The sequence below is a fragment of the Sturnus vulgaris genome, chromosome Z (assembly GCF_052056855.1).
Source record: "Sturnus vulgaris isolate bStuVul1 chromosome Z, bStuVul1.hap1, whole genome shotgun sequence".
Classification (NCBI taxonomy): domain Eukaryota; kingdom Metazoa; phylum Chordata; class Aves; order Passeriformes; family Sturnidae; genus Sturnus; species Sturnus vulgaris.
In genome coordinates, this window is record NC_142283.1 from 59,647,004 (window position 1) to 59,785,236 (window position 138,233).

The 138,233-nt window shown below is 39.8% G+C and overlaps 2 protein-coding genes across 6 annotated transcripts; both read left to right on the forward strand.

Moving 5' to 3' along the window:
• The first annotated feature begins 12,655 nt into the window (after positions 1–12,655).
• Positions 12,656–57,298, forward strand: TENT2 (terminal nucleotidyltransferase 2). 2 transcript variants are annotated; one of them, XM_014881397.2, is made up of 15 exons: positions 12,656–12,792; positions 14,360–14,551; positions 15,137–15,295; positions 16,556–16,811; positions 17,841–17,955; positions 18,077–18,168; positions 18,523–18,589; positions 23,123–23,192; positions 26,578–26,654; positions 29,811–29,939; positions 32,070–32,113; positions 39,433–39,569; positions 47,023–47,114; positions 51,993–52,072; positions 53,948–57,298. In XM_014881397.2, exons 2-15 carry the CDS (start codon positions 14,397–14,399, stop codon positions 54,020–54,022), a joined length of 1,548 nt encoding a protein of 515 aa, XP_014736883.1. In that variant the 5' UTR covers positions 12,656–12,792; positions 14,360–14,396; the 3' UTR covers positions 54,023–57,298. The 2 variants fall into 2 exon arrangements, with proteins under 2 accessions (XP_014736883.1, XP_014736884.1); XM_014881398.2 differs by having other exon boundaries at positions 15,158–15,295.
• Positions 57,299–59,519: 2,221 nt separating this feature from the next.
• On the forward strand, positions 59,520–105,622 carry CMYA5 (cardiomyopathy associated 5). 4 transcript variants are annotated; one of them, XM_088156819.1, is made up of 17 exons: positions 59,520–59,674; positions 67,349–69,363; positions 69,484–69,690; positions 69,796–69,945; positions 70,072–70,253; positions 70,299–78,059; positions 80,761–80,856; positions 81,511–81,744; positions 83,519–83,541; positions 85,522–85,643; positions 89,579–89,728; positions 90,663–90,809; positions 94,155–94,299; positions 102,080–102,213; positions 103,001–103,100; positions 104,027–104,203; positions 105,046–105,622. In XM_088156819.1, the coding sequence occupies exons 1-17, from the start codon at positions 59,520–59,522 to the stop codon at positions 105,296–105,298; spliced, it is 12,051 nt and encodes a 4,016-aa protein (XP_088012945.1). In that variant the 3' UTR covers positions 105,299–105,622. The 4 variants fall into 4 exon arrangements, with proteins under 4 accessions (XP_088012945.1, XP_088012948.1, XP_088012946.1 ...); XM_088156822.1 differs by having other exon boundaries at positions 67,349–69,168; positions 69,556–69,764; positions 69,822–69,945; positions 70,021–78,059; XM_088156820.1 differs by lacking the exon at positions 69,796–69,945 and having other exon boundaries at positions 67,349–69,690; positions 70,168–78,059.
• Positions 105,623–138,233: the final 32,611 nt, after the last annotated feature.

Consider the following 138,233-nt stretch of genomic DNA (forward strand, 5'->3'; position numbering starts at 1 on the left):
CGAGAAGAGCGGAGTGGAGCCGCGCCCTGCCCTACAGCCGTACGCCGCACGCGGCCGGTGCGCTCCTGCCCGCGGCGGCACCTGCTCGCTCTGCCTCCATCCTCCGCCTGGGGAGCTTTAAATAGAACACGTCACCGCGCTCCCCTACGCACCGACGTCACGCCCCGCTCCCGGCGCTGACGTCACCGGGGTGCGGAGGATGATGTCAGAGTGGTCCACGCCGCCGGAAGCTCTTCTATAATAGGGAACGGCGGCGGGGGGAGAGCGGAGCGGGGAGGGTTCGGGGTGCTGGCGGCGCCCGGGCCGCCTCCTCCCGCCCCCGGCCCCTGCGGCGCCGTCTCCACGGCAACGCCGCGCCCGGCGGCTCGGCGGGGAGAGCCGGTGTCAGGGAGTCACGGGCGAAGGCGGAGCGGAGCCCCTCCGGAACGTGGCTGCTGCAACTTCCCAGGCCTCCGCTTTGCCAAAACATGGGCCCGCGTCCCGCTGCTCTGCAGACACTCTGCAGACACTTAACGCTGTCTGTGGACAGTATTACTGGAAAAACGGGGAAGAAGTACGGCAGCCATTCTAAAATTATCCCCCCAAAAATGTAGATTCCAGCATATCCACGCTAGTACTATTGAAAAGAAAGAGCCAGCACTGTAAGCTGTATAGTACCTACAATATTTGGCTGAGTTCTCCAGTTGTGCCATGCAAACAGCACGCTTATAATCCATCAGAATTGCTCAAGCTCTAGCACCATATACTATCTTGGAGGGATATACCTCATCTTAAGTCATGCAGATACGTTCATTAAGTTCCTGAGATTCCCTTAATTTGTAAACATTAGATTTAACTACTACATTACACTGCCAGTGGCATTGGGCTGCCCCAGGTGGAACGTGCTCCTTGCTAGGCCATCTTTCAGTATGTTCATGGTATTTTCTGCTTAAGTGAGGTTGTAGCTAGCACAGGCATATTAAACTACAATGAGCTTAAGAGGAAGATACTGATATTGTATTAGTTGCCAATCTCCACATAAAAATTGAAGAAGCCCAGAATATTACCAGTGTGTATTACAGAATTGTAAAGCATAATAAAACTTACCATGTTAAAGCTGTTGCTTTAACAAAGGGTTGTTTATCCTCTCATAGAACCTCTAGTACTGGGGATCAAGTGTATCCCAGGAAGAGGCTGGAATAAAAGACAGTTAAAGCATTCAGCTAACAATCTGATCTTCCCAGAGTCAGGATGCACATTTCCAAAACTTATTTTAATTTACAGATGCATGTTTTACAGACTCTTTTTTCAACATTTTGACCTCTAAAAGTAATCAGCTATGGGGAAAGCAAGGATGATAAATATCAAGGCAAACCTCCTCCAATCACAAACAATCATAGGAAACCCAGCATGACTCATTACTATGGGAGTAGCAGCAAGGCATACTGCCTCACAAGGCAGAAAAGAACAGCTTCCTCAGTTGCCCATTTCTCATTTCCCACACACCACTTCATAAGCTAAAGTAAAGGCACTGAACTAAAAAAAAACTTTAATCGGAGTGACAACAGTCTAACATTTGTTGTATGCAATGCTCAGAACCTGCATAGTTATGATGAGGCTGCATTACTTCGCTGGACTGCAATTGCTGTGATTGGGCTTCACCTGCTAGCTCTGAAACATGAAGTTCTATGTATTTTCCACTAGAAATCAAATTATATGTGCAGGCTTCATTCGTAAAAAGGAGGTACTCGCTAGTGCTGGGATTGTGGGGAAGATGGAGAGCCACAACTATTCCTTCTTCTATATAATTAGAATGAAAAATATCAGAATTAGTGCTGACTAGGCAAGCATAAACAACAAGTAGTTTATATGAATACATATGTATTCACCAATGTCAAGTAGCTAAGAGTCTATATTCATTAGCTTCTAAAAGTCTGAAACTATACTCTGCACGCAGCAATGGCAGGTCAACAGCTAGGAATCTAAGGCTTTAATTTCATATATGAGTAACTGTTGCATCAGTTTTGTTCTTACAGCTCAAGCTCACACACTGATGCAAATGCTTTAGTATTTCATTATGTTCACAGTATTTTGTTTAGATATCACAGAGATGATTCCATCTGTCTCTGCCTTTCAACTTGTTCACATATTTGTCTTGCATGAAGTATACTTTTCTACAGCATGGGTACAAACCCAGAAACCCCCAAAAATGAAGATAAAAGAGAAAAAACATAAAAGAAGACAAATACACACTGAACCCTGGGGTAAAGAATAGTATGTTCACTCGAGAATCAGAGATGTGAACAGAATCATGGACAAAGAAACATGTGGAATATCAAGAATGTCTTTACTGACTTGTGAAATAAATGAGCTGTATATTTCATGTACTTCTATAATAATAAAATATGAGTACTGGGACAGATAAGATCTTGGGTAGGGAAACAGAACTGTAGGGTCAAAGAAAGCTTCACTTCAAGCAAATGGATTACTTTTTTTTCATTCTTAGTTCTTGAACAGTTTTTTTTATTTATTATTACATTTAAGTGCAGAAAGTCCACTTAATTGATTACTTATCTTCCGTATTTATTGTTACATTGCCTCCAGTTCTGACAGGTTTCTCTAAGGATTAAGCTTTGTCTCAATTACATTCTTTTACAATCTGGATTAATTTCCAGGTTGATTTTGTCGAATTAGCATTATTTGTCTCATTAAAAAAGCCTCTGTTTATACTTGCCAAGCTTACTGAAATCCCTTTTCTGTCTTGCCATTCCCCAGATTAATATATGATACAGACACATGGTGGTCTATGTCAGCTAAGCAGAACAGTACATACAAACTAAGCAAGCCAGGTGATTAATCATAGATATTAACAGGAGAAATACACAATCACCTCATCTTGAAGACTGAAGTGATAAAACATGGAGAATTTTAGCAATGATGATAAGACTTTCAGCTCTAAGTTAGTTCCTTTGGGGTTTTTCCCCTGCTATTTTAAAACACTTCTTTGTCTAGAGCGTTTTGATGGAGGCAGTCTTGAGCATGCCTGGAAACCATCAGCAGCTCAGAGCCTGTTCCTTCACAAAAATACCAAGTAATGCCACAATCAAATAAGAGATGGATGGCTTCAGGCAAGGCAAAACACAGGGTGGTGCAGGAGAAAGGGTGTTATTTTGCAGAGTTGAAGTAGCATATTCCTGGCGTGTATATTCATAGCCAGCTATTGAGCTGTCAAACCCTGTTCTGACACCCTTGCCCAGGAAGGCCAACCAGCTGGGGCAACACCTGTAAACTTGGCAGTAGTTACTGGTATCTCTGCAAGGAATGCTACTTTGAGTCTCTCAGCGGGATACCTGTAGATGGAAAAAAACCCCAGATGGCTGTGCTTTCTGAATCTCAAGCCTGCTGTGTATCAACATGGCCACTGTCCTGCTCAAAGTCCTGGAAGAGCAGAAGTACAGAGCTGCAATATCAAGAAGCACTACAAAGGGCTGTGTTTTGCCTAACTTCGAATGGTACCTGTTTTTCCTTCATGCAAAACCACTTGATTGCATACTGGCTACATTGGAGCTAGAATTCCGATGGAAAAGACAGGGGGATCCCATTAAACTACATTAAGCAGTGAACTGCAATTGTTTGTTCAGGTCTACTTGACACACTTAAAACAAAGCCATTCTAGCTGCAGCAAAACCAGAAAGAAACTGTTAAAGGGTTGTTTAGGGAACCTCAGAGCAATTATGTGAGAATAGAAAACTAAAAATTGGCTTGTTTGGTTTATGAAAGTAAGATCCAATATGACATATTATTGTACTGTCCAAATATTTTGGGTGAGGTTAATACAAGCAAGGGAGCAAAAAGAGCTATTAAACAGCAAAAGAATTAAGTGTAAACTATCTATAAATGTTTTTTGTCTGGTACTCCAAAGGTTGTTGCCCTTCAAGAAATTCATACCTTCAGGAGCAGCCTTCCTAAACAAGGACTGGGTGCAAAAGAAGCAATGACTGAAAAGTAATCACAGATGGCAGCCATCTCTGACTCCATCTGGGAGTAGGTAGAGGTAACTAAGGACATAGACATCTTTGCTACAGCAGCTCACAGCCTGCAGATGCTGCAGGAGCTCACTTCCTCCATGGCTCTGGGCTGGGACACTACTGCTCCTCCCTTACATCAGCTATTTTGTTCTGATTGCTTGTACTGTATGTTCAATACCAGGTGAGTTTAAATTCTACAATCTCTAAGGAAACCAAGAATGTTTATTCCTGTTGAAGGAGGGGGAGCCAGCACCTCACATTTGCTTCACTTCTCACCCATTGCTGCTATTCAGTGTCTCCTTCCTTCTTATACTCCTTTATATCTTCTTATTGCCCTCTTTTCTCCTGTCTAATCACAAATTTCCCTCCCCACACACATGATTCTTTCAGTGAGTGGGATCACTTCTCCATCATTTTCCCTTGCAGGATCTGCATTTAATATAAAAGTGGAGAAAAGAGGGGAGGAGAGTAAATGTCATCCTCTTTCCCTAACCCAAGGTTTTTGTCTACATTTTCTTCAGTCTAGAATAAACTTCACTGTTATATCAGGTGGGCCTGGAGGGATTCTGGACCAGTTTTATAACCACTGTTTTTTCTCCTGGAATAGATGAAGAAGTGTAAGTGTTGCCTGATATACTAGTAAATGTGGTACTCTCAAACTAAGACTAGATTTGATTTTGAAAGCAACTGTATGACATAATTCCCTGAGATGCCTTATGGTCCAATATTTCTAACTCTATGCTGTTGCCAGTGAATGCTAATTTTCCAGCACCCACTTCCAACATTTCATTGTCTTGCCACCAGAAATGTATTGCACATCTCCTACACAGCTCTGTGGCAGCACACCCCTACTGGAATTTTTAAAAGATACTGATCCCTGACTAATGCTTTTATTTCTTACTTAGGTTTATCAGTGGCTGTTATTTCCTCCAGTGCTTTTTATGACCACGCAGAAAGCACTCTTTATGCCACTAGACTGATTAGGTCAACTTGTCATTTCTATCTTATTACACCAAGTTCACCTAGAGACATCACTGCATTTTGTTTTTGCGATTTCAGATGAAGATTATAAAGATACTGGAAAATGATCACTGTGGTTTTTACATGTGAGTATGACAGAGTATGTATGAGGAGGGAGAAGTGAGGGGAAAGCATTTTTAAGTCTCGAGGTTCCTAATGTTCAACATCTGTCCATTCCTTTCATATCATTTGAGAACAGCCAATTAAAAGAAGACACAGCCTTATATAAACCTGCTCCTTTATCTGGCAGATGCAGGAATTCTGAATTGGGCAAGAGAATATTCAGGCTTGTAGCCTAATGCAAGCTTTGCAGATGCTTGATACTGCTCACCAAATTGTCAGAAAGGAAACTGGAGGAGAAGGAGCAAGAGCTTTGTCCCGTGAAGAATGTGAACTGCTGGAGGGAAGAAGACACATTTGCAAATCACGAACCTTTTTGGTTTATTTTCACACCTTGTTGAAAAAGTGTGCCATTGTACTGGTAAAATTGAAGTATACTGAAGTTACTCTTTTCAGTTTATCTCTTGTAGATTACTTGTGTTTTCTAAGATTTTGCTCTTCATTTGATGATACTTCGAAATGTAATGGCCATACTCTGCAGTTCTAACTCAGAACACGTGTGTTTTAATTCCTTGGCCAAGAGTTACCCATAACGTTATTTTCTAGATATCATACAGTCACTTTAATATAACAGTGCCAGATAGACTCAACCACAGTTAACATCTGATTTCAGATGTTTGCTGAGTAGCCAGTACCGTTAATATGTATTGCAAGTAGCACTCAATATAATTAGAATTCACATGAAAAAGGAGACCTATATAGAGTTGGATAAAGGGGAAGTAATTAAAACCACAGAATACTACCTACCTAAAGGTGTAGAGTTAAGGCTTCCATGGCAACCTTAACTCTGGATTTCCTGCCTTTAGTGATTTCAAAAGCTCAGCTTCACTCATCCTTTAATATAGAATTTCACACTGAATACTTTCACCAACAGAAAGGTTATTCTGCAACTTGACATTTCTAGGACTCCTAACACTAACCCAGTTTATGCAGCAACAATTATAAATTATTCAGAAGAAAAAGAAACTGTACTAATACATAGTGCACAACAAAGACTGAACTTGCCTTTAGTTGGTGTAATGTATTATGGATATGTGGTAGCCTCTTCATAGACAAGGTGCTGGCAGCTTCCCTTTGGATCTCTGTTTCATTGCCTCCGTGACACTGGCTGAAGAACTATCTGGCCTGAAAAACACCATATTAAAACTGAGGATGAGAAGGAACATGCCTGCAAATATAAAATTGGAAAAATTCTTTTATTTGAATTAAAACTCATGAAAAAACATAAGAAAGTGCAGCTGAAAAGTTGGTAGTGGTGGTAGTGAATATAAGCAACACTTTGGATTATTGTTTAAAATTGTTCCAATTTTGAACTTCTAACTTTTACTTAGACTTCTGTAACTTGTTTCAGGAAGTGTGGATGGGCACATATACATGTGTCCATCTCTTGGCTACCTGCATTTTAACATGTATCAACTTTTATGGCTTACTAGTAACATAAATGCTATTGTCTTGATAGAAAGGCACTTGGTATTCAGAGCCAAAGTACGTAGAACCAGCTCTTTATAGGATCCTTTTCTTAAATGGTTATTAAAAACGGTATCTTCAATTATTCCTATTCCTATGAAGCAAGGCTTCATAGAAAAGTTTTGAAGAGAACTTCTATATACATTTTGCAAAGTTTAAGGTAATCCTTGTCCTTGTTAATGAAAATGTTCTGATTTCTCGAGCAGAACACCTAAACACTAGTAGATTTTTATTTCAAAGTTTTCATTCACCTATGTTTTTAAGTATCTGACTAAAGGATGTCAAGACAATGGATTCAGGCTTTTCTCAGTGGTGCTGAGCAATAGAACATGAGGCATGGGCAGACACTGATGCCCAGGAAGTTCTACCTGGACATGAGGAAGAACTTTGTAACTGTGCAGGTGACCATGAACTGGAGCAGATTGCCCAGAGAGGTTGTGGAGTCTCCCTCACTGGAAATACTCAAGCACCTTCTAGATACAATCCTGTGAAATGTGCTCTGGGACAACCCTGCTGGAGCAGGGAGGCTGGACCACACAAGCCACTGTGGTCCCTCCCAGCCTGATGGTTCTGCCAAATGTATTTGAAATTTGTCAAATTTTAGAATAGCTTTTGTGTAAGTAAACACTTAATACTCAGGATACTAATATCATTAACAATCTGCTCCATGGAGGTAAGATTGAAATTAGGGACTTCTTCATTGATAGGTAGGTATCTTTGACAACAAAGCCACTATATAAGAGGGTTTTTTCCATGAAACACTGTCATCATTTATATCCAAATGATGAAATTTAGTTCTTAAACGTGAACAAGCTCAAGAATCAAATAAAACTGGGCATTCAGATGCATTTTCCACAAACAAGTAAGTGACTAAAACCGGAGATAAAAACCGGAAAGACACAGTAAAGTAATATAATACAGGAAAATTTTTGTTGGCCACAACAGATAGTTCTTTCACCCTACTCAGCCTCTGGCAATACACACAGAAGAAGTTAGGAAAACAGAACACAGGTAGGAAGTTTTATTTTATTTACTAATTCACAGCAGGACCTTCCCAATTTGTTCAAGTCCCAGTATGCCCATTGAGAACTCATAAATTCTAAGTGCATGCTTAAATGTATCAATTTAAAAATCAAATATAAAATAGAGATAATATCGACTTTATTAAATATTTAATTCAGGAGAGAAAAAAAATTGTCTCTGTCTGGCAGTTTGGGGATGTTACTATATGTGTGAAGATAAGTTGATGGATATTGTCTCCATATCCATTAACCTTAAATCAATTTCTCTCAACTGCTTATAAAAACTGGGTAACTGTGGATTATCTACTAGACCTTTGTAACAACAGTAAAATTCCTATTAAAATTTTAACCCTCAGAAACTGACATATCAGGCATGTTCTTCAAAAACGTAACTGACTAGTTTAGGGCACGGAGAACATGAATATCCTCCTAAGGGTAAAATGGGTTAGTACAAACCCGGAAAAAAACCCCCCAGTTTTGTAGAGTTGTGCAGAATAAATTTCCTTTTTCCACTGCTTTCAATCAAAATTCATGGCCCTGTGTATTAAGACATGTCTTTCTTCACACAAGAGAGAAAAGATTAAAATTTAGGAAAACTTAGACCTTCCTTTAAAACACTTGTATTTAAAGAAGTGTAATTACAAAATTTACAGAAACAAAGCACTGAAGTAATAAAATTACTAGCAATTACTCTTTAATCTAATCAGAGCAGAGCATTAACCATGTGTCATAACACCTTAACTCTCATCAAATGCATATAGTATATTTTAAACAATAATCTAAATAGTGTACTACAAAATACTCATCTGAAAACGATGCAAGGATAATTCATATGTAGACATGCCAAATAAAGATATATACATATTTATATATCATGTCTATGATATTTTGATATGTAATATCTGTAAATACATATTTTTATATAAATCATTATTATAGCTTTATTAAATCCGTATTTTATCTGGATTTTACAATTTAAACTTGGAATTCACAGACTTAACTTATATATTTGCAGAGTTACCTCACATTTTCATTTGGTGCCTATGATATTACTTACATTTAATAAATTCTATATATTATGTAATATCTATATGCATATAAAATTAGCACACTGTATGTAATAAATACTTTCAAAGCTCTGAAGAAATCATATAAGGGCATAAATGAGCACCACTGTAGCTGGCTGAAGGTTGAATATCAGAACAAGAATGTGGTACAGTGGGAAAAAAATACTGCATTTGTGTAATTAATTATTAATTTTTCATTCAGTATTTACTTGCTAAACTTTTGAATCTTGCTTTTAATGCCTTTACGCCTTTTAAATACTGTTTTCTAATGGACATCTGATTTATATTCTTTGTATTATTATTAAAAGCTTGTACTGTTTTCCTGGGGAAACTTGCTTTTTCCCTGGTACATAAAACTTGCTTTAGACCAAAGTCTCTGGTTTGGCTTCAGTTCCAGAATATCCTGATTTCTAAATGAAATTCAAAGCATTTCATATGGGTATCCTGACGAAAAAGCTTCAATCTTCACAGTGGATCCTGAATTGTATCAATCATTGTTATAGTATCATTCATTTCATTCTAGCTACATTTTTTATTTTCATATATGTGCTATATTTGGTCTCGGTACAAAATATGAAAAGGGGATACTTAGAATGAAGGTCTGCATTGACAGAAGTTTCATTATTTCAGATCTGGTCCTGGAGACTAGCAACATCATAAATGATCATATATTACAGGTGGTTTTGAAACTAAAAGAAAATGTTTCAAGTAAGTTAATAATTTCCCAGTAGGAACAGGGTATGCAAATAAATGTTTTTCATCTCTTGTAATGAGTGCAATAGTATAGGTGCTCTTTAAGCCACTAATAGGTGCTTAAATATAGATGCCCTTTAAGCAACTTAACCCTTAAGGCTGTTTGCTATGGTAAAGCATGCAGCATTCTAACCATACTGTCTGAGCTCCGACAGGTCTTCTAACGTACTAAGAGGCAAAGAAAAGTCTGTAGACGTTTCAAAGCTTAAACAAAGGTTTCCATAGAGGAATTGGCTTCTATTCTTCATTTTTTCCTTCTTGAACTACTGACAATTGAGATGCTTTGATCAAACGTTCCATCACTATTTACCTTCAGAGATTAACTAGCTGGAGCACTTCAGCTCTAAAAGCTTCAGAAAATTGCAAAAAGCACCAAATAGGGACTTTAATGTTGCATAATGGTCTAATTCTAGGAGAAAGATTACAGATGGCTCATCAGACATCTCTTTATCAACATTTCTTTCATTGATGTTGAGTTTCATGGCTGTTCAAACAAATTAATTTTACAAACAGTTCTTTTGCAATAAAGACACCATTTTTATTCTAATGCAAGCATCTTTTGAGGCAGAGACAAAGACTGTCCTAATGTCATTCTGTTTGGGGGAATCTGTTGTAATCCAGATTGTGCAAGTTCTCCAATTCTTTGTTGTATAGTAGTTCAGTTGAGTATCTCTTGACCAGCAGTCCAATTCCCGACTAAAAGTAGAAGCAAGGCTTTGTATGTCTTTTCTAAGTGAAGAGTATCTGTAAACTGTCTGAGATCACAGTCAGGGTCAGAAAGAAAGACAGCACACATCGAAAAATAGAACAGCCCTCAGCACATCAAAGCACAGAGATTTGTCTCAAAAGGCTGTTGGCAATTTGTAAAATGTCGGGTTATTTCAGGTGCCTCACTGAAATGAGCAGCTAGGTTGACAAGTGGATGCAGGTAAGACATGAGGAAAAAATCCTTAAGACTGAACAGTCTGTGCCAAAAAAAAAAAAAAAAAAAAAAAAAAAAAAAAAAAAAAAAAGTAATTTAATATCTAGACTGATGCAAACACAAAATCAGGGTGCCTTGTGCCAAGAGGAAAGGAAACCAGAAAAATACATAGCAGCACAAGTTACTTCAATCAGTAAAGGCAGACCCAATTTTTTTTTTCTTTTCTTTCCTTTCTTTTTTCATTTTTACCGTATAAAAAGATGTTGATTTTAAATACTCTTCTCTAAACACTGCCTGCTGCCAAGTATATCGATTGTGTTAGATTAGATTTATTGTAGGCCTCATAGCAAATGTGAGAAAGCTAGAAGCACGACATGTTTTGGTAAATGGATAGATTATGGATAGAAAAGTAGTCAAACAAACGTGGAGAACTGCAGCTATAAGGAGTTGTATCGCAGGCTTCTAACAGTTAAGACACAAAATTCTGTCTTGAGCAGGAAGTAGAAAGTTAAGGCTTGATTCCAAACAAACAGTGCAGAAAGATTGTCATCATTCCCATCTCACAACCAAGGACCACACAGCCACTTCCTCATTATTCCACTAGCAGAAACTGACAGAATCAGAAGGGTAAAAGCTAGAAAACATAGGTTGAGATATAGACAATTTAATAGGAAAAGGAAAAGCTGTACATACAAGCAGAACAAAATAAGGAATTTATTCACTGCTTACCATGGAAAGGCAGGTGTTTAGCCATCCCCAGGAGAGCTGGACTCCATCACAAATCATGGTTACTCAGGAAGACAAACAGTATAATTCCAAACACCCTCTCTTTTTCCTTCTTCCTCCCAGTTTATATACTGGGCATGATGTCACATAGTCTGGAATATCCCTTTGGTCAGTTTGGGTCACTGTCTGCTGTGTCTCATCCCAGTCTGCCAAGCAGCCCCAGTCCCCTCACCAGAATAAAACATTTTTAAGGGAAATTTCTTTGTGGCTTTACATCTTCATTCCAAGTATGCCACTAGGATTTGTCTCTCATAAATGTAATGCTAACCATAGCCACAAATTGACCCTTATATGAGGATCCCATGTCATAGTCAGGACAATAAAATCCTTTCACAGCCCCAACTTTCCCTTGCCAGTCCATTTGCATTTCCGCTTCACAAGGTCCCCTGTGCTTTGTCACTTTCTTATCTGTTGTCTATCTGTGAGTAGCCAGAGCCTTAAACCATAGCAACTCCAGCTGTGGCCTGCTTTCTCTCAGCTGAGCAAGCCCTCAAGTAAGAATTTTGAAGCTGAGCAAGCTTTCAACTTACCCCTTTCCTCTCAAACATTGGAGCTTCAACAGTGTGTCTGTGTATGCACAAACTCACTGTTTCAGTACTTGCTCACGCCAAGGAGCTCACTTGTGATAAGTGTACTCCCCAGGAAGGAATCACATTAAAGAGGACATTGAGGTGCTGGAGTGTGTCAAGTGATGGGCAAAAAGGCTGGTGAAAGGGCCAGAAAATATGTCATATGAGGGACAGCCGAGGGAGCTGCGTTTGTTCAGTCTCAGGAAGAGGAGGCTCGTGGGGCGCCTTACAGCTCTTACAGCTCCTTGAAAGGAAGGTGCCAGGTGGGAGCTGGCCTCTCCTATGACGCCTGCAGGACTACATGAAATAGCCTTAAATTGAGACAGGGGACATTCAGATTGCATATTAATTTTTTTCTTCGTTATTAGGGTGGTCAGGCATTGGAATGGATTGCCTAAGGAGGTCAGTGAGTCACCTTGAGATGTCCTTGAGGTGTTTGGATCTCATTCTGTGTGATAGTTTAGTAGTTTAGAGGCTGCAGTGGTAATGGTGGATGGATAGCTGATGGACTGCATGATCTTAAAGGTCTCTTCCAACAGAGATGATTCTGTGATTCTACGATATTGCTTCTGTCATCCTTCAAGGAGCAAGCATTTCAATATGTTCGTCACCCCAGATTAATCCTAGCATGGCTATAATCCACGTTGGCCAAATCCTAGCAGCCAAGTACAATAGCTTGGACACACTCGTGAACAGTAGCTCAATTACAGTCTGTCAGTAATTATAGATAGCAAACCAGCTGCACTGTCATGTCTCTTTCGGCCCGGGCCAGGAGCGGGAGCTGGCGGAGCGCTCTGACTCTCACCGTCCCTCACGGAGGCCGCGCGAGCGCCCGCGCATGCGTCCCGCCGCGCCGCTAGGGGGCGAGCGCGCGGGGAGGCGGCCGCGGAGTGGCGCAGGAGCGGGCGGAGGGAGCGCTTCCTGCGGCGGCACGGCCACTTCCTGCGCCGCTCTGGTCTGGGGACGGGACGGGGCTCTGCTGCAGGAACTGCTCTCCTCTGCCTGCCCCGCACGGTGCTACCCGCAGGCCCGTCCCGCCTGCCTCCGCTCAGGCACTGCGTGAGTGTCCTTGGGGTCCCGCGTGGATGTGGCCGGGAGTGGCGCCGGGGGGCCGGGCTGTGGCCCCGGGGGGGGCGGCAGGCCCGGACGCCTCTCCCGGCACGGGGGCCGGGGGCTGGCGGGCTTCCATGCGCCCGGGTATACCTGCACGGTTCACTCGAGCGGGTCTCTACGAAATACATGCTTGTTTGGAAACAGTGCCCACGGGGGCAAAGTAAGAACTGCGCTGTAAGTTATGAAACTTGTTTAGGAGAGCCTGGCAATTCCTGGCGAGGTAACCTGTGCTGAAAGTCATGGTAAAGGTCGTTGTTGTGAAGTGTTGCTGCATTGTTTTGGGTTGGGAAAGGTAACCCCTCCATTGCATGTCTTCTTGGCGTTAACAGTTTCAAAAGCTAAACCGAACGTGTGTTTATCTTGCACCTAACTCTTGAAATTCTCATTCATCCTTCTATTAGTAGCTAATTGTATCCATAAACTTTACGTGTGCTCCACGGTGTGCTGTGGAGAGTGTCTGGTCTGCTCAGAGGTGAATGAAGCATGTTAACAGTTATTCTACTAGAAATGGAAAAGTTTGGACGGCACATAAATACTCATTCAGACTAAATGTCAAGTGACTTACTTGTTATGCAGCACGGCGGCATTTCTTCTGCAGAATTGAAAGTGAACATCCAAATAGTAACTTCCATTAATGCAATAATGCTTCCCCTAACCCAACCCATCAAATGGGGAGAGAAAAAAAAGAAGGAAGAACTGTACTAGCTTCCTCATGGAGTAGTGCAGCCATGGCCATGTATTTACTATTCACTAATGTGGATTGTTATCACAGGAAATTAAAAGCAAAGCCAAACCCAACCACATAAACTCCTCATTATTAATTTTGCTACGCTCTGTGCTTATGCTGCCTGCAGTAACAGAGCTATCTGGCTAGTTGTACCAGAATCAATTTTAAGTTTAAAGGATAGTAAACTTGTATTTTTCTTTTCAGAGTCTGTTCAGTAAAATAATACTATATATGTAGGATATTCTGAAAGCATGATTAGATTAGTTGCAATTGGTGTTATAATTTGGCTGCTTTTTTACATGTCATGTTGTGTAAAAATGCTAACGTCATGACATAACATGTAGTTCATGATTGGCTGCGTCTTCATGTTCTAATGATGTACTCAAGGGTTTCTTTCCATATATTATGAACCTCTGTGGAATGTTCTAAATATGAAACAAATTCCACTGTTACATGATACTTTTGCCTGAGATGAAAACTTGTATCTTGTGATATGTCATTTTTTGATATGTCATTTTTTTTAAAAAACCTAAACTTAAAATTGAGGGGATCATATAAAAATTCACTTTTAAACGTAAAGTAAGCAGTAATTACTAAACTTCAGTGTATGCAGTATTTTTATTTAGTGTCTTGTACTGAAAGTAAATCCTGTGATCATCATTCTCTTAAGCAATTCCTGGAAGTATATTCTAGCTTATTTGAATTTTTAAACCAAGAGCTTAAAAAGTAACTAGTATTTCTTTTTGCCTGATTTCAATTTTTTTGTTGTTTTTGGTTTTTTTTTAGATAAAAGGATACATGTTCACTTCAAGTAGAAAGGAGCATGTTCCCAAATTCTTCCAACTTGGGTCGTCCACCCTTCCCTCCAAAATATCAACAACAAAGTACTTCCTTCGCTAAACTTCCTCTAAATATACCTCCTACTCTTCTTTCTCACCAGCAAATTATCGTTCCTCCATTTCATTTTCGCAGTGCAGTGTAAGTGCAGTAAGGTTTGATAATAGAGGTTGGGTCTGAAAGAAATATTTCTGTTCATGGAGGAGGTTTCACTGTTTTTAACATTGAACTGCATTGAACTTCACAAAACATGAAGATGTCATGGATATAAAAAAGAGCTATATAATTTCTCTCATGGACCTGCAAATCTTAATGCTCACCTGCAGTGTGCATAATGCATGGGATGCATTATTAGACTTGTTAATCCACTGTTCAGTTTTAAAGCTCTTCAATCATACTTGTTTATTGGGGAAAACAGGGAGGAGATGAGAAGGGGAAGAAACATTGATTATTTGGTTTATATTTGAAGACACTGTAGTGTTCTTTAAGCTTTTGAATTTTACAGTTCCTAAAGTTAATTTGTTTGCTAACCCGTTTACACATATGCTGTCAAGAATGAGCATTTTCTATTTTTAATGAAGTACATATTAAAAACTGAAATATATCTTCATGTTAAATAGAAAAGAAAGATGTATTCCTTCTAAGAAAAAAAATGACAGGACTTGTAGAGTTTAATATTCAGTTAACAACTACCAACCCATGAAAAGCATCTTGGTTGTCTTATAGTCTAATAGGTATGGATTGTAGTCTTTCTAGAGCTCTTTTGAATGGGAACATTGAAGCTGCTCCAGCTGTTAGTCCAGTTATTACACTGCAACCAGCGACTTATGGAAGTGTCAGTCCAGTGTCTACGTCGGATGCCCTGATGTCATTTCAAGGAAGAAAGTAAGTTCTTTGTATGCGTGTGACTAATACTGGTTGTAGTGAACCCATTGAGAAGCTCATCTGATACCAATTTCTTATGCGATTTGAGTTATGGTAGAAATATCAATACTGAATACTCTTTTCTTTTTGATGAAAACAGGCCATATTGGCTCTTTAAAGCATTGTACCTGTTTGAGAATCTCAGTACTCAGAAGTGACTTCCTGTACCTAGTTTTTCTCTTCCAGCAGCTGTAGAATTGCAGAAGTGATTTAAGTGATTTATTGTAATACTGCAGTGGATTTTAGTCTTGTGTGGGCTTGACTTTAAGCTAGTTTGTTTAAACGAATGTTCTTTTCCTGGCAATTTGTCTAGTTCAAAACAAGAGCACACCCTCAAGGTTTTATGGGAATTGTCATGTTTTCCTGATGACACATTAGGTGTTTTCCCTAATTTTCTTAACTATGTGATATATTATTTTTCAAATACAAGGTTTTAAATTCAAGCATGTTCTTTTTTTAAGGTAGATTTTATGGTTTTACAAAAACTACTTAGTTTTTGTAGGTTTTTTTTTTAATTAACTTGAATTTACATTGCTACCTTTGTTATTTTAGTTACCAAGGAAAGGGAAATTTTGCATGAATGCAGGGTTTAATTTTCTTTTAATGATTTAGAAAAAAAACCCCAGGTCTCTTTATTAGTTCAGATATACTAGTTGATATACGTGTTCTAATAGTTGTGGGAATCAGCTGTGGGAAGAAGGTTCTATGTAGTCTGTCTTCAGTACTATCTCCTGTATGCTATTTCTCTACCAAATCTAGCCTGAAAAAATAAGCACAACCAACTATATGCTATTAAGTTATAGCTGAGTGTGTAATTATCCCACAAACTAAGGAGATTCCTGGTTTCATGCTGCATGCATCCTTCCCTCTTGAGCAGTCTGTTCTATGAAAAACTATGCTATGTTGGGAGATTTGCAGTCAGCTTAAACAAACTTGTCATTTGGATTTCAGTTGGTTAAGTGCAGACGCTTGCCTTAAAGAATTGCATCAATCCAATTCTAGGGTAGCTTCATTTCTGCAATTGTATGTTCTCTTTTCCCATTCCAGGTTTGTTTTACATAGTACCTAGGATGGGCACGCTTGTTTCTGTGGCATACTTTGGCTTAGTGAAGTAGTTATGTCGTTAAAAGTTAGTATTTAAATTTTGTAGAAACTTACTTTTAATCCTTTTAATAAGTTGGAGCTTGTGAACTAGAGGAATTACACAGTGTCTCTTTCTAGGAGACAAAGTCAACAGAGTGTTCCAGATGATGCCAAACGGCAGCGGATTCATTCACGTGATTCTGACACAGCTGTAGTTAACCAAGCAGTGCCTTTCCAGGAAGAGAGAAGACGCTCCTTCCCATCATCAATTTCCGTTCGGTCTCCAGTGTTGCATGGGCGTGGCTCCCCAGCCTTAATTAGATGTGTCCCTCCTTGGCAAGATACTTTGTTTCCAGACCCTCGGGAAACCGGGCTCCCTGTTGCCAAAGACGAGGTAATGGCTTTCTGTGCCTGTGCTTTTACTTCTGTCTTTTGAGACTCCAGAGGTGCTGTGGGAGGCCACAAAGATTTCTGCCAGGGTTATTGACAGTATCATGGGATATCTCTTGGTAAGCTGCCATTAGAAGGAGTATCAATAAGTGTAGCTGCCGCTGTGGTTCTGTATCACCTCCTTGTCTGTACTTGGGTTTGAAGTATTTTTGTGGGGGCAGGGGAAGTCAGGGTATTGTTTCCTTGTGTTGTTTTACATCCTAGTATCAGGAAACCTATATGTCTGCTCTAGGAAGTAAAATTTTGAGAAATAGTCCATTTCTCACATGATACGAGGTGAGGAAGATCCTGACTGAAAAAACCCCACTGTGGTAATATTAGAGAAGCCCGTTCTGAATAAAAACAGTGTTTAGCCTGTGAAGATGTTCACTACCTCTTTTCAAGAAAGCATAAAAGTTACTGTCATAGCTGTTCTGGAATATAAAAGAGAATGGAGTGTAGTTTCGAACTGTTTCTTGTTCTGACAGAAGGATTTTGGGTTTTCAGTGTAAATATGCCTGTTGATTAAAGAATGTAACTGTTTTGAAAGGAAAACAGTCAATACTTCCTTCCAACAAAGATCTGATTTCTTTAGTAGTTTATGTGGGGTAGAAAAGAAAGCTAATTTAAATCAGATTTTACAATTTTTTTTTCTCCCTATTCCTGGTAGGCAAACTGTTGACATTAAAGTCAGCAGAAGATGTCTCTGGTCATTCACTACATATACTGATGATGCAAAAATTATTTTCTCTGGTTTGAGATTTTATAAGAAATGGAACAAATATAAATTTAAAAACTTAACAGAAATTTCTTTTGGGAACTATTCATTGTTAATTTAAGTGCAGTAAAACTCTAGACACCAGAGTAGATCATGTGAAATGGTGCAGTGTTTTGCATTTAATATCTCAACCTTCTGTGTTTCATGTAATTGCATCTGTGACAGGAAAGAATGTTCGCTTTGCTGTGCCTTTACTTTTTGTATCTGTGTGTCCAGTTAAGTCAACAGGTTTTGGAATTGTTTCAAACATGTCGACAACAGGCTTCAGATTTGGACAGAAAAGAACTTTGCAGAGCACAACTCCAGAGAGAAATTCAGCTAATTTTTCCACGTATGTTTTGAATTTGATTACTTAATATCAGTTTGCATGTTCTTCAAGTTTGTGATTCTTCCTTCCTCTCAAACTGTGGTATGTCACATCATGTTTACTTTTTGTTACACTTCTATTACAGTGAGCAGGCTTTTTTTGGTTGGATCCTCACTGAATGGATTTGGCACTCGTACAAGTGATGGTGATTTGTGCCTGGTGGTTAAAGAAGAACCAGTAAGTAATTTAAAACATACCTAGTTAAAACCAAGTCTGGTTTTATGTGCATGCTGTTAAAATACCGGATCCTGAAATGATTAAACAAATGCTCAAATCTCTTTGATTTAATAACATAGTTTTGCACTCATAATAGCTACAAACTATGAGCCCAGTAATATTGCATATTGAGTATGGATTCTTCTGTCTGGCATTTACTGTCATAAACCTATATATAGGCCATAGAACATGTTGGTGTTCATGTTCATGTATTATTCTGAGAAGTAATTTCATTTTAAAAGCAAAGCATGCTTACTTTGAACATTTAAATGAGAGATAACAACTTTTTTCATGAATTTTAATACCATATTTCAGGTGAATCAGAAGACTGAAGCAAGGCGTATACTCAGCTTAGTCCAAAAACTCTTCAGTACTAAACTTTGTAAGTTACCGTCTAGAGTGAGGTGGTAAGAATATTGGCAGTTCTGGAAGAAGTGTTGATGCTCAATTGCAACTAATGTATGTAATTGTGTCTTTTCTAGATTCTAATCACAGTACTCTTTGAAGAAAAGCTTCAAAGATATATTTAGTAATGTTACCTAATGCTGATGAATCGTAATTAGAAAATGGTAATAAGAAAAACAACAGTTTATTTTGGAAACTAGTGGACTTCAATCATGAGTTCTATCTCAGATGACTTTTGAGTTGTGGAACACAATGAGAAGGGAGTAGATTTCTGTTTGGGAAACTTCTATTAGTGAACTCTTGTTAATATCTTAGATTGCAGTGTCTTTCTGGGAAAAATACACTTAAGAATTTGTAAAATAAGATGTCACTCACAGTAGACAGTGTAGAATTGATTTTTTTCTTTTGAGATATAATTAACTTAAGTGCCTAATGAAGAAAGTAATAAACATTGACAAATCACCACATACAGATGTTACATGTCAATTCATAGTTTCTATAGCTTATTGTTTAGACTCCCTTCAGATTAAGAATTCACATGGGCAGTTCTTGACTTAAATATGAAAGCCTTCTACTTCACAGGTGCTTTTGTATCATCGTTTGAATTATAAAATACCCTGACATTTGTTGATATCAATGACATGATCACCCTGCTTCCCAGACTTGTGATAGATTCTTTGATGCTACTCCTTACAGTGATGTTCTGAACAGTCCTGCAGTGCTAGAAGAAACATACCATAAATTTAAAGGCAGACTTCAAAACTTCTTCATTGGCATGCATGCATGCACAGATTTTAATAGCTCATGTGGAAGAAATACGTGATACATCTGTTGCTGAATAGGCATCTGATATTTAATGCTTATTACTACTGATTATTTACCTTTGCACAAATCTGAAAATTAATCTGGGTTTGTCTGTGGCACTGCTCTCTCCAGTGCTTTCTGATAGCACAGTGATAAAATAGGTGTGTTTCCAGGGATCAAGAAGCTTCTAAATGAGCAATCTTTTTCAAGAGCTCTTGTTCTGTGATAAAGTGTTGGACACAATCAAGTTTGTTTACCAGTATCAGAAAGTTATAATGGTCATGTGGAAGTGATCCCCAAAGGTATTTGTGCCTTTAACCGTTTTTACTGCTTTCAATTCTCTGATACCTTGCAAGTGCATTTGGTCAGCTTGATTTAATCAAAATATTCTATGGAAGGTAAGGCAGGAGAAAGCACTGCTGAGATTACCACTCCTATCAGGTGCTCTTAGTTGTGGTATGTAGACCTCTTATACTTATCAATCTGTCCTCTGTCTATGTATGGATGTTTTGTGGATAGAACTAACAGACAAAAGTTGGTTGAATAAATGTTCAAAACCAAAAGGCTTTGGTACATGGGTCTTTCCACTCAGATTTAGCTAATTTACAAGCTGTAGCTCAAGTATGCCAAGGTTTAGTACTTCTGGAACAAGACGTGTCCTGGTTTCAGGTGACATAGTTAATTTTCTACTTAGTACCTGGTACAGTGATGTGGTTTGGATTTAATACGAGAATAATGTTGGTCACACCCTGAAGTTTTAGTTGTTGCTCAGTAGTAGTTCTATCTGTGCCTCTCACTACATCTCCTACTTTATTCTTGCACTCTGCAGTGTTCCTGTGCATTGCAGTATAAAGACAGTAAGAGTGAGTGTGATTCTGTCCTTATTTTGTCTTAATTCTGTGATGGATAAGTGAAGAAGCATTCCAAGTGCAAATTAGATCAGTCCCTTTGACAGTTGGTTTTGTCTTCAGAACTTTAAGTGCCATCTCTTTTATCTTTCATATAGAGTTGAATGTGGTTATTAGATTAGGAGGTTTGGGAAGTGGATTCAAAATTTGTATAAGCTCTAGCTTATTTCAGTGGCAGGTTTGTAAAAGGTAACAAGTGTGAGCAAGGAGTTTTAGTCCATCAGATTCTAAGTCTTATAGCAGGGGCTTTTCTGTGTTGTCATTCTGCATCCAGAATACCAGCGGAAATGAAAATGTGTTCTGCCTTTGAATAGTCTAATCACAGAGAAAAGTGGGAAAAAGCTTCCGATATTTTCTTCATTGTTTTTGTGGGGTGTGTTAATCTTAAAGTTATGTATTGTGTTTCTCCTAGAGAAGAGAGACGTAGAGATAGCAAATATATAATCCATATCAAAGACTAACTGATCACGTATTCTGTCTTGGTTTATTTGCTCAGATACCTGGAAATGTATTTTTTTACAAATTTGGCTGACTTTCCCAGAACTGTGTGCTGAAGTCAATGTCTTTAGAAACGTGAGGCTTTAATTTGCAATGATAACTCAAGAGGTTATATCTAAACCACTGAAAGTAAATGTCAGAGTGATTCCTCACTTCATATTCATCTGTGCAGGATTCCTTTGAAAAATACCTTATTATATTCTTTTTTGCTAAGCTAAAAGGATGTTCATGACTTTTTCATAGAAATGCCCAAAACTGTGGAGCAACTGTATAGGTAGATTTCTTTTCACGAATCTTGGTGTAGCCTCTCTACTCATAATTTTAATGTCACATAATCGGTTTATTAAGGCACTTATTCAACCTGTATGCATTTCAGAATTCCTCATCCTGTATTTGTGACTGTTTCTTCCCCTGTATGTATACATAAGGTACAATAGAGATTCTGCTAAGAGCATCATTGGTCTGGGCCAAGAAAGATGATACCAGCAGGAAATTACTGCCTTCTGACTTCCTCTAATTTCTTCCATCTTCCTCCTTGTTTTTTTACTGCCTTGTGAACAAGAGTGGGATTATGTTTTGAGCTGTATTTTTTTTCTTAGCCAACTAATTTGACACAAGTGTCCATCAAGTGTAGAGAGGCATTTGCAAAAAAGGATGTGTTTGGAAGTGGATTGTCATGACTGAGTTCAGTTAACTTCAGAAGATCATTGGGAAGGGTCATAGTGAAGAAAGTTGAATTGCTATGGCATACAGATAGACATCTACTGCTGCCTACCATGTGTTATGCATTGGGAGTCTTTATCTTAAATTTGGTAGTGAACGGAGAGGAGGCAGAGAGCTCTGCATGCTTTAGACTTTCACTTCTAAAATGTTGTGGGATGCTGGAGGAGAGATACCTGGATGTGTCTGAAGGTGCAACTAGAAGGACGGATGCTTTTGTTGGTTTAGCAGACAGTGAACATGAATTGAAGTTGTTCAATTAAGATTCTCCCATTAACATCAGTGAATTGGTAAGATTATCTTTTATTCTGAGTGCTGGTCTGTGTGTTGCTTAGACTTGTGCAATGTATTAAAATCCAGATAAAAGATTGCCAGGTCAAATCTGTCTGAACATGCATATCCACAAAACAGTTTCAGAAAGTCTCAAAAAAAATGTTTGTTTTAATTGAGTATTGCACAGCACTGTTCCACTAAATCTGAATTTGTCATCCAAAAGTAATGGAGATGATGCTGTTTAATCAAGGTAGCTATTCAGCTGATAGAAGTGCCTTCTTGCTTTTTCTGGAGGGAAAGAAAAAAATCAGATTTTATTCAAGGTTATTTTTAGTCTGTACTACTTGCACTGTGCATGCTTATTTATGCAAATCTGAGGTTAATTTATAGAAACAATGGGAAAATATATGATGTTGGATATGGGGAAATTCAAGTGGTTCTAGATTGGGCAACAGAAGTAATTACTAAAATCACCTTTTGCCCAAATTCATATCATGTAGCCTACAGGCTTTACTTTTCTTTATTTTCCATTACTTTATTGGGATTTTCAGGATTATGGGAAACTACTGAATATAGGCTGAATTGTCGTGAAGTCTAGGGAAATCACAACAATATGCAACAGTTTTGGGGAGCTGATTGTGGAGACTGCATTTGGTGGCCCTATGTGAGTGGCTGAGATTCGTATATGTGAGTTTGGATGGTCTGACATTGAGCTTGTATGTCTATTCTGTGTAGGTAATCGTCTGATAATCATCATCAATGTGGATTTATTGCATGTCCTATCACTATTAAAGCAAAGGCAGATAAGGCTTATCCCATCTTTGATAGAAAACGTTGTCCTGTTTTCAGTAGCATTTCCTGGGATGTACTTTATCATTTAGATGAACAGTTTTCAAAACAAGTTTTAAGCTTATCATTAGACCATCCTAATTGGATATCTTCTAGCTCCTTTATTTTTGTACCTTAATTATAACTATTCAGGATTTGTATTACAAGTACTGTTCCATGAAAGCATTGTAGTACTGCATTCCTTATGTTCAAATTTCTGGAATATATATTTCCCTCAGAAAAGTCTACTCTATGTTCTACTTACTTCTTCTCTAACGTTTAGTGTGGGGAGTGTTTCGCCTGCTTTCCTAGGTTGTTTTTTTCTTATGGTTGATAAAGGTTAATTAGTTTAGCACAACCCTGCTAACTTTAATAAGCTACAATTTACTATAAATTAGTCTATAAGATTCTATTACATGATCTTTTATTAAGATCTGCGTCTTACATGAAACTTAATTGCATATTTTTCTCCCTTTCAGCAAGCTACATTGAGCGACCTCAGCTAATAAGAGCAAAAGTGCCAATAGTGAAATTCAGGGATAAAGTCAGGCAAGTATTCTGTTCAGCCTAATCTTTTCAACTTTGGCATGGGAAAGTTTTCTGTATGTGTACTGCCCTTAGGAGTAGTCCCACCGTTTTTTGACAGAAAAACAGTGCTAGGAAGAAATCTGTTGTGAAATATAATTTTCCTTGCTGTGCAGGCACAGCTGTTGAGCTCTACAAACAACTCTGAAACAAACTAGTTTGTGGTGATATTTTGTTGTATTCTTTGTATATTCATTATGAGAATAATTTAGAGGGACATACTAGGGCAGATAATGATGCATTTCTTATTGTGTGTGATAAAAGTATCTGACAGAGGAAAAAGTCGTGCAAACACTGAAATATGTTGGCAGTCTGAGTAATGTTCACATCTTCCTGTGTTCATTGGTTTAGTTTTGTAACACTGATATGTATCAGTTTCATATAGTAACATAGTTTCATCCTTCTTTGTAAATTGGATTTTGAACAACTTTAATGTAGCTGTCCTAATCAGTCTGTATGGTCCTAAAATTTTGCAACCCTGTCTCTGTCTTTTAATAACAAATAAGCATACTTTTCTGGCCTCTCCCTATGAAAGCATATCACAACCTGGTTTTATTGTGATATAACTTTATAATGGTTAAGTTCCTGCCCTGATAAAACTAAATCTGTCATGTTTACAATTTGACCTAATCTATATCATCAGTTTAACATTTTGCTTCATCTGAGACTATACATTTGTTGGGGTATACTTTTTTCTTAATTTACACCCAATCCCATATTTACTTGAGTATAATTGCCTACCTTCTTTTAAAAATTTGAATGATTTTCAATTTCAATTTTTTCAATTTTTTCCCTCTTCTAACAGTACAGAAGGTTACTTCTTCCATTCTTCCTGAAAGTATGGTAGTGGTCAAGCTAAAATTTGGGTTATTTGGATTAGCTACACATAGAAATGCTCACCTTTTCTTATATAAATGAAATGATAAATTCCTGGTGCCAATATTGAATGAGTTGTGGGATTAAAGCAAGAACTTTTTTTTTCAATTTGAAATGAGAAAATAAACTTGAAAAAGAAACCTTTAATATGGAACTGGATGGACGTGATCGTGTTAGAAGATTGAAGTCTTTTTGTAAGCACTTTTAGTCCATAGTACAGTCACCTTCAAAAAATAAGTCATGAGAATTATATACCTTACAGATAGGATTTAAAGAACTCCTTATTTTCCAGTAAATCCAAGTATGATCTTCTGAGAGTAGAAACAGCATATTATATTTGTGCAGAGTAAAATCCAGTATTGTTCACCATCTGGTTTTCTGTATTGCTTTTGTGGAACAGAGGAGTGGCAGGGAATGTCATCATTTTGGGTTGGGATTTTTTTTTATTATAGTTCGTTTTTATTTTGTTTTCTGTCTTTACAGTTATCGTTCTGTTAGGTAACCTGTCACCTCTATCCATGTTTTGTCTTTTTATTTAAGCATTTGTCTCTTTCCAGTCTCTTACTGGCCTATTATCCTTTGTAGGCTCAGATGTACAAAAAATGGATACTCATGCATTTTTTCACAGAGGTCTTGAAAAATGGATTAGATATCCTGTATCCTGGGCACTAAGCCCATCTTTGCCAAAATTGGAAACTCACCTTTACAAACTTCCTGTGAAAGCTAGTTTTTTGATGCCCAGCTGCTGGGAGAAGGTGGTTGAATTCAATGCGTGTTATCCCTGTATCTGGAGATGCACATTCTAGTATGTTACCAATAACTGAAATATATATATATATATTTCATATATAACTGAAAATGCTGTTTAACCTTACTTTGATTCAGTGAATGAAAAAGCATTCAGTTTGTATTTGTTCTCTTTTATAACCTTTAAACTTGGGGGTTTATAGTGCTGTAAAAGTAAGAGAAGATCCACTGCATTTAAAGACTTACCATCCTTTTTTTTTGGTAGTCTTTCCCAGGAAGTTATTCTAAGGCTGGTTCTGCTTCCCAGCAAGACTTTAATCAGTTATCAAGATCTTTATACTACACTAGATACAAAAGCTTCCACTTCTGCTACAATTGATGTGCAGTTGACTCTTTTCCTCTCCTTTAGTGCGTTTTAGTAGAACTTGAGTCCAAGCAGTGCAAAATCTTTTTCACGTGCCACCACTGCAGCAGCTATTGAACATGCATAGTAAACATGCAATAGAACTTATTTCAATCAGCATCTGGTAAATAGTCTTCTTGACAATTTGGATTAATTGGAATTACACATGCAATCTGAATTTTTTTATTATAATTGCACATACAGTTAATATTCTTATGGGAGTTCATGCTTATATTTACAACTGTGAAATGGTAGATGAAGCTTGTTTATTTCCTGTACTGTTATGTACTATATTCTTAAAACATACAAAAGGATATGCTTGATACTAGCTCAAGTTTAAAATTATGCAGTAGTTCTGATGCAAAAAATGTTTTGATGTAAAAAGTGTATAAAAAATGTAATAAATGTAAAATGTTCAAAATACACAAAACATCTATTGTAGGCCTCAAATTATTATCTTTTATCAAATTTAATGAATTTCAGGTCCATGTTCCCCTTATACAGTCAAGAAAATCCAAAGAAGTATTCGGTTAACAAATACTATGTGAATGAAACTTGTGCATGTAAAATGACAATACCTGTATATCACAGATAGCTATTTCTTTGTCTAGTAACAAACTCTTCTTGTTGCAAGTTAATGTTAATATGGCTTATTGACCATGAATGCAATATAATTTCTTGAGTTTTTTGATTAATTAGGCTCTATGTGCAGTAGGAAATTCAAACTTGGGGGCAGGTTGTGTTGTAAATAAAGCAGTTAGTGCTTGTTTGCCTTATTTAATCCTAGCAGAATGAAAAGTATCTAAACTATTTTATTACAAAACATGCAGTGTTTACTCAGATTTGGTTTTTATTCCAAAGTACTGATTCTCTCTTACTGTCATTGCAAAAATGACTCTTACATTCTCACCTCTTCCAGTTCTCTTTCTGAGTTCATTAGCATAATTTCATAAACTAATACCTCAGAAAATCCTTCCTGGCATCAAAAGTTATCTGTAGTAAATCATGTAGTGCAAGTGTAGTTGGGAGAAAGATTTGGTAAAAATTTTAACAGGTATCTTAAGTTATCTTTAAGTCTAAATTTGTATCTACATGTATTCTTCATGTAAAACAACAATAACAGTTTTATAACAAAGGAGTTTAAGTCTATAAGTGGCTCAGGTGCTATAAACAATACTATAGGAATCTCAGCATTTAAAACTCTGAAGAAAGTTTCTAGGGCTTTATATTTAACTTACATTTCTCTATATCTGTCATAAAGTAAGTAATAAGCATTCAGAAATTTAATACCATGATGCTTGATTTTTTTTTCCTCCCTAATAGCAATGTGGATTTCGACTTGAATGTAAACAATGTGATAGGTATAAGAAATACATTCCTTCTGAGAACCTATGCATTCAGTAAGTTTTTATTTTAAAATTTTCTTATTTCTTTAAACTTTGCTTTTAGAGTTTGTATTTTGGTATTGATATACTATGAAAATGTAATAGATTACTATATATAGATAATTACCTATTTAGGTACATTAAGTAGCTTTAAGATAAGTTCTTGTTGCTCATTCTAAATGCATGGAGAAAACAGCTGGGTATGTTTTTAATTGAATATTATTCGGATGATAACAAAGATTCTTCATATTAAGGTCCATGTACCTACTACAAGGGCTGCTTCAGGTGTTCTGCAGATGATAAGATCATGTTAGTAATGGTTATCAAATGGTATAGTCTCCAGCTTCTTTTATTTCCTTTCAGCCAGTGACAGTATGCATGGCTAATAGCCAGTTATGTCTGTATGCTGTTGCAGTCTTTCCTTGGAAAATCCAAAATACTGCTTCATTATTTATACTAATCCCAAATCAAAATTGGTTTGTTTCTGCTCAAGAGTTTGCATTCTAGGGACAGATTGTGAAACAACCTTGTGAAAGGAAAGTAATAACAACAGCACTTTTAGTGGTAAACTAAGGGTTTCTCTCTTAGCATTGCAATGCCATTTTTGCAGATAAGTACATAGAGGAGTGTTCCTCAGCTTTTTTCTTCTAGGGCATTTGTTTCTTTACTACCTCCTTCAGTTTTTGCATAAAGGAATTTCTTTCTATTTAGGGTCGGCTGTTACCAATAGAAGCTACCTTCATTAGTTAATTTTTACTAATATTTCAGTTAGAGTAGTTTATCTTCCATATTCATGTTAATAGGAGAGTCTACAGCTTGTCCTGGATCAGTTGGTTAAGTGTGATTTCTTCATACATTCAGGAAGGTGAATGACTGCAAAAGAATTTGCTTCCAAATATAAAAATATTAGGAAGCAGTAATGTCACTTATGACTGCGGATAAGTAGTCACTTCACAAAGTCTAATGTTGATACATTTATTTGTAGTTTCTGTCACAGATTCTTTATTCTTCTCAGAAAAATCACTGTAGGGCAGACAAATACAGGTGTGAAAAGAGCAGTGGAAGCAGTTCTAGTGTCCCATGTTTTCTTCTGTTCTGCTGTAGCATTCACTTTTATAAGGCCACTAAAATTAACTTCAGGTTTCCTGGTGAAGGTTAAATAATGTTTCCTTGAGGTCAAGGAGTGAATTAGTAGTGAAGGGAGACTTGTGATTGAAAATATTGCCTTCTCAATGTTCTGGGCCTTGCTAAATAGTCAAACTGTATCATACATCTTGTCCGTCTTGTCTTCCTTGGAGAAGAAAACTCTTGCTTTGTGACATAAGGCACACAAAACTAAATTGAAGCTTTTATCAGACTGTGTCTCTCCATACTTTTATAAGTCATATGAGCAAAGGTGGATAGTCTTACATGTATTCTCCTGCTCACTTAAATGTGTAGTTGAAGGGCTTCAACCTGCATGGGGGAAAAAAAATCTTGAATTACCTCTAATGTGGAAGATGTATTGTCTGTTTTCCATTGGAATAAATCAGATGCTCAGGCTAACAAGGGACTAACTATCTTAGTGAACATGATAAAAAAGCTAAAACTCAAAAAATATCTCTGGATGCTCTTGTGCGTTGGTGCATAAGTGCTCTAGAAAACATCGAGGATGATGAGGCAAGGAAACACAAAATGTCCACAATAAATGTAGGTAGATTAGGCAGAGTTAGAAGATGAAGTCTATGCTGTTACATTACCAGCAGTTTGTTGAAGGGAGCATGTCTGTGATTAATCAGCAATTTTTGCTAGCTGTTTTTCAGTTAGTGAAAGCTGGACTTTATAGCTTTGTGCAAATAACATTAGTGAGCATTTTCTTGAGGGGTAGCTTGAATCGAAGTATCAGACAAAGTTTACTGGCCGTATTGCACACTAACTTCGTTATACACTAATTAAAGGGACCAGCAGGCAGAATTTAATATCTCAAAATGAGGTCAACTAAAAAAAGGTCTTTTCTACTGTGACACAAAATAGCTATGCTTGAAACTGGAAATATTTGCATTTTTCTCTCATGAAAAAATTCTATTCCAATTAATGCATCTTCATGTGGTGTCTGTACAGTACTTTTTTGGCATCTCACAATTAGTGTACTTAGTTCTATTTTTCAGTTCAACCACTGGTGAACAATGTCAGGAATAAGGTGATCAGTGATAAGGAGTTTAGTTGTTTCCAAAAGGTCTTCCAGATCTAGTAGGACATTCATTCTGAGAAGAGTACCACTTAGATGGACATGTATGCTGAACAACTCTGAATATGTTGTGAGAAAATCACACTTGACAGTTTTATAGAATAACAGAGAGCACCCAGCTTTGCAGTTGTAGGATGTCTTTTGTCCTTGTGTCCTGATAAGCAGAATACAAAATTTTGTATAATGATGTCAGGTTAGAAAAGATACTCCAGAATGTTTAAGCCTTTAAGGCACTTGACTGAATTGATGATCTGCTTCTGCATACCAGTCCCAGGAGTTTGTGGTGGGTGATGTCTGCCTACAATAGATTGATACCTTAATTAGAAGGTTATCTATATTTACCAGAAATTCAGAAGACCATACCTGGAATATGGCTGTATTTATGTCTTTCCTCATGAAATGCATATATATCAATTTAAAGAGACACTGCATCTAACATGTCATCTACATAAAAAGCTATTGAGGACAAGGCAAATTTAAAATTTATGGTTGCATGCAGGGTTTACTGTTCTCATGTATCCTGACGTAAACTTAAGAATCAGCTATGTCTTCCAGCCACAAGAATTGTTTTCCCTGCCTTCGAAGTTTGTATGGCCTAAATAAAAAAATTACGTAGGGTCTGTCCTGGCAGCAAGTTATTTCAGAGAAAATTTGTGTAATGAACTGGAGAGACCTTAGAAGTAGAAAATGATGCTTTGCAAATCCTTGTGTACCTCTTGTAATGTGTCTGTGGATCTTACTACTCAAAAGACTGTTTTCAAATGCGAATATTTTGTTTTGATTTTTATAGAGTAATTGTAGAAAAACTAAGTAAATTCTATTAAATGCCTGCAGAAAGTAACCTTAGAATACAAAACTACTGTGTTGATCAAGTAAGAGCAAATGTTGATTAATTGCTGTCTAGTTAAATGTACTTTTTTGAGATGTGTTTATTTTACTTGCAGTTGAGAATCGAGTTCGTCCATTAGTACTTGTTGTTAAGAAGTGGGCAAGTTTTCATGAGATAAATGATGCCAGTCGTGGTACTTTAAACAGCTATAGTCTTGTGTTGATGGTTTTGCACTATTTACAGAGTAAGTATTTTATACATGTAGAAACTGTCCGTCTTAAGTTCATATTTGTGTAGTTTTCCTCTTTAATGAAATGAAACAAGCAGTAATCATCTTCTATGCAGAAATATTTAAAAGTAAAGCAAGTTTACTCAATTTCCTTAGTGTTGCATTTGTCTTTAACAAGTGGACCTGTTCTTTGGAGGCAGTTACCAGCTGTAAAAAGGTTTGAAAAAAACCTGTAGCTACAGGACACTGCGTAGCTATAAAATAAACTCAAGTACTAGTTCACAAAAATACATAAGGATATTTACTTTAGTCATTTCTGGCAGCTGTAGACACCCTGCCACAGCTGTCTAGGAAAGGGAAAAAAAGCATTCAAATAATCCTATTCATGAAAAACTGTGCTCAGTCAGCTGTCTTGGGAAGATCAGCAATCCACAAACCAAAGAGGAGCCTTCTGCCTGTGTTTCCTCTGCCTTTTCTGTTGGGGGGGAGAAAAACGCATGAAAAAAGCACCTGAGGCGTGGCCCTCTAGACTGTACATGCATCTAAAGCACCAGATTTTTAGGTTCTGATATTTTATTCATGCAGATTTTTTAGGTTTTTTTCCCTGCTATATTCATGTGATGTTCCTGAAAATAGTCTGTGTCCTAGAACTTCTAATAGTGTTTTTGTTGATGATACTGTGGAGGGAAAAAAAGAACACCTTTCTTTTCCACTACTGTCCCTGCCTTGACTAGGCAAATATATTTCTATACTGCTTAAATAATTTCCATATTTTTATACTAATGTGAATGTCTTTGGACCCAAGTTTAGTATAGCTTGAGTTTATTTTGTAGATACCTCGGTATCTTGCACATGAACTTTCTTCCAGATAAAATATCTAAGTAGCTTGAACAGTGAGAAATGGAAACTCATAGGGCAAATGCTAGTGATAAGTGGAAATTTTTCCCTTCCCATCCATCCTCTTACTAAAGCATACACACCTAGATACAATACCTTGATTGTTTGTATTGCTCAGATTTTATTGCCTTTTAATTTAGTATGGTAGACAACTGGAAAGTATCCACGATGTTGCAGAAACATGAACACCCACAAACAAAATAAAAGTGTTACTAAAGCAGCTGTAATAATTTTCTTATCAGTCCTGATAGTATATTCTACTTTTTGAAGATACCCCAATCACGTTCTGAGAATTCTGCTGTTCTTATTCTTAATCCCTATGGAAAAAGGATTCTGTAACATCTCTTCACCTGTAAGACCTTCTTGAAGGGTGAACTACGTCCCAAGTCCAAGACTTATGTACTGAATTTATTTATTATTTTCCCTAGTGAATTATGTAGACCAATTTCTTAAACCATGCTGAAGATATGATGCTAAAGCTTTAGTTTGAGGAGTGCTGTGACAGTTTTATAGCTGTTTGAGTAGGACGTGAATACTTCAACATTTTGGTCCATCTATACAGCTAATTTGGGTGATTTTTTTTTTTTTTGTCTCGGATTTATATAGTTCAGTAGGTGCACTCCCAATCCATGGTTTTCATAAAAGTGACCAATATTTAGATAACTTTGTGTTTGTTAGTATTGTTAATGACAACATGATCTTCATAACACGTTTGCCATTTAGCAGACCAGCTAACGCTATTAGTCTGCATTTATGTATTTTATGGGGATTTTGCTAGTAATACCTACTAACTGTGCTGAGTGTTTTACAAATAGATTACATTTGGAGATTCAATATGTAATACTTGGCAGTGGAAAAATGTGTTCTCTTGCAGTAACTGTAGACTTCTTCATAGAATTGTAGTAGATGTAAGGAAACAAGGTGAGTGAAGCTCTAGTTTTTCATTTAGGGAATCTAGTTGATTTTCTTATAGCCATGAATTAATATGAATTTCAGAAATAAAAGTGTGAAATAAAAGCCCAATTGCTAGAATTTTTCAATGCCTTTAACTATATACATATATACTACTGTATAAAATGTAATAATAGAAATGTTTGCCAAATAACTTACTTTATGAAATGCATGAAGGTAAAGTTCTGATAAATGTTTTTAAGATAGAATTTCAATGCAACTCTTTGATATAGTGCTTATGATATTGCTTCCTGTGTATTACATGAATCACAGCAACTTTAAACTTTTTTTTTATAGCCTTACCTGAACCCATCCTTCCATCCCTCCAAAAAAATTACCCAGTAAGTGTTTTTTATTGATTTACTACCTCATATATGTTTGTGACCCTGCTTATCTAAATATTTGAATTCTTAACTATCTCTGATGGATTAAGTTGAATTAACAGTCTGTAGGTCAGGTCATGGATATAATATACCTAAGTGTGGAAGAGATTATTTGCTGCTTTTACAAATTTCTTTAATGAAAATTCTGTTCTGTGTGGGAAGATTTGACACACAGTTAGAAGAAAGTGATGAAAACCACCGTCCTAATTCTCTTCATGCTGGCCTGGAAATATCCCTGTGTCAGCTGTAACTTTCTGGTTCCTATTTCTTAATACGTTAAGTAGTGCTTTTTCATCCAGCTCTGGTGCTTCAGAATTCCATACTGTCCCACAGCTGTTGAGTTGCCTGCTATTTCCATGTGCAGAAAGTGAGTGATACATGTTGTCTTGGTTTAATTTTGATTTCCTGGCCAATGCACCAAATTAATGTCTCCGTTTTGAGTTTCCAATTTAAATAAACTTACTTTTCCTGTTGTGAGACAGAACCAGGAGCAAAAGAGCAAGGCAGGCCTAAAACTTGAGAGAGTATAAAAGAAAATTTATTAACTACACAAACAAAGAGAAAGGAAAAGAAAAAAAAAAGTCAGAATAAGATTTTCAGATCACTCCTTCCCTCCTTCTCCCAATCTTCATAACAACAAAACAAACATATAACAAATACTTCGGTCAGTCCCCAGTTTAGTCTTTCTCAGTTTACTTCTGGAGAGAGAAGCCTCTTCTTGTTGAAGCTGTAGGGATTTTTCCACAAGAAGGAAGAAAACAGTCCTCTTGTGGTTTTATCTTTCATGATTTGCATCCGCCCGGGATCCTGCAATCGTGACACTCCTCCCAACTCTACAGCTGTCCCAAGGCTGTAGATGTGGTCCATGTCTGTCTCATGGGGTATTAATTTTAAGAATGAAATGTTCAACAACAAAGATTCTCTCTGTCTCCTTTCTCTCTGCTCAGGCTTCATCTTCAGAAAACCAAAATCCCCCCTTTTCTCAGGCCAGAAATTCTCAACACAGGTGCTCTTTAGTCAAATTATCTATTAAATGGAACATTTCCATCCCCCCATGTCTCTTTCCATGGTTTATAGGAATATTCAGTACATTAGTTCATCCCTACAATTTTACAAAAAGATTTTTCAGCCATTTCAGCATCTTCTCATTCTCCTTCCATTTTAAAAACTTAGCTCTTATGTCACTGACTTCAGAAATCTTCTTATTCCCTTTCATATTCAAAGGAAAGGCTGGAGGCTTTGCAAATCTTATCTGAGTACTAAAGAGTTAAAGTTTAACACAACTACAAGAGTTGGGCCAGGCTCAGGCTGTGCTGGGGGTGCAGCTGAGGTGTCAGTCAGCCTTTCTGGGGCTGGGCTGCAGCCCCACATTGCCCATGGCCACCCGGGCAGGCCCGGCCCGGCCGGCAGCAGCAAGAGTCGGCCTCCCCGCCCGCCAGAGCCGCAGGCCCGTGGAGGAGGAAGCTGTGAAGGTTTTATCACACAACTTTTTCTCCTCCCGGCCATCGGGTCCCCCTCGTTGGCAAACGGGGCCCAAGCGGCCTCCCGAGCCTCCCCCCCGGCACGGGGGAGGGAGAAGCTCGGGTTGATGTTACCTGCTCAGCTGCCGGAAAGACAAAGAGACTCAGTTCCGGATTACCTTCCTCAAAATGTGTGTGCACAGAGCAAACTAACTTTCTCTAATTGGCTGTTGCAGGTGTCCCAACCCCCACAGAGGAAATTCTCTTAGAGAAAATTTCTCTCTATGAGTTTCTTCTTCCTAAGTCAGCCTATCACACATGTTTACTAAGGAAACTTGAACATCACAGACTTTTAATTCAGTCCAACAAGAAAACACCTTTTTGGAACTTAGCTATTGTAGTCAGACCATACTCATTTCTGGAGAACTCAATGAATCAGTATGCTTTTGTCTCTCCAGAATTTGGAGTGTTATTAGTGAGATTTAATCTAAGAAAAATTATCTAGACGTAACAACTGCCCTCCTAAATATTTGTCTATGCATAAAAGTGCTATTGCTGAAAAAATTCCTTGGTTCCTTCCTCCTTACCTGTCTCATATGTGTCACTTAAAATTTTTCTTTATTCATAGTTAATGTAGTTTGGTGTTCCTGTCTACATATGGGGGGCTTTTAATTGGTTGCTGATAATTATGCTGAGCTGGTATCAGAAAGCCATTCTGTCTTTTGCCATATTTCCCATAATGCTGAAATGGAAATATTTAATGGTGTTGAATATCAGGGAGAAAATACTGTGGTGTCAGCCATTTTGAGTAATTAAGATAATTGAGATGCAGAAGAAAGAATTGAGAAATAATTCACTGCAGTTTTATTTCTGTGTTGTAAATCTGCTTAGGGATACCTGTGCTATATTTTTATAGCCTTTATATTTTCCTGTGACTTTTTTTATGGTACTCTATACCTTCTAGTTTCTTTACTGGGAGTACTGAAAAGCCTTTGAAGCTATCTTTCATTTCTTGTCCACTTATCTTTATCTGATAGGTTTTTGAATTGCTGGATTTGGTAATTACATTTCCTTAAAGCTTATGTGCTGTAATGTTCTAAGTCTTGTGTAGCATGTTATTTAGAGAAAAGTGTAAAGAACTGGCAGCTTATGACTCTTTTGTATTTTTAATACGGACACATTTGTCCTGTTTGAACTGTGTAGAGGCCGTCAGAACACCATACAAATGTTAATACCTTCAGTCATTAAGGCCAACATATACAGTACCTTAAGCTGAAAAACCTAATGGGTCTAAATGCAAAGTTTTATCTTGTGTTGTGTGAAAATGGTAACATGCAGGTGAGCACTGCTGTAAGAATTGCATTTTTACCCTGTTCTGATATAGATTATATTTGGTTTTGTTGTTCTTTGTTTGTTTGTTACCTTATATTTGGAGAATGGGCAAAATATTCTAGAATTTCTAACAAATTTTAAATAATATTTTATACATGCTTACTACAAAACCAAATTGCAAGTATGTTTTTGATCTACTATCTCCACTAGGTAGATAATAAAATATTTTAAAATTACGAAAATTAAAATTTCTGAATACTGATATTTCAAAGGAATTTACAGTGAAAAATACAGCAAAACAATTTTGGTCTTGTGGCTTGCAGTAATAATTAAAAAACACGGGCAAATTTCAGTATCAAAAGGAACCGTATTTTTTCTCGTGATTGTAGCTGGTCAGAGTTGTGTCTCCATACAAAAACTATACAAACATCCTGCACACCTTCCCACAGTTTTTCAAAATCAAATCTGCAGCCTGAAAATAGTTCTGTGATCTGGAGGAAGCTGCTTGTCTTAAATTGTTTGTATCATATAGAAGAGACTTGCTTACATTGAGGAAACAAAAGACAGATTCTGTGTCTCATTGTATCCCTACTGCAAATGTGAGGGTTGAGAAGTCCAGGAAAGCTACCAGATTTGAACACTTTTGTATTCTATTGGGGGAGTTTCCAGTTGGCACCAAGCTGATGTGTTTTACAACCACTTGTTCAGAAGGAGTATCAGACTACATCAAATGTGAGGTTGCATTCTGAGTCTTCCCTTGTCCCCTAGCCAGATAAGGTAGATGACAATAGCCCACCAAGTGTGTTCATCGGTGTTGAAGTCTATATAGTACATGCTTCCATGTCAGGACTTCACAAATAAGCTCTAGAGAACCTGTGGAGGCTTAAAACAGTGTGGCTGGTGAACATTGCTGTCACTCTCACTCAGAAGGAACCTTGTGCCTGACTCTCCACTGTTCAGGAAGTCTGGTGTTTTAGCTGAAGTCTAGATGAAATTGCGTTTTCATCAGTGCTCTGGATGGTGAACTTTAAGGATTCTAGCATGAGCACATCTTTGTTCATGCTGCCTCCGCTTCATGTCATGTCTTGCAAAGGGTGGGGCAGAAGGTGGGAGGGTCCTTAACATGGGAGTCAGCCCTTGGAAAGACATAGTCTGCTTCAAACTGAGTTTCACTTTTAAATAGTATAAACATGAGTTAAATATTCATCTATCGGACTGGGGAAAAGGATATTTCATGTGTGTGAATATACAACGTTAAGACATAATGCTTATGTCACTACTAAATTTTTTTGAGCAAAGACTTGTACATTCAGAATTAAACTCACTATACATCAAGATACTTCAATATAAATTTTATTTTGATGTAGACTTGTGTTCCTTTCCAGTGTAGAAGGTGGAATGAGTATAATTAAAAGCATTAAGTAGCTTGAAGATGAAGCATGTTGCTGAATACTGGTTTTTCTTGAGAAATCACCCAATCAAGGTAAACATTAGAGATCTAGCAAAAAAAGGAAAAGTAGTTTGAGTCCCTTTTCTGGGATGGATATCTTAAAATAGTGGAAAGCTCATTTATATTTGTTGCTCAGTCAGATCCTGAATCTAATTACTGTCTCTTAAGACAGCTTGAGGCAAAGACAGAGTAAGCAAAATAGGGACTAGTTTTAATAGATGCTGAATCTTTTGCCTTCTAGAGCAAGTTAGGAAAAGAAGACATACTTTGAAGGGTGCCTTGTAATTCCATTTTTCTAGCAACCTCACCTATGTGTAGAATCTGTAAGGTGTACCTTGTTTCATTTGCCTAGTTATTCCCTAAGTCCCTCTAGCAGGAGGGAGAATACTGTTATCTTTGTTTTGAATCTTTGGTGAATCTTTGGTGAATGGAGATGAGTTGGAACTAGGGAATTATCATGGGTTGTCTGTGGCAAAGCAGAAAAAAGTGTCTGGGTATCCCATAGCTGGTCCGACCTCTTGTTCACTGGACACTGAGTAATTGCTTTGTTAAGGAATGACCTTAAATTACATTGTTGGTAATTGAGTTATTGACTATTGGTACATCTTGACAGAAGTCTTCACTAAATCTTGCCAATTTTAAGTAGCAGTTAATTAGGCTTTACATGTAGAACTTTCTCATAAGGTAATAGCAACTTCTTACATAACAAATTCTCTATATTTGAGAAAGATGAAACACTGGGTTTTGCTCTCTGTGGGGTGATCAGCAACTGACAGTACTTATAAAATAAATCTTCTAAGAGTATCACAAACATGTGATGAATACATTGCCTTAGTTACCCTTACTATTAATAAATCTTATTTTCTTCCAGAAAAGTAATATCAGTCTATGCCTTCTATTTTGCAATGCAAAATGTCTTTTTAAGTGCAATTTTCATAGTGACATAACCACTAAACCAAGTGGAAATGAGAATTACTTATATGTGTCTCTTAAACTAGGTAGTGGGGGTTTTAATGGTTAGCTGCTATAGACTGGAACCTGTGTTTTTACTAGAGCGCATGTGTACAGTAATATACATGTATTTTCTTGAAAGCAAAAGCTTTTCTGGGTAAGATAAACTTTGATTTGTCTGATGTCTTATTGCCTGCCAGTAAAACAAAAGCTTGTTTTTATGAAAAATAATAAAATAAAGTCCAACTTTTTAGTTGCTTTTTAGTTGGAGGATATCAACCTCCTGTGATGGTAGAATTTTCTTGCAGTTGAGAAGATCTCAGGCATTCAAATATTCATAGTGTAAAAAAAATAAATCTTGTTCTCCTCTTCTACTGCCTCCAAAGACTTATTAGTCTTAGTAGACATCTGTTGTAATTTTATTGCACTTTTGTTTTGTATTTTTGTAGGTCAGTGGCCCATTTTCTTCTTCCTTTCCCCTCCTCCCTTACATGTTTCTTCATCAGCTGATATACTGCTAATTCTACATTGAATTGTTCTGACTCTTCCTTAGCATTCTGTGGGGATGGGCAAGGAGTGACTTTCACTGTAGTACCTTTTTGATTCACTTTAGGGTTACACCTGTATTTACTATATGGTTTTGGAACAACTATTTTCTTTCTAGATCTTTGTACACTTCATATCTGCTTTTTATGTCTGTGTTTCCATTGTTTTGGTGTCTTCTGATGAACTATAAGCTGTTAAATTCTGAGCTTTGTGAAATAAACTAATATGTTTTATATAGCATTATGTCATATGAGATGAACCATTGAAATTTTTTAGCTCTAGTAGAATTGCTTTTTTCCCCCCAAAAGATGTTGTACAAGGTTCCAGGGAGTTTTGCTGGAGCTGGCATGAAGAGAATGGGAGACTCAAATTTTCCAGTCCTACCGGTTTTATCACTTAAGAATACTTTTCTCAGAGGAAGCAGTGCCAGCTGTGGACACAGAAATAATACTACTCTATGTAGTGCTTCTAGTGCTATTCTAGTACTATAAAGTTTGAATCGTGCCTGATACTACTCTTAAAAATAAAAAATTAATTGGTGGGTAGGGATAACGAGATATGGTAATGAGTGAACAGATTCCTAAGTTTACATAACTCTATTTCTTTATGTGAATGTTGGTCCTGTGTTCATCTTGAGCTCATTTTCAGTAAAATATGCAACATTGCTGTAGAACAGCATTAAAACCAGGTATTAGCAAGTTATAAAATTTGTTCCTGTAGTGAAAGGACATATGTTTACTTCTATGTACCCCGGTCTATCAGAAGAACCTAAAGGATGCAAACAGCAGGGCAATTCTAAAACCATGTGTATTTAGCCTTGTATATATTCCTTTTTAACCTGGCAATAGTGCCTTCTATTCATAGCAAGCTTGATCTTTTTCTTACCCCGTCGTACTAACCCTCTTCCCCTACAGAAAACATACTTCAGCTGAAGTGCAGCATTCTGTGTATTCAGGTGTTTGTATGACTTCACAGCTGGTTGGTTTTTTGGTTTGTTTTTTTTTCGTTCTTGGTTAGAGGAAGTAGCAGTCATAATGCTTATTTTGTGGTGAATGCAGGTTCATTTTATAGCCAGTGGGTTTCAAATGCATTTTTAAACTGTGTTTGGGAACAATGTTAGGCCTTCCTTCTGGATCATTTCTGTACTTCAGTTCTGCTGTGGGAAATTGACAATCGGTGCTTTAACTTCACCTATGTATTTCTCAGCTGAACTGCAGTCAGCTCAGTGCAGGCTGCCTTAGTTTTTGCTCTTGGGGTTTTAGATACAAGTCTTGTTCGAAGGTTCTCCCATGTTAAAATTCTTCAGTAAACAGAAGTCAAGAGATGGTCTCGTATCCTCCTGTGCAAGATTGTTCAAGGGGAGTAACTAGTATTCAGTGGGGTAGAAGAGAAGTAGTCTTTGGCTTGTAAGTTGTCCTTAAACTTAGAATAAGCAAACAATAGGCAGCTTTCTTATTGTGGAAAACACATGCATCTGGGTTAAGGGTCTCTGTGTGTATTTTTATATATATATATACAGTCTGATTTTATTTTGACAGGAATGTTTTGATCCTGCTATGCAGTTGCATCTTGTTCATCAAGCTCCACGTACCATTCCTCCTTACATCTCAAAAAATGGATCGAGCCTTGGAGATTTGCTAATAGGCTTCTTCAAATATTATGCCACAGAATTTGAGTAAGTAATAAGCTCATTTTAGTGGTTTAGAAGATGTGAAACTTTGATTCCTTCTACTCAATATGGCCTTTATAACCCTTGAAAGAAAGAAAAGCAGCAATACAGGAGTGGTAACTGAGAGAGAGGAAATGAGTGGAAAGTCTAAATGACAACAGGAATGCTGGTAAATTGTCTGGTATCTTCTTCGGGTGTTCTTTCCTGCCAAAAGTAAGAGAGTTAGTAAAAATAGCTGCCAAAAGTAAGAGAGTTTTGTCCTCTAAAAATTACAGTTATGCTATTCTATAACTGCCTGTTCATGTGTGAGAAAGATCTGTTCTTAGCTGTCACGTAAGGTACCAATTGTGATATGTTTTATTTGGACCTTAAGGGCTGTGCTTGTCTTTTGTCACACTGAGTCAATGGAGGCAACTGGCCACGTGGCTTCTTACTTTGACCAGAATATACATCTGTACAGGCCTCACCTAGTGAAGAAGTCTCCCATGTACAGTTGTTTCACTCCCATTATTAGTTTGCTAGACTCTGAGTTTAATTTTGGCATCTGGACTTCCTTATATAAGAGGACAAGCTAAAGTTGTGAAGGCATCTGAGAAGGCCTTAAGTTACAGCTGGTTTGCCAAATTGTTCGCCAATTGTGTAAAAATGCTTGCTCATATAAAATATCAAATGGTTGTATCTCAGTCAGCTGAAAGATCTTCTAAATAACTTCTGATGCAGTTATTTCATGCACATTGCTGTCTTATATATGTGCATCATCTCCATTTCTTGGAAGGAGAACAAAACATACAATTGGATACTCATAATTTTGGAAGTGTTCATCATTTACTTTAATATAAGAAGTGAAAGACCATAAAATCATTAAAGCATCTCTGGAGTGCATGTCATATCTGAAATATGTAAGCTAAGACCCTATGGCCTGTAGTAATGCATGAACCAGCTGCATTTTTGCATGCTTAAGCCTGACTGAGAGATTTTCTTGTAAGAGATTTTCTTTCAATGATCTCTGCAGATAAGAGAATGGTCTTTTGTCTTAAATGTTTCTCCTGAGTACCTGTCTTTTCATCTGACAAGGTGATGTTTGCTAAAGAGGCAAATGAGAAGACACTGCTGGAGGATAACCTTAGGTTCTTAATTTATGTGGAACACTACCTGGATTTATTACTACTCGACTGTACAGGCTGTTAATCTTTTCATATGTGAAAATAAATGTCTTTTCCACTAAGGAATTTTCTGATTTGCCTGTGTGAAGTAGCAGAGATGATCTTGTCTAATTACATGAAGAATATCTAATTTGACTTTTCTGGCTTTGGGTGCTTGTGAATATAGTCAAGACCAAATGTCAAGGGAAGAAAATATTTTAGAAAGCATCTGAATAAAAAGAATACCTGGTGTGTTCTTCTAGTGTTCACTACCTGCTAAGTATTTAAACATTTTACTTGTGATATTCTGTTTAAAAAAAGGAAAAAAATACTAGCAAAAATAGCCATTAGAATTTCCGTGTTGAAAATGCTACTGCATAGCTGAGAAGTAATTTGAGGAAATGATGCACTTAATGCAGCAGCCTATATTATTTTTAACTCTTTCTGCTATGGAAATAAATTTTCGTCAAGTGTACTGTTTATCTGTGTATCCCTGACAACTATAAATCCTGTTTGAAAAGAATAGGATTGATTGTAAAATTCCATGTAGTTTCATTGACTAGAGAAGACGAATGAGTGCACCATAGGGAGGAATACAAACATAGTGCTTAAAAGGTTTTATGTGTGTGATAGCCAGCCAGTGAAAGTAAAAGTAGTCTCATGCTAGCCACAGGATCTTTTATCTTTGCTTTGAAGTTGCTGATGGAAACAACAGCACAAATGAGAATGAGGGTAAGAATTAAATTCATAGAATCACAGAATCATAGAATATGTTTTGTTGGAAAGGACCCATCAGGATAGTTGAAATCCAGCTCCTGGCCCTGCACGGGATCATCCCTAAGGTTCACACCATGTGCCTGAGAACATTGTCCAAACACTTCTTGAACTGTGTCAGGCTGGTGCTGTGACCAGTTTGCTGGGGAGCCTGTTCCAGTGCCCAACCACCCTCTGGGTGAAAAATATTTTTCTAATATCAAAACTGAACCTCCCCTGACTCAGCTTCATGTTGTTACCTTAAGTCCTGTCATGAGAGTGAAAAGGGATCAGTGTCTGACCCCCCTCTTCCCCTCATGAGGAAGTTGCAGACCACAGTGAGGTCTCCCCAGTATCATTTTCTCCAGGCTGAACAAACTAAGTGACCTCAGCTGCTCCTCATACAGCTTCCCCTCAAGGCCCTTCATGATCCCTGTGGCCTTGCTTTGGACTCTCCAATAGCTTTATGTCTTATACTGCAGGACCCAAACCTGTCCTCAGCACTGGAGGTTAGGCTGTCTCAGAGCAGAGCACAGCAGGACAATCCCCTCCCTTGCTTGGCTGCTGATGCTGCCCCTGATGCCCCCAGGACACGCTTGGCTCTCCTGGCTGCCGGGGCACTGCTGACTCACATTCAGCTTGCAAATATGCACAACACAGGGCTCTCTTAGTTCTGCCGTTCATGGAAGAACTAGTGTTAGAGTGTGTTGAATATTTTCTTTGCTGTAATATGTAGTTTTTTCACTGTTTGTTTTCCCTGTGAAACATTTACTAGTGTATTTATGCGCCAAAATTTTGAGATTCTATTTCAGAAACTGTGCTGTTGAATGAGGCTATATTTATATGATCTGTACTGAGCCACTGAACTTTCCCTATTGGACTGTCACGTTTGATGAAAAGATTGCTACAGAGAGTGTGACTTCAATTTTCATAGAAGTAATTTTGCTGAATGGCGTGCAATCAAGAATGATCAGATCAATTGCGAAGATCATAATTTTGAACAGAATAAATCACTGAAGCCACCTGCCTAGAATGTTTAACTACTGATCTATTTTACATGTAATGGTCAGGAAGATAAGAGAAGATGGAGATATTTGTTTTAAACTTCTTCTTCACTCTAGCAAAGGCCATTAGGTATTTCACTTAAAATCTGTGATTTACTTTACTTGATGTGATTTACTTGATACAGGATGAGCTTAAAGAGGGTAGTAAAGGAAGAAATAGGAGCTTTCCATCCTGTGCAGTCATGCACTTTGTGCTGTGTTTATTTTCCCTTATAATTTTAAACTTTTGTTTATTTAGACTATAAGATGTTTCAGAAAAATTGTTATTGCCATGTATTTATACAGTACCTTTTCTGCAGTCCTACTCCAGGGTTTTCAGTGTGTCAGTAAGAAGTAATTTTTATACCACTTCATCCCTGTCTCCAACAAAATGTGGTTTGGAAATTGCAGCATGCATTGGAATAGCACACCATATATAGCAAAGCTTGTTTTGCCTTTATGTTGTATAATTATCTTGCCATAAGAGTTCAAGTCGATGTAATGCTTATGATACAACTGGCTATGGTTATGACTTCATTTTAACTTTATATATTTAAAATTGTCCACTGATTAAGTAGTGAATGTGATCAAGAAAAACTTGTAGATGTTCTCCAAAGTAAGTATTTGGAAGCATGTTTACCAGTCTCTCCAAAGGAGGTGTCTGATTACAATTCTGTAACTGTGAGTGAAGGCAGCAGGTTTTCACTTGGCTGTCTCCTTACAAAGTGAGACCCCTGTATTTATTGCTTTGTGATTACTTTCCTTAAATTTACCATTGCTGGTTAAGTAGTAGTTGTTTTAAGATCATACACTGATTTGTATATGGTGGACATGGTTAAAGCTTGCTTACATTTTAATGGCAAAATACAAAATTTCAGCAAGAGTTGCTTGCAGTTCTTTTCACTGTGGAATTGGTCAAGTATGTTTGCAATTTGTACCTATCTTATTGTGTTTATACAAGTGGCTTTGATTTGTAAGAATGCTCTGGAAAAGATTAGCTTTTTATTCTGTTTGTACTGTAGTCATACACTCGCCTGAAAATACCTAGTCTTCTTTCAAATACTTGCCTTTGCTATGAAGATCACATACCTGATGCAGTCAGTGACAACAGAAATAACTGATAATTGAAATAGTTGTTTAAATGGCATTGTTAACTTACAGATTGAAAACGTGTGCAGGGAGAATATCTGCTTTATGCTGGCAACAATGTAGTTATTATATGCAAGCCAAAGTGGCTAAAATTGACATACAAATAATTTTCTATTCATAATTAATTCCTAATTCAGTATGATCTTGGTATCAAGACAGCTCTGTAAGACTGTCAGATAAAGAAGTTGTTTTCAAAAAGCCTTTTAAGTTTCAAATTGAAATAGAAGGCCTTTTAAACAGCAAGAAATGCCAATTCTTTATTGGTTTTTGCTTAACCAGTGTATTATAAATGCATTTATTTTTTGCTGAGGGATCAAGTAGAGCATAGGAAAAGAGAATTCAAGAGATGAATGTTCCACTGTTTCAAGTGGAACAGTACTGCCTGGTTAAACCAAATGCAGATCAAATACTTCTTTGCATGACTTTTTAAATTTCTTTCTTTTTTTTTTTTGACTCCTGACTGGCCCGAATCTGATTTTTAAATAAGCTTTCAAACAAAGCGAACTGTAAGCTTCTGCTTGCAACCAGTGGTCTTGGGCTGCAGTTAAGCTTGTTTGAAGCTCTAAGCACAGAGGTTTTGTCTTGTCTATTTTGTGTGTGTTGTGTGTGTGTGTGTGTGTGCGCGTTTGGGTTTTTTTGAGCAATTCATCTGAATTAAGCCTGTGTTGATGGCTGAGTATTAAAACACATGATAGGAAAGTATTTGATGCTATTATCTCTGTTTATCACAAAAGTAGTCTACTATGGGAATTAAGGAAAGATGATTAGTTTAGAATGGAGGCTTTAGTTTACATTGAATGCTAGAAAAGATCATCATCATTACTAATTTTCTAAAGAATATATCAAGAGAAACATAAATATACCCACTGAGGTATCCTAGATCTCTTTGTGTGCTATGTCCTGCATTTTTAAAAAATATGCCCTATTTATATATGTACGTGTCCTGTGGAAGTACAGTTACTCAAACAACGGGAGTTCCATAGGAGGCTTTAATTATGAGTTGTATTCAAGATAATTTGTAGAATTACAGTCACAAATTTTTAGCTGTCTTGTCATCGTTGACTTAATGGAGTTATGACAGGAGATCTCTGGTCTAGGAAGGACAGAATTCTTTCAGATTTAACTGATGAATTATAGATAGCATTTAAATTTACAGTTGATAGCTACAGATTTACTGCAGGTGGTTCATGTGCCCAGCCCAGCTACTCTGTCGGATGTACATAATACTGGTGCAGCTGGCAGTACATTGCCCAACTTATTTGTACCCATTTAGTCAGGATATACGGTGATGTTTTGGTGATCTAGCTGTTTTACTGATGTGGTAGCTCCTTGGTTTACAGAATCATGTAGAAGAGACCTTTAAGGCCATCTAATGCAGCTGCCAATGCAGCAACAGTGTAATCACCCCTACAACATATTCCCAGGTGCCACATCCAGATATCTCTTGGACATTTCCAGAAATGGTGATTCCATCACTTCCCTAGGCAACTTATTCCAATGCTTGTTTACTCTTTCAGTGAAAAATCATTTTCTATTACCTAAACTGAACCTCTCCTAGTGCAATTTAAGCCCATTTCTTCTTTTCCTCGACACATGGCAGAAGAGATAGATCCTCCACCTGGCTACAAACTTCTTGTAGTTGTAGAAAGGGATGAGGTCCTCCTTGAGCTTCCATTTCTCAAGAATAAAAAACCCCGTTTCCATGAGCTGCTCCTCATATGACATGTTTTTTATACTCTCCCCCAGCTCCATTGGCCTTCTTTGGACAAACCTCAGGGCCTCAGTGTGTTTCTTGTAACAATAACGGGCCAAGAACTGAACACATGATCCAAGGTATGGCCTCATCAGTGACCTATACAGGGAGACAATCAACTGCTCTGCTCCTGCTGGCCACACTATTGCTGGTACGGGTCAGGATGCCTTTCGTGGCATCTTGGCCTTCTTGGCCGCCTGGGCACACCCTGGCTCATGGTTAGTCACTGTCACCAGCACCCCCAGGTCCTTTCCAGCCACTCTGTCCCAGCCTGTGGCACTGCCTGGGGTTGTTGTGACCCAAGGGCAGGACCCAGCACTGGCCTTGTTGAACCTCACACCATTGGCCTCAGCCATGATCCAGCCTGCCCTGATCCCTCTGCAGAGCCTTCCTGCCCTCCAGCAGATCAATAACCCACCCAGCTTGGAGTCACCTGCAAACTGACTGAGGCTGCACTCCATGAGATCATCAGTGAAGATACCAAACAGAACTGGTCCCAGTTCTGAGCCCATTTCTGTTCTGCTGGGGAACAGCACCTGTGGCCACCAGTTGGATGTTACTCCACTCACCACTACTCTCTGGGCCCAGCCATCCAGACAGTTTATCCAGGGAACAGTGCAAGCTGTCAGTTGCCAGTTTCTCCAGGATAATGCTGTGGGAAGTGGTATCAAAGGCTTTACTAAAGTCCATGCAGACTACATCCACAGCACATATCGACATTGTCACAGAAGAAGATCAGGCTGGTCAGTCAGGATCTGCCTTTCATAAACTCCTGCTGGCTGGGCCCAGTCCCCTGACTGTGTTTGATGTGGCATATGATGGCATGCAGGATGAGCTGCTCTCTAGTTAAGAGCAGCTGAAAGGTGGCTGGGTAGAAAAGAACATAAAACTGGAAGTGGGTTTTTTTTTGGCTTTCGTTACGTTTGGCATATTGTTGTGCCAAGCATCATAAAGATGGTGACGCATCATAAAGACTGCCCTATAATCTGCATGCTGTTCTTGTTTAAATGTGGTAATTTCCTCCCTTTGTTGTAAAGCTGCCAGCAAAAAGTGGTAGAGAGTTGCTGTACTTGCAGATCTGAAATTCAGCATATATAAGGTGTTGAAACTTTCTAGTAATAAATTCCTTGCACAAGGAAGGCCTATGAGCAAGTTATTTCTACATATCTTTATACTATTGAGTATTATTTATGGAATGCAGTATGTGGCTTGCCTGCACTTATTCCTTATATTCCTTTTCTTCCTACAGAAAATTCTGAAACACTTGATTCTGTAATTTATTTTGAACTTTGAAATAAATGTAGGTGACAATGCAAATTTAGTTTGACATTTTTAGTTGAAAAAATTCCATTGTGAATATATGCTACTCATGGATACTTGGGATGCTCTGTTTTGAAGGTGTTTTTTTGTACTTCTTTTAGTAGAAAAATTTTCTTGTTTCCTACTCATGATGTTAAACTGAATTCCTCATTATTATAAATATATTGTAAATTATTATAAAATACTGTGTTTTCCGGGCTTATGGCATTTCAGTCTGACAATTTTTTAAATGTAAACTGATCCTTTGAATTTAGAACTAAGAGTTAAAATTTTTTGCAAATTGTTTTCCTTTTTTTTAGTTGGAACCATCAGATGATTTCAGTTCGTGAGGCCAAGGCTATTGCAAGACCTGATGGTATTGAATGGAGAAACAAATTTATTTGTGTAGAAGGTAAAATGTGAAGCTGCATTATAATTTTTAACTGTTAAGGCATTAAATACATAAATCTATCAATTAGACTTTACCTTAGTTGTGTTTTGAGAAATATTTTGTATGTGTGTATTATGTAGAGAAAGAAGTTTAACCAATGTAAATCATTTGTAAACAGTCTCATCAAAAACATTTGAGAAGGAAGCTTTAGGTTCTAAAGTGTTTAAAAATAGTACTCCTGACCTTTTCTTCAAGAGCATTTATTGCCCTGTTACTTTTGGAACAGGGTTCATACTTAGATAAAGAATGGCCTTTATATCAGTAGTGTGTGTTTTTCTGCTCCGCAAAAATAGTTGTCAGTTTTGCCAAGTTTGAACTTCTGAAAAAACACAGCAGGCACAGATTATTCTTGAAGAATATTCTTTTCTCTAGAACTAATCTGGCATTGCAGTGACCAGGTTATGTGTATGTCGATCCCCTTGTGGGTGCTATTTTTGGCTGGCTAGTGAGCATAGACTTTGTGCAGAGACTACATGATACCTTCCAGAACTGGAGAGTAAACCCAGGCTACCTGTTGGAGTTGCAGGTCTCAGCTGTTTCAGTGCAGAACTGAGTAGGAGCACTATACAGGCAATCTGATTCATGTGCTTGTGACACCTTTCAGCTACCATGGGGAATGTATATGGAGAAGATGAGCAGGTAGGCATACGCAAGAGATGAAGCTTGCACTAAGGAAAGAGAAGATAATAAACCAGGAGAAGGATCAAGATGTTAGAAGAATAAGAAGTAAGGAAGGGACTGAGAGTTGCTGTGTAACTGGAAACAGTTGTCACAAAGGCAGAGGTGGCCTGGGTCCTGGTTTCAAATTAATGGAAGCTATTTTAGGATAAGGATATAAAGAGTTGAAGTCTCAGGATGAAATAGGAATATAATTTGAATAGGAGACAAACAGTATGGGGGAAGTTGTTACACTGAGAAGATTTTGCTGGCAGAGGAGGAGAGTAAGGCAGAAGTCCTGTGGCTGAACAGACATTCTTCAAGATTGATGAGGTGCACTTTCCTGCATTTATGCTGCTCTGTGCAGAGAATCACCTTCAGTCAACTTCACCTGCTGGTGAGCATGGCTGTTCTGTGGTCCAGAGCTCACCAATGTGGCCATAGTCATATGAATGTCAGTGTAAAACCACATGATGGGATTAGTATTCTTTATTTGACCCTTTGGGGAAAAATCAAGTTATAGGAGAAGAGCAACGCATTGAAATATGGTTGCACTGGACTCTGTAGTCTTAGAGTTGAGAAATGTGAGAATTAGAGTATCTGCACAGCTGAAATGATTCAGGATAGTGCAGTGAGGCATTGCCAAGGCTCTGCTCTGAATGTGAGAGGTGGGAATGCTGGGCAGCTATGTTTGCTGCTGTCACGTGATGCTGATCCATTGTATTGCAGGGAGCTGTGTGTTTCAAGCTCTCAAGTATTTTATGACATTACAAAATGGTTGAATAATGAGGTTATCTTTTTGCCAGGCTGGAAAATAGAATAAACATCAACATACAAAACAGTCACTCTAGATACTACATTTAATGGTCTTGATTACTTACAACTTTTCCAATTGTTTGAACTATTAAAAAAGGCAAAATTAGCAATAGGTGACATATGTGATTCCTTCCTGGGTTCAAGACTTAGTGGGTTTAGCCTCACATACCAAGTTTTTACTTCTAATTTGGGAGGAAAAAATAAAATCTACTTTTACCCAAAGTAGATTTCATGTTTATAACAGCTGTTAAGCTGGACTAGGTTAACAAAGTGTGTAGATAAATTTCTGTCTACTTGAGAAGATTTCAAAAGTTAGCTAAAAATGCATTGGCATATATTTCTGTTATTCTGTTTTCCTAATCTTTGTCAAATTTTCCTATTTGCAGAATAATTTCAGTATTTGGTACTATTGCATATTTTTTAAATATCTGAAATATATTTATTTATAGGTTACACAAGTCTGTGCCTGCAAGTTTCCACAGTTCTGCATGTAGTACAGTATTTAGATTAGCTCAAGAAAAACTGTGTTCTGTTTTAAATGTTATGGGACTTAGAGCTGATTCTTGCATGTATTTCAGCTGTTAGAGAAAAAAATATAGTAGAGATGCTCTTTCCAGACACTTTAAAATATGATAGGCTTTTACCATGATGGCGATAGACAGATACAGAGAACTCTGCTTTTAGATAATATTTTAAACAATCCTTGTCAGAAGCTCTAAAGGGTTAGCAACTCTTCCAGTTTCAGTTTAAATCTTGTCTGTATGGAGTAATATCAAATACCCTCCTGTTCAAAAAGGAAAAACTGGAAATGTGGTAGTTTCTTATGAGATAATTACATTGATAATCATTTAGGGAAGTCAAATCAGAAGCCATCTAAGCTGCACGTGATTCATATTTGTAGTTTCAAGTCCTTTAGATCCACATGCTAAAAATAATTAATAAAACAATTCCTCAGAGCTTGGTCAGCAGCAATTCTGAAGTTGTGTGGTATTTTGTATTTTTATTTGGAAAAAATTATTCTCTTTAGCCTTTCCCTCAAGCATCCGTGTTAAAGCTGTATTACTTTTTCCTTTTAATATTCTCATCTCTCTATGTGAACAAAATAACTTACAATAAACTCTTACTGTCTTAATAGTTAGAAAATGTAGTGGTGTAAAGAGTAGCTGATTGCAATATTATGCAATCTTGCTGTTCTTCAGTTTGTCTTTTGACAATCAGTAAATATGCAGGAAGATTAAAGGGAAGATGTGAGTTAGCTTTTGCGACTGGAGCGCCTTTTTTCCACTGATGGTTTCAGAAGATTGTACAGCCCTTGTTACTTTAAAATATAGATATAACTTGGTTCATTGTAAAGGTCCTAGCATCAAAAAAGCAGTTGCCATCACATTTATGATACACAAATGAAATACTGTATTTGTTCACATAGTAAGGGACATGGAGTTCTTAACTATACTGGATCACTCTCAAATAATGGGACTGACATTAGAGGACTGTGCATGTTTTATTTGGTTGCCAGTTTTTGTTCCAAACTAAATGTATGATGTATTCTAAAATTTAAAAAAATCTGCCTGTAAGTGCCCACTGAAAACTAGGTGATTTGAAGAGAATCCTTTTAGAAAACTGCTAATTACAACATTTATTGTATGAAAACATTTCGTAGTGAATTTTAATAGCTAGCAGAAATAAAAACCTAAAGCCATGAAGCATGTACCAAATTTGAAATTCCTGTCTCCATAAAGGCACAAGCCCTTCTGGTGTCTGTGTAATGCTTTATTTTGCTATACATCACTATCGAAATAAAAGTAATCCATAACCAGCTACACAAAAAAATCTACCTGATCTAACAGATACTTCTGTGGTTCTGTGCTCTGTGAGGACTTGTATACATTCTATCAGTGTGAAATATACAATGTTACTTAAGCAGTTCTCTACTAAGAAAGAAAAGACTATAAAATCTGTTTTGTAGCACCCTGTAATGCATAGTCCCTCCATCATAATTTTTTAGTGTTGGCAGCCTTATCAGTAGCAAGAAGTACTTTTTTAATCTTGCAATTTTAAAAGTTCCAAACTATTAATTAAGTTAGGATAAAAAAGGGAGGGAACATAACAAAATTTATAGTCAGTTAGAAAGTGGAACCCCCAAATTATTAACTTATGAACAAATATTGGAGAATAGGTATGAAATAACCTGAGATTATTATGAATTACACATCATTAGAGCATTCATTGAATCATAGAATGGTTTAGATTGGAAGGGACTTTAAGTATCATCTCTTTCCAACTCCCCTGCCATGACCTTGACCAGACCTTGAGCACTTCCAGGGATGGGGCATCCACAGCTTCTCTAAGCAACCTCTTCCAGTGCCTCACCACCTTCACGGTAAAGGATTTCTTCCTAATATCTAGTCTTAAGCTTGCTCTTTTTGGTTTAAAGCCATTCCACCTAATCCTATTATTACATGCTCCTAGGAAAAGTCCCTCTCCAGCTCTCTTGTAGGCCCCTTTTACATACTGGGAGGTGCTATGAGATCTCTCCCAGAGCCTTCTCTCCAGATTGAACAATTCCAGCTCTCTCAGTCTGTCCTCATAGGAGAGGTGCTCCATCCCTCTGATCACCTTGGTCTCCTCTGGACTCCCTCCAGCAGGGCCATGTCCTTCCTGTGCTGGGAGCCCAGAGCTGGATGCAGCCCTGCAGGTGGGGTCTCAGCAGAGCAGAGGGGCAGAATCCCCTCCCTGCCCTGCTGCCCACACTGCTCTGGATGCAGCCCAGCACACGTTTGGCTCTCTGGGCTGGGAGTGCCCATGGCTGGGTCATGTCCAGCCTCTCAGCCACAGCACCCCCAAGCCTTTCTGGGCAGGGCTGCTCTCAGTGAGATCATCTCCCACTCTGTGCTCTTTTCTGGAATTGCCCCAGTCCAGGTGCAGCACCTTCCACTTGTTGAATGTCCTGAATTCCTCTTGGGCCCACCGCACAGGTTTGTTTATGTGCCTCTGGATGGCATCCTGTCCTATGGTGTCAACTGCACTGCTCAGCTTCGTGTCATCTCCCTGACGATGTTCTCCATTCAGGGCATTCAGAGAAATCAGGGCTTGGGGCTTCTTTTTTTTTTTTTAATTGGTTTGTTTGTTTTGTCTTGGGTTTTTTTATTCTTGTGGGGGGTTGTTTTGTTTTATTGGTTGGTTTAGCTTTGGTTTGGGGTTTTTTGGATAAATGTTATGTAGAAAGAAAGCTTGAGAACCAAAGAGGAATTGACTATTTAAAACACTTTTGAGAAGCACTTACATGCTTGACCCTACTTTGTTAGCAGAAACAACCTAACTCTAGATTTTTTTTAACAGTTTTCATGTTTGTTTTTAATCTTGCAGAGCCCTTTGATGGGACAAATACTGCTAGAGCTGTACATGAGAAGCAGAAGTTTGATATGATCAAAGGTGAATTTGCACAGGTAAGAAGGACATCTCATCTAATTTTTCTGGTCACTTTGTTTTTCAGGATAGGTATACTATCTTAAAAATACTAGTTCATTAAACCTGCCTGTTTCTGATGTTTTATATTTTGTCTTATAAGTAATAGTAATGTGTGTTTTAAAAAAAAAATCTGGAAAAATAATTTCTTAAGGGTATTCATTAATGTCTGCTCTTAAACTTGAGGTTTACACTGAAGTGGGTACTCAAAATAGTAAAAACCCTTTCTCTTAGATTTTTTTGTGTGTGTAAAATTCTAGCAGTGATTAATAGCTTTAAAATTACAACTTTGTTTTCATTCATTATTTATTCCTACATGAATTTGATTGGTAATAGATAATATTTTATACTTCTTACTACTCCTTTTTAAAATAAATATCGTCATTAAAATAATGGGGATTTTCTGATTTTTGGTAACTTATTTAGATGGGTACTTTTCTTTAGGGAGACCACACTCATAGTTTTAGAACATGAGTAGTTCAAACAGGAACTTTCATGTCCCAGTCAAGGGAGGAAAGGACACTTTGAAACAAGAAAAATATCTAGGCCTTGGTTGAACATTCTTTTTCTGAAAATTTTTGCTACTGACTCTCTTTTATGCTTGTCCTTTATCATAGGCATTGTGTAGGAATTGCATCTCAAATTGTAATTTTCTGAGATCTCTGTTTTTTATGTAGTTATTACTGGAGATTAATGCATAGAACTAGCTTCCAGCTTCAACTAGTTAAGACTCCCCTGTTAAGCTGTCCTTGGAGCTTCGTGTTTACTCCAGTTATTCAAGTCTTTAAGTACCTTGAAGGCTTCTCCAGCAAAAAGTAATTCAATGCCAGAATCTTGTAATAGAGCAAATGCTATTACTTTACTCAGAAAAGGATAACATTTCCTTTGTAATTCTATTTATTGGTTTTTCATTTATTTAAACATGTTAGTGTACAAAATACTGAATCATTCACATACTCGTACATAAAATACTTGATTTTGTGAATCTGCTAAAGTCATGTTTATGAACTGGTTTGGGCTCTCGTGGTACTGTGAAATTAGAGTGAAGTTTTCTTTTCAGAGTTTTCAGTTAACAAAATTTGTTTCAAACCTCTGTCATTTTCTGAAAAATGTAAAAGCAGATGTTTGATCCTAGCAGTCTGGAAGCAATATACTAGAGTGATATAGCCCTGAAAAAATGTCCTTGTTACCTGATACTGTAAGAATGACAGTTGCTCTAAAAGTGCAAGTACTTTTTAATATCCTGCACTATTTTTTAAGAAGCTTCAGCAATTTGTTTTGTCCTTGTGAGGATTATTCTTCTTGTGGTTTTCATTGCACATTGGAGTGTAAATAACTTCTGTATAAACACAGGAGTGTCACTGCAGTTCTTTGCAGGCTCATGGCATAAAAGATGTCATGAAACTCACACTAGAACATAGAAGAAAGTTGAAATAACTATTTTAGAGACACAACTAAGTTCTGGAAATGTGCATAATATCATTTATCAGGAACTGCATAGTATCATTTATCAGGAACTTTGACATGTGTGCATTTGAGACAATTATTTTGCATTTAGAGTACCAGTGTAATGCTTAAATATTGTTAATATCTCTGTCTCCAAAAATCCAGTCTCTTCTTCAAAGGCTTTACTTTCCTCATTAGTTCGTTGCATTTTGTGTACTTTTTGGATTTTATTTCCCTCAAAAAAATCCCAAAAACAAATGAACCAAAAAACCTCAACCCACAAACTTTCTTTTCAAGAAGAGGAAAAAATTTTGTGGAAGTGTGATGCTTATTGCTTATAATGGTATTTAAGTTTTAATGGCAAAAATAATATAGTGTTTTTTAAAAACCTTGTGTTTTTTTTCCCTCAGGCCTGGCGGTTATTACGAGACAAGAAAGACCTGAACTGTATATTACCTTTAAAAGCAGCCAGACAGAAAAGATGACTAGCTTCTTTCATTTTCCCTTTTTTATGGATCCTGCTGAAAAAAAGAACAGTGTCAAAATCAGGAGGCACTTACCCCATGGTTTTTATGACCTGTTTTTCTCTGTAAACTTTCGTTAAGGAAATGTTTATAAGGAAGTGGCATATTTTATTATTGGTGTTTGTTAATACAGCTGTTCGTTCAAAGATATGCTTTCTGAAAATGCTTGCATTGTTGACTTCTAGAAGAAATTCACAGCAAACAACAAGAATGCATCTATTTTAAGGAAAGTATGGGGATATACTTACTTGTTTCTAGCGTGATCTGTGTGACCATTAATTCAGATTTAGCCATGAAAGATAGATACTCAAAGTTAAACCATGTGCAAATCTGACTATGTCTTTAAGGCGCTGTGCACTACCAACGTCTTGATGAAGAGAGTCTGTGCTTTACACCTGCTTGATTGCAGTAAGCACACTTCTGCTCAACTTAGCACTTTCCAGTTTTATTTCACTTTTACTTGGAATAACAAGCAACTGTTTATGAAAATGAAGCTAGATTATGATTGGTAGTACTCCGAATATCAAGAACTATAATCTAAACTGGACTTTTCAAGCAACAGTTTTACTATGAAGAAGTTGAAGTAAAAAATCTCAATTCAATGCACGTAAATGCTTCACATTCACACAGAGTAGGCAGGAAAAATTTTAGTGCTTCCTTTTACATATTTGAAGTAGTAGTGATGTCTCTTTTGGAGAAAAAGACCAAAATCAAAACACTTCACATCAATGCTAAAATAAGCTGGGCTTCTCATTTGGTTTTGTGTAAATGTTTGTGAATTGCTCAGCCACTGTAAATTGAATCTAATTAATACTGAAAATTATAGCTCTTCCAAAAAAATTGCAAACCTTAGACCTCCTATAGCACAAGTTGTTCTCTCATGTATTTGTTATTGAAGACCAATTAATTATTAAGATTGCATTTACCACTGATGTTAAATTCGTACTTCCATTTTTTAAAGTTTAATATTTTATATGGGGTCCAGTGAAATAAAGTTTATATATGGAAGATACGGGTTATTTTTCCAATTTATGTTATTTTGTACTGCATATTTAAAATATTTCCTCTAATTAAGTAGAATAGGAAATGCCCCCTGAGGTAAGACCCATGTTGGAATTAATCATGATCTATCATGGCTATTCTGCAGTACATCTGTGAATAGGCAAAAGTTTGATTTATTACATCCTCTTAACAAGATTGTGAAAACCCTTATAACTGTAAAATAACAAGCATTATGTCTTCTTGTGCAAACTTTTATGTTCTAGTTTATTTAGAACTTCTAAATACTGTAAACTATGTCTGATGTGATATTACTTCCTATACATTTTGTCACAGTCTATTCTATGTAGAATTTTGCCTTCTTTCTGCAATTGATTTCTCTTCTGCAGTTTAAACTGTCTTTCAGTTTTAATATGACTCTAGCAGTCCACTGAAATGTTCTTCCTCCTTGCATATGTTCACCCTCACTGCCCTTTCTCTATAGGATGGTAGACTTGGGTCTCAGTGAAACATTCACTTTGATTCACTGTATGTAAAATTGAAGCACAAGATTTTAGGACAGGATGATGACTGGATTCAAAGATGCTCTATAAGCTCTGTGTTGATTCTGGGAAAGGGGGTGTTGGCTATATCTTTGTCTAGAAAATTTAAAACTTTCTCAACCTAGGATAAATAAGAAGTGACATAAATGTTTAAAGTTGGTAACAATATATATTTAAGTGAGCTGAATGTGAGAAACAAAATTTTATAAAAGGCATAAAACTTTCTCATGAGTTTGTATTGCATCACCTCATGTGTCAACATTTCTTATACTTAAATTAATGTGTTTGAAACCACTCCTTTGTAACTGTTTTTAAAAGGTTAGTTTAAAAAATTGTAGTATCTCTGAGGTACTCTATGAAAATTGCCCTACCAATTCAGTGGTATTTTTAATACAAGATATAGTCTGTAACCACAACGGTCCGTGTCTTTGAAAATAATCCTTTTGTATTTTCTTCCCAAGTTTATGTCCTTCTCATAAGCCATGTCCATAAACAGAAATTCTAGATGGTTGTTTTCCCCAATTTTTTTTTAACAAGCCCGTTGATAGCATGTTTCCTAAATAGCAGGCTGCAACTTTTGTCAGTAAACTTCAGATATAATAGCACAAAATAAATGGCTGGGGGAGAGTGGGTAGCAGCTGGACTTTTAACTTTGGATCCAGTTCTGTATAGTCTAAATTGTCAAGAGGTTTAATGACCTGGGTTTTCATCTACTCAGGGCAAGTATCCAGAGTGAAAAATTCACCAATGACTATCATACCAGTTAGTGTTAGGGTAAAGTTTTCACATTTCCTCAGCTTCAAAATAAAAACTTTTACTCTTGGCATACATCCTAGCAGGACTAGTTTTTTCTGAGAGCTCTTTGGTAAAAATACTCCTTGGTATTTTTCACCACTGACCAAGGTTTCAGTGTGTTTGCGAGATGCTGTCTTCTCTGGGATTTGTTATTGCCTTGAAACAAAACTGCTTTAGTTCAGTGCTTTTATTTATTTATTTTAAAAAATTATTATTATTGACTACCCTTTTAAGCATTAGGTTCTCTTGTCTTTTCTCATCTCATGTGTCAGAAGCCACTAGTGTCTTCTCTAGGATTTTAAGAACTCTATTTAGTCCTTCAGGCTCAGAGGTGCACAGTAGGACCAAACATTGGCAAGAACTTAACATTTGCTGACAGTAATGCAGAACTGGTATAGGCTATACACTGTGAAACTTAAAGTTTCTATTCTAGCTCTTGCTCTCACTTGTCCTGAAATATAAATGTGTAACTGAACTCTCAGTACCTTTAGGTGTGTTGACAGTATAAGGTGTTGTTTTTTAAAAACCCCTCACAACGAAATCGATATAAATCAATTTTAAGACTCACATTGCAGGGTGACATGGTTATTTGGGAAAAACAGCCAGTGGTGAGAAAAGTATGTAAGATGATTTGTATAAAACCTGAAGTTAGCATTTGTGAATATATTATATTTGTGAATCCCAAACATTTATTTGGAACTAGTGCTTTACTTGAACTTGTGTTACTGGACTCGATTCACAGTATATGTGATGTTAAATTTACATCCATCAGAGAATGTCACTCTTGATTTACTGTACTGTACTTGCTACGGGTTGTCCTGTATTTTGTGGTTTTTGGGGTTTTTTTGCCTTTTTCTCTGTAATCCTGGTGTATTCAGATATAAATATTTCCTTGATTTTACTGCGTATGATGCTTGTCTGAAGAGCATGAAAGAATGTGTGCTTTTGGTCAAATTCATTTGAGAGACATACAGATTGAAATAAGTTGAAGGGTTTGGGGTGAAAGAGTACTTGCCTTTGTGTGCTGGAGACTGAATGAAAACTTGTGCAATGTACGTATGTTTCATCTATAAGCATTTCTAGGAGACTTGAAATGCTCTTGCCTTCCACATGAAATTTAAGGAGGAGTACTTCATAGTCTTTACATTTTGCTGTGTTGTTTCGGTTTGAAAGACAGGTATTTTGTTAAGGAAAGGCGAGAACCCCTTTTCTGAGATGCAGAGTGCAACCCCCTCCCTTCTAATTATTAAAGTTTCAAATCAGAGGCTTTCAGGCAGGAGATAGGGGGATAGGAATAGCAGTTCTTTACTGATATCTAACAAGGCACACAGCAGAAACAACACCAGCTATAAAAACTGACAACAGAGCAGAGCAGTGCAGCTCAGTTCCAGTCCCTTTGGCCAAGGCCTCTCTCCCTGCGCTCAGTTCCCGGTGCTGGGGGCAGGGCAGGGCCCGCGCAGCTGAAGGCGCTGGGTGATGGCGGCAGCGCCCAGGGGGGAGAGGGATGGAGGAGCCGCTCCCCCCTCACGGTGTCGGTCGTGGTGCTCGGCAGAGTGCCCGGAGGCAGGAGGATGAAGTGGGAGAGGAGCAGATCGGTGTTCGGTGGCAGGGAACGTGGCTCTCGGTGTTGGGATGGCGGGGAAGATGCCGGATCGGAGCACGGGCTGTTCTCCTTCCACTCCATGAGCAAAGCGAGAGAGCGAGAGAGAGCCCAGGCCCTGTCCCACCTTTCCTTTTCTGGTGTCCCACTATCCCTCATCCCCTGTGAGAGAAAACTATTGCTACTAAGGTGTAGCCACAAATACTTAGCGTAACAATGGGAAAAATTCCACAGAAAGAAAAGGGAACAATTCAACCCCCAACATGTGTACACTGTCTATGCTCTTGATGAAATGTAGAGTTTAATTTAGTTTAATATCTGTTTCAAATACACTTTTCAAAAAAGTTACATTATCACTTTGTAAATTGTGTATGTCACTGTGTGGGTCAAGAGAGCAGAAAGGTTTTACCTATACATACTGTTTTGAAATGTCAGGAGAATTTTAATTTAGCATGCAGAAGTAGGTTGTAGTCAGAAGTACAGGGCTGGGTGTTTCTATACTTACAGCACTCTTAAGTGAGAGTTTGCTGATTGATTTATAACCAGTTATTTATTTGAAGAACAATAAAAAAAATAATAAAAAAAAAAGACGGGGGCATTAGAATTATACTGTGCATACAGTTGTTTATACTTGAGATATCTTGGAAGTTCTTTACTTAGAATCAGGGGTTTAGCACTTTTCCTCCTCTAATAATTTTTTTTTAAATAAAGTCATTATTTTGACTAGTACAGATTAGAAATATTTCTGTTTTGTCTGTGAAAAGCACTGCATTTTGCGTAAAATGCAGAATAATAAAAGGTAAATGTGGCTTAACCTAAACTCTGCATGGTAGTATAGTTTGTCTTTGCTTTAAGCTATAAAGTGGTATTTGACTGGTTCAAGTCCACTCAAATAGGAGGTTTTAAAGGTCCTGTGATTTAACACGTTGAAAACTCGAGGGTTTAAATACATTTCTTCTGCATAGTTAAATACCACAGTGCATCTGATACCTCTTACAGTACGATAATAATAATGAGATGTGTTTGTTGAAGGCTCATCCACTAGTTATTGTATTTGACCTTTCCAGCTCAAGCTTGACGCGCTCTGGGTGTGCTCAAGGGCAGGATTTGTGAAATGTACTTTCTTGTGGGGTCACAGATAAACTCTCCTGCTTCATCTGTACCATCCACCCCAACTTTGCTGGAGGTGACTGGGGGAAGGTCTGCTTGGCCGCCTTCCTCCCTGCTGCTGCCTGACTGCCCTGTCTGCTGTACAAGCGGCTCTGTGGCAGCAGCGGCAGGCGAAGGGGGAGAGCAGCTGGAGAGATGGCCACGGGGCCACGTGTCCTGGCACAGGGCTGGTGCTAGGAGCCAGGGTAGGAACAGCAGCGACTCTGCGCTGTAACTTTGCTGCCTTCTATTTAAAGACTGCCCTGAGTCAGGAGAAGTGAGTGCTACTGGGGATGACAGTTGCTTCAGGCAGCCCTGGGGAGGACAGGGTTGGGGGTAAACATCACCGGCGAGGGCCTGAGCAGGGAAAGGAATGGAGGGCTCCCGTGGCGCCGAGTGCGACAGGGCATCCGAGACCTCGTCCTTCATAGGGGATGAGGAAGAGGAAGAAGAGGAGGAGGAGGAGGAGGAAGAAGAAGAGGATGAGGAGGCCGTGGACCCAGAGGAAGCAGAGGAGCTGACTAACAGGTATGTCTCCCCATGGACTCATAGCTCCAGAGGGAGCTGGCAGCTCCGTCCCAAAGCAGCATTCCCCAGGAGATGCCAGGATTAGACTCCCATGCTGGTTTACTGGCTTTTCCCCCTTCCCTTGCCCAATTGCTGCAGATAAAAAAAATGGGGGTGTAGAGGGCTGTAATACTTTTTTCAGATGAGTATGGCTGTAATTAAGTTTTGTGTGGTAAGCGCCTACCCTGAGTTCCCTGAAAGCTTTTCTATTTAAAGATCCTCTGATGTGCCAGCTCAAGTGGCATCTCCTTCCACTCCTCCCTCTCTGGCTGACTCTTTGTCACACATGGATCTTAAATACTCTGTAGATTTGCTTGTCAGGGAGAAAATGCTCAAAGATTATAATGGTGCATTAAAATTGGTTCCTTTTTACGGCCCTTTATTCCTTTGCACTTGTCCCTCGCTCTTCAGTTTCTTCTTTTCTTAAAAAGGAAAAACTTGTTATACATGCCTGCTATTGCTGGTCATGATTTGTATGGCTGATTTTTGTGGTAGAATGGGAAATACTCTATCCCTTTGATCTTTAATCTTTTTCTATTTTTTTAGTATTTTTTTTCTTAATAACCCTTCCACAGAAAGAGTTGGTTATCCTGCTATTGCTCTCTTACCATTAGGAATGTAACAAGCAAGGCTGTGGCCCAGTGCCCTGCCCAATGGTCCTGTGCAGGATGTGGAGGCATCTGCAACCTGATCCATGCAGACAGACTCTGGCTGTGCCAGTGCTGTTAGTTCCATAAAGAAACCACAAGGCCTGAGAGTTCCCCAGCACATACCAAGTGTCAAGAGTTCTTCCTTGTCTTGAGTAGACCTTATCAGTTGTAAGTGGATACTGTAGGAAGAACCTAAGATGTTAATTTTGTTAGCTTGAGATTTTTCCAGAAATCTACCTTTTAAGAAATATGTCATGCATTGCCTAATACCTCTGTGCTGTGAAGCCATCTGCATTCACCATCACTCTCTGTATCACAGTTCAAAGTGCTTTCTGACATTGCTGATAGTCACTGGAGAAAAAGGATGACAGTGGGGGCTTTCTGCAGCCTAACCCACCCAAAGTGCTGCAAGAACAAAAACAAACGGAGAAATGTATCCTAAACTGTAGGAAAACCTTCCTGCACGGAAAATGAAGAGTTGGTTTTCCACAGTGAGGGGACACCCTGATGTGTAATGCTCCTTTATTCCCAAGGGAGGAGTGGGCTTTTCAGTCCTATACTAGCAGAGATATTGCATGCCAATAAAACACTGTGCATGGCTGTATCCCTGCAAGAAAACCAGCTGAAGTCCATGGAGTGGAGCTGCTCGCTGCAGACAGCTAAAACATGATTTAGATAGATAATTTTTAATAGAATGTGCAATTAAATTGCTAATAATAAAACTGAAATTGTAAAACACAAGTAGGAATTGCTAAAAAGGGAGTGAAATCTTTGTAGCCTAAGAGTTATTTACTACTTGTGCTGAGAGGATGAGTTTTCCATGGGTGCCTGTTAGCAGCTCCAGACAGCTGGGTCTTGCTGCTGGCTGGCAACCTCTGCAATGCAAACTTGGGCATTGCATCTCAGCACTTATTCAAATCACAGCAAACATTCCCTTTACCTCACAGTTATATAAAAAACAGCAGAGTTTTTCTCTGTCCTTAACTGTCTTACTAATAAACAGGTCAAGAGTCTACCAGAGAGGTTTTAACAGCTATGCTAAGTGGTAACAGCATAAATCAATTGGTTAGTTTAATTAAGTTAAAGGAGATGCAAAATTTTGGGTCCAGCACAAATCTGGCGACTGCCTCAAGCACTCAGCAATAGCTTAGAAAAGTTAAATAGAACTGACTCTTTAATTGCTTAGATGTCGCAAATGTCAGCAGGGTTGTTGAGCTTCGGGCCTCCTCCTGTGGTCAATGCCTGGGCAGAGCTCCTGACAGGTTGTGAACAGACAGGTTGAGCCCCTGGGACATACTTACTCAAGCTGTGAGCTAATTATTCGTTGACAAACAGGTTTTCAAGCCCCCATTGCAGAACAGATTTTTTTGAGTGCATGTTCTCTGAAAACATAGCTTAGAGGAGATGTAACTAATATGCAAACTTGGCTGAAGGCAGCTTGTCCTGGACCCTGCTGCCATCAATTTATTTTTAACAACCCCAGGTTTTCTCTGTTGCTTCTGCTTTCCTCCTTTGAATGCAGTTGAACAGCACCTGGTTGTGCGAGTCAGCAGGAAAGTCCCCATTGGCTCCTATTTCTGTTTCTCAAGCAGGTTAAATAGCCTCATACCTATTTTATATGAGAGTCATGCAGCAAGATGACTGACTGCCCCAAGGTCAGTAAGTGCCTCTGAAACAAGCAGAAGAGCCCTGGTGGTCCTCTGAGACACCAGCCCCTGAACTCTGACCAAACCACTTCCACACTCTGCAGCAGTTGCAACAAATAAAATCCCAAAAGCTGCAGCAGAAATTTTGACTTGTCCCAAAATTACAAGGCATGCATGTGAAAGGCAGAAGAGTCTGTGTTTCATGTCTTTATTACCCTTATTAATAAAAAGTTTAAATAATTTGGTTTTGTAGCACAGTCTTTTATACAAGTAGTGAGACTAACATGCAGCATCAGAACCTATTAAAAAGGTGGGATAACGGTTTCATAGCCTTGTCAGCACAAAAACCCCGCTGATCTGTATAGGATCCATACAATATTTTCTTGCCTTTGGACATTTTACTATAGCTCCATCTATAGCTCCATGTATCCAATTAATCACCTAAACAGGGAAAATATTTTGAATACCGTGTTTGTTAAGGCAAGCATGAATACGAAGTTAACAGGTTTTAATTTTTGTATTGGTAATGGTGAAAATTAAGTCTAACTAAAGTAAAATTGTTTACTGTTTAACTGGTTTACATACCCACTGCAATATCTGTGTCTCTAACAAATGTGTGATGGGTGAGCTGTTCTGACACAGTTCTGTCTTTCAGACCATTCTCAGCTGATTTCCTTCTACAATGGGAAGGGCTCTGGATGTGTCTGTGTGCAGGGTTTACATAAAAATGGCTCTGCAGCAATTTAAGTTTCCAGACACCTTGTTTGCTGGAATAGGTAAGGGTTCATTTTATCTGCTCATTTAGTGTTTGCCTATAGTAGATGGGGAGAAAAATGGAGAGAAAGTCCTTGAGTTCTGGAAGTGGTCGAGTTTGGTTGGTTGTTTTATGAAGCAGTCCTTCCACAAGATCAGAGGTGTAAGCTTTAGAGGCAAGTCTCTTACAATGATTGATGAAAATGGATCTAGAGGGAAGCACAGTGGAGAAACCATCTTCCTGCCGTGTAGGGGATGCTGCAGCATCTAGGAGAGCAAAAGACTGGAATGATAGCAAATGGATCATGAGAAGGAAGGGGTGGGGAGAACTGTGGATTTGTCCTCTGAAAAGTTACCATACCCTACACAAGCAGAGAAAGACCTGGGGAAGGTGAGTGTGATTTTTAGATACCTCTAATTGATGCAGTCCCTGACTTGGGCCAGGGTGGAAGAGGCTGGCAGAGCTGTTTTTCTGCCACCTGCAACATGAGCAGGGAAGATGAAAGAGGTAGGAAGCAGAACTGTGCAGGCCATTTCAAGCATGTCAGGGCAGAGGCTTGAGCAAAATGTACCTGAGAGCAGCTGAATGGGGCAGAATGCTGAGGTGGGGGCATTGCAGAGGGGAGGGGTGCAGCCAGCCCCCACTTGCTCCTGCAGCTAGGCACTCCATGTTTTGTTTCTCTTCAGCCTTTTGGGTAAAACTGAGTCCTGGCTGTGATGCAGTAGAGCTCTCAGACTTCACGAAGTTCCCCATTGGCTCTTAACAGAGTGATTATGTAACTGTGTAAAGGAAGTGTCCCACCCAGACTGAAGTGTTTGGTATCTGTGGTCCCTCTACAACATGGAGGAGAATCCAGAATTCAGGAGCATGGCAGACCTCTGGGAATGGAGGTGATGTGGTTTCTCAAGCAGCATCTGATCCTGTAAATGGCAATGCCACTAGGATATGCCATGACTTGGTGTCTGGAAAACAGAGTAGTACTACTGTAGGTTGTATCCCTTCAGAAGAGATGTAACAAAATGTGTGAGACAAGCCCAGGTCCTGGCTCCCAGCTACTCAATGTAAAACTCAGCTTTGGGTTTATCTGGGCAAGCAGATGTCTTAGTATTTTTAGATAACAGTTCCTTTGAATTTTGACAGATGCACAAGTCACTCTGTTACCAGAAGAGGTGTCGTTAACTGAAAGAAGTCAGCAGTATCTTATCAGGTGAAAGGCTGCGTTTGAAATAGTGTCTTTCTGTAGCTCCCAATTCTCTTAGCCTGAAGAAGATGGATGAGCTGTAGCTTTGGGAAATGCAGAACAATAGGCAGAGACTTTGCTGAGCATACTGATTGCTGCAGAGGGAAAGGGGCACCGTGGTAAAGGCAGAAAATACAGATATGTACAGAATAAAAACACAAGCACAGAAAAGTGTTTCCTTCAATAGGTAAGACAAGCTGGCCGATACCAATTTCCACCACTCCTGCACTGTGCCTGAAGTAAGAGCTTTCAGAAAATGAGATCTTGTCAGTGCAGACTACAGACATATGTTAATATCTTGGTCATTTTATCTGTATTGTTTTCAGCTTGTGAGGAATTATGCAGCAAACAGCTACACATTTTTATGATACCAGCTGTGGCAAGATCTGATATGAAGACGATAAAGAGAGGCTGGGGAAAATTCTGGAAAATACAGACTGACTATCTGTATCTCTCATAGTAGTAGTATGCAGAGGTGGATAGACCTCACTCACTGTGTGAACACAACCACTCCAGCAGCTGGGGAGGTGAAAACACTTCCCTCACATGATACATAAAGGAACATCTCTCCAGCCTGCCAGGCTTGACTAGAAACCTGAAATCCTAGTGGACACAGAAGTCATAGTGAGAAGCAGAGGGCTGTGAGAAGCAGGAGGAGGCAGGAAAAGAAATCTGGGTTTGAACTGTTATGGCAGGAGGCACAAAACTGATTGTCAGTGTCTGCAAGATTAAGAAAAGGTTTAATTCAATGTCCTAGTGAAATAACATGCTGATAATATAAGTGCCAAGAGGAATGGATGTGAAATGTCTACATGGGAAAAAGCACTGGCTTTTGCCCTGGAGGTCGGTGGCTTCATATCTACATTTATGAGCCAAAACATTGCAAACATCTTTTTCCAGTGGCAGACACTTCCTCTGACTAGAGAGGGATCTTTCAGCTACTACTTGCAGTTTGTAAACAGTTCAAAAAATGGCAGCATTTGGAAGTGCATTGGAAGTAAATGTTTGAGTTCCATGTCTCTCATTCTGGTCTTAAAAGTATAAAGCACTGTCTCCTCACACTGTAGAGGAATATGAACTGTGACAAGTTTGTGACCATAAAAATGAGATAATGGCATATAATTCAAGCTTTTTGCATAGGTGGAGCTAGGGCAACCCGTTCTTATTCATTAATATCAGCTCAATAGGAGTGCTGCTCTGTTCTGTATGAAGGTTTATTTAATAGCACCAAGTAGTGCAGAAAAATATAAGAACGATTTAGAAGAAAAGAAAAATGTTCATCTGTTATTGTGGACTCAAATAACTGAAAGCTTCCTTAGTACTATTGCTATTGATTTTTCTTTTTTAAAATTTAATTTTATTTAATTTAATTTTTTAAATTTTATTTTATGTCCATATCAATGCCAAGCCATGGAACTGGCAAAGGAAAAACGAAGAGAAAAATTGGTGTAGATATGTTCTGCCGAACCTCTTGCTCCAACGTATAAGTTTTCACCTATGGAGCTAGCCTTTCTAGAGAGTACTATACCGAGGCAGCTGTACATGCTGGGGCTTAAATCTGTTTGAGGGCTGGGTTTGTTGGGGGCCAGGAGGGGATTGGCTAACATGCAATTATTTAGTATTGCACTCTCAGATATGCTTTGAATTGTAGGCCTTCAAGGTGTCCTGCCGGTCACCATCTCCAGGCCAGTCCCATCACCACAACTGGGTTTAAGCCGCATCTCTGGAGTTTGATACTGTGTTGTCCCACCACAGGCTGTCAGGCTGTTGTCCCACAGGGTGACTTCAGCCTTCAGTTAGCACTTGGGATATCATGATCTGTGCCTCGGTCTGCACAGACCTGAGCATGGACCAGCCAAGCGCAGCCCTTCTTGTTCTGGGCTCTGGAAAGCAAATTCATGGAAAGGCAAGGGTAGCACTGCCAGTAGCAGGATTACATTGCTGTTTCCATTAGGTATGGAACATTTTCACTGAGCATCCTCTACAAAAAACAGTCCAGAGAGTTTGCTTAATGATGCAGGTATGCCTTCCCACAGGATTTCTTCTCCTTCAAAGACCTCTGCCTCCTGACTGGTGCTCAGCATTGTCTGGTGTGGTGCCACCTGCTTCTCAGGGGCATCCCCTGCCTCTGCAGCCTGCAGGTATCTCTGGCACCTGTGTGGTGTGGAGCCATAGCCTCTGGCAGTCAGTCAGATGGGCTCTGCTTTTCTGATCCCTGATCAGTAGCTAGGTTTCTTCACTTTTGCTGAAGCTCTTTATCCTAATCAGTGGAAAAGTGACCCTTCCCTCTGTTCAGTGGAAGCAGGATGTTGTGTGGCCGTAGATGTGCATTCTTCCATAGGAGTGACAGAGACTTCATTGCTTCTGCCCTACTGAAGGCTACATCTTCTCCAGCAGATACTTTCTTTCCTTTCTTTCCACCAGCTACAAATGTGATTTCTATAAATGAACTACTGTCTACTCAGGAAATACTGAGGCTGAGCTTTGATTACCTTTTCTGTGCTATTTTTTTTTTATCAAATACTGCAACCCTAAAAATACTAAACCCTCCACACATTGTGTCTTTTAATTGCTTTTGCTAATCTTTACATTCTTGATTTGAAGAATTTGAAGAACTTGAAGTTTTATTTTCTAAAGGTTCTCAGAAAAGCCTTTGTCCAGCCTTTTTACTATTTTAGCTGAGAGATTTGGTTGCAGCATATGATAGTGTATTGATTACACATCATAAGGTTTAAAACTAGCTTTATGAAACATTGCAGTTTCATTTGGGGAGGTGTCAGTATATTTTAATTGTTGAATGTATTCTAAATTACTTTGTTAAGTATTTAAGTGCTTAGAGGATAAAATATATATGAAGACAGTAATAAACTAGTGGATAGACTCTACTGCTTTGAGCATTGTATAATCATTCACACTTGCGCAAAGCAAGAGTGGGTGCTATTAAAACACTGACAGCATCTTTGAAGTGTTTAATGAAAGGTTTAATTTATACTGTGAGATAAACACATGCTGGAGAGTAGCCCCAGAATCAGCTCAATCTCACACTGGCAAAACAAGGTCAGATCAAAGACTGTTCTTCCTGCATTGTCAAGATCATTTAAACACCTCCCCTTCATTGAACTAACCTTGCAACATGCAGTTTTACACAAATTCATCTAAAATATAGTTGTGAGATGAAATATGACTTTTCTTATGCTTGTACTTCAAAATTTATGCCTATGCAGCATTTTTACAACTTTGAAAGCCATTTTTGTTTTAATGAAGATATTCAGCTTTTTCCTGCAATAATTTAATTTGTTGTGTGTCTTTACAGCTTTCTTTTGTTATTTCTTCTTTTGTTTGTAGTTTTAAAGATCTTATCCAAAGTGAAGATGTGAAACCCAAGCTGCAGTACATCATGACTAACCCTTCCTTTTCTATGGTAACATGCCAAAGTGAAGACAGTGGGATAACCTGGGAAACCAGCTCGAGCAGATGTTCTACTCCCTGGACATCAGAAACTAGTACAGCTTCTGATCTTTACAGTATGGAAAGTTCACCAGTAGGTTCTCCTCCAGGAAAAGTTATCTTTATTATGGATGAAGGCAAGATCGTTCGGAAAAGGACACGCAAATCTTCAAATAAGGCGCCAGTGGCTACAAGACCCAAGGGAGGCCAGTGCAATAAAAAACGTGACTCTTCTGGAATGCAGAGGCAAGAACCAAGAACTGTTCTAGGAGATGTACAAGCCTCTATGTTGAATGTAGAGCAGGTGGAAGCACAAGACACAGATGAGGAAATGATCGACAACAAAGAAGATCTAGAGAATATTGCAGAAGAACCCGTAAAACGTGCTCCAATAAGATCAATATTTAGGGAGAGCAGACTGAGAAAAGTCGGTCCAATTCTTGGAGGACCAGTACAAGCTAGAATCCAGCTGTTCAACTCAATTTTTGGAGGGACTGGGCCAGCCCCTGAAACATCGGAGAAAAACAGAATCCGGAGAAGTAGTTCAACTTCAGCAGATTCTGAAACGTTCCTTGAAACATCAGTAAAAGAAAGATTGCAGAAGTTCGGTTCACTGTCAGACACAACGCGTCCAAAGCATTTTCAGGGAGCAAGAAGTAAAATTCTTGAAACACCTTCAGAGAGAAGAAGGAAGCAAAGACAACAACTCATAGAACAAGCAAATCAAAGCTTTTCTTCACCAAAAACACCTCTTGAAAAACAGCTTACTAAGAAAAATGATGTTCCCTCTGAAAATATTGAACCTTATAAAATGAAAGAATCAACTCTTGAACATGAAAAAAGAAAAGAGAGACAACCTCTTTTGGAGACTCCAAATCAGGTTTCAGGACATTCACTGAAGAATGAAGAAGACAGGAAGCAGCAAAGTCATTCAGCCGTGGCCAGACCATCAATAACAGAGTCAAAAACCTCCACATCACTCAAGTCTGACAAGAAACAAGTGCTGCTTCCCTCAACTGAAATTGCAGATAAGAAGCCAGACCAATCCGTGCTGACATCATCAGATCGTTTGGATGAAATGAAGAAGCAGGAAGTTCAGCCCAATTCTGCACCACAGTCTGTTTCAGCAGATTTTGTTAGTGAATTCGATAGACCAAGTTCTCACCATATTTTGCCTACAGAATCTATGTCAAAACATTCTGAGAAGGAAACGGAGAAGTCTTACTTACCTGATGTTCCCTCAGCTAAATCCAAATATTCCACTTCAACTGAAATAATTCAGGAAGATAGTATTTCTCCGTCATCAGAAGCTGCACAGTCTGAGTCTGAACATGTGCTTTTACCATATTCTGGAAATGAAACAGAAAAGCAAGAAACCGAGTGTCCATCATCCAGAGCAGCACTGTCAGAGTCAGTGACTTCAGATCTAATGCATTCAGCTGAAAGAGAAGAGGATCAAAAGACCCCATCCTCAGAAAGTCAAAATGTTCATTTGGAGAACCAAACGAAGTCTGAACAAGACTTTTTGCTTCAGGAAACAGAGAAGCAAGGAATTAAGTTAAAGCCACCAATTCCTGAAAATATAGATTCCAAATATTTCAGCGTTTCATATCCTGTTAAGACAGAAGCAGAAGAAACACAGAAAACTTCAGCTATAAATAAAGCAGTAGATTTTGATCATTCTGATTTTTCCATTGAAGAAAACAAACAAGAAGAAGGTGGGCAAATGGAGATGGAACATCCAGATCTTTCATATTCTGAAGAAACTGGAGAATCAGAGAAAACACAGATGGAGACAGAGCATCTGGACTTCTCTTCTCCCAAGGAAGAAACAGAGGAATTTAAGGGTGAACAGATGGAGATGGAGCATGCAGACTTCTCTTTCTCCAGGGAAGAAATAGAGGAACCAGGAAGTGCACAGCTAGAGACAGAACTTCCAGATTTCTCATATTCCAAGGAAGAAGCAGACGGATCAGAGAGTGCAATACCAGATGCAGACTATCCAGAACTGCTTTTTTCCACAAAAGAAACAGAAAAATCAGAGAGATCACAAGTGGAGACAGAACAACCAGAATTTTCTTCCAAGGAAGAAACAAAAGAACCAGAGAGTGCACAGCTGGAAATGGAGCATCCAGACTTCTCTTTTTCCAGGGAAGAAATAGAGGAACCAGGAAGTGCACAGCTAGAGACAGAACTTCCAGATTTCTCATATTCCAAGGAAGAAGCAGACGGATCAGAGAGTGCAATACCAGATGCAGGCTATCCAGAACTGCTTTTTTCCACAAAAGAAACAGAAAAATCAGAGAGATCACAAGTGGAGCAACCAGAATTTTCTTCCAAGGAAGAAACAAAAGAACCAGAGAGTGCACAGCTGGAAATGGAGCATCCAGACTTCTCTTTTTCCAGGGAAGAAATAGAGGAACCAGGAAGTGCACAGCTAGAGACAGAACTTCCAGATTTCTCATATTCCAAGGAAGAAGCAGACGGATCAGAGAGTGCAATACCAGATGCAGGCTATCCAGAACTGCTTTTTTCCACAAAAGAAACAGAAAAATCAGGGAGATCACAAGTGGAGACAGAACAACCAGAATTTTCTTCCAAGGAAGAAACAAAAGAACCAGAGAGTGCACAGCTGGAAATGGAGCATCCAGACTTCTCTTTTTCCAGGGAAGAAATGGAAGAATCAGACAGCGCACAGCTGGAGACAGAGCACTCAGATCTATCATATTCCAGAGAAGAAATGGTGGAACCAGAGAGTGCACAGCTAGAGATCGGTCATCCATATTCTTCTTTAACCAAGGAAGTAGTCAAGGAAATGCAAAGTGCACAGCTGGAAAAGGAGCATCAGGTTTTGCTTTCCAGGGAAGAAACAGAAAACCAAGCATTCACGCATTTTGAACTAGAACAGTCTTATTCCCCTGAAAAGGAAAAACGACAACAAGAAGAAGAACTTGCACTGGTATATTCAGATTTATCACATTTGATGGAGGAAGCAGAGAAAGAAAATACTACAGAACTCCAGCTGATACATCCAGATATATTTGATTCCACAGGAAGGGCTGAGATACAACAAACTGGGTATGTGGAAACAGCATTTTCAGATTTACCATATCCCATAAATAAAACAAAGGAGCAAGAACTGTCAGAAACTGACAAAGGAGAGCATCCACAGCCTGTACAGCAGGATTTGCAGTCTGGAGGTAAGCTGGATTCCTCTGCCATAGCAATGCAAGGAGAAATTACTCAGCTGGAGTCAGAGCATCCAGTTTGGCCACATTCTACCAGAAAAGAACAGGAACATAAAACTTTACATCTGAAGGCCAAACAGCCAGAGACAACATCTTCCACTGGCAAAACAGAACATCAAAAATTGCTACCAAAGCTGGAACAAACTGAATCACTGTATTTCCAGGGGGAAATGGTACAAGAAGATGTACAGAGAAACTTAGAAGGTCCACAGCCATTATGTTTCATTAGTGAAACAGAGCAACATGAAAATGTACAAGTAGTTTCAGAAAAGAAGGATTCCTCATTTATCACTGGAGAAGTGATGCAAAAAGGAGTGGAGTCAGGAACTTTGCGGTCAGAATTGACTGACAGTGAAAAGCCCTGGGAAATGACACAAAGGGAGCGGGAGCAGGAGCAGTCTTTTCCTTCCTGTTCCACTGCTGGTATTCAGCAACAGGAAACACCATCACTGAAAGTGCCCCAGCCAGATGTTTCATGGTCCTTTGGTGGAACGGAACAAAATGCAGTACAGAGAGACGTGAAACAGCAGGAAGCAGACCAAGAAGCTGTGCAAATGGAAACAGAGTATTCCATTATTTCAGACAGCCTGGGTAAAGAGGAGGTCACAGACCAAACTAATTTGGCACAGCAAGAAATAGCTCGACCAGGGTTAGTGCATCCATCTTTGCCATATTCGTTCAGTAAACAAATGCAAGAAGAAATGCAAACAGAGCCGGCATATCCAGAAAAAACAGCTTATGTAAGTACAGCACCAGACAAGGAAATTATACAACACAAATCACAGCAACAAGAAATAGTACACCCAGAGCTGGAGCAAACATTTTTGCCTTCTTCCAGTGAAAAAGAAGCTCCACTGGAAATAGAAATTACTTCAGAATATTCAAATTTGCCATATTCCTCTCATGAGCAAGAAAAATTACTGAAAACCCCAACCTTACCATTCCATTTGAAGCAACGAGAAACTGAACCAGTAATGGTGGAACATCCAGATATTTCATGTGACAGTGGTGAATCAAAACAAGGTGATATTGTGGAGCAGGAGTCAGGACATCCAGAACTCTCATACTCCATGGGAGAAACTCAACAAAGATCAGAACATTTGGATTCACAAGGAAGCTTGGGTGAAGCAGCACAAGATGAAAGAATGGAAGTAGAATCTCAATACCCAAATCAGTCATGCTCACAATTGGATTCAAAACATTCAGAGTCATCATTCTCCTTTGGTAAAGGCAAAAAGCAATCAACTCAAAAGTTTGAGTCTAAACATCAAGAATTGCCTAAAGTAGCTAGAAAAAGATCTTCTCCAGCAGCTGTACAAATAAAGTCACAACATCCAGAAATTGCACCATGGGAAATGAAGCATCCTGATTTGTCACATTCCACTGGTGAAACAAGCCAGGAAGAAGTAGCACCATTGGATCAAAAACACAGAAAGCTTTCTCTTGGCAGAGATAAACAGCAGAAAGCCACAAAGCAGGAGTTAGAGCAAGAAAAGTTAATGCATTCTCCTGATAAAAGGGACACTTTAGAACATGCCCAGGAGGGCTTGGAACAGCCAAATGTATCATTTTCCATTGATGGGCCAGATGATGAAATGACACCATCAGAGGCAGAGCATACTGATGTGCTATCTCCTCTGGACAGCACAGAGGTACAACGGAGAGTACAAGAAACAGAGCAAACTTACCCCTTTGGACAAATGGAACAAAAAATAGTTCAGCCAGAAGTGGAAATTTCACATTCATCACGTTCTGTGGATACAGCAGAGAAGACAGAAATGGCAGAACCAGGGCAGGGACATTCTGATTTGCCTTACTCTGTCTTCAAAGTAGGAGGGCTGCAAACATCACAGCTGAAACCTGAACCCCCTGGTCTAGCACATTCCCTCAACAAAGTGCAGGAAAAAATCCAGCTGGGAGAGCCAGATGCATTGTATGGTCATGACAAAATAGAGAAACTCCCAGCTGCACAGCTGGAGCCAGGCCATGCAAGCGTAGCACCCCTGGCCAGGGAAGTGGGGCAGCGAGGGTTGGAGCACACAGCTGTGGAATGCTCTGAAGAGGAACAGTCTGTCAGCACAACAGAGCATCCACAAGCTTCAGAGGAGAAATGGAGAGCTCCAGATGCACCATCCCAGAGTGGAAAAATGGAGCAAAGAGAAATGTTAAAAGCAGAGCCAAAGCATCCTGATTCACTGCATTCCATTGATAAAGCAAAGCCACAAGGAACCACAAAACCAGTGTTAGAAAAACCAGATCTGTCATCTTGGCCTGGCACAACAGAGCAAGGACAAACTGCTGGAGAGGAGAAGCCAGGCTTCTTGCATTCTTTGAAAAAGGAGGTGCAAGGCAAGAAAGCACAAACAGAACTGGAACATTTAGAATTATGTCATTCTCTCAGTGAGGCAGAACAAGAAACTTTAAATGCAAAATCATACCATTCAGATTTATCTGCTGGCAGATTAGAACACCATGAAATCATACAGCCAGAGGCAGAAATAATGGATTTATCATGTTCAATTGGTGAAACACAGCAAACTCAAATTGCTGCTGATGATTTGGAGTGCTCGGATTTATTTCATTCCACTGGCACAGTACAGCAAGAAAAGATTCAACCAGAGCAAGAAAAGACAGATGAATTTTCATCATCTCTCAGCAAAGCAGAGGAGTGGGAAGATGCAGGAATGCAGGCAGAACACCCTGAGCTGCAGTGCTCTATGGAGAAAACAGAAGGACTGCAAAATTCCCAAGCAAACTCAGAATATGCAAATTTGTCTTTCTCTGTTGGCACAGCAGAACCTCATAAAACAACACAGCCAGAGCTGAAAGAACAGAGTTTGTTGCATTCATTTGTCAAAACAAAGCCATCATGGGCTGCCCTACCAGAGTCTGAACATGCAAATGTCATGGACGAAGTAATGCACACAGTTTTGTCCTCTTCTGTTAGTGAAGAAAAGCAAAGTGCACAGCTAGAGGCAAAACAGGAGAGGGGAAGCTATACATTACACCCAGAGGAAATAGTACAATTAAAATTGGAACAACCGGTGTTTTCAAGTCCTCATGGCTTGGAAGAGCAACCAAATGCATCCCCAGTGGAAGGAGAGTTCCCAGGCTGCTATTCCTCTGGCAAAACAAAAAACCAGGACACTGCACAAGCAGAGTTCACGCCTTCTGGTGTTTTGTATTCCAGAGAAAAATCAGAGCAGTTGGAACCAGAACAACTACATTCAAAACATCCAGATTTGTCATACTCTCTTGGCAAAGCAGAGAATCGTGTAATAAAGCCACTAGATTTATCATATTCCTATGGCAAGGCAGAGCAACGGCAGACTGCCCAGCTGGAGCATCCAGAGATGCCATATTTTACTGGTGAAACAAACTGGAGGGACAGAGTCCAACCAGAACAGCCACGTGTTAGTTTGCACACCTCTGATGTTGAAACAGAGCAGCCAGAAACACCTTCTGTGGTGCATACCTTTATCAGGACCGAGGAGCAGGGAACTGCACAACCAGCCTTCAAACAATCAGATTTATTAAGTCTTACTGACAAAGCAGAAAAGTGCAAAATGGCCCCACTGAGAGCAGGGCATTCACAGAAGCAAGACACTGGTGCTCCTTCATCTCGGAGTGCTCAGCTGGAAACTGAACAACAAAATTTATCCTTTTCCACTGAGGAAGCAGACAGCCACAAAATTCAACCATATTCATCTCTTACTGAACAAACAATATCTGTACCATTGGGTGATCCACACATTGTCTCTGAAGCAAGCTCTGAAGGAAGTCCAAAGTCTTCAGCTGTAACTGGAGGCTCACCCCCCAAACATTTAGATACATCTTACTCCCACTATAAAACAGAACACTCAGAAACTGCCCTGCCTGAACCAGGGTCCTTTTTTGCAAGAAAAGAAGCAGAGAATACAGAACATCTACGTTTACCTGTAGCTGCAAAGTCAGAGGCTGAATGTGAAATTTTACCTGAAGCTGAGAGAGAAGAGACTCCACATTACTTTCACACAGCTACACAATTAGAATCTGAACAACTAAATTTATCATATTCTACAGATAAAATAGAAACTCTAGAAAGTCAGGATTACTTGACTGTACCTTCAAAACTGCAGTCTGAAACTTCAGTTCCATTTTATTCAGCTGATGAAACATGTCAGCAAGAAGTTCCACCTTATTCAAAACCAGTCTCTGAATACTTGGTTCCCACATGGTCCCTTGCCAAACAAGAAAATGAAAGCATGCAGCCACTTATTACCCAGGCCAAACAATCAGAGTGTGAACATGAAATTCCACCACACAATGAAAAACAGTTGCAAAAAATTCAACTCGGTTCACTTGAAACAGCAAGCTTAAAGACAGTGCATTTGGAGAGTATGTCTGGAGTACAAGACCAAGACAAGCCAGAATCTTGTGCGTTGGACACAACATATTTCTCTCCAGACCAGCTAAGAAGTCACCTCAAAATCACTACTGAGCCATATGAGCAAAAAATGCAACCTGACGTACAGACAATGCCAAGGTCAGTGACCACAGAGTCAAAGGTGACTGGTGTAGCAGACCAGCAAGCAGTGTCATCAGAGTCATTTATACCTTTTCATAAATTACCTGGAAGTTCAGAACTTGAAAAGTCAGTATCAGTGGCTCTCACTGATGATGAAGAGAAGCAAAATATTCTATCATCTTTATCTGATGTAGCAGACATGCTTGGAAAGCAATCTAACAAAGTTTCAGGCATTTATTCTGAAGGAGAGCATAGATGTGAAATGCAACAATATTTTGAAGACCAAAAGCATACAACCTTGGAGCATCTGGGAGTTGTTTCATCAGACCTTGTTCATGAAACTGAGACAAACAAAACTCAGCATTGTTCTGGTGAATGGGGCAGCCTTTCTTCAGCAGAGATTAAGCCCCTTAGCTCAAGTTCTGAAGAAAAGCAGAACCCAGATATTCCATCATTTGGGCTGGCTACCTGGCTGGTAGAAGAGGTAAAAGCTCGCTCCATTAGTCCAATAGGGGCTGCAGATGTAGACACGAAAGGAATTCAGCATATTCCAAATGAAGCTTCTGATTTTGGATCAAAACAATTCCCAGCTGGAAGTTGCACAGAATTTACAGTTCATGGGACTACAGATACTAAGGGACATACATTTAGAGTTTCTGAATCAGTGTCAAATAAATCCCCTCACAGGAAGTCCTCAGACACCAGTCCCAGAACACAAAAGTATGATTTACCACCTCTGATAGAAGATAATCGAGGTCCAGATAAACTTCTGGAGTATGAAACTAGTACTTTAAACCCTACAAAAATTGAAGCAGTGCAACATCTAGAGGCAGACAAAATGTCTGAAGTACCTGAACATTACCTGAGAGGAGAAGAGGAAGAAATGGAACATGGAAGTGTTGTAGGAGAGAGTCAGGGTGCTCTGGAGGCTACTGAACAAAAAGATCTATTTAATATAATTTCAGAAGGTTATGAAATACTCAATATTCATGCACCTACACATATTTCTTCTGTTGATCAAGAAGAAAGTAAACACATGCCTGATAAATTAGAATACTTGGAAACAAATCCTTCATTTAGAAGAAAATTAGTTGAGGATGGCCAGAACGCCCTAACTTCTGAAAGAACCACAGAAATTTCAGCACTGGGAGCTGCAAGCCATGAACTAATAGAATTGGTTGAAAAGGATGATGCTGATGAAACTGAAGAAACTCAACAAGAAAATCTCCTGTTGCCAGAAAACAATAATAATGCAAATTTGGATCCTAATAATGGTACTGCTGATATGGATTATTTTGAAAAATACACATTGATTGATGACAAATCCCCAATTAAGCCACAATTTGAAAGACGAATTTCATTGTCTCCTGTGACAGAAGACCCCAATGAATCTATGGAAGAAGCCAAATCTTTTAAAGAAAGTACTGAGGTAGATACTTTGGAAGAGTTTTCCTTACTTGAGGACCTGGATGAAGTCTTTTATGGTACCATAAAAGAAGCAAGCAAAATGCAGTCCTATGCTGATGCTTCAAAACCTTTACCACTGCAGAAATCAACTGATTCTAGCAGTAAAAGTATTACAAATGTAGAAGATGAATGGAAGTCACCAGGGACCCCACTCTTTGATTCAGAAGAAGGAGTGCTAGAACGATCTCTCTTGTTCCCTACCACTGTTGCTGCAGTTAACCCGGAGCTTTTAGAGGAGCCACCTGCTCTATCATTTTTATACAAGGACCTCTATGCAGAAGCAGTAGGAGAAAGGACAAAGGATGAGACTCCCTCTGATGAAGAAAGTGGTAATTCTAATGCTTCTTTCCCTAGTAGAAATTCAGACACAGATGATGGAACTGGAATGTATTTTGAAAAATACAGTCTTAAAGATGAAATTCCAAGTAAGCCCATAGGGCCTCAAAAAGACCAGATATCAGAAGATGAGTCCTTTAGTAGAGGAATTTTGGTTTGCAGTTCAGAGAATAATCAGAAGCAAGGATCTGGTGATGTTCAGTATGTCAAAACTGAGGTTCTGTCAGAAAGAGATGTTAGGGAGAGAGACAAATTCCAGGTTGACAGTACCATTCAAGCAACAATTTGCAAGCCAATGCATGCCATTCCTTTTGGAAGCAGATCAGTTCTTTCAGGTGCAGGAACCGATATCACTGAACAAAGAGAAGAAGAAAACGTACCAGTAGAAAGAACTGAAGAGTTGCCAGAGCAGTCAAGTCAACAAGGATACAGTCATCAAGTGGATTATCAGGGAGCTGCATATCAAGAAGCTAGTACCAAGCAGGAAGAATGGCAAGATATAACAGCAGTTCCTCAAATGGAAAAGCATGTTCCATATGTCAGGGCTCCCACTGAAGACAGTGTAGATGATCAGTTTACTCAGGAACATCTGTCCTGTGTTCCTGACATTCAGGAAACAGAGCATCCAGACTCGCAAAGAGAGGGGCAGCACCGTGATGTTTATGAAGATTTTGCTGAATCAATGGACTATGATGTGATTACACAAGAAGAGCTTTTGCAAGATGAAATATCATCTCAATTTACACACGAGGAGCTATTATTTGAAGACAGGGACTCCTTTGATCATGCTGCTGATAGTTATGAATTTGTTAATGAGCCAGAACAAAAAACTCCTGTCGAGCTTGAAGATTCAGGCTTTGTGGTGATGTATCCTGAAAAATCAGCAACAAACATTCCTCAAATTGAGAGCCCACAAAGAGAACTGAAGAAAGCACAAGTAGATACTTACTGTTACCACTGCAAATGCCCAATATCTGCTATTGACAAGCTTTTTGGAGAACATAAAGACCATGAAGTCACAACACTAGATGATGCTGCAACCAAGATGAAGGTAAGAATTAATTTGGGTAAAAAAAAGTAGCTCCTAAGGCTAATTTCTCCAGTCCTCTTGTGTTGTTAAGAGGAGAGGCTTCAAAGAGCAGTCCAGAAGCTAAGTTGTAGTATCTATTAAATAAAAGCTATTCCTACCCCCCTGTTGGAGAGCTTGAAGGGAGACTATCTTATTAAGGTATTCTCTGGAGTCCTAGTCTTGCTAAGATGGTGTTTTAATTTATTCAGAAGTGTGAATAGCCTTGTTTATACATAGTTATTACCAGACTTTCTATCTTTCAGTCTTATCTGTGTAAGTTTGTTCTGGTTTTGATGTGTAGGGGGAGAAATGGGAAGAATATTGTTTCTGTGAAAACAAAACTTCAGTTACAGCAGCTCACTTCACTTGACAATGTACAGAAACCTCCCTGTGTGGAGACTGGTGTCATCATAAAGTGTTCCCTGTCCCACTTACATGCATTGGTTGCTTGGAGATGTTAGATAAATTACCCTGCACAGTTTTGTTTTGAAGTGCCAATCTATTTTCTGTTCCATTCAGTTTCATATGCAAAATAGCCTTAAACTGGAGAGGGATGTTTTACAAGGGCATGTAGTGACAGGACAAGGGGCAATGTCTTTAAACTGAAAGGGGGCAGGTTTATATTAGACATTAGGAAAAAAATTCTTCACAGTAAGGGTGATGTGGCAGTGGAACAGGTTGTCCAGAGAAGTTGTGGATGCCCCACCCCTGGAAGTTTTCAAGGCCAGGCTGGATGTGGCTCTGAGCAACTTGATCTAATGGAAGATGTCTCTGCCCATGGCAAAGAAATAGGAACTAAATGGCCTTTATAAAGCCCCTTCCAACCCAAACCATTCTGTGATCCGTGCCAATAGCATTGTGGCATCAGCAGAGGTAAGAGTTTCTAAAGTCCTACTTCTTGCCACTATATCCAAGCTGTTTCCCTCTAAAAGACAGATAAAATGTCCTCCATTTCAGTAAGCTAGTCCATTGCTATGAATACTTGTTAAAATGCTTTTTCTGTGGAAGTTACTGTTCATTAAAGTGCAGTTCTGCTTGTGGAAAAAACATGTATGTGATACCTCACTTCTCTCATATCAGACCTGTTCATGTAAAAATAAACATATCATATAGATGTTCCTTTCTTGGTTACCAGCTATTTACTCTCACCCCAGTAAATGAAAGATGAGGTCTCTTTTTTGGCACATGTTCATTTGACAGGAATACAGATTTCATGTCATTTTACTGAAATCCAGAAGGGCTTGTATTGGTGTCATTTATGTTATCTTTATATTACCTCATTACATATAAGAGAGAAATCAAAAGTAGGAGGAGTCAATGTGACATATCACAGTTTAAAATATCAGTACTTGCAAACTGTCTCCATGGTGCTCGGATGTAGAGTTGTTTTTTGTATATGGCCATTCATGTTTGACTTAGCAGTGATAACAAGGCACAAGTAAGTCAGCAATAAAGTCCCAGATCCCAGCCACCCCTCAAATGTACCTGCATTACAGCAAGTCAAGTTAAGCTGCAAATAAACGTCCCATGACATCACTCCCTGGCTGTGGAGCACGGATATGAAGCCAGTATTAAATCTGTCTGCAACATGGGCCTGGCTTCACATGATTTCTAACACTCAGGGCTCAGATTACTTTGAGACTGCATTTGTATGTCTCTTGTTACTTCTGTATAATTACTGAGAAAACATTACGATAACAAAATGCTTGTTGCATGATTTTTTTATTTTTTAATTTTTGTGTTATTGTTGCCAGAAAACTGTGAGAAGATAGATTCACAGTAAATTAAATGAGCTATGGATGGCATCTGTTAGATTTTACAGTTCATCCTGACAAACAGAAATTTGTTTCCAAATCTTGATGATTTGCCTAAATATATTTAAAGGGAGCTTACAATTGCATTGTCCAATGTGACATTTGTAATTAATGTAAATTCATGTGCTTTTTTTCTACAGGTCTAGCTGTAAAATTTTGCCATATTAAGAAGCTGTTACAAAGGAAGATAACCTTCCCTTTAGATTTAAGCCATTGAATTAAAATTAAGCCTTTTTTTAAATTATGAATTTTACTGGAGCAGTTTAACAACTTATTTTCATAAAAGGTCAAGACTAAGAAAAAGTTCTGAGTTGTCTCTGATACCTGTTGTGCTTTGGACTGCTTTTGTTTCCACATAACTCAAACAGTGATTTCGAGGACTTCTTGTTTACAGGAATTACATATGCATACACATACATAAAGGTATATCTATTTATCTATATATCGATCTCTATAGAGACAGATCCCTACCTTTAAAATTCTAATTTAAAAAGCCATGACACAGTATAATCCATTACCTTCACAACTGCCTTTGTTATCTTCGTTTTTATGGGCTTGTTCCTGTGATCTCTCAAGGACACTTGTGAGGCTCTGAGTACCCTCACTCTCTGGCAAAGCTGCATTGGCATTCATAGTGTTCAACAGCTTGTATGGACCTTATCGAATTGAGTTCACTTGTTTTGGTTTGGAAACAGCTCTGTGGCTGTTCCAGTTGCTATTTCTGTGCTTCTCTTTGCAGCCAAGGTGATACTTGAACTTACTGAGGAATTGTTCCAATGGTGGCTCATAGCAAAAGGAAAATATTCACCTAAAGTAAATTCTGTGTAAAAAGTTTATAACCTGCCTTACTGAAACATTTTAAATTTCAGGATCAGTTAAGTAAACTGCTAGCAGCACTGGAAGAAAAGTCAATGAAGATTGAAGAGTTTGTGAGTGATATTGAATTGCGATTTAACTCAGTTGAGGTAAGTCCAGTGTTGTATCACATTAGTTTCCTTTCCCTCTACAAGATTACTTCTAAGATATGCTTACCTTGTTGTGCTGCATCATTGCTTCCACAAATATGGGCTGCTTCTCCAGTCCTCAAATTGACTTCTCTGAAGTTCACTGGAAGGTGTTAACTTTGGAGGAAGAAAAAGATTGCTTTTTTGCACATTACTGCGAAGTGGAATATGTAACTGTCAAACACTGAATGAAAAAGTTCCCTTAATTTTGTTTATACCTACAAAAAGCTCAGACTGTGTTTTTATGTAAAATCCCATGTGAAGCATTTAAATTAGTTGGCCTGTATCTTAAGTTCTGATTGCCCAAGTTCTTAAGCCTTGTGAACTGTATTAACTCCAGTTGTAAGTATGCATTTTTGGGTTTTTTTGGTAAGACGTCCTATCTCAGTGATCAAATATTAAAGTTTAATTTTAAGCCCTAAAACAAACAAACAAAAAAAAAAGCTGTTGTTGTTTTTAATGTATTTCTCTAGAGATATTCCTCCCAGAGGAGTTTGCCTGCAGAAATAAAATTGTCTTATTGTCAATGTGCCAGAATTAATCTGGTGGATGGCTCATGTATGGGCAATTGAGAATTTCTGTGTATTCATTAAATGTTGTCATTTTATTCTGCAGGAAAACTGTAAGAAATATGCAGACTTACTGGAAAAGCAGAATGAAGAGATGCTTAAGAAAGTGGTAGCACAATATGATGAGAAATCAGAGAACTTTGAGGAAGTGAAGAAGATGAAAATGGAGTACCTGTATGAGCAGATGGTAAATTTCCAGCAAACTGTTGATTCAGCAAAGGAAACTTTGGAGACAACAGTAAAAGAAACAGATGAAGTAGATGGATTTGTTTTCCTAAATGTAAGTAAAATTCGCTTTCATGCTGTAGCTTTTATGATATTAGTTAGGAAAAGATTTCTAGAGTATCTAGTATCTAGAGTCTCAATGATTTTTTTTTTTTTTTTTTAAGATAACTAAATCCTGCTAGCTCAGCTATTCCATTCTGAAACTGCTGGATCCTTTAGTTTTGATGTAAGAATTCTCAGAGAGAACTGTAGAGAGGATGCACAGGACAAAAATGTGACTTTTGATACTAAAATGGTTCTGTTCGTTTTTTAAGTAGGTGAAAAGATAGTTTATAATATATCTAGAATTAATAACTGAGATGTTAGAGCATTTCATATGGTATTTTACCAAATGAAAAATAAAATACATATTATGTATAATAATAAACAACAAGAAAGTGATCTTTGAAAGAGGAAAATATCATTGAAAAGTACAATTGTTTCTGGGCTATAGGGTTTTTTGCTGTGTATTGTTGTTTTGGGGTTTTGTTGTTGTTGTTGATATTTTGGGGTGTTTTTTAATAAGTAGATGGGCAGTATTTATGCACTCAAATTACTGAGGCTGTGATTAATAATTACTGTTGAAAACTAGTGAGGGTCTGTGTTGGTTGATGGCTAGGGTGAAACCACGACAGTGAGACAGTGCATGTGATGTGTGTGTCCCTAATGGTCCTTCCTGGATGTTAAAAACGTCTCCAGTGAATCTGCAGGACTGGACTTACTAACTCATACAGTCATTAGTCTTAAACTTTGTTCAGAGGGTGTTGCTGGTCCTGGGTCCTTCAATACTGTTCTTGTGCTGCAAGACTTGTCCTTAAGTTAGCCATAGTGCTCTCTTCTCTCCACGAGCATTATCAGTCTCAAAGAGGATGTCTTTTCTGGGATAATACTCTTCCCCCATCATGGAATTAGCATGTGGCCTGGGAGTTGCAGATAAAGTATCTTGGAATGCCAGAAATAGAAAGGTCAAATTACTGTCTACAGACTGTTCATTCATGCAAAATAAACCAGTTTTCGAAATACAAGTGTCCAGCCCATATATGCCCCAGCAGCTACAGAAATGATGGACCAATATTTCGTTTTCTTCCCTGCTCTGTTCCACACAATGTTGTAGTATCCTGTAACCAAGTAAATGTTGTGGTAGATTGGCTGTTTTGGGATGGATGAAAAATCTAAATTATTTTCCTGATTTTGTGAGGATCGGTGCTTTGGCAAAAAAATAATTTTGTAATCTGTAATTGTTTTGTGAGGGTGTAAAAATTATTGTATTTCCCTGTTCCCTTTTGTTAGTGATAAAGGACAGGAACTTTTTTGTTCATTGGCCAGGAAACATTAGCTGAAGATTCCTGGGGCATGGAACAAATTCTCATTCCATAAGTACAAATCTCACGTGGGTTCTAGTAATGAGAAGTTATGAAGGACATTTTAACCAGAATTTAGATTTAACTATTTTTAATGTCCAAGTGATTTCTTTCTCTAAAAGTCCTGGTTTAAGAAAGTACCTGATTATGCTCTGTCTTTAAACCTAGATATTGAATACTTACCCCTCAGGCACTTAAAATAAGATTTATACTGTAATACCCTTATGAGCCAGAGCTTTGAAATTAAATATTCCTAAGGAAATAAATTCTCAGCTGGTGTGAATGAGCAGTATTCCACACAACCTCAAGTCAATAAAGGTGCGTGTTTTATGTTTGTGGAGAGTAGAAAGACTGTTAGATGATCATGATTGGTATTTCAACACTTTGGGCTTTTGAAAACTGTTAACACTTTTCTTTTCCCTTCTCTAGTCATCTAAAGAATTGAATAAAAGGTACACGAAGTATGGGCTAAGTGCACTGTAGTGATTACTGGGCCTAGCATGCTGAATGCTTCATTTAGTATTTGCAAGCTTTGAAAACACACTGCTAGTAATCAGAGCTACCTTTAAAACCTTGCAAATAGTGAAATTTAGAAAAGTGGCTTTATACTTGTTGCTATAACTGACTGGTTTTGAAGTGTTTTGCACATGTTCTGTAATACATTGATTAAACAAATAGCACATTAAAATATCAGCTCAATTCTAAATCTCTACACATTAGAAATCTCTCTAGACATTTTTAAAGAGATGCTCCTTGTAGTTATTTCTATATACATGCACACATATATACATATATATATACATATATATATATATATACACATATACATATATATATATATATACAACAGCCATTGTGACCGTGCTTCCACCTTTTAGACTGATCAGAAATACCACTGATACGTTTCTTTTTTCACTAGCCTGGTTCTGTATCACTTAGTGTCTGAAAGTTATAATGCAGAGCAGCACAGGTAGTTGGACTAAGTTTCTGGACGCAATGCCAGAAAAATGAGATTGAGTAGACTTCAAAACCTGACTGGAGACTGCGAGCTGAGGTTTTCCTGTGGCTTTCCATCGGCACTGCCTGATTCAGGGTGTGTCAGAGGGCTGGTGCCTGTACACACCAGTAAATGCATACAATCACAAATAGTTCTCTGCCATGCGGGATTTTCTCAAGAGAGTTACTTTGGTGAGTCACATCCTTTACCAGAGAAGTGTTCAAACATAAGCCCATACTCCCTAAAAGAATTTTCCAGGGTAAAGGGAAAACATTCAGAGCAGTTGACTGCGGGCTTCTCCTGTGCAAGCCTCCAAAACTGCCCTGCCCAGCCCACCACCCCTGACTTTCCCCGGAGGGCTTGGGCATGTGGAATGCATATCACACATAGCCTTGTCCGTGCTGCCTCAGCCATGACAGGGATATGTGTGCTGACACAGACCGGGTATAACAGTGACACCACGGTTTCAGCTTGCAGTCAAATTACAACCCCAGGAGAGCGATCTGAAGAGAATGTGCCAAACACCCCTTCAAGGTTTCTATTAATCTCCAGAATTAGAACTATAAATCTGGACTGACCTGTTGCAAGTCAAACTGTCTGCCCATGTATCTGCATTTAGTTTATTGCATAAGATTAGAGCAGATAAAATGGGACAAAACAACTTTCCAAGGCTTTCTGTCCACTTGATCTTTACTTTTTTACTTACACAATAAAGTTTATTCTGTTTGGTGCATGGGCTTGATTATTACTTTAGTTTGATAATACCTAAAATAGGTTAAGAACAAGTCTATTTAACAATGCATGTTTTTCTAAAGAAAGTGTATTTTACATTTGTTGTGCTTTGTTAAGATTATGCATAATTAACTACGTCACTGAAAAAAAATGAAAGGGAGAAATATAAAATTCAGATGCCTTGAAAAAGTTTTTTTTTTCCATTTTCTTGAGGCTGCTTCTGTCCCAGGGTTAAAACTATTTTGGGTTTTTTCATATCATGAATCCAGCACATACAGGCTAATTAAGTGGGAGCTATCTTCCCTCTCATGTTTTTGGCTTGCCACAAGCAGCTGCTTTACATTACATCTCTGGAATCAGCTGTTCCAGTTAGCTCTAAGGTTTGTAACCTTTAAAGGCACTGCATTATCAAGCCTGAGCCCCTGTGCTCTTGAGAGTCTTGCTGAGAACTTCCACATCTTCACATTCTCATGGGTTGAGTGTAAACAGACTATGTTCACTCTCGCTGTGGTCCTGATTCAAAACTGCAGTATGGTCTAAATGTTCAAAATCAGGGAGACAGCTTCTCCTTGCATGCTGTCCTCAAGTTCCCAGGAAACATTCAGAGAAACATATGTCACGTGCTCTTTGCTTCTGGCCTTTGGAAAGTTATGCAATACGCCAAAGGATTTACATTGACAGATCTGTGTTTTCTTCCAATTAGGTTACTTTCTGCAATGGATACCACTCTCTCTTTAGAGAAGGTGCCCAGTGCTTTTTCACTGTTTGAGCATTATGCAGACAGTCCAGGACAAAGCAATCAACACTCCTTACAACACGTGGCTGGTAAGAAACTCCAGATATTGTCTTCACAAAAGCTAACATTTTGGCAATACTTTGGAAATTTCAGGAAGCTAAAAATAGAATCTATTTGAGAAGTGTAGATTTGCAAACCATGTAATTAGTAATCAGAGTTGAATGTAAAATGAAGTTTAATTGTGCACAACTGTTTGGTTATAGTAGGTACAGTAAGATGAGCAAGAGGGAGAAGTGCTAAATTGGGGGATCCTTGCATCATTTCAGACATCTGTACCTCAGACAAGTTGAAGGTCCTGATCTGTAAATCTCCCAGGGCTAAAGAAGTTGCTTTTCCTTGCATGCAGAGATAGAAGAAGCAATCAAAGGGTCTCCTGAGCTCTCTTCCTCTGAGGGTGGCAGCCCCAGAATGCTTGGTGTGGGAATGAGAGCAGGGGGCTGGTAGACGGCTGAGGTCCCTGGACTTTTCACAAGTGAATGGAAGCATCTGAAACTCCCAAGGGATGTGAAAGTGGTTAACTATAGCTGGAAACAGCCTCTGCCTTGGAAGGTAGTAGTGAAAATTGCACCATGAGAAAGGGGTTTACTTACCTCTGTCTGACATTTCATGTCCTTTAAAAAGCCTGACTGGGCTCTGCCTGTATATATAGGTGTATTATCTAGATCTGGACAGCTGTCAACGAAGATCTTGTCAGCATCATTTTGTGGATTAATTTTCTTCATAATGGGACCTCACTCCAGGATTTCTTTTTCAAGAGAACAGTGGTTTAGGATCTCACACCTCACTCTCATGCTTTGTGGTCTCACATTCATCATTATATGCACCACTGCCATTATAGTCACTCCCTGGGTTTCGAAGGGAAGCCCCCTTCTCGTGTGTTTGGTCCCTGATCACTGAAACTAGAGCATTAGATTCCCTAAGGCTAATGGGACACTGGAGAAATGCCTACCTTGTGCAGACTCTCTGGTGTCTAATCAGGGCTGAGAGCACTTAGCAGTGTCAATATGGAAAGATTGTCTCTCTCCTCCACACCACTGCTTTTATTAGACTTAGAGGAATTCAAATATATCTCAGATGTTAATGTCCTTGTCAGATGTGTAGGAATTTGCCTGGGGCATTTGAAGCTTCTCAGATGAAGCTGGACAGGCATTTGTGCATACATCATTATTGCAGTGTCATTTTTTAGGAAGTCAGATAAAAGACCATTTTTGTAACTCATTCTGCCAGTTAACTTGCTGGTGGTGTAAATGTGCTGTGTGTCTTGGCTTAGTTCCTAAACTTCCTCTTGCAGTCCCATGGGTGCCACCGTTCATTCCTCTTAGGCTGCTGCCTACTGGCAAGGTCATACAGGAGGACAGAGCCACTTTTTTTTTTTTCTTTTCCCACAGGCCACTCCAACATTTATTTCCCTAAACTGCTGAAGTCTGCTTTCTGGATTAGTTTGCCTTAGCTACTCTGTTTGCTGGCTTCAGACCAGTTTGCTTTGACAAACTGCAAATGAGTAATTGTCCACTGTAGGAGATCTTCAAAGCTCCTTATACTTTACGCTTCCTTAATCTCTAACATACCTAGTTTTCTGTCTTCACGTTTACTGCAAAGTATTTCAACTGCTATCATGATTTTTACTTCGGCAAGCAGTAGACAAAAAATTGGTACGTTTTTTCTTATTTACTTGATAGTTTATTTTTTTCAAGGTTACAACCTTCCTGAAGTAAAATTGTTACATGTATACATGAAATTTGATTTGGAATTGAATGGCTTGAATACATAATTTATCACATATGGGGGACCATTTTCAGACACTTGGATTACACTTGGATTTTTATTTGACTGAAGCCATATGATGAAATGCATATGAATGTGCCAGGTTTCTTCAATCCATGTTATCTTCCTTCAGGAAGAATTGTGTTTTACTGAACAATTCCATAGAACATTATTTTCACCACTTCAAAAACATCTTTCCTCAAAATGCCCTCCATTTCCAAATTTTCCATATCCACTAATGAAAAGCCCTTTTCCCTCAAATTCTTCCTCCTTTCATGTAACCATTTCCATTCATAAATGCATTAGCATGAAATACCTTTGCAGCAGGCCACTGAGCATAATGGAACCCAAGTTCTGCCTGGGAATAGAAGAGTGGGAATAAATTAAAAATTTAAAAATAATTATTTCCAAAGCCCACTGCAAATCTTGGCCTTTTATACTGGAAGGCGAGGACTTTTGCTGATTGTAATAACGTTTCCAATCGGTCACAGAGGAATGTATCTGCTCTCCTTCTTCAAGTACACAATGCTGAGGAAATATTGTTTCTCACTACATCTGAAAACATATGGATTACTGTGGAGATTACATAGCGTGATGGAAAACTTCCATACACCACAGGACTTCAATGAAAACTGAACTGATGAGAATATATGCCAATTTTCTGTTGAAAAATACCATTTAGTCAAACTCATTTTGCAAATACCTCATTTTTTGATTAAAATTCACTTGAAAAGGGACCACTTAAAAGAGGACAATGTATAAATGTCCTGTTTCTGAAGAAAATAGTTCAGCTTCTTGTTTTGAAATTGCTTCCTTTCAAATTGTTTCATATAATGCAAAAGGAAATTAGAAATCAAATGTTTCTCAGTCTTGCTGAACTGAATTTCGAGCTGTGATTTTTTTTTTTTCTGAAGTTTCATTCAGTAAACTAGCTTCTGTTCAGATTTGGCATAATAATAAATCTTGCAACTGTGGAGTTTCTGTGATCAAAAATAGTGGTTTCTAGGCAACTTCATGGAGAAAAAAAAATGGTTTCCCCACCATGTCCACTGAAAGGAAGTTTTTTCCTAAAGATGATAAATTTCTTAAATGCCAACTCTAGATGCAGTCAAAAGACAAAATGAGGATTGTTTTTAGCAATAAGAAGGATAATTTTTTTTTTCAATGGGAAGCAGATGTAATGCTACTGTACTGGTAGCTCTCTGTATAAATCATAAGGAAACAGCCAGCATCTGCATTTGCCTTGTTCATGCCACAGGGGATCATCATCATCATTACTGTGGAGATAACTGAAAAGAAAGCTAAAGCTTTCTGCTAAGATTCTAAGAGAATTCATGAAATATGGAAATTTACTGCGTGAAGAAATAGAATCATATTTTCGTTCCCTGCAATCACTTTAACAATTATCATCTTTTGGAGCTTTTTGCTTCTTTCTTTCCCCTCCCTCTCTTCTATGACATAATCACAGAGGCGAACAATATCTCATCTGAGGCTGGATCTGTGTCAATCAGGAGACAAAAGTTTGTGTGAAAGCTGGGGGCCTTGGAAATCTTTCAAGCACTTTGTGAGGAATGATCCTGATAGTCTCATGGGGTTCGAGTGCTTTGGCAGAGTTCAGGTCCACCTGCAAACCAAGAATTCTCAGTCCCCTGGGTCTGTGGGGAAATGAGCATGGCAGGAAGGAGTGCCGAGCTGTGTGTGTGCAGAGCAGGGATGGACCCAAGAGTGCAGGGAGCCTCCTGCTCCTCAGAGCAGTTGAACTTTCTCTGCCTGAAGCACATCCCTGCTGCTGTCAGCGTCAGTGGCACTGACACACTGCACGAATCCCCTCCTGGTGTGGCAGGTCCATTCCGCTGCCCACGTTTCTGGGATTGGTACACATGGGTCTCTCTGGAGGAGGGTGCAGGCGCACACTTTGTGCTGGGTTTGGCTGGCCACAGTACTAGGACTGCATCTTATTTTGTCCAGACTTGTGAGGGAAATGGGGCCTTCCAATTCTGAGCAGATACTTTTTTCTGTTCCTAGTTTATGAGGATCTGTTGCTCTAAAACTGCACCAGTATTCTGTATTTCCTGCTGTACTTGCTCTGTGGAAATAAGCAATCTGTCTGAAAATAAGCAATTGGGTTGACTGATGAATTTGTAGGTGATTTTGCTGAAAACACAGGAGCACGTGTAACAACGGGAAACTTTCCTCTCAGTCCCACAGACACCGACTGTCATACCTCAGGAGCCAAACTCAGCCACCAGCACCTCCATTGCTGTCTACTGGGCTGTGAATGATGGGGATACCATCGACTGCTTCCAGGTCTACTGTATGGAGGAGCTGCAAGCCAGCAAAGATCCAGGGGGTGTGTAAGATCTTGCCCTTTGTGCCCTGGCCTGGGTAAGCATATGGGAGGATGAGCTGCAGGGAATTGCCCAGGACATGGCAAGAAGAATGGCTGTGAAGACATCATGTATAGAACTAAAGACAGGCAATTATGGGGAAGATCATTAGCAAGATGCTGTTTCTTCCCCCCTTTATCCCCACAAATGCAAGATAATATAATGGTCTACAAGGGCAGTTGTTTTCACTTGTTGAAGTGCTTTTTCATCAGAGAGCAGAGATGATGTGTCCATGCTGCCCCATTGTTACTGATGGGGACTGCAGAGCTCCCAAGGGGACAGGCTTCATTATGTTTTTAGGACCCTGCATGTGCTTCAGAAATATGAAAAAGCATTGGAAAAAGTAGTCAGTATTTCCACATGTAGACAAAGATTTTTTAAAAATATTTCAAACGTTAAAAATTGAAATTTAATAAAAGGGGATTGAAATGCTCATTCATTGAAAAACTCAAAGTAGAACATAAAGTCACATTTAGTGACAGGCTCTGCACAAATCCATGTATGCATATATGTGCAGGCTAAAGGAAGTTATGTGCTTTTTGTAATATGTAATTTATAGCTACGTTAGTTCATTATGCATATATAGTTTATTGTGAGGAATTGTTGTTATAGAGTGGTGACACCAGGGTTGGTAACTGCTGGTTACATGTCCCAAACTTGCAGTCCAGTAGGACTGAGGGCAATAATCTCCACTTGCCATGAATGGCATTTGTGTACTCTCAACTCAAGGGCATGTCAAAAGATTTCTGTCATAGTGAAATATGGAGATCTTAGCTAGTATTAATTTCTGGATTTTTTTAATTGACTGTTTTCAACATGTTCTTTGAGAGGCTTAGTTGTAAGCCCTACCAGTGCAACCATGAGTGTGAGGTCCTGTCCATGTGTGTGTTCTCCTAGCCTTAGTGGAAGAGTACAGAGTGACAGTGAAAGAGAGCCACTGCATTCTGGAGGACCTGGAGCCAGATCGCTGCTATAGTGTGTGGGTCATGGCTGTGAATGGCACAGGCTGCAGTTTACCCAGTGAAAAAGCCATTTTTAAAACAGGTATGTACATTTTTTGTCATTTGATTATTACAAGTTTCAGGTCCTTAGACCAATTTAGTCCACTGTTACTGACACAGAAGAAACTGCTTCATTTAGCCCACCTGGCAGATAGCAGGCAGCTCAGGGTTATTCTCCTGTGCTAAGAGATAGTGGCATAATTTCTCCTGAGAGGCAACTTGAAGGCATTCAAATTTGAAGATGTTTCCAGTGTTGGGCCACATGGCTGCTGCATCAGGATAGCACATTATGTATTTATCTTTTGAGTGTGTTGCAGTGCTCTTGGAAGCTCTGGGAAAGCTTCTGGCTGCTCCCTCCTGCTGCTCCCTCTCCTCCCCACAGTGGAGGAGATGGCTGCATGTTTTGCCTCTCTCCCATCCACCTGAATACATCTATGTTGCATTGATTTAAGGTATTAATTTTTCAGGGGAAGGACTGCTTTACTGAGGTTACATGCTGTGTCTTGCTCAGTGAGACACAAATTTCAGGTGTGCCTGAGAGGCTCTGCTGTTGTTTAAGTAATATAAATTGAGATAAGTAACTAGATGACTATTGCTTATGAGCTTCATTTGACAGATTATTTTTTCTGAGCATTAATTTATTTAATAATTTGCATTGACAAAACTATTGCTTCTTGAATTACAAGCAAGGAGAAGCATCCTCGTGTTTGAGGCCCTCCTGTCAGACAATTTTTTCAGTGCTGTGGGATAAAAACAATTATTCCATTCCTGCAGTCACAAATACAGGCAAGGATATCTAACAATTTCATAGTAAAAAATTCTGCACCACACTGAGTTTCTTGTCAAAATCACTTGGCAGGAGCCACAGCTTCCAGCCTATTGCTTAATCTACTAGACTTCAAATCTGTTAATAATTCTCCCCAATACTTAATTTGTGATTTATATTTTAACAAAGGTTGTTTTCCAGAGAACTCAAAAGGGAAATTAAAATTTTTAGCCTCAGCAATGCAACTGTGAACATGGTGCACACTTTTTGCCAAATGCACAAATAATTATGAGTTATTGCTAGCTAATAAATCATAATTTTAGAAGGGGCTTTCACCTTTCTGAAACCATTATTTTTAAGAAATCTCTCTATCTTTAGGTGTCAGGTTCACCATACCTTTTCCTAAGAATTGAATCATTCTAAGAATAGTTAATTTATACAAGTCTTTAATGGCTTCCTTCAGCCTATTTCTAAACAAATAAACCGGGTAAAATGTGGGAGTGTTAGACACCTTCCCTCAAAGCTCAGCTGAATTCCCTCTGGAGTGCATGAGCTCCAGATGGACTTTTGGGGACACTGCTGAGGACTGCAGCATCTTCAACACCAAAGGCAGAAAGGTGAGCACCAGTAATGGAAGCTAGTTCTTCAGTGGGAGTCCAGCTGCTTCGATATAAAGATAAAATATTTCAATTCTTCAAGTAGCCCAATGAACTCAGAAGCAAGGATGTAGAGTTTATTTTTAGAAATTCAGATTTAAAGTTTGCACATACAAGAAAATAATTTGCTAGTATATACAGTTATAGGAAGATGCACTTTAATAGCTGAACAAAGCTGAGACTCTTCCAGTTGTTGGGAATGCCTATGAAATTTCTCTGTTGCCACTGCATCCAAGAAGGTTTCAGTGTAGCCTGGAGAGCTGTGGGGAATGCAGGTAGATGCTGCTGTAGCATGCCCCCAGAACTCCCTGACTCATGCTCCTCCACCTCCCAGACTCACAGCTTGTTCTTCCCTCAGCTGAGGAACATTCTGTTTCCAAACATTTTGTATTTTCTGCGAGGGGATGATGCTGAAGGCAGAAAGTATCCCTCTATCCCTCTGACCCTTTCCCCACAACTGATCTTCTGGTGATGTCTCCTTGCAGTTCTAAAGTCAAGAAGCCAGAAGAGCACACCTTCTGCTATTGCTCAAAACCTGTGTGATTCTCACCCTGTTGGCTCTTTGCCTCTTAAACAATCACTTACATGAATTCCAGAGTATTACAATGAAATTAGATTATGTATGCTAGCTGCAGTTAATTTGTTTAAAAATCTCAGAAGCACAGTAACAGCTTTTTCTGGTATGATCACTTCAGCTACTCTTTAGACAGATATTTTCAAATTACAGTAAAAAAAAGCTTAATGTCTTGTGGCATACTGTGCATACACATACACATACACATACACAGATGTAGGTATGTGTGTAAACTGCTGAATGCAGATATTAGGGGATTCAGCTATTAATTTTTCATTCTTTAGCAAGGATGCATTTAGAAACAGACAGTGATCAAATTAACCAGAAGAGAATTAAGGAATTATTGCTAAGGAAGCTACAAAGAGGTATTACCAGATGATGTTCTTATCCCACAAATTCATTGTTCTGCTGAATATGTACATTAGCTGTTCCTGTAGTAAAACATAAAGTAAATCTTAACCTGAACTGCTAACCTCCTGATTTTCACTAAATCAGGAAACTGTTAAATACTTGTGGGTGATTTTCTTTCCTTTTCTAATAAAAACAAAAAAATTTTCTTAAAAAACAGAATGCATCTGGAACGTTTCCTTTGCTTCTGTTAGATAATCTTGTCATAAAATCATCTAATCCCTACTTTTGTTTTAGGTTTCCTATTTGGAACCCCAAAAGTATTACGCATTAGGACTGTTTATGTGAATCTCACAACAAGTCGGAAGGTGTTTTCTGTTGCTATTTCCCGGAATGGGAAAAAGCAAGAGTATACAACTGATCCCATTTTCAGCCTACAGTGTTGAATCTGCAGTTTCACACAATAGCTTTTGATTACTTGCAGCTAGTGCATTATTTTATATTCTGTTTTCTGTATTGCAGTTGGGCCTGTAGCTCTTAAACAGAATCTCTAAAAAGGAGAAATTACGGGACCGAATTTTAGCATTGCAAAAATAACCAGGAGATAATTAAACAGAAAGTCAGCATCTCCCTGTCATTTTTGCAGCAGCACATGTTTCTGATGCAGTTCATGCAGGGGCTGCTGAGGACAGCATTGGGGTGATGCAGGGAGAGCTGTAGGCAGTGCTGCCTCGGTGCTCTGCTCCTTGCAGATTGGCAGAAATGAGGAAACATTGCTTGAGAAAAGGCATAAAAATTTACCATTCTAAGGGTGTGACAAATGCACAGCTATTCACAATTACTTTCCGGGCATGTTTTTATTGTTTGTTTTCCCTGTAATGTACCCCTCTGCCATCCAAATACAAACAGGCAAAAGATCACTGCCAGATGGACAAAAATCTATCGCGTGGGTTTTCAAGGAGGGGTCTGTTCCTTCCCCTCCAAAGATGCCCCTCCAAAGGGCACCCTCCTAGCAGTAGAGCTAACGTGTCCTTGTGTCGCCAGCACCGGCTGTGCCCACCATCAAGGCCGAGGACTGCACCGTGTGTTGGGACACCGCCACTGTCCGCTGGCGTGCCGCACCCGCGTCCGCCGACTCCTTCATCGTGGAGTACTGCCGGCAGCACTCGCCCGAAGGCGAAGGTCTCAGGTCAGTGCCGCGCCCAACAAAGCCCCTTGCCCAGATTAGGCAGCCGCTAATGACCATCCCCCAGCCCCCAGACCGCGGCTCATCACGCAAGAGATTATTCTGCCTGCAGCCACGCTAGGAAGAAATCTGCTTCTGTGTGCTGAGGAATTTAAAGGGCAGGCACTAATCTGTGCGATTAGGTTGAGACGCAAAAATGCTTTCTTTTTATTCTTCTTAAGCGGACAATCCCTTTCATGTGGGGCCAAAGCGGTGGCGATGCGGCGCTGTGTGCACTCGGCCGGAAGGCGGGGGCTGCGCGGGCCGCGGAGGCCATGGCGGCCCCGGCGCCGGGCAGAGCACGGCAGCTCCGCGGCACGGCCAGACACGGAGCAGCAGGGCCCAGTTTGCTCCTTGCTTTGTGGACACCGAGACAGAACTCATCTCTGGGCAAAGCAAGGGTGATACGGGTGTCTCGGTAATACTGGTGACCCATCTGTGCTGTCTGGACGTGCGTGCAGAAGCCTCAGAAGGCGCAGCTGAGCTCGGTGCTGCCTGGCTCTGCAGGCATGCCACAGGGCTTCAAGAGTGGCTTTGAAATTCGGGGCAGTGGCTGCTTACGCCAGACCCTCTCTGGTTTCCCCTATGCTCAGCCTGTGCTGCATAGAGGAGAGGACAATGAGGGATGTTGGCACCTCTGAGCTGTCTAGCTGTGCACTGTGCTGAAATGCAGAGAAAATTGTTGCAGAATCATGGAATCTTAGAATAGCCTTTGTTGGAAGAGACTTTAAAGATAATCTAGTTCGGCTGTAGGCAGGGAATTACACGGTGGCCTGTATGTCCTTAGGGCTTGGGGGTCTTTGGTTTTTTTTGCCGTTTAAAAGCAGTGACAATATTCCAGCACAATACAATTGCAAAGGTCTGAGAAGGTTTATGGAGAGGGGTGACTCGCCATACAGGACCCTATGGAAGAGCCTCAGCCCAGATGCGGTTGTCTTTTTCACCTCCTGAGAAGGTGAAATCCTGATTAAGGTCTTCACCTGTGGGCCAGTTCATGTGGGCATCATAGAGATGGGGTAGAGAGGGAAGAGCTTCATGCCCTGCAGTCAAACTTAGTTGAGTGGACTGAGATGTTCATAGCTTTGTAAGAGAGAAGTACAACTGTGAAATTGTGAATGCCTTGCTCCTTACAAAAGTAGGCTGGAAACTGAAATTAAAAATTTCTGTGTGGGTGGGAGACTTTTTATCATGCAGTACCAGTGTGCTGCATTACTGCAATCAAGGAGAGATCTCTCCCAGTTCTCCTGCCTCTCGGAGGGGCTTGCTCTGTTTCGTACATATTTCATGAGGTCAGCAGGTCCCTGTCAACCTGCCAAAGTCGCTGTTGGTCAAAGATAATGGAGCTGCTCCCGAGCTGGTTGTTTGCCCTCAAGTTTCTGTACTGTTATCTGAAATTTACTTTTTTTCTCAAAACTAAACCAGAAACTATGCTGATTTCTGTAATCCATGAGAAAGGTGTTGGTAACACCAAGTGTTTGCTTGTGTGGTGATAAATGTGGCAAAAAAGCTTCCAGAACAGACCTCTTTGCTTTCTCAAGTGACCTTGTGTAAAATCTAATGTGTTTATAATTATACTGAGTCACATTTGACTTTTTGGCCTCCCTGTCAGCAGAAGCTGGCCTTTAACTGTGACAAGTGTGAAAACTTTCCACAGGACAAAATAATGAATTTTCTCAGAATTGCTACAGTTTAAATTTCTCTATTTGTAGAAGGGCTTTGGCCTCTTTTTGTATGTAAAAGAAAATGTTCTGCCACTTACTTTTCCTAAAAACAATTTCCCTCTTTCTTTTTCCTAAATCATCCTCCTTAGAATAACCTGGAAATCTTCTGTAGTGTCACAAGTTGTTATAGTGATGGAGAAATTTTTTTTAAAGATTTCTGTTTAAGATTTTACATAAGGCTGAGGGGGAAAAAAGCCCACTGGTAGATGGAGAACATTGCCTGTATCACTTGCATCCAAGGCCCCCAAAGGTGCAATTTCGAATTAGAAACCAACTTGAATAGAAGTCAATCAATTTGACTAGAAGCCATATTCTACATAAGATAGAATAAGACTCTGACTCTATGCACACCCAGAATTTTGGTCTCAAATTAGTAGATTTTTCTGGTTTTGTTTTCCTGGAAAGCTTGGAGTTTGTCCTTTGCAGGTTTCCTGAGCAACATGCATCTTGGGAAACCAGCCAAATGTGGAGCCCTCTCATAGACAGCCTGTGCCTTTTGTGCTTGCAGCAGCCCTGGAGCTAAGCAATTTCCCAGTCCCTGGGTGGGAGTTCAAACGCATTTCTCAGCAACCCCAGAAAGTTGCTGCTGCAAGCACAGTATGAAAGTAGAGGTCAGGGAAGAACATTCAAGAAGAGTTCTGGAGAAGGCAGCATGATCCCATCCCAAAAGGCTGCTTTCATAGATGTCATTTTGGAAGCCCATCTAAGGTAAAGGACACTGCCAAGGGAGTAAACGGAGGAAGGCCTTCATTGAACAGCTACAGACATGTGCTGTAAGTCAGCCCCATGGAAACTTCAGCATGCCACAGAATCACAGTATGGTTAAGGTTGGAAGGGACCTTTGGAGATCACCTAGAGTAACACCCCTGGTAAAGCAGGGCCCCCTAGAGTCAATTGCCCAGGATGCTTTTGAATAAGTCCAAGAACATCCTTGGAGCAATCCCAGCTCCCCAGGGGATATTATGATATTATGATATATGATATTATATTATATTATATCTGGAAATGTAACCTTACTAAAGTTTTCTTTCAAATACTGTCAAAAACCAGACCAAACTAACCAACCAAAAAACCTCCACCCAAATCTACATTTTCCTTTCTCCTTTCTCTCTTCTTGCCAGCTTGCCACCTGAGGGACATGATTTCATATAAAATCATCTTAAATCTTCAGCAAAAATTACTCCCTGGCCTGCTGCAGTAGTTTTAAAACTCCTTCCCAGGTTGAATCTTTTTCCAGAATCTTTATGAGTGACGCTTTGAAATGTTTCTTTCAGTTTCAAGAGCTCTGCTATTTTCTCACTGTTCAGCCTCTTTGTGTTGAGAAGTCAATGGAGTTGTGGGTGGAAGATGGAAAGCTGTGAGAAATGTAGTCCAGGGATTAGGTATGTAGGCTGTTCAGATGGAAAGCCTGTGTCACATCATGAGAAATCCATAAGACTCAGGAAGGCAGAAATAGGTGCAGTATGTGGTGAGCTTGTGAAAGTGGAAGTTACTGAATGTCATCCTCTCTGACAGTGCAAGACCAGCACTTCTAGGGAGTGAAATTTTCAGTTTCCTTATGGAGCAAGTCTAATGCTGGAACAAGAGGAGCAAGCCTCCCTCCTCTTTCATTGCCTACATGATAGTCCTGGTAGCTCAGGAAACAGGGTGCTGGAAACACAAAGCCTTCCTTCCCTCTAACTCTAGTAATTGCAGATAGCAGCAAGCAGGAGGTGTCTTGGTGACCTAATCCCAAAACAGCTGGAGCTGGAGCTGGAGCTGGAGCTGGAGGAGAGGAGAGGAGAGGAGAGGAGAGGAGAGGAGAGGAGAGGAGAGGAGAGGAGAGGAGAGGAGAGGAGAGGAGAGGAGAGGAGAGGAGAGGAGAGGAGAGGAGAGGAGAGGAGAGGAGAGGAGAGGAGAGGAGAGGAGAGGAGAGGAGAGGAGAGGAGAGGAGAGGAGAGGAGAGGAGAGGAGAGGAGAGGAGAGGAGAGGAGAGGAGAGGAGAGGAGAGGAGAGGAGAGGAGAGGAGAGGAGAGGAGAGGAGAGGAGAGGAGGCATGCGGCACAGCTGGGAGCAAACTCGGAGCTATTTGCTCTTTATTTTTAGCTTCAAGAGTTTTTTCCCACTCGTGGTGCACCCTTTCTGTATGCTTCCACATGTATCTTGAGAAGCTTGCATACTTTCACCCTAACTCCATATCAGTGATAGCAGCACAGCTCTGGAGGTACTGTTTCAGTGGGATCTTGGGGGTGGAAATGACAATTATAGCACAGAGGGTGTTGTGAATCACTGCAAGGCATATCGTTTGCTTGGTTCAGGCGATATTAAAAAATATCCCCTAGATGCTGTTTCCTTTAAATAAATGAGGATGCTGATGAGAGAAATGGGCATGAAAATACAGCATCAGATTTTCCTAAAACCAGAGAAATCACAGATTTAGCAGAAAACTGCTACTATAATATTCTTTGGCAAGTTAAAGGTGAAGGAACATGCAAGTCCTTTTTATTCTGCTTTAAATAGCATGTACCTGATATTTGGAGAGTGGATTTTCAGTCTTACAGATTCCTCTTACAATGAGAGGGATTGAGTGGAGATACGTAAAATATTTACTTCAAATGCTTCTTGACTTTCTATGCACTAATTTTTGTATCAACGATACCAAGAAATTGAGAGGACAGTGCAAATAAGATACCATTTAGTCTAAAGAGCAGGATGCTTCATGCTTTGATAACAACATTATTACATTTCAAATCGTCTCTTAAGTGGGCAGGTGTATATAAAGTAGAAACTATCTGACATTAGAAATGTTGTAGGTGGATTTCTTTTTCTTTCAAAATTACAGTTCACTACTTAAGGTGAGCTTGAGGAAGATCCATCTGCATTGCTTGTTACAAGAAATCAGAAATGAAACAGCTTTCCACCAACACAGTCAGGATGCATTTTCCCTCGCCTTCTCCTACACATAACCTGTATGCTGTAAGCTAAGCACTGATCGTACCTTCTCCTCATCCTTGCTTTTGCAGAGTAAATCTAAAGCATGATAAACTACTGTGCTCTCTGGAGACCCCTCAGTATTCACTCTCCCCCTTCACCCTACCCTCTAGACAGGAGGGGCAACAGATAGCAAGACCTATTTCTTTACATGCAGCTTCTTTTGCCCTTGGATCTGGCTCAGAATGTATCAAATGGAATTCCTTCTTGTCAGCATATTCTGTTTCATTAGTTGGCAGCAGCAAAACTGTTTTTAAGCCTTAATCATAGCTAAAATTGATGGGCTCTTATTCTTAGGCAGCTTAAAGCTGGCTGAAATAGATTACCAAGCAGAGAATGCTATTCAAAAATCTGATCACTGTTTTACAGCCCAGATCTGCTTGAAGTCAAGATTTTTCCGTCTCAGTATTATGACTGAAAAGCAGCATGCCCTCTGACTGAAACATGTATCCATATTCTGATTTGGAGAATTTTGTATTTGTAGGAGACCTGAATCTGAACTTTGATTGTTGACCCTGTTCTGCAAATGACTGGACCCAACACCTTCTCTAAATACCAGTGAGATACTTTTGGGATCCCCACTCCAGAATATGAATACCCCACATCTACTCATTATACCACAATGTAACTGTCTAATTGAATTTAGAAGCTTTTTATTTGTTTATTTATTTATTTGAATTTAGAAGCTAATGGAATTTAGGGCTTTATTATTTAACCATCTGATAAGTAGTACGCAGTGAAAAAGAAGATTAATTTTTTTGGAAGGATACTAATCTACATGACATTTTTCAGAAGAAGGAGCCATGTACAGGGCATCACTGTGCTTAAGGCATGCTGATCTGCATAGTGCTGCAGACAGCTTTCAAGGAACAGCTTAGCATATCCTCTTTTCATCTCACTTGTAACTCCTTGCTCAAAACTCCTCTCTGGTGGTCTGTGCTTCAGATTCACAATAAAGATGTCAGTGTGCTGCTTTTAAGGAACAGATTGGTTTCCTTAAGTCTTGCCTAGGAAACATGGGCAAATTTCTTCAGAGCTTCAGAGTAGGTGCCTACTTCTTTTCCCCACCACTGCTTCTATTCTGTTTTTCCTTTCTCTCACTTCTTTCATATTTATCTCCTTTCTTAGTTCCCATCTTGTCACTTTCTTCAATCCACCAATTTTTTTCTCTTGTCCCTCGTGTTCAAGTCTAAGGAGCTTGTGTCCTCATCAGTCATTTCATCAGATTACACCTCTTCCCTAAACCTTTCAGCCTTCTGTGCTGTCAGTGCCGTGCTGAAGTGGTCTTGCGGTCAGGGCCTTGGTGAGTCATGAGGGTGAAACAAACCCTGCAATTTCTGCCATTCCTCTTTACTGCACCACTTCCAGTGTTAATGTAACACATTCCCTGAAAGTAGCATAGTCTTGTGCTGATCATGCTAGAGTCCCTGACTCTGAAATTCTTTTAAATTGAAGAAAGAGATCACAGAAGTAACCAATGAATTTTCTCGATGTTCTCAATCGCTCTTAATGACAGCTGTCAGTGCAAAATACCTGTCACAGACTAATAAGGATGACGCACCAGTCTTTTCTGAAGATGCCATCCTCCTAGAAAGAGATCTGTGTGGTGTAAGCAGGAATTTGGTGTATTAAGAGCTGTGAGATTTCACCTAGATGTGATAAATGCAGCAAAAGCAGGCGTGTGAAAAATCCCAATGGATGAGCACTGATTATTCTTCAGTTTGTACTGCTCTCTGGTGGGATATATGTGTAAAGACAGTCACCGCTAATGAACAGAAACTATCTGATCTGACTGCTGACTCGCCTTACCTCCTCTGGGATCACAGCAATTTGTGCAGGGAAAAGTAATTCGGTTAGTCTAGCTTCTCACAGAGGCATTACTTGCCATCATGGAGAGAGATCATGGTGGGCTCCAGTCTCAAACCTGAGGTGAAAGGGGGAAAGTGTCGTGCTGACTCTCCAAAGGCAAGTCTCCCATTCTGGAATTTAAATACTTTGTAGATTTGTAGATTCCTGAAAGCATTTCTGGGAGGAAATTACCTTCTTTATACAGATAAACAGTCTTTACCTGCAGACATACAATACAGACTGTGTATGTTGTCTGGCTTTGCTGTTATAACAAGAGGCAAAAAATGAGGAAAATCAAGATCCATTGCAAGAGAATTTGTTAAGCCAATCTTTCATACTGCTGCCAATGTAGAAAAATAAAATGGCATCTTTCTATCCACCCAAAATACTTAAAAGCACCTATGAAGCAGTTTGAGTGGATGCTGACTCCTGCTTTCTAGCAGTGTGTCAAGACACCAGGGGTAGAGGATGTGAGGGCTGGAATTTGAGGCACTGCACTGGGGGGCATAGTCAAAGCAGGGAACTGTGTGAAGGCAGATCCTCTGCTCTGGCCCCTGCAAAACTGCCCTGTTAGAGTGCATGGTACCACAACAAAGACAGAGCCCAGGCTTAGCTGTTGAAGGATTTGTGAGTGAGGAGTTCCTAATAAGAAGTTAATCACCATTCTATGATGATTCTGTGATGAAAAGCATGATTCTGTGCTGCCACAGATAGCAGTATCAATTCTTTTGGACTTGTAGCATGTGCCCAGACAGTAAAGCACAAGTGTATTCAGTGTCATGTAGCTGATTAATTAAAAGGTGAGGTTTTTCCTTCAGAAACTCTCATTTTGTATAAAAAAAAAGCAGACTTTTCACAGGAGGCAGATGAGTATTTGACTCTGTGCTGTTTAAATTTTATGTGATGAATTATGCTGCAAAATGAACATAAAGTGATCATTACACTTGGTTATAAGGTGGTGCAGGAGCAAAGACCTCAAGCTTCATCAGACAAAGTGAAGACAGTTACTCAAGTGAAATGCTGAAGCTCCTACATAACCCAGTTGTTTGTGAAAACAATGTTTGCCTTTCTCATTTGTCGTTTCTGTAAGGTGTTTCTTTTTTCAGTAGTAAACAATACGGCTAGGGAACTTAGCTGTTGGCATAAACTAGTCTTCCCTAGTTTGGATACCTGCATGCATTTTAATGTATCTTCAACATTTGCAGATCTTTTGCTGGTATAAAGAAACCTGAATTGAAAGTATCCCTGGAGCCCAACGTGAATTATTTCTTCTACTTGAGGGCTGTCAACCTATTTGGGACAAGTGAACAAAGTGAAGCAGCTCTCATCTCAACTAAAGGTAGATCACCATTGTTTTCTGATGTCAAAACAATGGGGTCAAAGAGCAAAGTAGCCAAACATTTTTCTCTGGAAATTATACTTGAAGTTCCCAATATGGTTGTGACCAAGTTATTGAAGTTTTTATTTTGTTAACTCAAATTTATATAGTTTTTTTTTTTCTGCTTAAAATTAGCATAATCAGGACTACTTCACTTGAATTTTGTACATTTATGTCCTGTGTAAAACTAGTGTGATCTCAGAATCAAAAATGTTAAATTCTGTCAGAGAGATGAAGTGATTAAGTATTCTTCAGAGATCTCAATTTGCTTGAATCTGACAGAGCACAATCAGATAAAAGTTGTCATGACCTTAAAGAGAACCTCTCACAATTAAAACCTAATGGAGTTTGAGTGATGAGGAAGCATGCAAAGCAGTCTTAAAATGTAATGGATGATTCAAACTCTTAAGATTTCCAGATAAATGGTGTTATGTATGGTTCTTCCAAATCAGCCTCAAAATTCAAATTTGTTATTTTGAAAAAAGTAATTGATTGAAAATTGTCCAAACTTCTTACATACTCTTAAAGACCTCTGTATCACCTATCTACATTTCTCAATATTAGACTGCTGTCTCAGCTTGGAAGACTCCTTGCATTTGCATCCAATTTTCTGTCACGCCTACCTGCCAGCAGACACAGCCCTGTCCAGCTAAGATGGTTGTAGTTGTTGCTGAACATTTTATGTTCATCTCACGTTAATATATCCAGCCTCTCAGATCTGGTGTTTCTTTGTCATGAATTGTAACAGGAACTCGATTTCGCCTGCTGAGTGACACAGCACATCCTGCACTGCAAATCTCTTCTAATGCAACAGTAATCCACCTTCCTGAAAAAACCAAACTCACTGGGTGAGTAGCAGTATGATGAGCAAAACCATCTTGTGAGGTTTAGGATGAATCCCTCACTTTAATTTTTTGCCAATTGGCACCTTTCATATGACACTAATTTTGTAGAAGAACTGAATCATTTTGGTCATGCAGCCTCCACGCGTCATGAGATTGAACCCCCCTTTCAAACGTTTAACATCTCAGTAAGGCCAGTGGTGGGATTGATGTGGGTACTGGGAACAGTTCAGTGTCACACTAAGGAATGGCCAAGAAGCCAAAGGCAGTGGTACCTACTTGGGCTGCTCGATTTTTTTTCAACCCATGTCACTGCTTAATCCATCAGAGTTTCAAAGCAATTTTTTGCTGCCCTGAGAAGGTCAGTTTTGTAGGCTTAGTTTTTAATACATTGTGGATAGAAGTAATCCATCTTCCATAGTTTTCTTCTCTCCTGAGGGCAAAGTATTTGTGGTGTTGGAGAACTGGGATATGTTAACATGATTGTACCAGGCTAGCTCTATCCATTGAGAACACTGCAGGGGGGTTGACATATTGATATCAGTCCTAGGACAAGCACAGGTCCACTTATATAACTTGTGCCATACTGGTAGGGCTTATTAAAAGGTGATGAGGATTTACTGGTTTAAGCACTTTTTATTGCTGTTACCACTGAATGTACCCAAGATGTTTATGACTATGTCTACATAAAACCTCCAGATTTTCTAGTTTGAACAAGCCTTCTAAATTTGAGATCTTTTAGGTAAGTCCATCTCAGTGCAAAGATGAAAAGACTCTCAGTTAAATCTTTGATAAAATCCTACAGTTAGAACAACAGAGTGCAATTCATTAGTGATTTTACATAATGCTTCATGACTTGACTGAAAGAAATATCACAATATAGTTTGTCTACCACCATACTTTCTTTACTATATTGCATCTTCCACAAACAGGTTTCCTTCAGTCCTGGGTGAACTGCTGCCTCCTCAAGGATGTCATTACTGGGAAATTGTTGTCTCTGCCTGCAGAAGCTACAGGATTGGGATTTGTTATGAAGCAATAACACAGAGCAATGTCCTGGGGTTGAGTGATACCTCGTGGTGCATGAGGTGCTGTCCTACACAAACCAGGTAAAGAGGATGCAGTCTGGTGGCTTGGGAAGTTACTTGTCCTTCATGAAAATAAAGCTGGCCAGCCACAAGAATCATGAAAGCAGAATGGATTCTTCTGCTTCCTTTATGTAAATTTAAATAATAAGAAAAGGCCATCTACATAAGATCTTTAGTCCTCTTCTTAGTTTAAAAGGTCTTATAAAGCACATGAAAAAGTAAACTTAAACAGATTATTTTAGCACCCTTCATCCAGACAGTGAATAAAACTTAAATAACTGTTGCTGCTCATATCCTGATTTGCTTCACTAAATCTCAGCAAGGGTATTTATTTCCATAAATGCAGCCTTTTTAGAACCTACTTCCATTTGCAGGAGATGTAAAGACTTGACAGGGAATGTTTTCTCCTGCCTTGTCCTTCACAGCAATAGACACTCACCTGCCACTGTGGCAGGACTGCAGGGTGCTAGGGCAGTCTGTTGTAGGAGGGCAGTGCCAGGCTGCTTGGAGGTTTGTAAGGCACCACCCTGCTACTTTGTAAAGGTGCTCTTGATCTAAACAAGTGTGCTTTTTTCAGTGTGAAATCATATAGATGTATGAACATTACTAGTTAAATGAAACATCCAAGAGGCATTTTTTTTCTATGAGTCCATAGATGTCAATTGAAAAGGCTTGTCAGGATGCCAGGCAGGGCTTGAAGTGATGCCACATTTGCTTTGCCTACTTACTGAGCAAAATGCTGCAGCCACGTGATAGGCTGCTGTATGCAGCCACCTGTTAATAGATTGGAATTAAGCTGCAGGTTATTTCTGGTAAATTGCTGTGGGGAGGCTCATTGTATTCTGGTTTCTATTTTCCCGCAGCTTTCTTTACAGATTTCTTCACACTGGTGTGATGAGTGATGTCCATGTGACAGAGCACCTGGCCAGGATTGGCATCCTGTTGGATTACAATAGTGACAGGCTATTGTTCTTCAATGCAGAGAGAGGACTGGTGCTGTTTGCCATCAGGCACAAATTCACCGATGCTGCTTATCCAGCCTTTGCCCTGGAGAAGGCAGGAGTGCTTACCCTGTGCACGGGAATGGAGCTGCCAGAGTTCGTGAAGCAGAGCTAATCTGCTTCACAGTATCCAGGAAACTGGCAAATACAGCGTCAGGGGATAGAGAGAGGAAGAGGTATGCCAGGAAGGGATAGCTAGTCTTCACTTATGAATGCTACGTGCACAGCTCTCCTTCACATCATCAGTAATTGTAGTTACTGCTCAGATGCATAATCACCCTGGAAGAAAATCGACTCCTTCAGATGGAGCTTGCACCTAGTATACACAGAGCAGTACTTCTAAGGGGATAAAGAAGTTTTGTTAGATATGATAGTGCTAGCTGTCTTTTTAAAGTTAATTATGAACCCATGTATGAAATAAATGCATTTCTCACTGCAATACATGAAAGTCATTGTTTCATCATTTGCCAGAACAGTCAGAACCTGAATCCAAGATGATGTGCTTGGAAAATGTATAAAAATTTCAACAACTGAAACATGCTGCAGATTGGTGCATCCTGTGCCATTGTTTGCCAGCTCTTTAAGGGACAAAATAAGAAAAGTTGGTCACGTAGAGATCCTCATGTTTGCAAAATGAGGGAGTTCCAAGCTTGTTCTTCGTATCGGCCATGTAGAGTCTGAGTGTGCCACACCTACCTACCCTGCTCACAGCAGACTGATGGCTGCCTGAGACAGTCAATACCTGTTCTTGTGAGTAGCTACCCATGAAACACAGGTATAAGAAAACTTGATAGTAGTGGTAAAACTGTTCCCTTGTGTTTTTCATCCTCAGTGTGTTAAGTCAGTGGTTTTGACAGTGAAAGGAAGATTGCTGTGCAGGACCTTTGGATCACCACTTTTCTGTCACTGCTTTTTACCTTTGCTCTTACAAATTTGATAATCCTAATTTCAAGTTTGTGTACATTTGCCTGCATCTGCCCTGCTCTTTACTGTTCTCCACACTAGTACCAACAACATGACAATGAGGTGCGGTGTTTCAGGACCACCAAAACAGGTGGGCTAAAATTGGTTAATGTCAGCACAGGAGTAGGATGCTGATTTTTCTCCTTTGCTTTTTCAAACCATTTTCAAAGCACTTCACATATTGGTGGTATGGCCTTGTCTCAAGCTGAAGGCACAAATGCCAGTGGTGCTGAACTCCAGTGAGTGCTGGGGGAAGTTAATCTTAAAGCAGGCAGGTAATGTTTTCATGTTTTGCCTGCTCTGGAGATCTCTGCCTCAGGGGACTCTGTTGCCAGACTCATTTTTGAGCTCAGCTGAAGAGCTGTACTCTCCGAATTAAGACAGGTTTCAAGAGTGTAATAGAGTTTGCAGCTGAAAAGAGGAGTTAAATGAGTTACAATGAAGCTTTTCCTTTTTATGTTCAGAGAAGGTGCCTGCTGCTGTTGGTTTATTTATGATTTAACACCACCAAGGCATGTGTTTTCTGCTTCAGCCTGCTATATGCTTGTTGTCCCAGGAGAGCCACAATCCAGACTGTCATAGCAAGCTCAGGCAAGCCTGAGCTTGGTTAAGGCAACACGAAAAGGATCCTGTGACCACTTATTTTAAGCTGTAGCTCTTTTAATAAAATGGTGCCAGTTCTGAATCCCTGTCAGGTGGAGAGTGGAATAAAATAGCAGGATTGTGTCCTGTTGGCTGAAGAGAGAGTTTTGTAGAGGTGTGGAGGATGGTGAGAAAAGGTCCAGGATTAATTGGGAAAGAAAGACAGAAAGGATATTGGGGATAGCATTACTCTGACGGCTGAAGAGGAGGAGGCGACAGAAGGTAGGCTGGAAACTCACACAAAGCAGATGGTGATAAACTAAGATGCAGGTCAGTGGTGTCAGCAGGGTGTGTTCCTCAGACTCCTGCAGCCAGTGAGCTCACCAAAGGTTTGACTATCTCTGGAGCTTAATGTGGTTCTTAGCAGTAAGCCTGAAATATCCCAGTGCTGGGCTGATCTTACCTATGCCCTCCTCACCCAGACCACTGCCATTCCAAAAGGGGATTGCTTCATGGACCCTAGTATGATGTGTTGACAAGGGGAGAGACAGTGATAAAAGGTGAAAAAATGACAGGAAATGATCTGGATTTTTTTCAATGAAGACAAGAAGCAATTGCGTTGTCAAAGGCAACTGTGTATTAGTAGTAATTAGTGATTTTAAAATGAAAATTGAAAGCTTTGTCTATCGCCAGACATTATCATTCAAGTACTACCACAGCACCTGAGCTTGGCAAAATGTTTTTATTGGAGGCACCTCATTCTTAGAAATATTTGGGTAATTTCAAAAAATGAACTGACTGTTTTCTTAATGAGTCTTATATAAAGTCCACCTTTTAGATTGAAAAAGTATCAAAAAGTGTATTTACTGTTTATGTGAAAGCTGGGTAAGTTATTTTAAAAAGAAAGTGTCACTCAAAGAGCTTAAACAGTACTCATTTGAATGTCTAAATCTGGTCTGCTTTAATCTATGCCAGATGAAGAAGTCCTGTTCAGAAAAATGGAACAAAGTGCACACTAAACAGGAAACTATCTTTACAAGTAAAGATTCAGTATAAGGAAAAAATTCATATTGGTGAAGTAAGCAGACCCTGAAAGCCACAGCTAAGCTCCTAGGACTTAGAGTATACAGTGAAAACTTTCCTGCCCTGTCCTTGGAAAGCTTAGGGGTACGTACATCTGCTGTGATATTTTACTTGTCTGATGGGTATTAAGTTCAGAAACTTACTTTCCAGAAGGTGACTGTCCTTAAACACTTCAATATACAGTGCACAATATAACTTCAATATAACTTGGCATTCAGATGAACTGAGACTTTGATGTTCTTTGATGCTCTTAATTTTTCCTGACCATTGTATCTTCTCTACTAGAAGAAAAAGACAAAAAACTCCCAGTCATTATATTTGTGTTGTGCTTGATGAATTTAGCATTTAGAAATACCCCAAACCCACTAAATAATGTCACTTAACTTGGCTGATAATCACTAAGACTTCATGAAAATATTGAGAGGGTTGTGTCATATCTGTACACAGTGGAGTCATCATTTCATGCTTAGAACAATATTTTAAAAGTTACACAAACATCTGTAAAACAGTTCACCAGTAATCTGGGGTGTATTTTCATTCTGAAGTACAAAAGCTGATGCCTAGACATGTAAGCATTGTTAATAAATAATTGGACTGACCTGAAACACATTGCATTAAAAGGAACAATTTCCTCTTGCTTCAGCAGATTTTACATTAGGCTTGTAAACGCCTGTGCACTGAGATGAGAATGTAGGCTTGACTGTAAGGGCAGAAGCATTTATTTCTACTGTCAAAATAGGGCTGAACTGAAATATTGCTAGTATCAGTCGTATTGATCCACAAGCCTTGCTTAGGTCAGTCTGCCCCAGAGAGAATTTCATGCTCCTGTGCGACGTCAGGCAGACGTTGGCAATGCGTCTGCAAACCGCAGCACTTGCACCGCTTCTGCGCTTGCAGGAGCACCTCTGCTCTTGAACTAACTGTTCTTTCAGCATGATTGGTACTGAAAATGGTCAAGTAATGCCTTATTTTACAAGCAGGTACGTTAACCATCCCCCCCAGACCACCGTTGTTGAAAACTGTGTGCATATTATTACTAAATCTGTTGAAAGACAGATACTCATTAAGTTGTTGTTAAATCCACAGTCCTATGATGTTGCCTGTGATATACATGTGAAATATTATTTATATTAGTATTGCAGGGATTTTTAATAGGTACATGAAGATGGATTTAAGAGTAGTGTGGCATTAGGATCTTTCAAACCATTCTCACTTCAGACTAACAAGTAGCACCTGTAGTATGTTGAAGTTTGATTTGAAAAATCACGTTCTGTGGTGTAATCACAATTGCATTACTATCATTTTGCTGATGGATTTACTAGCTATAGGTCACAGAACCACCAAAGAAGAGAGAGGAACTTCCAGCCTTGTGTTGAGGAAGAGATACTGAGCTAGTAAAGTATCTACGTTTTTCATGGTAAGTTTGTCCAATTTTATGGCACAATGAAAAATAGTATTTGTTGACCAGAGATTACTCTGCAGGACAGTTCCTGCAGGACACAGGTTGGAAGGAAATGGAACAGATTTCTACCCTGGACATTTAAGATTGTCTAGTTCCAACCATCCTGCCGTGGACAAGGACACCTTTCACTAGACCACACTGCTCAGAGTTGCATCCAACCTGGTCAGGAGCACTTGCAGGGCCGGGGCATCTCCTACTTCTCTGAGCAACCTATTCAAGTGCTTTGCCTTCACGTAAAGAATTTCTTCCTGATATCTAACCTAAACCTGCCTTTCTTCAGTTTAAAGCCACACCCCCTTATCCTGCCACTGCATGCCCTGTTCAAAAGTCCCTCTACCAGATCTCTTCTAGGCTCTCTTCAGGTACTGGAAGGTGCTATAAGGTCTCCTTAGAGCCTTCTCCAGGCTAAACAGCCCCAGCTCTCTCAGCCTGTCCTCACAGAGGAAGTGCTGCATTCCTCTGATCATCTCTGTGGGCCTGCTCTGAACTTGTTCCAGCTGTTCAATAGAATGGGCCCAGAGATGGGCACAGCACTCCAGGTAGAGTGCTCATATCCTCCTGAGAGTGGTGGAAGAGAATCACCTCCCTGGTGAGTTGCAGGCTTTTGTTGCAGCTCAGAATGTAGCTGGTTTTCTGGTCTGCAAGTGCATGTTGTCAGGCCATGCAGAGCTTCTTTTCATAAATGTCCCCAAGTCCTTGTCAGGGATGTTGCCTATCCATCCTCCATCAGCCTCTGCTTGCATTTGGGATTGCCCTGACCCAGGTGCAGGGCCTTGCAATTGGCCTTGTTGAACTTCATGAGTTTGGCACAGCTGTCAAACCTGTCCGGGTTCTTCTGCATGGCATCCCCTCCCTTCCAGGACTGGAGAAGACTTCATAGCTTGATGTTGGCAGCAAACCTGTCGTCAGCAAATTTTCAAGTGAATTTCCACTCTGGAATCCCCTCTCGAATCACCTCTGCAGAAACAATGCTGTCGTTTTCAGTACTTGTTTTACAAGCACACTCTATTTCTAATACCTAGTCTTCTGAACCCTGAGGAAGCAGTGCTGCAGCAGAGGAGTCGCTTACAGCTCTGTCAGTGCAGTGACCAGCCAGATTTCCTCCTGCCAGGCTGTGGCCACACTGCTGAGGACAGGGATGGAGAGCTGGAGAGAACTGGCTTCTGCAGAACAGGCAAGAAGCCAGAGTAGCTTTGGGTACAGAGACGGGCAATAGGAGACCTTTTTCTGAGCATGACTTCACACAGCCCAGCCTTCTGAGATTGTAAAAGTATGCCTCATGTCCTTTCATGGGCCCTCCTCAGAAGCCACAGTGCATATGTAGACCCATAATTCTTATTTTCATTTTCACTGTGGAGAGGAGAACTGCATTTTGAAGTAAAATCAACAGAAATTATTTTACCCAATTCTGTACCATGTTTTAGGTATGTATGTCTGGTTCCTGCTATCTTTAAAAAAATTAAAAAGTAAAAATGAAAAATTATACTTACAGCAGCCTTTGAGAAAAAACAAAACAAAACAAAAACAAAAACAAAAAACCCTAAACAAACAAACAAACAAACAAACAAACAAACAAACCAAACCAAACCAAAACAAAAAAAACAACCCAAAAAAAGGAAAGCTAGAAGAAATTATCTCTGAATACTTTATAACAAGAGAAGGGATCTTTGCATCTGTTCCAACAGCATCCACTGGTGCTGGTGTCCCACAATGGCTACCAGTATCATTCTCATTTCCCAAAAAGGGATTTATTCTGAAACAAATATGAATAAAAATATTCTTAAGAAGTACAAATATGAATAAAAATATTTTGAATAAGACATGCAACTAGTAGTATAAATAACTAATAAATGACAGCTAGTGCTTAGGAAATAATCTGTGTCACTACTTCCTGCATGAAGGGAGGGCTTCCTTTCAAAGCAAAGAATGTGTGTGGAGATAAGTAAAGAGCTTTCTGTGCTTTGACCACAGCAGAGCTACACAGAAACACATACTTATAGACTGCCCAGGTACAGAAAGAGCATTACTGTCTAGATTATAAAGCAAATTTTGGAAATTAGACTGGGGTATTTCTTGGATGTTAAAAAATTAAGTAAATAAGTAAAGTGTCACTAAGTTCCAAGTGAAAAATTTGTATTTTTAAGTCAGGGCCATATACATCTATAATATGCTTCTCTAGCATAAATTGGTGGTATATTCTGTGATTTCAATGCACTTAGCCTTGCTGCCTGGCACTGCAGTTGTTTTTACACACATTCGATAACTTCAGTAGAACCTGAATAGGCTGGCATGCTGATCACATGTGGTGCATTTGGGCAAGTAAAGAGCAATAAATCAAACAATTCCTCAAAGTGTGAGATTTCTAGGACGCCTGCATGGTGTAAAAATGCCACCAGCTTTACTTCCAGTTGTTCTTCCACAGTTGCTGGACCCTGGAAAACCCTGTAGAATGAGCGTAGCAGCTCTGAACAACATTCTTGCTGAAGAAGACATTCAGGCTGGAAGAGTTTACTTTGCACTTTAAATCATGCCCAAAGTTAACAGTTCAGTTAAAAGGACAAAGGTGGGGAAGTCACACTGAATTTACCAGGGGAAAAACCCAAACCACTAAAAAGGTCCTCTTCCCCAGCTACTCCCAAGTACTTCAGGGTTGTGGCCTACTATAAGGAAGCATTTTATGTTCTGCAACTGAATGCTGTGTTTCCAACCACTTTGTAGTGTATTTCTCGTCTTTAGAAAAGCAGGGTCTCTGCTAACAGCAAAATGAGTTACAAGAAATCCCAAGAATTTATACAGAGCTCTGTCTTTGGCATAATTTTTACACTGTTGTTTTCCAAACAAGACTAGAAATAATTTAAGATCTTCACATTAGTGAAACTCTTCCTTTAACTAGTATAATTTTGATCTTGAATTAAGCGGGCTAGTTTCAGCTTTCAAAGCTTAAAATAGTTATCTGTCTTTTACAGTTTATTTTTTGTATTTTAAGGTCATACACATGCTCTGTTCATATAGTAACTGCAAGGCAGCTCTGTTATCTGTAGTACAGGGGTTATGGAGGACATTAAAGATTATGAAGTAATGGGTTCAATGCTGCAGCAATCAAGAGGAAGCAAAAAAACCCCCTATGACTGGCACTGCCTATGTGTAAACATTTAAATATTCCATAGGAAAGCAAAAGCTTGGAAATATTACTGAGTATTATTGATGTTACCCAAGGAAGATATGAATGCTGACTTCTGCACAAAGAAGGGAGTGAATAGGAAAGAGATATGCTTGATGTTTAGGCCAGGTGTTATTTTTGTCCACTTGTAACAGACATGTCTAGTTGACAACATGGTGATCAGTCAAAGATTGGACTTGATAATATTAGAGATTTTTTCCAACCTAAATGATTCTGTGAACTCTTCTTTTTGATGTATTGTTAATTAGATCTGTTAATTAGATACCACGGGATCATATATGTGTGCATTGGAAAAGCAAACATTTTGTCAGACTCATGGCACTGAAATTAATTCAGAGTAACAGTTCCCACACTAGAGCTTTACATAGTCTGGTTCCTTGGATACTCCACTCCAGCTGAGAACTGTAGAACAGCCATCCTTGATTCACTGCCTGCTTCAGCTGAGATTTCCAGTCTGGTTTGTGGACAAACTGCAGAAATGAACCTAACACCGAGAAGAAAGATAAATGCTGCCAGCAGGGCCAGTTTCCTTGGGACTGCCACCAAAGGAACCACTGAAAAGGACAGTGATGCTGGAGTGCAGTTCCACCTCCTTAGCCTGCAGAGGTGCAGCAGGGTAAGTTGTTAAATCGCCCCTCTCAGCCCTTGTATCCTATACTTAGGGCAAAACAACAGAACAGCAAGTTCCAAATCAGGTAGCAAAAAGACTACAGAATATGCTAGCACGTGGAACAGCTAGTCCCCACCAAGCAACAGCTCCTAAACACAGCTGAAAATAGTAACTACATGTGATGTGTACTTGACATACAGCAATTTCACAGCAACATGTCTCTTGCTATAATTCTGTAAGAGTGCAATTATTGTTCTTCATGTCTCATTGAAATTTGCACAGTCCAGCTGTGACAAGAAGGCATATTTTTTTAAATTAAAAAAAAAGGCTTTTAAAGGAAATTCTTGATTTGTGGTGTGCAACTAGCCTTCTGTAATCCCTTCTATGAGCTTCCCTGTTCTCCCTCAGGTAAGGAAGGTGCTTGTACCATGAATCCTGGCCAGCTCTGGTATGGTACCAGAGTATATGGTACATCATCCCCACTAAATTGTGCCTGCTTGTGACTATCAAAGACAAAGGTTGGTTAGCTTGCTAGTGTGGTAAATCAACCAATAACTTGTTTAGTCCCACCTACCTTTCATGGATTAACTTGTACATGCCTGCCTTTTGCTTTTAAATGTTTATATTCTGCTTGCAATGTCCTTGCTCCCACCAATATTAAAATCTTGGAAAAGTCCAAGATGGAGTCTTGGACAGGTGTGCTCTGGAGGCAAGGATTGGGCCAAAGGAGCAAGAGGAGCTTTCTTAAGCTGGCAAGACCTCAAAACCAGAGCAGACAGAGGTACACCAGCCCCCTCTGCCCTGAGCAGTGGAGCCTTGACTCACAGGCAGCTCTGAGTCAGAGTGGGTGGCAGTAAGAGTGACAGTGACCCCCACACATACAAAAGCCACCCCCAGGGAGTGCAAGCAACCAGAGCATGGTGCAGCAGCTCACAAGGAAGGATGCACAGGGAAGGATGCACAGGGTAGATGCTGAGGACTGACAGCCCAAACATTTAGCTCAGCTGGTGGTCATTACTCTCACTGAAGAAGCTTGGTTTCCACTCGGCCAAAAGACACATCTTCTTTGTGCACCAAAAAGGACGGAGCAGATGGAGCTCCCACAGAAACATGGAGCTGTCCAAGTCTCAGGCTGCAGGAAGTGCCAGAGCCTGACTCTGCTTTTAGAGGGCAGCAGAGAAAACAGTTGTGTGAGATGTGACCATGTGGGCAATCTCTTCAGCCTGGTGGCAGAGCTGGAAGAAGGAGAAAGGCTGAGAAATGTTAGGGACTCTGAGGAAACCGATTTGTAGAACCGTACTCTGCCAACCCTTGGACAAACACATCTGCCATCCACATCATAAGAAGCAATGGATCTTCTATCCTCTCACCACTAGGCAGGAGGAGTGGACATCAGAGATGGAGGGGAATTGAAATGAGGTCCTACTTGGGATGGCAGTCTTAGAACCATAGAAAAATTTGGTTTGAAAGGGACCTTAAAGACAATCTCTTTCCAACAACCCTGGAATGGATTGCCATTCATTAGATCAATCCTCCATCAAACCTGGCCTTGAACACTTCCAGGAGTGGGGTATTGTCCTGGTTTAGGGCAAATTTGGAAGGAAACCTCTGAATGGGGTCTCTCTAGGAACCAGATTCAAGCAGTCCCTCCCCCAACTGGTTCAGGGAAATATTTCCTCAGGGAGAAGCAGAAAAAAACTATTTAACAGGCAGAGCACTCCCCAGCACAAAAATGAGCAATATTAAGCAGCAAAACCTTTTGCTGCTCTGAAGGGATGACAGGTTCAGCAGAGTCCCTTCCATGGGTCGCAGCCCGGCTCCCTCAGGCTGTTCTCAGTCCCTCCGATGCTGGGAAATGCCACAGCCCAGGCCAGGCGTGGTGGGACACAGGTGTGAGCTCCTGCTGCTCCTCTGGGTTTTCAGTCCAGAGCAAGTTCAAACAATTCCAACAAAAAGGAGGAAAACAACCCCACAGTCCAGGGAACTTCTCTGCCTCAGCTAGCCAGAAAAAACCAACCAAAAGCAAAGGAGAGCTCTCTGCTGCTGTCCACTGCAGACAGCACAGTCTGTGTGAAGGATGCGGGGGAGCCAGGGCAGTCTCTGAAACAAACTCTGCACCTCTTCTCTCCCCCTTCACTCCTGGAACCAGTCTTAAAGCTGTAGAACTCAATATTCCACACCAACAGAACAGACTGGGGATACAAGCATCATAAAGTCACCCCAAGACAGGCATCCACAGGTTCTCTGGGCAACTGAGAAATGTATCAGAAACAAAAAGAGAGCCAAGGAGAATCTCCATCCTTAGTTGTTTGTGGGGGAAACAGTGAGAAAGGAGAAGGATGAGGTACTTAATGCCTTCTTTGCCTCAGTCTTTAATAGCATAACCAGTTGTCCTCAAGGAACCCAGATTCCTGAATCTGGAAGACGGAGACAGGGAGCTGAATAAATCCCCATAATCTGGGAAGGAACTGTCAGTGACCTGTTATGCCACTAAGACCTGCATAAGTCCATGATCCAGATGAGATCCACCTGAGGGAGTTAGTGAAAGAGCTTAACCAAGGTTCTGTATTTTACCAGGAATTCTAGTTAGCTAGAGAGGTCCCAGGTGATCAGAAGCTGGCAAACATGACACCCGTCTACAAGGAGGTTTGGAAGGAGCATCAGGCCAGAGGCAGACCTCACTACTGGGGAAAGTTGCAGAGGAGCTCATCTTGAGTGCCATGACATGGTGTGTGCAGGACAGCCAGGGCTCAGCCCCAGCCAGCAGGGGTTTGTGAAAGGCAGGTCCTGACTGACCAACCTCATCTCCTTCTGTGAACAAGTGACCTGCTTTGTAGATTTAGGGAAAGCCTGTGGTCTGCATGGACTTTACTAAAGCCTTTGACACTGTCTCCCACAGCATTATCCTGGAGAAACTGGCAGCTCATGGCTTGGGTAACTGCACTGTTCAAGACTTAAAAAGCACCTGGGTGGCTGGGCCCAGAGAGCTAATGAGGGGAGTTACATTCAGCTGGTGTTCCCCAGGGCTCAGCACTGGGCCAGTCCTGTTTAGTATCTTTATCAGTGATCTGGATGAGGGGATCAAGTGCACCCTCAGTCAGTTTGCAGGTGACTCCAAGCTGGATGGGTTATTGATCTGCAGGAGGGCAGGAAGGCTCTGCAGAGGGATCTGGATGAGGCCAATGGTCTGAGTCTGATGAGGAGCAGCTGAGGGAGCTGCGGGTGTTTAGCCTGGAAAAAAGGAGGCTCAGGGGAAAGCTCATTGCTCTCTATGACTCTGCGAAAGGAGGCTACAGACAGGTGGGGGTTGGTCTCTTCTCCCAGGTAATCAATGATAGGACAAGAGAAAATGGCCTTAACTTGTGCCAGAAGAGGTTTAGATAAGGTATTAGGAAAAAAAATATGGAAAGCATGGTAAAACACTGGAACAGGCTGCTGAGGAAAATTGTGGAGTCACCATCCCTGGAAGCGTTTAAAAAATGTATGGATGTGGCACTTGGGGAAATGATGGTTTGGTGGTGAACCTTATGGTGGTTCTGGGTTGATGTTTGGACTTGATGATCTTAGAGATCCTTTCCAACCTTAATGATTCTAATATTTATATTACTCTACAGCCAGTAGATAGTAGATCTACAAGTAAAGGAACTAGTAGCCATAGCTAGTCTTAGATTTTCTCTCATATTTCTCCTTCAGCCTGTAGTGACAGCACTGATTTCTGTTTTTGCAAGTGTCTAATTCAGTGACTGCAGCAATGTGAGAAGCACTCTCACTTTCTCCTTTTTTAATCTACAGTCAAAGCATGCCTGTGTGGGAGTATATCATGCAAGTATGGCTTCACAAGGACTGACAAATTCTTAAAACACTTTCCTCTGATTGCATTCCTGGAATGACCCTGGTGCAAATGATGAATATTTGGACAATTTTATGCCAGCTCATTAGTTCTTGTAACAGAGATTGAGGAAAGGGGAAGAGCTATTAATTTAAAAGAAAAAAAGAAAAGGCTGTATGGAACTTCCAGGGAGACCAGGAGAAGACAGTGTAGTGTTACTAAGCTTTATAATTCTTAGTTACTCAGTAACTCGAGCAAGATGGGTCTATATCTTTTACTATATATTCTGCTTTGGAATAGAGAGCCATATCCTATTGAATCCCAAAGATCTACCAGTATAAAAGGTCCATGACCTGTATCATAGAATCACAGAATGGTTGTTAAGGTTGTAAGGAAAAATTTTCCGGATGTCTTCTGCCTCCTAGCCCTCTGGAGCCTTCAAGTAATGTTTGGAGCTGCAATAGCTGGGCTGCTGTTTTAGAAAAGTGTCTGGGAAAGGCTTGGAGGGCTGTGACTGGAGGATGACAAGAGCTATTTGGTTGCAAAGGCACCAGCAAGAGGGTCCAGCAAGGACAGGGCTGTCAGCATGGATTCTATCCAGGGGACCCTGCTTCACAGGTCTTCAGGACAGGTGCCCCAGCAGATGCTTGAGATACTGAGACAGCTCTGCCCTGGCAGATGGGAGAGAGAGGGGAGGCGGCTGGAAAGAATTCCCTGCAGTAGCTTGTGCTTTAGTTTTGAAACAAATGCTATCCAAAAGCTTCTGCATCTTTATTCAAATTGCTCTCACCACTGCAGGGCACAGCAGCTGTCAGGCTCATCTGCTCGGCTGCACTCCACCCTGGGGTCTGCTGGACACAGACACTGGGATGCCATGGAGCTGCTTGGCACCTCCCCGAGTGCCCCTTCTGCCAGTGGTGGGTTCACTGCAGGGGCCAGGGCCTTTGGCACAGGGTGTAGTGCTGCTGCAGGGTTCTGCCCCCCGGCCACAGCGTTCTTCCAGCCAGAGGCCAGGCTGACCACGGCCTCTGTGTGGCTGCTGACTGCCCTTACCGTGTCCAGGCCGCGGGTGAAAGGCTGCCTGCAGAGCAGTCACAGATGTCATGGCAGGTCACTGCAGCATGCAGGGGAAGCAGAAGGTGTGGGAGTATCTGTCAACAAGGGCTGCACTTGTGATGTGGCTCAGGCAGCTGGAGCTCAGCTCCAGTGAGCCCTGCCCACTGCAGCTGCCTGGCGGTGGCTGCTGCGGCAGAGGTGCCCTGCCCACGCCGAGAGCCTTCTTGACACTACAAATGGAAAAGCAAAGAAAGACCCAGAAAGATATGGGAAAGGAGAGTCAAAAGCCTCACAAATTGTGTCCTTTAAGGATGAAAAGTGGCAGCAGAAGCAGCCTTGTGGGATAGCCAGCCCCAAGGACTGCCCTCTCCCCTCCCTCAGATCCTTCACCGTTCAAGACTCTCCACCCCCAAAAGCACCACAACTTGAGCAAGCAAAGGGTGCTGAAGGAGACAGCCAGGGAAGGCAGAGGAAGGCTGGAAGTCGTGACATAGCTGCCGTGTGGAACTGCAGCCTGCTGCTAGCCAAGGCTTGGCACAGAGGGGTGTTCCAGGTGCAGGTCCACAGTCCTGAGACACCACCAGAACCCACAGGTCCCTTACTGTGCAGCTGCTTTCTAGTCAGTCAGTTCTCTGTGTATACTGATTCTTGTTCCTCCTCAAGGGCAGGCTTTGCAATTCCCTCACTGAACTTGATGTTTCTTTCACCCCAGTTCTCCAGATTGTCAAGATCCCTCTGGCCAGCTGTCTTACTTCTAGTATATCCACCACTCCTCCCAGTGTGTGTCATTGGCAAACTTGCTGAAAGTACACTCTACCTCATAATCCTGTTCATTAATAAAGAGGTTGAACAATGTTGGACCCAGTATTGAGTTCCTGGGGTACACCAAGTGTTACTGCCTTCCAATTAGACCTTATACCATGGATCACCATGCTGAATTCACCTGCCCAACCTTGTAACAAAAGTATCCTTTGTAACCCCTTCAAAAATTATTTTAAGCAGCTGCAGTAAAATTAGCACTATATAATGTAATCACATCTCAGTGGGATGTTTGAGCTTCACCATGACATTCTGGTGAGGCAGATCCCCAAGATTTTGTGGAGGTCTGATGCCCACATAGATACTGCTTAGCAACCAAGAGCTTCTTTAGGAGAAAGCAAATCCTTTGCAGCCTGAGGGCTGGTTGCTCTGACTCCAGGAAGGAGGAGGAGAACTGAAACTGTAAAGTCAGTGGCTCACAGCTCATTCATCTCCAAGAAGATACCAATGGCTTGGTACTTCACCCCATTATCTGTGTTGCTATCTGAACCAAGCATGGCTCAGGGCCAAACACTGCCTTGCAGACTTCCCTGGTGCTCTGAGGACATAAGGAATGCTCAACTTCTTTCCTTCAGAAAATTTTTGCTTAAAGGTCTGCAACCAGCATCCTGCTGTCAGAACTTAGACTATTCTGAAAGTCTTTCCAAAATTTATTAATCTCCTGATCCCAGGTAGTGTTAGCCTAGCCTTGAGGAACACTGGCATGATCCCAGTGGGGAATTGGGGCCAACTGAGGCTCAATACTTGCGTGTCATCATGAGGATCTGTCCCTTCACCTATAAAATTACCATAGGAGACCTGCTCCATTAGGTGCAGCATCTGCTGATTTTGCAGAGCTCTGGAAGTGGCTTTGCAAAAGGACAGATGAAGGAAAGGAGAAATTGCTAAGCCAGTTCAGGAGTAACAGCTATTTTCTAGTGAGTGATGGGTACATCCAGAGATGTCTATCACAGCCCTGCCTGACACAGTCCATTCAGATCATGCTGCAGCTGCAGACCACTGGCAAAGAGATACTTGTCCTGGGTTATTAACAGTGCCTAAAGTTGGACACCCGTTGGTACCCTGAACCTTTTCTGGAGGATAAAGAACATAATCTTCTTTCTCTTGCCCTGTTATTGTAGCTTTCCCAGCCATGGGAACAGCACACTGTATGCGAAGAGGAGACACAATGGAAAAAAAATGCTGTGTTTCCAATATTCTCTGTGTTAAAAGCTGATTCTAAATCTTTGATGGCACCTTCTCTAACTTACCTCGTTTTTTATGTCATTTTCATTGTCCTTTAATAGGTCCATTCTGATGTGGATTTACATTGCATTGCATCTTCTTATGGTCTTTTCCGTAAATATTAAGAGGTTGCCTTGGAATTCTTTCTAAAAATATTAAGGCAGTCTTAACCAGCATCTTATATGATCTGTGGCAACATTCTGGAGGTATTTTTACGGCCACAGTATTTAAGGATGATATGCCGAGTTCACAATCATTTTGCTCTCAGGGAAGTTCTCATATCCAACAATATTTTAAATTCTATAAGCTCTCTGAAAAGCAGTCTGGTGCTTGATGTTCCTTGTGGCTCCAGATTTTTTCCTTGTGCCAAATGTAAATGTTTCTTGCTATGCTATAAGCAAGTGATATGAAGAAAGATTAGCTTATTTCCATTTTGCAGGTACTTATTTACACCATTGTGTCTCTATACAATACTATCTTTGCATAAATCTGATTTGTAATCTATTTTCTCACAAGTTATCTTTCCACAGCTCTGAACAGCAACTTTTCATTTTCTGTATGCTCCCCAGCTGTTATACTCTTTTTGCAGTTTGGTTTTTTCCTGACATCTACTGACTAATACAAGAAATAGAGAACAACTAGTACTGAGTCAAGAAGAGTATTTTCCCAGAATTCTTACTTATGTTTATGTACTCCCATAAAATATATGCCTTTTCTATAATAGTACGACTTATGATACAGTGAAACATACAGACCTATTCCTGAACTACTGCTGCCATCCATTACTGATCCCATCCAATGCATGTGTAAATATATATTCTTACCTAAGGGGTTCTTCTCTTTTTCTTCAGGTAGAGTAGGGTTATTCTGAGCTCTGCTTCTGTCTTCCAACCGTGACTGTCCCCAGGCTCTGTTGTAGGTTACTGGAACAGCATACAAATCACTGAAGTTATTCTGAAATAGCAATTTCAGGAGTCACAATTCCTTCTTTCACCTGGGTATTTTGGAGATGAGAAACATGTATTTTCCAATTTAAAAAATTATAAATAATATATTATTTTCAATAATAAATTTAGTTTCTTGTCACCTATTTTCTATAACAGGGCAATATGTGGCAAGAAGAATTGAACTGCACAGAAAGTTTTTGTCAGGACCCAAGACTAGGTGCATTTTTGCTACCCGGTTTTCTCTGCTTTTCTTCATCAGGGAAGGAATTTGAAGAATCTCAGCCTATGGTGTTATTGATGTCTCACAGCTCTTGAGAAGCTGATTTTATTTTATACACTTATGGCCTTCATTTGGGACAGTTGTGTTGTATTTGTCTTTAGAGAGAGAAAAAGTTAATTGTAAGAGAAAATGACAACTTTTGTTTCCCTTTTTGATTTGTTGTATGAAGAACAGCATAGTAGTACATATACATTGTTCAGCTGAAGCTATACAATTTTGGAAAAATTGTTTTGTCGGGAATGAATGATATTACAGGAAGAATATCCTGTCAGTGGTATTGAAAGGGAAATCTATGTCAGTTCACTGGCAGTTCATCCACCTTTATGCTTTCATAGCTATGCTCCATATAGAAGGGAGAGAGGGAAAGATAATTTTTGAGCTCATATATGACTTTGCTATACCTAAGCCAGACTGATCCTCCACATAAAATAAAAAAAGCCTTATGGACGGAAGCCACTGATGCCCAACAGCTGTGATTAGCCAAAAAATGATGTTCCGGACATATCCTGTTTCCTTAATCTGTGTGACAGTCTTGGACTGGCACTGCCAATGAGATCACTCTTCTGTATTTGGCACCCAGGGTGTCTGCCTGTGCTAGTCGTGGCTGAATATTTTTAGTGGAGCAGAAGTGGTAGTGAGGTCCTCTGTGTGTCACAGTGATGGGCACTTGCACTAGACTTCACATCATTCTTTGACAGATGACAACAGTGATCATTACTTGTCCTGTAGGATAGGATATGCAAGAAGAGACACCGTGTGATAGTTCCAGAAGTAAAAATATGCACAGGAGACCCTGGTAATCTCATCCTCTCTTCTGTTAGTCACAGACTGGAAGATCTGAGGGGTAAATCTGTAACCAGATCCACTGAGATGAGGACAGTAATTATGAACTGGGAGCCAGGACTTGCATCTGTTAAACGAGTCTCTAATAGGTTTTGGTTGGTTCCAGCTGCTGTTATCTGAAAGACATTCTGAGTAAATTGTACTATTTAAGTATTTTGGTGTATGGTAATGTTTCTGAATATGTTCCAGGAACAGTGGCAAAAAATATCTTCACTCTGCTAATGAGTAAAGTTGTTAGCTTCTACAGAGGCCAGTTTCCCAATATCATTGAAATGCCAGGCAGTCTGAGTCAGTCTTGATCATCAATTTGGGGAAAAAAATTCACTCCTTTTCTGAAAAATAGCGTGAGAGAAGCATGACCTCCCAATTACTCTGCCATTCCTTGGAACTGGGGAACTTGGTGTGAAGCACAGCACAACTTCCTGAGGCTTGGGATGACAGACAACTCTTTTATGTCCCAATGCTTCAGGTAAGAAAAAGGTATTTTAGCCTCCATGGTGCTAAATGTCCTTCCCCCTCTGCACAGCTGAAGCCTGTTTTTGTTTTCTGCCCCTCTTCCTTCCCAGGCATGGTAATCACCACCAGTGGATTTACTTCTCCATTTGACTTTTCTCTTATGCCACTTTTCCTTAAATGCTTCAGAAAATCCAGACCAGGCTCTGAGCTGACAGAAGTTGAGCCCTGATGAAGAGATGGTGGATTCCTATTTGTACAGCCTAGTCTTTAGCCCCAGTAACATGTATGCAAAGTAGTTGCTTCTTCTTATTTGGCTTGTCCTATGGCTACACACACATCTCTGCCTCCCACCAGGGTCTGGGATGGTGAGCCTTGGGAGACCTCCGTGTGAGATTTGGCAAAGCTTCCCATCACACTGCTCTGCTGTGGGTGCAGACAAATGAGGACCAAAGGATTCAGGTCCCAAGGTGTATCCTTAAACACAAAGTGTATCCAGTCTTGCTAACTGGCCACATAACTCCTTACTTTGTCTTAATACAAATATATCTCTAAAATTAGAGCTAACAAGAATACTAAGGAAACAGAAGAGGGAGATAAAGTGATTTAAAATTCTAAAACTGAAAACATTTTTCTCTTATGAATTTGATATGAAGAACAGATGGTCCTCTTAAAAAAGCTAAACAAAACAAAACAAAAAAACCCCAAAACCAATAAAACCCAAAAAAAGCCTAGTTCAGGCAGAAGAAAGGAGCCTAGAATGAGTCTACCACTGCACCAAGACCATGGCCAGCTGAAAGGCTAATGCAATTGATTGCTCTGTAGGATGGAAATGGTCATCCTGTCTACAGAGAAAACAGGTCTGGGTTTTTTTAATTCATAGTTGCTTCTTTTAATTTTGTTTCCCAGTAACCAGTGTACAACAGAATCACATTATGTGATGCTGAAATATGCTGTCAGTTGGAAGACTTAGCTGCTCTTAGGATGCATTTTCATTATTAATCCATATGTACAAGAGCAAGACAATCTTGCTGTAATGATGTTTGAAATGGGATTGTTGTCACGAAGACAAAGAAGCAAATAGTGAGATCTCTTATTTTCTTGATCCTAAAATACACTCTGTTTCCAGTCATGAAGACATTTGCTTAGTAGGTCAGTGTGCATCTAAGAAGCTGAATTTTTCTTCTCCAGAGATTACTCTGAAAAGCTCAGATTTTATTAACTAAAACCCCAAAATATAAACCCTACTGAAACAGGTTTGGCCTGTAAGAAATTATTTTTCTGCTTCAAAAAACCTAGTATTTCTTTTCTGACATCTAATGATGAACATCTGGTAGCTGAAGGACCAGGTAAACTTTTCTTAATTCAGAGAATTACTTGCCTTGGTGGCCACCACAAAATCTGTCACAAATGCAGACCATCTTGTCTTCTTTTCCTTCTGTATTCACAGCTCTCTTAAGCTGCTTTTTCACATGGAGGTAATTTTTAAAGTGGAAGCCAAGCAAGTGGTTCTCCCATGGTACATTTTTATTTAAAACAATTGGGTTATTAGCCATTTATGCTGGCTTGGTCCCCCACCATTCTTCTGTGGCAGGCCTGTGATGCTGTGTTTACAAAGAGGTTTGCTTCTAAAACCAACATAAAAGGTCCATTTCAGATTGAACTAGTTAAAAAATTTTGTTTGGCAGGTGTCAAAGGGAGAGTATTTTGAGGTAAACAAGCATTTGGACCCTTCACCTCACAAATCAAAGGATGCTTCCTTAAATCAAATATTTCTATTCCAGCTTTGTTATAATGTTTTGTACCCTTCCTGCTATTTGTTTAATTTGGCAGGACTGTAATTACAGGCCAGACATGGACAAGTGTTCATCTGAGGCAAAGAACAGTGAGTGAAGCAGAAGAGTCTTGTTGAATTTTCAAGAAGCATTTTTCAAGGATGAACATCCTGTTCTTTAAGCCTAAATACTCAGGGAAATGACAAGGCTCTGCTTTTTCTAATTGCTTCTGTTCTCCTTTAAAATTACTGCAATCAGTAATTTTAAAGGGGAACAAAACAGAACAAGTTCATTCCAGTCACATCACAAAAAAGGGTAAGACCTCACTAGAGGGGCATCAGACCAATTCAGACTGCAAGCTGTTACAGAAATAAACACTGAGAATCTTCTCTTCTTTTCTCTTCTGCAGAACCAATGTTCTTGTATCACCTTTATGCCACTCTAAGACTTTGACTTTACTAAACTAACTTCTGGTTCATTCCCCTTGTCAACAGTGGAGAGTATATTCCCTCATGTTCATGCATCCAGAGTTGTGGGAACAGCAGGCTGTACAATAAACTTAATCAATGGAAAAAAATTAAGAAGCATCCGACTAACAAGAGTGTTTTCCCAGAGGCAGGGGAAACTGACTTTGCTGAAAAACAGCTTCTGCATGTTCTGCAGTTTTCATCATTTGGCTGCTCCAAGTATGTGTCTGAGAAGAGTCTTTGTGCTTGAAATGAAGTACTCAAATGAAGTACTATCACAAAAAGTTTCTCTATGCTATATAAGTTCCCACCCTATATATGTACTTGTTGCTCTTACTGCTTTCTGATACTTCCACATGAGGAAAGACCATTTTTGTAATTGGAGTTGAATAAAAATAACACTTGAATGTGAAAGATATTTGCTGGGTTTTAGAACATTCTGATTTCTGGAAACAGACCACCTGCTGCGTAGGACCCATAAGTCTCCTAGCTAATAATCTTCTCTCCACTTGGACTAATTTTAGCTATTGCCACTTGAAACTTTTAATGGCTTCAGCCACCTACTGCCTTAACGTAACTTTTACAGCACCTCTCTAGAGCTCTGCCTGTTCATATATCTGAAGATTATAAATAGTTTTATTTGGAAAATGGTCATTGGAGATGGAGGTGGAGAGACAGGAATCATCTGAGAGTAAATAGATTGTTAATTCCCTTCTGAGCACTGAGCTGCTGATTCATTCCCAATCAATTCCCACACAGCCTGGGCTGAGTCAGCCCAGAGGGTGTTGAATAGTCAAGAGCAAAGACAATTCAGAGGATAATGGTTCTGAAAAGTCCAAAACAGAAAAGTGATTCAGAAGGGGTAACTAAAAGAAGAAAAATACTCAGTGGAGACAGGAAAAAAAAAAAAAAAAAAAAAAAAAAAAAAAAAAAAAAAAAAAAAAAAAAAAAGAAGAGGCAAAGAAAGGAAAAAAAAAAGGAAAAAAAAAGACAAGTAACCTTTATGCTGCCACCTCTGTATGGGAAATGAAGGTGATCAGGAGCTCAGAGAAGAAACAGGTAAGGAATAGATGGAAGAGGTGAAAAGTCATTAAAAACCAAAAATAGCATTGGAGTGAAATCATCAGAAAGAGCCAAAAAAAGAAGATGGGTGTAGGCAGAAAATGGACTTGAAGTAGGAACACACTTCCAGGTATGTCTCAGCCTTGGCACTGATTTCCCAGCCATGTAAGTATGCACATAAAAGATTGCATCTATAAATGTCATACCATACACATCCATGGAGAGGAAATAGAAGAAGAATGGCCCTACAGTCAAGGACTTTCTATTCTTTATAGATCAAAGATCATGAGATGGAAAAATAATAAGATTCATATGAGAAACAGACACTTCAGAGGTATATGAACATACTGGGCAGCACATCGATCCAGATTAAAGTCAGGCTTCTCCCTTGGAGTCTGCTGTCAATTAAGTGAAGAGGGTTAAGCTGAACCGGATGCTCTGAATCAACCTGTGAGACATTTCCACAGCCTTTGATTGCTCTAACACTTCAAAAAGGTCTCTAGGCCCTCTCATACTGCAGCTCTCTTAAATATGAAGTTTAGTGCTCCAGCCAACACGGGCTCAGGACAGAGACTTGACACACTGGAGAGTGTCTTGTGTTCTACTTTGTGCAGAAGCCTTCTCTACTTGCACTTTGTTCACATGAAAGGCAAGCTGCTGCCATGGTGCTTGCCTCCCACAGCAATAAGTTCCCTGCTTGCACTCAGAACTGCTGAATATATGTCATGCCACAGTAATATAAGCTCTGATTTCCTTGTTCTTAAAGCTTCTTATTTTAAAATAGTGTGTATATATTTAACCTGAGCTAGTTTAAGGAGGCCATAGGGACGGCTTATCAACAACAAGACAGGAGATTGCTAGCAAGGGACTATATTCCCCTGCATCTGGCAGATTAAAGCACAGTATTGATTAAGATTTAGGCACAAATTACTGGTATTATCCCAAAGTCTGAGGACAAACACTTAAAGGCATGTCCCTGGGTACATCAGCACTGTTCTGAACAGAGCTGTAAGGATGATGCAAGGCACACTTGAGTGAGATGCCTAAGCTAGGAGTGTGTTTGGCCAGTGAAAGGTGTGGTGTGAGCAGAGAGAGATAGCACCTGAGATGATGATTCAGTCAACTCAGCCTCTACAAGTTCAAAGAGCACTGGTATAGCCACCTTTATCAGCTCAGACAAATGATTAAAGATAGAAAGGAATAAGCCCGAGTCTACATCCCAAATTCATGCTCTAAGTTAGGTGTTCAAGTGAGGCTGTGCAAGTTCCTCCAAGAGCATATTGATTATTTATATGCAGAAACAAGCCCCAAAGTAACTCTGATGGGAATATTTGCATGGCAATTAATCCCATCTCATTCCTCTAGGGAGCTGAGATAGACTTAGCATTGCATGTAAGACTGCTGTGTACTGCTCTGACACCCCAACACTTACCAGAATAGATGAAAAATAAAATTAACAGTTCTGGTATATCCTTCATAATGCCACACTCTTCTGCCAAAGAGAGAAATTTGTATGATCATGTTTTATGATCTGGTAAGCTCTTGAAGCTGTTGAAAGTTGTTTTGCTTCAGTTTTGTTGTGTATTCACACAGAAAACTCTAGAAAGCACTCTTCACACTGAGCAAATACCATTGGCTTTTGAGATGTTCACTGGCTCCTAGCATGGCTGAAGAGCAACTTCCACAGTCTCAGACTAGCTCGAGAGAAAATTGTATCTCCATGAAATGGAGGTAGTTATTTTATCTCTGATAGGCCTCTGAAGAGAGTGTTCTGACTGCCGACTGGGAAAAATTACCATGTGATGGCTATAGCAGGCTGTGCTAGTGTGACAGAACAGAAAGCCTGTGAACAGTCACAGTGCCTGTGTCAGAACTAACCAGGCTACAGACCCTGCTAACAGTGGCAGTGAGCTCCACTGGGCCAGCTGGAGAGCCCCTGGCTCAGCCTGGCATTGACCTGAGGCATGGCCTTGCCATAGGCACTGCCCAGCCATGCTTGTCTTCCTCGTGGGCTGGAGGCCAGACACCTCAGTGAAAAACATCTGCTTACCTCCAATTCAGACAGAGCTCTTTGTCAAGTGCTGCCTTGATGCATTTCTGTGCTACAGGCTCAAGGAATTCCTTGCTCAGCTCACTCTGACCCATGGATGGCTCAGAGCCACACGGTGGTGCAAGGAGCTCCAAGCATCTGTGAGTCCTGGGCACTTCTCCTCTCCCCCATTGCATGGGGAACTTTCCTTTGCTTCCTAACACCCTGCTCTAGGGCCTGCACAGTTTTCTTTGCTGCTCTTTCCACAAGGTTGTTCTGGATTCATCTACTATTACCTAACAACACAGATGGGGAGATAGGAAAGGAAATGGAAGTATATTCACCTTCTGAAAAGCTCCAACAGTAGGAGACTTGTCAGCTTGAATTGTTCCTTGCTTCAAAGAGTCTTTGGTATTATAGCTCTTACACGTTAAACATGACATGCATTTTATAATTTACACGCTTGAACACATGACTAACTTCAGAGGACTGTTCCCATAATTAAAGTTAAGTCTGTATTTAAGTATGTTGCTTAATCAGTGACCAAAGGCTAATGCAGGAACATTGATTCATTATATAAGAATAAGAATATAATAAGAATTAATAACATCTTAACACACTAATAAACTCCTAATTGGTTTCTGCCTATTTGCACTGATAGGATTAAAAAAACCCAGTATGCTTGCAAAATAATTTGGATCCTTCTTAAGCAGAAATGAATGGACTTGCCTTACCTCATTATGTTTGACTGGAAAAATTATGTTTGTTTTTACTGATGGTGTAATCAATTGTGTCCAGCTTAGGTGAAAAGCTTTTTATATCACCTCAACGTACTAAGAAAATTTTGATAGCAAAGTTTGTTCAACAGCTCACTGTTCATGATTCTGTGTGTATATTCTTGACAGATGTGAATCTGGAATCTTACAGGGGTTTTCTTTCAAAAGAAAAAAAAAAAGCTGGAATAAAAATATTTGGATTTTTTTAACACTCCGTCCAGAAAGCAAAAAAAAATTGTTTGCTGAAAGCATTAATTTTTTATTCAAAATGGAACACAATGGAGATTGGAGAGCTGGGAGAGTACAGCTAACAGAAAGAAGCACATCAAGATAAAAACAAGTGGAGACCTCAAAAAGATTAAGTGGAAAAAAGCCACTCTTCAAGAAAAAAAAGTAGAAAATTACATAGGAAGCTAAGGCACAATCAAGTTAACAAAGTAATATATTGAGATAATCTCTTGTCTATTTGCAGCCTCCATCTGGAAGAGACCAAGTCCAAACTTTTTATCCACAAATGTCTGGCTTGGGATATTATTTCACTCTGTTCTGTGGGATGAAGTACCTTATGCAGGGAGTGTGTCTTATGACCTAAGGTAATATTTCTTATCCTCTGGTAAGCAGAGGGTTGGTTTCTAAGAATTTGAATCCACTATGTGCAGGATGTTTGATCACCTGGAAACTCAACTGGAGAAAAGACAGAGATCACAGGATAGTAGCACATGCTGAGTTAGAAAGGACCCAACAGGACCATGAAGTCCGACTCCTGGCCCTATGCAGGACACTCCAAAAATCACACCCTGTGTCTGAGAATGTTGTCAAATGCTTCTTGAATTCAGATACTCCCACTACAGACTACATCAGTATGCTGGATAGGTTAGGCTGGGTACTAGGTACTTTAGCTATCTAATTCCACACTGGAGTTTAGAAGTCAGTTAGAGTTTAATTGAGAATACTTGAAGGAAAAATACTTTCCTTCATTTTTTCCACTCAGTTCAAGTCTTAGGATATTAGACAGTTCAGAAGAGCAGAATAAACAAAAACAGAGAACTGAGCTGACCCTTCAAGTGGTAACAGTGGGTGCTCTGGGGACCAGATCCAGGTTTGAGCATCATGGCATTTGAAAAATTTCAGTACAGCTTCTCTGCCTTGGATACCTCCTGACAATAACCTCAGACAGGGTTTGCATCAGAAGCTGGAGTGCATGATCTTTTGAATAACCTAATTTTTCCAAATGCTGAGTTTCTCTAAACTGTTGTATTTAATGAATCACCTCTATCTATTCCATATCGATTCCAACAGGACACTGTCTGAAATAGTAGTACAGTGAACAAGCAAACTGTTCCTCCCTTTGAACTGGTGAATGTACAACAGGCCCTTTATCAATAAATCTCTTTCACAACACTCCTGTAAGGGAGAAACAGTTTGTGGGCTTCTTTTGTTGGTTGGTTGGTAGGTTGGGATTTTGTTTGGGGTTGTTTGTGGGTTTTTTGGTTTTCTGGGGGGGTTGGGGGAGTTTTTTGTTTGTTTTGGAGGTAGTTTTTGTTTTGTTTTGTGTTTTGGGGGGTGGGGGTGGGGTTGTTTTTTTTTTGTGGGGGGGAAGCTGTTTTGTTTCTTGAAAAAAATTAGTTAACTCTCTGGTGTATTATTTCTTTACTTGCTTTTCTTCATCTTAAGTCACACCGACATCACATCTTTTTTACTTCAGTGTTGCACAGACTGGGCACTTTCTAACAGCCTGTTTTCCTCACTAAATTGGGAAAATTAAAATTTCTAACTGAAATATTTCACAAAGGCAGATGCTTGAAATTGGTGCTATTTCTAGCAGAGGATATTGCTTAATGGGACAGTGCTTAATGGGAACGCCAGCAGCTTATGGCCTTGGTTTACCTCGCATTCCTGATGGTGCTTCAGGTTCCTGGAGGCTCCCTTAAATGCCAGCTTTCCAGCTTTCCTCCAGCCTGAGGCAGGCAGAAAAGCTCCCCTCTTGTCCATTAAGCACTGGCTATGAGTTCAGAGGCACTGAAACCTGGATATTTTATATCTGTTACATTTGATTAACGGGGAACTCTCACAGTTTCATTTTTTTGCCAGCCAGTGGAGCCAAAAGCTGCTCCTCTGAGAAGATCCTGCTCTAGTCACATTGGTTATGAGCACCACTATCTTTCTGTGCTGTTTTCCTTTCCAGTGGGAAGGAGGATGTTTGGAGCAGAAAGCTCTGTGAGAAATCTGCATGAGTTTAAAACAGTTTCTTCTTGCAGAGATTTAACACTGAATTCCAGCTCTCCCGCCAAGATAAGCCAGCTACCCCATAGCAGCCTGGATCAGAGACTAATCCTGCCACATCATCAGTTTAAACCAGGAGCAAACAGACTTTATTGAATTGGCTAGGCTTTCAATTAAAATAATTGGAATGCTAGAACATAACAAATGCTTAAGCAGTGAAGTGAGGACTAGATAAAAATGGTTTTAGAAACCACCACTGAGAGAGAGAAAAAAGAGCTCTTAAAGAAACCCAAGAGTATAATGCGTCATATCTACTAGGGAGAAAATAAGCACTAAGAAAGAAAAACATATTATTACGATGATAAAAGGAACTATGTTGGAGTGATTGTCTGCAGACTCCAACATCAAAATTAGAAGAATTTCTTTTCCCAGAACTGCAAAAGAGCTGGTTCTCCACATGAATAATGTGTTTACCACGTATTTTCTTGTGCTCTTCATTACTGAGGCATTGCAGAAAAGAACTCTTAATTTTTTTCTTGGAAGCCAGTAATTGCAACAGGAACAGCTGAGGCTCCTATGACCCATCAGTCTAGAGGTCTGTATATTAGTGGAGAAACCTGTTGTTCCTAGTCTGTTCATAGTCTTCATAGAAAATTATGAAGTGTTTTTTCTTCCTACAAATTGTTAAATGACCTTCATAATACATAGTACAGGTTACTGTGAGCTAGGAATTCATGCTGGGAAGTGAAGGTGGCTCCTTTGTAGCAGCATGGGGATGTATCATCCTCAAACATCTGTCTCATTATAGTTGCTGGGTTTGTATTCATATGAAAACATTTGAATAACTAGTTTGAGAGACCATGGAATACTCCCTTCCCAGCAGAGCAGTTTTCAAAAAGTCTAAAGAAAATGGTTAAACTATACTGCATGATCTAACTAAACTACGTGACTGGACAATTGTTCGCATGTGCATGTCAGCACAGTGTGTGCCTAGCTGCTGCTTTTGGAAGCCAGTGTGCATGTATCAATGTTTCTGTATCACCTCACAGGCAGTGAATAGCTGAGCAAGGATGGAGGAATAAAGTGCAGTCATCAGAGAAGACTGCAGGGAACAAAGAAGGAGAAACTTCCTCATGAAGGATTAGTGAGGAAGTGGGAGCGTCACAGAAAACATGTTTAGCCCAAAGTGGTTAGTCTGATCAGCTTATGAGTGCTCTGCTTTACCTAACTCCGCATATTGCTGTTGTATTGGATTAGACTCTCCCACAATCCCTGCTAAAACCTGAACTGCTCATCTTCTTGCCCCTGTCATCTGACATGCATGAGCCACAAGTCTCCTATGACTATGAACTTCTACTTAGGAAGTGGAGGGTGCTTCCTCACTTGTTTTTTCCTACTTACACAAAAATGTGATCTTTTCTTTCTTTCTTGTCCAAGAAAGATGATCTCCTGCTGCAAACCCCCTTCTACCTTGGATTCTACTGTTGAATGCCCTTACTCTGTCACATCTACCCAAACCATGGAAAAGCAGGAAGAGAGAAATGGCGTCATGTAGACTTCCTCTGTTGAATCAGTTTCTAGGTATTATCCATTTATTTTGTGATTTTAAATTCTGTTTCACCATCCATGATAAGAAGATACTCTGGCCATAATTTGCAGTGAGTAGGAAAGGAGAATTTTGGTTTCCCTTTCCAAAAGCAGAAATAAGCCTCAACCTAGCATTGCCTTTGTTACTGACACCAGACTAATGGAAACAAATATGTAAGATTATGACCACCTCCTCAACTGATCACCTCTTGTATCTCTGTGTTTTCTGAGTAGGGTCAGGGAAAACTTGCGCAAAAACCAGAAGTTCCTCCTAACCTCTGTACCACAGAAAGGGCATCAGGCAAGATTATCTAGTTGTTAATATTCCAGATCAAGTATTTGTATTAGAGTTGAGCATATTTTTGTACTAGTATTCTAGAATTTTGTATTTGTTTTGCATTTAGGATGGGCATAGATATATTTGGTGCCTAGATTTCAACCTTTTTTAGTCCACTTTTTGAGAGCCTTGACAGCAGGTGAAGGGAGGTGATTCTGCCCCTGTACTCAGCTGTGGTGAGGCCTCACCTGGAGTGCTGTGTCCAGTTCTGGGCTCCTCAGGACAAGAGACATGGAGCTCCTGGGGTGGGTCCAGTGAAGGGTGACAAATTTTATGAGGGGTCTGGAGCATCTCTCTTATGAGGAAAGGTAGGGGGAGCTGGGGCTGTTCATCCTGGAGGAGATAGAACTGAGAGGGGACCTCTTCAGTGTGTATTAGTATCTGAAGGAAAAATACCAAGAAGATGGACCAGGCTCTTCCCAGTGGTGCTGAGCAATAGGACAAGAGGCAATGGACAGAAACTGATGCACAGAAGTTCTACCTGAGCATGAGGAGGAACTTACTTACTGTGGGGGTGACCATGTACCGGAGCTGATGGCCCAGAGACGTTGTGGAGTCTCACTCACTGCGAGGGAGAACTGTCTGGACACAATCCTATGAAATATGCTCTGGGATGTGCTAGAGCAGGGAGGTTGGACCACAGGACACACTGTAGTCCCTTCCAACATTACCCATTCTGTGATATGTTCAGAAAAATAAGCGAGAATGAACTTTTTTGCATTTATTGCATTCTATAGACAGGTTTTGTACTAGACATGAAAAACAATCAGAATGGTCAAGAGATTCTATGATAAAAAGATTCAGAAGTTCATCAGATCAGGTTTTGCCATCATCACATTTATATAGCTGAAGGTTCACTTTGGCAATATTGCAATAAATAAAGCATGTACCACAAAAGGCTCTGCCAGAAAGATCACCAGTGAGAATTCCAGATACTACAAGATGATAGAAAAACATGTATCACCTTTCAGGCTTAAAGCAATAGAAATTGCAATTTCATATGTGGATATCCTCTCAGATCCCTAGGCTTTTTTGATTGGCAACTAATGGAACAACTGAGAGCTTACTAAGACTGTGCTTTGGAATTTCCTGAGGCATTTAGCCATAGTATGTCCTACTTTTTGACAATGATTGCAGATGTCTGATATTCACAATGGGATTTTATTGCAAATTGTGGGTGCAGTTAATTCTGCTTTGATTTTTTCCAGTTATCATGAGTCTTCAGTTTGGGGATGTTAGAATATCTGTTACCTTTAAAAACCACCACTAGAGATCCAGTTCTTGTCATAGCACATAAAAATTTTTAGCTTTAAACAATTTTAACCTGAATGCTGTTCTACGTCACAAAGATGAGAACTGACTCATGACAACCCAAACAAAGAAAATGATGATTTCGGGCATGTATTGGTACCCTATCTCTTAAGCAAGATAGTTCCTGGAATGGTTGTCTGAACATTATTCTTTGAGTTCCATTGAGTCAGTACTCACCTCTCAACACATGTCTCATTCAGGAGAACCTGAAACTGGATAGAGGCTGTAGAAATGGACACAGCCTGTGGCCTTGTAGACAAGACAGGAAAAACCCTAAGGGTTCTGCTGCAGAGAAAGGGTCTTGGTCAGGTGAGGCATTGGTGTCTGTGAGCTGCAGAACAGTGTTGCAAGGGTGAGGGTACAGAGACTGGAGACTGGCATCTATGTCCACCTGTACAACACCTGCCCCAAACAGAGCCCTGCTCCATGGCTAGGGAGGGCCCTTTGTCATAGCAATAAAGCCACTTTCTTCACTTGGTCACTTGCTGAGACTTGTGAAGACAGTGTACAGTCATTATTAGGATCTGCTAGTTACGGTGCTCACAAGCCACCAGCTTCACCTATCATTAAGATTTAATTATGTGGCACACAGAAGGATTTTCAACACTTTTCTTTTCTTTTATCTATGAAATTCTGAAGGTGTCTCATTATAGTCTCTGAAAGCCCTCTCAGAATCTTCCCTGCTCTAAGGTCATAATGCTGTTGATGAGTTATGTTCAATTGTGTTTAGAACCAGGTGAAGATTCACTCTGTTCCCGTTAGGCCCTGTACTTTTGAAAAACACCAGAGGTTTTAATCCTACAGAATTTTCTACATATTTCAGTGACAATGCTCTTCCAAACAAGGGTGAGAATAAGATCTTCTGGCATGAAAAATTGATTGTCTTATCCACCCACAAATTACTGAGTCCAGCTGTATCCCTAAAATTCCAGACCCTGGCACTCTGATACTTAATTATTGACAGAAATTCAGACACCATGAAGAAAAGATAATTGGTAGGTTCTGAGAAGAGAACTGTTAGTGTTCTCAGAACTCTCAGCAGGACAAGGTGATGGACCAGATGTACTCGAGATCTCCTTTCCTGTTAGTACTTACTACTCAATGATGCTGCTGTTGCTAAGAGTAGGCAGCTGAATTATCATCTTGAAATTCCTATGTAAAAACTCAGACCATAAGACTCTTAGCTACTCTGAGTTTTTTACATAGGAATTTCAAGATGATAGCTGAAGGGGGCAGGTTTTAGAGAAAGCATTTTTTCAGAAAATTCCTCCTCATCTCTCACATTGCATTCTTAGTGTTTCACCGAGGCATGTTCCTCTAGGCTGCTCTTAATCACTGTTTCCTGTACTTTATGTTTTTCATAAAGTCAGTTTTTCATCAGAACTTGTTTAAGTCTGGGTCAATCATACTCTGCTGTCTGATAGTTAAAAGTTACCTTAACTAAATCTTTGTAGATTTGGTGTCTTTCAGCCCCACATGCTTTAAAGAGAGGTACCAATGGCAGGCTGAGACTTACCCCTAAGTCTGTGTAGTGGACCAGCCTGATACTTTCAACACATTGATACTGACCTGGCCTTTTAATGCTGTTCTGGTATAGAGGAATTGTTCTGGTAAACAAGATAAGGTTCCTGGATTGCTGATTTTTTTTCTTTAATATTGGCATGCATTGCTCTCTCTGGCAGCTCATTTGCTTATAGATTAAAAGAAAACACTATGAGAGAAGCATAGCTCCTGTCTGTTCAGGCTGCAAGGTGCTTGTGACCTGTTGAGTCATTGAAGATGATAATTGTTTGTTAAATATTATTTTCCTAAGATTTGTTGTCTGATAACCAGCTGAGCACTTCACTGCAGGTTTCCACTCATGCCTGCATAACTTGTATTGCATCCACCAACACCAAAACTGCTGATGTCTTCAGCAGTGTCAGTGAGCTTGGAAATTACATCAAACACAGCTTGCGGTAAATGATCAGGTGTTTCTAGGTCTTCCTTCAAGGAACTGTCTGAAATGAAATTAGTCATGATATTCCTCTGTAAGTGTATTGCATGGTGGAATGCACCTGATCTTATACACTTTCAGCTATGATATTTCAGGTTTGTCCCTTTTTGGATGTCCCTTTTTCTTCCTATATCAGTCATAGGTGCCAGGATTAGTAGCTGACTTTTCTGGATGATGTGGTTTTTTTCACATAATTCTAGTATTGCTTAGCTGCATGTTAAGCTGTACCAGAATTATAATAGATGTGATTTTTTCCCTTACCTAAATGTCATATGTACAGCAGTCCAGTTCTTCCTTGGTGCTGGAGAATCACACTCCTTTGTAGAGTTTCTGAAGCCCCTGTGATATTTTGATATTGTACACAAGTATGATTCATGCCAAAGGAGCAATACAATACCTTTGTTCTGTTTCACTGGTCCTTGTTAAATTTGTACAGACTTCATACAGACTTAGCATATGTTTGCAGCTTGACAGTAGTTTTGAATTATCTTGGGTGAAATATGTGTCCCTCCAGATATTGAGGAAAGTGACTTTGAGCCATTCCAGTCATGGGTTGATACTCATATTTGGAAAAGTTTCTGGTATAATCCAGTGGAGAGAGTCTTTGTTTTTCACATAAAAAAGTACTGCGGATACCAAGCTTTATATGTCGCCTCTCCTGAAGAGTTCTGCAATTCAGTAATGATCTCAGAAGTAACTCACTGATCACCTTTTGCTTGGGACCTATTGCCTCTGCGTTGATTTTTCTGTCTTCCAGTGAGGTTACTCCTGGTTTCTCGGTGATCTGATAGACCTCATCTTTTGTGGACTCTCATCACAGCTGTGTCTCTTCTGCTCCCACATTCAGAGTACTTGGTCTACACTTATTTCAGCGCTGGGAGAGCCAGATCCCAGGGGGAGCTCTGCACTACTCTTACGACTATTGCTTACTTCACACTACCTGCCTCATATAAGTAAAGACATTTCTGTTTATTTTTCTGAACTATGTTTCCATTTCTTTCTGAGTGTTTCCTCTGTCTTTTTGTACTCTCTAGCTCAGAATAAGGCATATAAAGCAGAAATTTTGATTTCTGGCATTTTACTTATTCTCATTTCATTCAGAAGCCATTTCCATTAACCACTGGAACAGAACTCTGTAGTGTTGAATCTTTTCTTTGCTATTGTAGCAACCTATCCCATCCTGTATTCTCTCCCACGACTCCGTGCTGGGGTGTTGACTTTTTCTCCTGGCTATTTGTGTTGGAACCTTTGGCAATAGCATTTCAGCCCCAGCATTCTTTCCAGGTCAGGAACAGCAGGGAGTTTTCCTTCTGACTGGTTCTGATAATTTCCTACAAGGTGAAAAAAGGAGTGTGTGCTGTGAGCTCCCAAATGGGCATTGGTTTACATGTTTGGAGTTACAGGTCTAGACAGCCATTTGACTAATGACATTTTGAAAGTGCAAATGTGCTTTTTTAAAACCCACCTTCTGTCGTCCTTCTCTGGAAACAGACAATCAAAATGTCTTGGAGGTGAAGCTAGCTCCCATGGCCTCTGGGTATTATTGGTTGTCATTCCTTTTTGAGATCTAATGTTGACAATGGCAAGTACCTCTCAATAAAGCTTCAGGAGTAGGCTCCTTTAGGTGAAATTCCCAGTTGTAAATTAAAGTGTTATTTACTGTCTGTGTAGGAAATTAGTGTAGGAAGACTAAGCAAAAGACCGTGTGAAAGGAGAGTGGGATTTTATTTTGCAAATGTCTGTGTAAGTTGTTTCTACCCACTGACATTCTCACAAGAATATATTCCAAAGCAGGAAGACATACAGCCAAGTTTCCTTACTGTTTTCTTTCCCAGTTTTGGGCATTTGTGCCACTATGGTCTCTTGTCCTGTCGGGAGAGCTGGAAGAAGTAGAGCCACATGCACCAGGCTGTATTTCTGTTACCACCCTCCTTACATCACAGGGTGGCTTCAACACAGCACAGGCCGTCTGGCCTTTTTGCAAACATTTTATTCCTCTTTGTTGATCAGTTGCATTGCTTCCATTCAAGTCCTGTGAGCCCAGGCCATTCCTCTAAACCTTGCTCTTTTTTCCTTCATCCTCAGCTTTCACATGCATATTTCCACTTTATATTAGAATTGTCACATTTCTGTTGTGCAGAAAATCTCTGCACCT

Excerpts from the sequence above, each read along its gene's own strand:
- TENT2 (XM_014881397.2), top strand. The coding sequence starts at position 14,397 with ATGTTCCCAAATTCTTCCAACTTGGGTCGTCCACCCTTCCCTCCAAAA. Across the intron at positions 16,812-17,840 it reads TCCCTGTTGCCAAAGACGAG|TTAAGTCAACAGGTTTTGGA; the intron begins GTAATGGCTTTC and ends CTGTGTGTCCAG. Across the intron at positions 23,193-26,577 it reads AAATTCAGGGATAAAGTCAG|CAATGTGGATTTCGACTTGA; the intron begins GCAAGTATTCTG and ends CCTCCCTAATAG.
- CMYA5 (XM_088156819.1), top strand. The coding sequence starts at position 59,520 with ATGGAGGGCTCCCGTGGCGCCGAGTGCGACAGGGCATCCGAGACCTCG. Across the intron at positions 69,691-69,795 it reads AGAAGCAGACGGATCAGAGA|AAACAAAAGAACCAGAGAGT; the intron begins GTGCAATACCAG and ends CTTCCAAGGAAG. Across the intron at positions 69,946-70,071 it reads AGAAGCAGACGGATCAGAGA|AGAGTGCACAGCTGGAAATG; the intron begins GTGCAATACCAG and ends CAAAAGAACCAG.